Source organism: Dendrobates tinctorius, unplaced genomic scaffold, assembly GCF_039654945.1.
Source record: "Dendrobates tinctorius isolate UK_male_01 unplaced genomic scaffold, ASM3965494v1 ptg000269l, whole genome shotgun sequence".
Taxonomy (NCBI): domain Eukaryota; kingdom Metazoa; phylum Chordata; class Amphibia; order Anura; family Dendrobatidae; genus Dendrobates; species Dendrobates tinctorius.
In genome coordinates, this window is record NW_027361936.1 from 4,368,463 (window position 1) to 4,512,641 (window position 144,179).

The 144,179-nt window shown below is 46.5% G+C and overlaps 1 protein-coding gene and 1 long non-coding RNA gene across 2 annotated transcripts; both read left to right on the forward strand.

Annotated features, from left to right (window-relative positions):
- The first annotated feature begins 9,635 nt into the window (after window positions 1–9,635).
- PAPOLG (poly(A) polymerase gamma) lies at window positions 9,636–107,378 on the forward strand. Its single transcript, XM_073559305.1, has 22 exons — window positions 9,636–9,904; window positions 13,752–13,910; window positions 15,473–15,539; window positions 16,252–16,333; window positions 16,423–16,532; window positions 19,008–19,061; window positions 19,774–19,885; window positions 33,985–34,074; window positions 36,192–36,330; window positions 36,520–36,592; window positions 38,649–38,769; window positions 59,524–59,608; window positions 60,384–60,437; window positions 60,857–60,976; window positions 61,398–61,507; window positions 71,887–72,008; window positions 72,099–72,274; window positions 81,521–81,633; window positions 101,371–101,594; window positions 103,617–103,688; window positions 103,929–103,988; window positions 104,219–107,378. Exons 1-22 carry the CDS (start codon window positions 9,888–9,890, stop codon window positions 104,315–104,317), a joined length of 2,259 nt encoding a protein of 752 aa, XP_073415406.1. The 5' UTR covers window positions 9,636–9,887; the 3' UTR covers window positions 104,318–107,378.
- A 2,759-nt stretch (window positions 107,379–110,137) lies between these two features.
- LOC141069603 (uncharacterized) lies at window positions 110,138–112,769 on the forward strand. Its single transcript, XR_012226605.1, has 2 exons — window positions 110,138–111,676; window positions 111,760–112,769. It is a non-coding gene; the product is annotated as an uncharacterized lncRNA (long non-coding RNA).
- Window positions 112,770–144,179: the final 31,410 nt, after the last annotated feature.

Here is a 144,179-nt window from a genome sequence, read left to right on the forward strand (position 1 = left end):
CGTCAGTGCGGTTCTGTTGGTAGAATGCTTTTATACTTTACCACTATCAGAGCGGACTGACGGCGGAGGCCGTAGGGTTTAGGATGCTACATGTTATATTTTCTGTGCTGGGGCCAGTTCTTAATATATTGGTTTCAATTTGTTCTTTTTAACAACATCCATGGTATAAATGAACATTCATTCAACTCCGGTAACCAATATTCCTCTTATCTTTGCAGAATTGGGCGTTTTCAAAAAATAGCTGACAAGAAATGTTACTGCCACCAGTGCGGAGGACGATTACGTCAACTGTCCATCAGCTAAACATGTAAGTATTCTTCAGAATCTTTAGTCTCTAATTTTGTTTCTTTATAATTTAAAGTTCAGACACTTTTATATATTTTCCCCTGAGTAGTGAGACATTGAATATCTGTGTTCATCACCAGCAATTAGCAGCAAAGATCCAGAATCCGTCCTCATAGGGTACCAGATAAACCCCGGTTACATTTTCCATAACTTGCTGGATATGGAATGATTGATAATTCCCAGCATCTATCTACAATACTTTGGAAAAGCTTCTATGAGTCTAAGCTGTGTTGGATGTAATTATTTTTCTTTATATTTTCAGGCTTATTATTTGAATAATGAGACTTATCTAAATATCGTCATCTCATCTACCTGTGATGGAGGTAAGAACGAATCCTCCACTATCATCAGCAATCTATAATAAGTGATTTTTAAAATATTGAGAATCTTGAGCCAGAGTTTTATCATTTAAACTTTAAATATTTTTATATACTTTGCCTTTTTTTCCCCACGTAGGGAGACAATCAGTTTACATCTCCATCACAAGCAGCTAACAGCAAATATTCTGAATCCACCTATTCTGATTGACACAAAGCTTCCACCATGTATTTTCCAGGTAAATATTTCTGTGGTTTTCCTCCATTTTTATATGTTCTTCATGTCAATACTAAATCATTGTAAGTAACAATCATTCTTGTTTTCAATAAGTGCAACAGAGAGGACATGATAGTGTAAGCAAGGTGTAATAATAGAAGAAATGCAATATAGTTTTTATTACTGTATTTCTTATAATTATTTTTTCTTGCTTTACAATTTTTTTTAATTTTGTTGAGAAAAGCAGGAAATGATGAAAGTTATCAGCCTACTGCTGCGGAAGAATCGCCAACACACAATCTGACTGGCGAGAGAAGTCCCTCAGACATTACATGCCGTACAGATCTATTGGGAGTGCTCTCACCAGTCATATGGCTCATATTGCATTTTTCTATCATTACACTAATATTGGCAACTTCCTTATTTCAATTTCCAGATTGGCCCTTTTTGCAGACAATATATAATGCAATATTTCATGTCTATTTCAACTTCAGCTGATGACTAGAAATATAATGTTGAAGTTGCCTTTGCTGAGGTGGTTTCATGTGATACCAGTGCATATTGTCTAGTTTTTTAAAAAATGTGTCTTTTAATTGTTTTCAGGTTAATGGCAAATGTGACTTATCGCTTCTCTACAGGCATGACACATCTTGGAAGAAAAAGGTGAATATCTGCACCGACCTGCGCTGAGAACATGAGCAGATGCAGTTTCCAAGACCTGGAGAATCTCTACAAGTGTTTTTTTTTCAGAGATGCCCAGCAATGGATATGGCGCTGGACATTTGAACTTTAATAGTCATAAATTGTTGATAAACATATTACAATCAATGTTGTCTACTTGTGTTATTCAACCATCATCTGACTCGAACAGCCAAGAGGAGCGGAGCTCTGTCCGCGGCTGTTAAACTGTTAAATGCCGCTGTCAATCTGTGAGAGTAGCATTTAATGTGCAGGGGGACTAACCGTTCTGTGTGTCCATTGGTGTCGCAGTGAAGTGATTGTGGTTCGCTGATGGGTTGCCATAATGGCCAGAAGTCTGCTGTTGACCTGCGTGCCTGTCATGATGGTACCTGTGAAAATCAGTTTGTGGCTGGCATTCATAGGGGACCATGATATTTGTTATATACAGCAATCCTGTGGCATTACTGTGCATAGCACGAGTGATCAGAAGATCGTAAATTTTGTAGTACCCACAAAATATGGTCTGGTCCTGTTTTGGAACAATTACAGCTGGGGAGGCCCACATACTTTTGGACTTTCGTCTTACCCTAGCTTCAATATTTCCTCTGTTTCCCACTGAATATCTGCCTTTACCTGTAAAGAAACCCGGTATACTGACTATCTGACGGTTGGGGTTGCCTTTGTTTACATGATGAATGGCCAGTGAAGTCCTTGCTGATGAATACATCTAGATAGGGAGCCATTATATCACACAATTAGGACCTCTGTTCTGATGATAATTGGGGATTAATTTGAGCATCTTCAAGCGGTCGTGCCTCCTGGGTAGAGATGAGTAAACTTTTCAAGGTTCGGATCAACGAACACCCTGATGTCCACCGAACATGTTCGCTGGACGGTTCAACGAATATATATCCGAACCCCAATGAATACAATAGAAGGCAAAACCAAACACATAGACAACACCTTCACTGGGGCCAAAAATATTTCAAAACAGCTCGAACTAGAGGTAGACACCAGGAAATGTGGCATCAATTGACCCAGAGTACAAATAGTATAATTGTGCAGCATGAATGCATGGGACAGGGTTTGGGCCAGCATTTCTAGCTTTAACATTGATCAGTAACAGGTGAATGAATGACAGACGTAGCCCTGGTGCTCTGAGAGCTTCAGATAGCTTTTTAGAAAATGTTGAACAATGAGGTTCAGGACATGGGCCAGGCATGGTGCGTGTGTCAGTTCGCCTCACCTCAGAGCCGCCACCAGGTTCCTGCCATTGTCACACACAACCATGCCTGGCTGGAGATTCAGCGGTGTCAGCCACACATCTGCCTGCTCTTTCAGAGCTGTCAACAACTCTTCAGCATTGTGCAGTCTGTCACCTAAGAAAATTAGCTTCAGCACAGCCTGTTGCCGCTTTGCTTGGTCTTGGCCATGGTGGAGAGGTTGCATTGCTGCTTGTAAGATTACATGTCAGTCAACAATTAATTGAATCATGAAAACTTCAAATAGAGAGGATTAATTGCTGTAAAGAAGGATTCAGGGCACCCAAGAAAGTTCAGCAAGTTCCAGCACCATCTCCTAAATGTACCATTCAGCTAAGAGACCGGTTCAACACCAGAGAGTTTGCTCAGGAATGTCAGCAGGCATGTTTAACAATTTGCATTCTCTTTTTTTAGCCTTCCTAGTTCAACAGAATTGTACTGTAGAATGAAATTGACGTTCTCTTATAAGAACCAATATGACAACAATAGGGGGGCTTCAGCACACCCCTGGCTGTTATGACAACTCATCAGTACATCAAATACCTGTTCTATCCATTTCTTTCAATGATACGAGTGCCTATTATAGTCTATAAGGCTGTGTTCACTTATCCACCATGTGTCCGTGCAAAACTCATGGAGACATGTCCATTTTTTATCCAGCAGCACGGATGAAAAGAGCCAATTGAAGTCTATAGATCCAGTAAAAGATGTACAGCACATGGATGGCATCCATGTACTGTCAGTATTTAACACTGCAAAGTATAGTGTATAGTATATAGTATAGTATACTGCCAGGACCTTGCTAGTAGACCAATCCGGACTCGCTTGAGGACCTGAGCAGCTAACTGCCGACCACCAATGAGTGGTCGTCTCATGGGCCTGTCAAAAAAGGCAAATCCTGGACCTAGTCCCAGGAACGTCTGCTCGTGGCTGTCTAATGCTGGTTGCTATAGCTGAACTTGGAGAGGCAGCAGCAACCAAATGCACAGCTCGAGTCTGAGCAAGACGCTGAGAACGACTTCTCTGCTGAGCAGGCTCCACTACGGTCGAAACTGGATGGGAGACTGCAGGAGAAGACAGGGCTTGGGATTCCTCCTGTGCAGAGGGAGAATCCTGGTGCCTAACATGAGCCCCCTCCCTTGCGAGGCTTGCCATACTCAAAGGCCGCAATAAGCTGGGGGGCACGAATGTGCTCAACCAGCTCCCAGGTGCTATCCTCTGGCCCAATTTTTTACCGAGTACCACATTGGAACCAACAATCGCGTTCACCTCAAAATTGGCCGAAGACGTACCCGATGTCTTGGCAGAAAAAACGAGACATATAAACAGGTTTCAGGAGGGAGACGTGAAAAGTGGCCGTGATTCCAATGCACGGTGGAAGAGACAGGTGGTAGACCACAGGATTCACCTGCTCAAGGACCTTGAAGGGACCCAAGTAGCGCGGAGCAAATTTAGTGAACTCAACACACAGCCTAATATTACGGGCCGAGAGCCACACTAAATCGCCAGGGGCGAAGACCGAAGCGGGGCGACGATGTGCATCGGCGGAGACCCTCATTCTCTCCTTAGACACCTAAATTGCCTCCTGAGTGCAGTCCCATATGTCACGTGTCTCCACTGCCTAGTCCACCACTCTGGAGTCGGTAGACGAAACGGGCATGGGCAGAAGAACGCGCGGATGCTGACCACAATTAAGGAGAAAAGGAGTCTGTCCCGTAGAATCAGCAACGGCATTATTGAGGGCGAATTCTGTCCAAGGTAATAAGGATGCCCAGTCATCCTGCCTGGCCGAGACAAAATGCCATTAAGTATGTGAGCAGAGTCTGATTAGCCCTCTCCACCAATCCGTTTGTCTCGGGATGGTATTCTGAAGAGAGATTGAGCTCAATGCTGAGCAGCCGACAAAGCTCTCTCCAGAACCGAGAAGCGAACTGAGGACCCTGGTCACTGACTATCTTATTTGGCATGCTGTGCAAACGAAAGACATGCGTAATAAAGAGCACAGCCAAGGCCCGTGCCGCTGGTACACGCAGGAGGGGAACTGAGTGTACCATTTTGGAGAAATGGTCGGTGACAACCCAAATGACCATATTATTGCGGGACTTAGGCAAACCCACAATGAAATCCATCCCGACCATCTCCCAGGGCCTATTTGCCACCAGCAGCGAGTACAACAAACCCGCAGGCCTCTGCCGAGAAGGCCGATTTCGAGCACAGGAGACACATGCCTGAACATAGTCCCTTATGTCGTGCGCCATTCCTGGCCACCAATACAACCTCGCCAGGAGCTCAGATGTCCTTTTGACCCTGAAATGTCCACCCAACCTAGACGAGTGGACCCAGGAGAGAACCTCCGGCCGCAAATTAGGTGGCACCAGAGTCTTGCCCGAGGGCACAGAGTCAAGAGAAACCGGAGCGACAGTTCTGAGACTCTCCGATGGGACAATAAGCCGAGGTTTGTCTCCCTCCTCAGATGAGGCAACAGAACGGAAGAGAGCGTCAGCGCGAAGATTCTTCTCCCCGAAGAGGAAATGAAGGGTGAAATGGAATTGGGAGAAGAATAAGGACCATCTGGCCTGGCGAGAGTTCAGGCGCTGCGCTGTTTGTAAATACAGCAGGTTTTTGTGGTCAGTGTACACTTGGAAAGGGTGCCGAGCCCCTTCCAAAAGATGTCTCCACTCGGAAAATGCCAACTTCATGGCCAGTAACTCAATGTTCCCGATGGAGTAGTTCCTCTCTGCCGGTGTGAAGGTCTTAGAGTAAAAGAAACACGAATGTTTCTGACATTGAGCATCCTTTTGGTAGAGGACTGCTCCTGCACTGATGGACGAGGCATCCACCTCCAGAATGAACTGTTTATCCACATTGGGGCGATGTAACACAGGAGCTCTGGTGAAGTGTGACTTCACAGAGGTGAAAGCCTTAGAGACCTCTTCTGCCCACAACTTGGGGTTGGCTCCTTTTTTGGTGAGAGCAACCAAAGGAGCCACCAAAAAAGAGAAGAGAGGGATGAACTGGCGATAATAGTTGATTAACCCCATGAAGCGCTGCACCGCTTTAAGGGAATGAGGTTCTTGCCAGTTCATCACAGACTCCAGTTTGGCTGGATCCATAGCCAAGCCTTTGGCCGAGATAATGTAGCCAAGGAAAGGCAAGGACTCCTGCTCAACCACGCACTTCTCTTACTTCACGTAAAGGGAGTTGTCACGCAAGAGGTCAAAAACCTTGCAGACATCTTTTCAGTGGGTGTCTATATCTGGCGAATAGATGTGGATATCATCCAGATAAACGACGACGGAGGTGGACAATATCTCCCGAAAGATGTCATTAACAAAGTCTTGGAAGATGGCCAGGGCATTACAAAGACCGAACAGCATCACCAGATATTCATAGTGACAGTCCCTTGTATTAAATGTGGTCTTCCATTCGTTGCCTTTGCGAATGCATATCAGATTATACATGCCCCGCAGATGAAGTTTAGTAAATATCCTCGCTCCACGAAGCCTATCAAAGAGCTCCAAGATGAGGAGTAGGGGATATTTATTTTTCACAGTAATGGCGTTGAGACCCCGGTAGTCTATACACGGATGTAATTCCCCACTCTACTTCTGAACAAAGAAGAACCCAGCCCATGCAGGAGACACTGACTTCCTGAATAATCCCCTCGCCAGATTCTCTTTAATATACTGGGACATAGCCTCCGTCTCTGGGAGAGAAAGGGGGTAGACCCTTCCCGGGGGAAACTCCGTACCAGGCAGGAGGTCTATAGGACAGTCATAGGGGCAATGGGGAGGGCAGGGACTCGGCTGCCTTCTTGGAGGACACATCCGCATATTGTCAATACTGTTTCGGTAGCGAGGTTAGATCTGCTGGGATTTCAGATGACCCAACCTGAACGTGGATCTTGTGGCACTGTCCCAGGCATGCTCTACTCCACCCCTGTATACTCCCAGTAGCCCAGTCAATATGGGGTGAATGGTGAAGCAACCAGGGCATACCTAACATCACCTCATCAATACACTTGGGAATCACTAACAGTGATATTAAATCCTGATGACTTGGAGGAAACTCGAGGGAAAGAGGAATGGTTTGATGGGTGATTTGATAGGGTAGCACCAAACCATTCACCACTCGAATGGTAACTGGTTTCGAGAGCATAACTAGGGGTATAGGGTTCCGTAGAGCGAATGAAGATGACATAAAATTACCCTCAGCCCCGAAATCGACGCAAGCCTCAGTGACGTGAGAGGTGGCCCCATAGGACAGTGTCACTTTGAAAGTAATTTTGGATGACATGCCACACGAATCAGGTGCTCCCACTCTAATTGCCACTAGAGACAGTCGCTTTCTCTGACATCTGGCACGCCTGTTGACTACAGTCTGCCCACTGTAAGGAGTGGATGTTGCGGCATGAGCGTAATGGGCTTTAACTTTCATATGCCGGTTCCCCAGAGATTTGGATGGTTCATTGGACCGTCTAGGAGATCCCAAAGAATTCGTGAAACTGGGTGCCAACCAAATTCTTTGTCTACACTGGGCTCGTTCCAACCTTCGTTTGGCAAACCGAAGGTCGATTCGAGTGGATATGTTGATCAACTCCTCCATTGTAGTGGGAATCTCCCTCGTGGCCAGAGCATCCTTAACATGGTCAGCCAGTCCTCCCCAAAAAAACAGAATTAGAACCTTGTCTGACCATTCCAGTTTGGAGGCTATGGTCCGAAACCTAATGGCGAACTGGCTGGTCGATAAGAAGCCCTGCATAAGAGCCAGAAGTTGGAGTGCGGCGTCATGGGTGACCTGTGGTCCCAAAAAGACCTGTTTCAGAGCCCACAAAAAGTGTGCGGCGCTCCCAACCACAAAGTCCTTTCGTTCCCACAATGCCGTAGCCCACTCCAATGCCCTGTCCATTAAAAAGTGAAATCACAAATCCCAATTTGGCCTGCTCGGAACCGTGAACCCAGTAACTCTAACTGAATTGAGCACTGGCTCACAAATCCTCTGCAAGCCCTACTATCCCCAGAGAACTTATCGGGGAGTGAGAGATGAGATAAAAACGGAACAGGGGGCGCCGTCAGAACCCCGGCAACGGCTTCACTGGCCATCTGCGTCACTACCATGGACGAATCCACAGCTGAAGCTGCTCGCTCTAACGCGGACAGCCTGCTCTCCAGCTAATGGATACTTCGCGGAAGCTGCGGTTCGGCCGCCATCACTAGCCAGACCCTGACGCTAGTATAATGTTAGGGTTGGCGGAACCCACCAAATAAAATATAATAATGAGGGGCGTTCGCAACCCGGGTTCACCGTGCAGAGAAGGCACCTGCTGCTAAGTGATGGCGGAACAAGATGGCGGGTGAACACCGAAAAACAGCCGGGTTAAGTGTCACCCGGTGTGAACAGCGGCGAACTCTGTTGCACCACAGAGCCGCAGCAACAACGTAAAAGAACGCTGTTCCCTGTTAACTGTCACAGGGTACAGCAGATATGGCGCGAGTAAGGTCTCTAGGCTCAGCCCCTAAAACATTGAGGCAAGAGCCTGACCGGACCCACAATGCGCACAGCGTCACAAGCGATGTCACTACTTGGCACTGACGCAAAGCACGACTCTGCCTCCTACCTGCACTATCAGCCTAGGCACTAGGGCTGAGCAACTCATACATTCCAAGGGTAGGGGTTTCATAATGAGTCAGTCACCAGAGACAATCATAGGTGCATACAACACACACACCACATGGTCTATACTAGCACACGGCCGTGCGGCTGTGAGATTCCTTTATAGATCCCAGTGTGCCTGGACCTTGCTAGTAGACCAATCTGGACTTGCTTGAGGACCTGAGCAGCTGACTGCCGACCACCAATGAGTGGTTGTCTCACGGGCATGATCAGAAGGGGAAATCATTGACTTAGTCCCAGGAACGTCTGCTCGTCGCTGTCTAATGCTAGTTGCTATAGCTGAACCTGGAGAAGCAGCAACAAGCAAACACACAGCTCGAGGCTGAGACTGATGTCTCTGTTGAGCAGGCTCCACTATGGTTGAGACTAGATGGGAGACTGCAGGAGATGACAGGGCTTGGGATTCCTCCTGTGCAGAGGGAGAATCCTGGTGCCTAACACGTGATTCCATATTCTGGATGAGAATCACCCATTCAAGTCTATGGGTCATACAGAGCAACTATAACGCAAGTGATGTTTACTGATACACAATGGTGTGTATCAGTGAAAAGTGTAACTGCAGCCATTCTGATGACATGGAAAATCGCCCGGTTTACAAATACGATGATTTTCTATTTGCTGGTGTGCACACTGCCCTATGGGCAGCTGCTGGCTCCACAGCACATGGAAGGTCCCAGGTATGAGACTGCTCAGCTCCTGAGCCCGCACCGTGTTGACCCTTTATGTGCCAGGGGGACACGCTTCCTTCATTTTTGTGAGACACATTGATACATTTGCGTCGAACAACTGCAATGCGGCCTCCTGCCAGAAGTGATAAACGTCCTTCATAGCTGCGGAGAGCCAGGTAAGGCCCCTGTGCAAGAACACTATCTATATGGGCCACTTAACCCAATCTTTCTGTCAGGGAGAAGCTGCTTGATTCTTTGTAGGTCCTCCACCACCTTAGCTCATAGGCCCCTTGGCTCTTGGGCCCCTGTGGGGAGGGCTGCACTAATGACACCTCCGCCCCTGTCTGCACTATGTCTCTCGGCCCCGGCAGACATTTCCCTGTGTCCAAGCAGCAGCTCCCCCAGCCCCACTATTAGGTGGAGTAGCTTCCTGGTGCCGCCAGAGGTCGCCATAAGCGGAGAGCGCTGCTTGCTCAGTGCTCACGTCTCTATCACTGCGCGCTGTGCATGCCGGGAGGTTCTGGGAGCAGCCGGGCAGAGTGCGGGCGCTGGCCGCCATGTTGAGCGCTTTGTGCAGTTATAAATAAAGATCGGCGGGCGTGCTGCCGGCGTATTGGATGGTAGCCTGGACATTTAGAATTTTTTTTTCCTCGGGGGGGTTGGAGAACGACTCGGCTGCCTCTTCTTATTGATTTCCGCCAGGACTCGGCCTGAATTGGGAGCCATGAGAGAGATGTACACGTAAGTTTATGAGAAGCCGGTTCCTGTCTATGGCTGTACGGTGTGACGTTGTGTGACGTCATGGATGCTGGTCGCTCTTTATTAATGATCTGAGCGGGGTGGAGGAGTCCCCACCACGTGCGTGGGAATATCCATCGACCCGCAATCGGGTGGCATCACAACTCCCAGCATGCCTTAACATTTGGAGGCTCCTAAGAGCAAGCTGGGAGTTGTAGTCTCACAACAGAGACAGGCAGGGCTGTGGAGTCGGTAAGCCAAACCTGCGACTCCGACTCCTCAATTTCCCTTACTCCGACTCCACGACTCCGACTCCCACACATATTGCTTATATTTAAGTGAAAAATTTATTGTAGTACAATGTGAACCTCAGACATTTAATCATTTTTATGATCCAATAATCAAGATATTTAGATAGAACAGAATATATATTGGTGTACTACCCGGTTTTCATTCTTTTTGGTACAGATACGATATGGATAGACAGATATGGATAAATGGATAGATAGAGCAGATTTCTAATCTGCTTTTGCTATTGAAAACATTATCTATGAGCTCAAAAACCTTTCAGGTGATGCAGTTTTTTAAAAAGATGATCAGCTTTTGCAGCTGAAAAACGTATCCTCAAAAAACACAGGAAAAACGCTGTGTGTGAATGTAGCCTTAGATCAGGAATAGAACAGCCATTTATAGGACATTTCATAACTTTCCCAAACTCCTATGAAAAAATATTCAGCACATCCTGCATTGAATTACTGTACCCAATTTATTATATATTTTAGGAGTCGGTCCATTTTATACCGACTCCGACTCCGACTCCACCAAAATGAGCTCCGACTCCACGACTCCGACTCCACAGCCCTGGAGACAGGGCTGCAGATTGCTGATCTGTATAAAGCCTCCAGCACCTGCAAGAAATGGAGGGGGGGAGACATGGAGTGACGTCACTGCCGTGGAGATGCCCATATTCACCGGTTTCTTGTATGGAGAAACCGTCATTTCTGGCCCTTCTATATACCGCTTGGTAAAGTGAGGGGGGGGGTCCAGAGTTAATTTTTATTACTCCTTGTTTTGCCCATGGTAAAAATAATATAAGCTTCACTCCCTCCATTAGGTGGACAGACTGCAGCGGTGACTGACTACCGTCCATGTGACCACTGCGGTCAATCGCTGGGCTCAGTAATTAGCTCTGCAGTCGGTACACTAAACTTAGAGCAGCGCTGGATCTGCGGAGGGTGAGTGAAGTTTGTAGTGTTTTTGCATTCTTAGGAAACTCCTTTTTAAAGGGGTTGCCCACTTCCCCGACAACCCTGTCTTCCTCATCAGCTTGTTTGCCCCCAGTATAATCTAACATCCTCCAGCTCTGGTGTCGGCACTGTCTTCCCTAGGGATTACGTGACATTGTGATGTTGAGCAATCCCTGTGGCCAATTAGCGCCGTCCCCTCCTTCCCTCTCCAGTCCTTCAGACAAATCTGACATCAAGAGGAAGTGAGTGGCCATTCACAACTTTCTGGGGGCATACGTTCTGATTGAAACGGATGTCTGAGTAGTGGACAACCCCTTTAAGAAGACAAAAATGATATGCCATACGCTAGAATTTTTCTTTTACATTGTGTGAGATTTGGTCAATTCAAAAACTGAATATGTAGCAGATTCTCCAACCAGACGGTGGCGCAGACTGTGACTTTGGAAGAATGCAGCAGCCTCCAGCACTGCTCATCCCTATCATAGCCACTGTCAGCAAACTGGGACCAGACCTTATCCCCTGTATAAGGCCTCAGGCCCCACTGGTGGGATCTGTCTCACTTGATTTCCTAATACTGTAATGACACCAGTAGTGTGGATGAGTCTAATCCATGGCTGTTATAGGGCAGCGTGGTCCGTGTGTGCAGCCGGTCTATGCAGCCAAGCTGCAGTGCATTGACCCCAGGAGCTATATATACACTGTGCTTACGTGGCAGAAGGATCTATTTTAAAGCTTCTATTACTGCGGCAGTACTTGTGTGCCCCCCGTACTTAGGCCTTGCTTCCGAAAAAAAAAAAAAAAGCCCTCCTGAGCTGTACATGTAGGCCTCATGCTCCAGTTGACGTGAATGAGCTTTGAAGCTGCTACTTTTCCCGTTGTTACAGGAAGCTTCATACTGCAGAACCGCAGTGTGCAGTCGTGCCTCCATCGAAGAATGTCGCAGGTTTCTTCTCCCAGAATCCGTGTTGTGTTGTATTTCTCAGTTCATAAAGTGATGGTTTATCAGTAGTTTGTGATCACCAGGGGTGGACGTATCACTGGTGCAAACTGCAGCTGCTCTGGGGGCCAAATCTAGCTGCATCAGCTTCTGTCATAGGTAAAACTGTTGGACTGCAGGTGGCCTATATACTGTTTTTGCACAGAGATCCTTTTCTTTCTGTCCGCCACTGGAGATCACCCGATGATCGATGGAGGTCCATCCTCCTTGATAACGGCTGATCTGTGCACCGGGAGGCCTACGGGAGCATTGGTGCTAAATCTGCTGTTGAAAGTTGAATATTCTTATGTGGGGTCCGTTTATGTCTGCACCTCCTCGGCACACCAATGTGTCTGGTCATATGTTCTTAACCATAGTCGTGTCACACTTTTCTTTCCGTCTGTAGCAGAGTAGGAAGATGGCCCAGATTTGTGGTCTGTGGCCATGAGGGACTCGTAAAAGTTGTAGGCACAAAATGGCAGCAGATTTTTAATTGCGACTTCTGTTTTACTTTCAATCACATTTTAGATTGGGACACTGAAATGGCGTCATCAAAAAGTTGCATATTTTCCTTTTTTTTTTAATCTTCACCCGTTTTCCAATGTCCTAATCACCGTACTTTACCGTAGGTGTAAAGTCAATTGATTTTTATAGTAAACTAGATGGAAGCTATCGCATCAGGAGGGCGGTAATGTCACGATGGGGGCAGGCTTTGCAGCGTTGAGAATCTCTCCCCCCCCCCCCCCCCCCCGTGCTCCCCCACCTATCCACTCTCTTTTTCCCCATGTGCTGACTTCTCCCGTCTGTGCTCTCTTCTTTGACCTGTATATCCCATGTGCTATCCCGCTTGTCTGCTGTCTCTCTCCTTCCTGTGCTGTGTTCTCCCCTGATGTGCTGTCCCGTTTCAGCTGTCGCCCCCTGTGCTCTGTCTCTCTCACCCCTGTGTCTGACCGTGTACAGAACATACCACAGCTCCTGGGCAGGGGAGGAAGCAAAATACAATACAGACATTACAGCAGGAGATCACAGAGGATACATTTTGTGAGGTAAAATATTGTTTAAAAACAATCTGTGAAATATTTTACCTCACAAAATGAATCCTCTGCTGTAATGTCAGTATTGTCTTTTGCTTCCTCCCCTGCCCAGGAGATGTGGTATGCTCCGTACACTGTCAGACACTGACAATTTTTAAAATCAACTTTTGTTTGTGGGAAAACCCCTTTAATGTGACCGGCGTCCTCTGCCTGTAGACAAGTTAAGCTTCTGCCGCCAGGATCAGCCGAATGATTCACTGCGCCTGTTCAGATTTCACGCAGTGCGACAGTGTTCCGCTGGTGGTACCGTGCAATAGGTTGGTACCAGCAGCAGTTTCCATATTGAGACACCCATCACTTGGGTGTCCCAATATGGCGGTCTGTGAACTTCCTCCGCTTGGAATTCTGGGTTACGGTGACATCTGGACAGAACAGGAAATGAAAACATTGCAAGGCAATTATATAAATAAATTATAGCTAACCTTTCCGCCTGCTCATACTGCCATATCTTTTGGTTTGTGGTGTGTGAATGATTCTAGACATTGCACCTTACAGTTCTACACTCTTTATATTTCTACTCTTGCTTTTGTCAGAAATGGCCACGTGGAGGTCCTGCCTCAAAAACACTTTGGCATTACCTCCCCAATTAGTTGGACTGGTCCCAAAGACATCGATTACCTCTACACCCAAAAGCTGATTGAAGCCATGAGACCTTTTGGAGTTTTTGAAGATGACAGCGAGCTCCGCCACAGGTTGGTTATCTTGTATATGGCATCACTTTATGGTTAAAATTGGAGTCTGAGTTCTGGGATCCCACCAGTCCTGAGAATGGTGAGACTAATACTGAATTGGCTTTTTAGCTGCGAAGCTTTCTGAAGTAATGAGGGTTCATACTTATACTAGCCAATGACCCTGAGCTGCTTCAGTTCTGGTGTCTGAAGGTGGCTAGCGTGGCCTCCAAGACTTTAGATTACATTCTCTGGCAAGAGTTAGAAATGCTGCAAGATGATTTATACCATGAATTTTGTTACTTTTCATATGACACTGCACAGATTATGTCTTTACAAAGTCTGTGCTATTGGGGCGTATGTAAATGTCTGCATACAAAATTTAGAGGAACAGTCCACCGAAAGTGTGTTTTATTTGTATCTGCTACGGAGAATCCAGCAATACATTCATTGTGATCAGGAGACTAGTGAGTGAGTAGACATCTGTGCTGCAGGTCTCCACCATGGAGGTGGTACGTCTGATCATCAGGTCACGGTGGTGGTTCCAGAACCCCTGACTCCTCACATACATACCTCCCTGTTATATCTATTACTGGAGACTGCAGTACAAGGGCTAATGACACTTGTGACAGCTCTTCACACTTTGAAATCGTTTTTATGTCTGCTGCATATTGGTATGCAAGAAACCATCTTCATTTTGGGTTGGAGGATGGCAGCTCAGTACCAATATGATGAACACATATTAAAAAGTTCACTGAACCACTTCATGAAGCTGTTAGCGAGCCTCTTGGCAGCTCCTTATCACTAATAGGGTAGGTGCACTCAACCATTTTCTCTCCATCTGAGAAAAACAGTCCGATTTATTCTGATCAGAGTGGTGTCAGTTTTTCAAGGATGCGGAGAGAAAAAAAAAAAGGTTTCTCCATTCTGTCAATCCGTGAAAGTTGGCCTGCACTCAGATGTCATCAGAATGCGGTTCAATGTTTTTCAGGGACCCATAGACTTGCATTGACAATTTTGGTCCAACACTCGGATTAAAATTGGATATGTCTCAGATTTATCTATTTTTTTTTTTTTTTTTTGTCCCCTGAGCACTCAGTCCAAGGAAAAAATCACTTGTGCACAGCCCTATAGATTATCATGGGTACGCGTGCCATCCCTGTAAACTCCAGATGGCACTCATCTGATAAAATCCGTCGTGTGCACGAGCCCTTAGACATCATAAGTGTCAGACTACGTTCCTTGGTGACGTTATTATATGCTGCCTGATGGTGCTGTGTATGAAATGTATGTAAAAATGTATATTCGGGCTCCTTAGAATTCTGTGATGCAATAGTATGGCTTTGTATAATGCAGAGGTTGCTGTCATACAGCCATGCGCATCAGCTTATATAGTAAGGGCCACTGATGTGTTTGCTTTTCTGTCTGAGCCCCACAGCATCGGCACAGCCCCGTAGTCCAGTGATTAGATTTACTAGCCATCATATGATGCCATTCAAAGCCGCTACCTGTTACAAACTATTTTGGGGAATTACCCTTCTAAGTTGCCATTTTTGCTTCTATAATTTGATCTCCTTTATTTCTAGGATGTTTGTTTTGGGGAAACTAAACAATTTAGTCAAAGAATGGATTGCTGACATTGGGGAATTTAAGGTAAGCATGACACAGGCAGGCAAATCTCAGGAGACTGATTCTCGATTGAAAACAAACCTGATAGTGGGGTCTGACCATTGGGACTCCATTGATCATGAGATCAGGACTCTCATGTCAATGCAACGGTAGTGTCCCCATGTGTGAACTCTGCTACATTCACTTCTATGGGAGTTGTCATGTGCATGAGTTACAGCCACACCCGTGTTCAGTAAATAAAGTTGTGGCGAGTATGTGAACTATGCTCCATTCATGGAGCTCCCTGGTGATGCCAGCTGACCACCACTGATCATATTGTGATCATGTGTATGCATTGGACGGTAATAAGTACTGGTGGCAATAACCATACCATGATTAGTGCATCTGATATATGGAGTGTCCATACTTTTCCCTCCAGCATGTGTCGGGGACTGGGGTGGAGATGGGCATGTTCATGTGCCTGATCCTTTGCTTCTGAGGATATACACTGCTGCTAGAAGTAGCCGCTAGTAGCTCCCCTGCCTCTTCACATTCAGAATATGCCAAGGAACCCTGGATGACAGCACTAGGTGTATAGCAGTAGATCTAGAGGTTTCAGCTTTTCATAGAGAAGATTTGTGTTAAGAGCACTAATATTAAATGGCAAGAAAATGCCAGTGTGCTAAGTCGCTTTTATGTACCTTCTCATCCTCTGCACCATTTGTGATGAGAATCTGCATCACTGTTTCTGTTGCAGTCTCTTCCACCTACTACAATATGTGTAACGGGGGGGAAAGTCTTCACCTTTGGTTCCTATCGACTCGGCGTCCACACTAAAGGTTTGTCACCGTTTCTTGTCACTCTCTGGTTATTCTGTGGTTGGAGTGGTCATAGAAAACTGATGTTTTTCTTCTTCCTCCTGTTTCAGGTGCTGATATCGATGCCCTTTGCGTTGCCCCCAGACATGTTGAGCGTTCAGATTTCTTTCAGTCATTTGTTGACAAGTTGAAACTTCAGGATGTAATAAGAAACGTTCGAGTAAGTTGTTCCAGACAGTTGTTTTCGACATTTTCAGTATATATACATGTCATGGCCGGGAAGGGCTTCCCAGCCAATGCAGTGTGTGTGTGTGTGTGTGTGTGTGTGTGTGTGTGTGTGTGTGTGTGTATATACCTGATGTCAGCTGACACCCGAAATTCTGTGCCAACACCACTACTGGCACTTTAACCCGATATCGATCACCGCATTTAGCGAGCAGGCAGAGGGAGGAAGCCTAATAGTTGCCATGGCGACTTGATGGTGTCATGACGACATACGGGTCACCAGAGCTGGCAAAGTTGCTAATCATAATCTGTGCATGATCTAACACATTTGTCTGTCAGTGCAGCGCTGATAGTCGCTGCAGGCTGGGATGAGGGGATGTGAGGCGCGCTGCTGCAGGGGTCTGCCGACATTTTGTGAAAGGCCAGAGCCCCTGCAGTTGCATGGTTTCCTATCAATGCTGAGATCTCATCTCCTGGGATCTTGGTGCCGAGATCACCATCTGCGCACTGTGGATGCTGTCTGGCCTATGATCTGGCGATGTCCGTCTTTTTAGGCGTGCATAAAAGTGCCGTCGGCCACAGTTCTGTGCACCTCTGAAAAAAGGACACCACTAAACAGAGGCCAGGCAAAGTCCAGAGTAACTGCCTCATTATAGTGAATGGATCCCTCGGGGGTTTCATCTGAATCACGTGACTTGGAGATTTAGATGAAAACCCCTATACAAGTGCTTAGTGTAGAGCACAGGATAAATGAATCAGTCCACAAAAAAAGCCAGTCCCCACTCAGATCTGTCATCTGTTAATGGAAATATAGGGGGCTTCCACACTACGGGATCTGGAAAAGCGCTATGGACCCCCCCCCCCACACAAAAAAAAAGCCTCAGCACTCTCAGATCCAAATGCCCACCACTCTTCTGAGCCCCAGTGTGCCTAAACCGTAGTTAGCGTCCACATGTTTGGCATTCCTGTAGCGATGAGAGCCCGCCTAATCTACAGGTGCCATGAGCTGTGTCACTACCATGTACTGGTCACTATAATAGCAGTTAGCAATTTTCACTCAAAAACATCCACTACTGCTTGTTTCTGGGAAAACACCCATGGAGTCAAAATCGTCACTACACCTGTAGATGAATTCCCAGAGGGGTGTAATTTCCAAAATGCGGTCATTTGAGAGTGGATTCTGTTTTTCTAGCACTTGGGGGCTCTGTATTTGGAGTCCACATACTATTATTGGAAAATCTATGCTCCAGGAGGAAAATAATGCTCCGTCCCTCCCGAATCTCACCGTGTGACTAAGCAGTACTGTATTGCCACATATGGGGTATTTCTACATTCAGCAGAAATTGTGTGACAAATTTTAGTGCTATTTGTACCCATTTCCCTGTGTGAAAATGTAAAATCTGTGGCTAAAACTAAATTTTGGTGGCAAAAATGAAATTGTTTTCTTCACTGCCCAATGGTATAAAATTTGTGAAAAGGATCACTGCACCCCTAAATGAATTCATTGAGAGGTGAAGTTTGTAAAATGGGGTCACTTATGGGGGGGTGTTCTGGTGTTATGGCACCTCAGGTACTCTGCCAAAGTGTCATGGCATCCTCAAACCGATCCAGCAATATCTGAACTCCTTTCTGAGCTTTGCACTGTGCCTCAAAAGTAGTTTTTGACGACACATGGGGTATTCAATTTTTCCTGCTGTTTCCAAAATGGGGTCACTTGTGTGGGTTTTCCACTGTTTAGGCACGGGGCTGTCCAACGTGACATGACTTCCACAGACCATTCCATCAAAGTGAGCGTTCCAAAACGTCACGCCTTCCTTTCTGGGCCCTGCCGTGCGTCCAAACAATACTTCCCCCCCACACACACACACACACACACACACACACACACACACACACACACACACACACACACACACACACTTTGTGGTCCATTTTTTCCTGTTACCATTGTGAAAATTAAAGTATAACGGTCTAAAGTAAAATTTTTGTAAAAAAAAAAAAATTCCTGTGACCCTCCTGAAGGGTTAATAGACTTCTTGAATGTTTTTGAGCACCTTGAAGGGTGCAGTTTTTAGAATGGTGTCACTTTTGTCTATTTTCTGTCATGTAGTCCCTCAGTCATAAAAAAAAAAAAATATGGTTTTGTAAATTTTGTTTGAAAAATGAGAAATCGCTGGTCAACTTATAACCCTTCTAACCTCCTAACAAAAAAAAAAATTGTTTAAAAAATTGTGCTGATGTACAGTAGACATGTGGGAAATGTTATTTATTAACTATTTTGTGACATATTTCTGATTTAAGGGGAATAAAAGTTTGAAAATTGCAACTTTGTGGCCAAATTTCATTCCCCCCTAACGCAAGTTATAATGAAGAAACTTTGCCACTATCATGAAGTGCAATATGTTGGGGGCGAAGGGGGTTAATATACTGTACAGAAGAAGTTTTGCTTTATTCTTGTTTGTCTTGTTAGGCTGTCGAGGATGCTTTTGTTCCTGTCATAAAGTTGGAGTTCCTTAATATTGAGGTAAGTCTGTGTAAATGCCCACACTGGTATGGGTTTGGCATTGTATCAACATGAAATACTTAAAGAAGTTTCCTGGTCTTAAGCTACAAGTCTGCAGCCACTCCATGGGACTGCAGACCTGTGAATCCTCACATTGCGCGCACTGCCCACTGTATAGATTCTCTGGTGCCAGCATCGTGAATGACCGTTATGTGACCACAAGTATGTGATATATGCATACTCCTGGGCACATCCCGACTAGACTGTTTCTGGCCTCGCTAAATACATTTTCATTGAGCGAGGCACTGCCCATCTAGTCAGAATGTGACCTGTAGTATGCATATGGCATACTTGTGGTCTCATGCGCGCGATGTGAGGATTCCCAAGCAGTCAGTGACTGCGGACATGTAATTTAAGACCGGACAACCCCTTTAATTAGACAGGGCTACAGTTACTTGGTGAGTCATTATTTCTACCATGTATGTATGCTCTCATCATGACTCGATCCATAGTTTTCCGCTGTTACAGATGGTAGACAAGAATGAAATTATTTGCAGCCCTCAGCTCTCTGTATGTAGTGAATGTTAAAGCAATAGTTGTGTATTTTCAGGTACGGAATGTCATGGGAGGTTTCGGATCTCTGTGTCATGTGTTAAACTAAGCAGCCATCATTGAGTAAATTGCTTTTAAACCAATAAAAAGTTACTTTATTTTTTTTTTCCCATTTAAACAGATTGACTTGGTTTTTGCAAGACTGCCCTTACAATGTATTCCTGATAATTTGGACTTGCGTGATGATTCATGGTTGAGGAGCTTAGACATAAGGTGCATAAGAAGCTTAAATGGTGAGTGTGCTCTTGCTCCAGAAGTGTCTTGCACATCATCCCATGTGCGGTTAAACCATTCCTTTATCGCCTCTGTGTTTCCGCAGAGGGCAGCATGGATGTCAGTCTTTTTCATTAATATATTATAATCTACGTTCAAGCAAAGCATTTCATAATTTTGGCTAATATGTATGAAGAATAACCGGCTTAAAAGGAACCTGTCAGCAGTATTTTGATTAGTAAACTACAGGCATTGTCACGTTGGCAGTGTTTAACTGATTAAAATGGTATCTGTGGTTTAGAAATCTGTCTTGTAACACTGATTACACAAGAACCACAAGTTTTCAGTTAATGATCTGCAGGTGCTCCAGGATGGGACTGTAGGCAGAGTATTTTCTTCCTGCTCTAAGCCAGAGAAACCAAGAAGAGAGACCTGCCCACAGGCCGCCCCGAAGCACAAACATGTTCCTCATCATAGAGACAGACTGTTTGTGCTTCTGGGCGGCCTTTGGGCAGGTCTCTCTCCTTGGTTTCTCTTGCTTAGAGCAGGAAGAAAATACTCTGACTACAGTCCTGTCCTGGAGCACCTGCATATCCTTAACTGAAAACTGGTGATTCTTGTGTAATCGGTGTTACAAGATGGATTTATTCACCCCCAGGTATCATTTTAATCAGTTTAACACTGCCAACCTGACAACGCCTGTAGTTTACTTTGCAAAATCCTGCTAACAGGTTCACTTTAACTTTTATTCCATAAATCGATATTACACGTGAAAATAAAAGAACTTTGTAATATATCTTATTAAAGAAATCTGCTTATTTCCCCTCCTGGACTGAGCTTTCATTCTCCATTCATGGGTAAGAATTGTCTTAAGTGAAATCAAATTTTCTTATTACTGAGATAGGAGATGACAGTTGGTGCTCAAAGTTCCATGGAGAACTGTAACTCTTTTTAGGAGAACTTTCTCAGAATATCTGTCTCATCTATAGAGTTTTAAAAGCATCAACTGTCATCTCCTTTATAGGGAAAAGCTGTCTTCAATGATCACTCATTGCTTCATGGGGGGACACAGGAATCCAGCTCACATTAGCTAAAAGACGTTGGCTCCTCTTCAGCAGGTTACACCTGCATACTGGGTCCCAGCTGATCTGTTTTAACTGTTCTTACATTTTCTGGTTGTATTTTTCTTCTCACCCTTGGGACTGCTTTTAGACATTCCATGGATTCCTGTGTTCACCAGTGAAGCGATGGAGAAAAGAAGATTTTGGGCACTCACTATAAAATCTTTCTCAGAGCCTTCATTAGAGGACCCATCACCCTCCCTCCTTTGTGCTGGTTGGGCCAGTGTTGTGATTATTCTGTTACTTCTCGTACTGCTGTCTTTCTATGGCTACTTTCACATTAGCATTTTTTCTCCATCGATTCATTGGGGGACACAGGAACCATGGCTGTATGCTGCTGCCACTAGGAGGCTGACACTATGCACATAAGAAAATTAGCTCCTCCCCCGCAGTATACACCCCACCGACTGGTGCTGAATTTGTCAGTCAGTTTAGCTTGGTGTCAGTAGGAGGTGGACACGGGTCTTTCATTAGACCCCTACCTACCTCAGTGTGCGTCGTTCCCTTGCAGGTTCCGTAGGGATACAGAGTGAACAGTCACATCTGTACTCCCACAAAGAGACTGAGTACGGCGTGTACTGCCACCCTGTATCCTCATAGGTCTAGCCGGCAGGATCAAGAACTAAAAAGATCCTAGCCTCTGCCTCACAACCACTCGCCCACCAGAGCCTGTCGGTAGATGGAGGCACGGACTTCCGCTGAAGGGTACGGACGTCTTATTTCCTCACTGGATGTAAGGTACAGCGCAGCTCCATGGGTCCTAATGCAGAAAATGCTGGCTCAGACATCGGACGTTGCAGCGTCCACAACCCTGGGCTCTCAGAATGCCGCGACAGAGTGACCTGGATTTGTGGTATCTTTCCTTCCAGGGGTCCTAAGTCAGCAAGTGCTGGCTTAGGCATCGGATGTTGCGGCGTCTCCAGCCCCGTGCCCTCATAGCGCCGCGACAGTGCGGTTGGCGGGTTACCTCCGTGCCGCACTGCGCCCCTCCGGCGGCATCCGCTTCAAATTTAGACCCCGGCTTCTATTCGGGCCTTGTGCTGGGCGAGGCCATGCCCCCTTGCTCGGGCGGGCTTTCTCCTGCCCGTCTCGTACCTCCCACCACCACACTGAGGGGACTAGGGGCGGCGAATGGTTCCGCCCTCTCCCCCCAGCCGTCCTATGGGCTCTGAGAGGGTCTTTCACAGGGGGAGCGTCGAAACGCGGTTGTTCCGCGCACCTTCTCCTCAGGCCACATTTGCCACCCACTACTTCTGCAGGGGGGGGCGTCCAAGCGCGGTTGTTCCGCCCATCTTCTCTGCAGAGCGCGTCTTCTCCCAGGCAGCCGCCATTTTCTTCAGCCTGAGAGCCAGTCGCCTTCCCTGTCTACAGGAGCCGTTCCCAAGCGAGCCGAGCAATAGCTGAAAGTCGCTTCACAGGTGCCATGAGTAGCTCTGCACTGAAGACTGACACCCTCCTCAGCTCTTGGTCCCCTAACCGTCTGGCGCCGCTTAGTGGGTTAGCTCACCATGTCTAATTCTAAGCCACTTCGCTCTCACCCCCCAACTTCCTCTTCTTCCTCAGCTGTGGTCAGTCACTTTGCATGTTTTGCTTGCAAATGCAAATTTCCATCAGGCTAGTCCTCTCCCCTCTGACAGGACTGCAGCAACCCCATTGATCCCACCGCTCAGGAGCCCCCCGGCTCGCCCAAGTGAGTGAGCCCCTATTCCAGAGTGGGCTTCCTCTCTTTCTCAATCTGTGGCAGATCTCACCAAGGTGTCTCAGACCCTGGTTTCTGTACTTGATAAGTTGCCGCTGCAGACTTCTGCAGGGCCCAGCAGGCCACAGGAAGCTCCGGCTGAGCCTACCAACATTAGCCGCAAAAGATCCAGACGGGCACCACTCTGATTCGTCTTCTCGCTCCGTCTCTCGCCCCATAGCCCGTCACAGCAGCCCGGGTCGGCCAGATCCTCTTCTCCTGAACCAGGCGAAACTTTCTCGGACGCGCCCTCCGAGGATGTTTTGGAGCTGGACTTGGACCAAATCGCAGACATGAGGGATATGGTCCAGAGCCTCATTGGTGCGATCAACCAAACCTTTAAGATCAAGGACTCGCCCACGGAACTCGCAGATCAGGGTGTTTCGTTCAGGCGGTCTAAACCACCTACCAAGGTCTTCTCTCCTCATTCTGAGTTTCAGAAGATTCTGACTAGGGAAAGAGAGAATCCGACCAGGCGCTTTCAAAGAGGGAAACGCCTTGGCGTCTTATACCCTTTCTCGCCGCAGCGCACCGTAGAATGGTCAACTTCTCCTGTCGTAGACCCGCCGGTTTCCAGACTATCTAACAACACTGTCCTTCCGATCTCTGGGGGAGCGTCGCTAGGAGATCCTAATGACAGAATCATAGAATCTTTTGCGAAATCAGCCTTCGAAGCGGTGGCATCGGCCGCAAGTCCGTCCTTCGCTTCTACCTGGGTTTCTAAGGCCATAACCAACTGGGCTAAGGATCTCCAACAAGGCATTCTGGCCGGGGCTCGTCCAGAGCAACTGGTGGACCTCGCCGACCCGATTTCCTATGCGGGCGAATATTTGGTATCTGCCTCCCTAGATGCTGCGTCTTGCGCAGCCCAGGCATCTAGCAATGTTGTGGCTATTCGACACAGTTTGGCTTAAGGCCTGGCGGGCGGACTTATCGTCAAAACAGTCCCTCACCAGACTACCCTTTCAGGGTTTGCGCCTCTTCGGTGACAGACTAGACCAGACCAGTGGTAATGTAAACTCCCCATTAAGTATTACCTGCCTAACCCAGGAAGAAGTGCAGAACCGCCTTAGTAAGATTAAAATTGACAAATCACCAGGCCCTGATGGCATTCACCCTCGGGTATTAAGGGAGTTAAGTAATGTGATAGACAGGCCTCTATTCCTTATATTTAAAGACTATAGAAACAGGGTCTGTTCCATTTGATTGGCGGCAAGCAAATGTGGTACCAATATTCAAAAAGGGGTGGAAAAGGGAACCTGGAAACTATAGGCCGGTAAGCTTAACATCTGTTGTGGGTAAAATTTTTGAAGGGTTTCTAAGGGATACCATTATGGAATATCTCAATGTTAATAAATGTTTAACTCCATATCAACATGGATTTATGAAGGATCGCTCCTGTCAAACTAACCTGATCAGCTTCTATGAGGATGTAAGCTCTCAAATGGACCAAGGAGAATCATTGGATGGCATTTATCTCGACTTCTCTAAAGCATTTGACACTGTCCTACATAAAAGATTGGTAAGTAAGATAAGAAAGCTTGGGCTAGGGGAAAATGTGTGTAGATGGGTAGGTAGCTGGCTTAGTGATAGAAAACAAAGACTGGTTATTAATGGCGCATACTCAGATTGGGCCAGGGTTACTAGTGGGGTACCACAGGGTTCTGTATTGGGCCACCTACTATTTAATATATTAATGATCTAGTGGATGGATTACACAGTAAAATATTAGTATTTGCAGATGATACAAACTATGTAAGGTAGTTAACACAAAGGAGGACAGTTTGCAACTACAGACAGATGAGTAAATTGGAGAATTGGGCTGAAAAATGGCAAATGAGGTTTAACACAGATAAGTGTAAGGTTATGCACATGGGAAGGAGAAACATGCTACAATTACTTACTAAATGGGAAACTGCTGGGGCAATCAGACATGGAAAAAGACTTAAGGTACTGTCACACTAAGCGATATCGCTAGCAATATCGCTATAGCTTGTGACGTTATAGCGATATTGCTAGCGATATCGCTATGTCTGATGCCTACTACCCGCTGGTTATCGCTGATCGCGCGAGAACGTCCAGGACTGTTTCTCGTCGTCAGCTTCCTGCTGGGCTTCCTGTGGAGAGACGAGCGTGGATGCGGGCGGGAGGACGCAGGATCGCCTAGTGTGACAGGTAAGTAGAGACCCCTGACCCCTGCGATGTCACTGGTGAGATCTGCCTGTGTGGCAGCTCACTAGCGACCACTTAGCGATGTACCAGCGATCCTGACCGCGTCATATCGCTGGTCGGGATCGCAGGTACATCGCTAAGTGTGACAGTACCTTTAGGCTTCTTCGTCAATAAGAAGCTAAATTGGAGTGCCCAGTGTCAGGCAGCTGCCACCAAAGCAAATAGGGTCATGGGATGCATTAGAAGAGGTCTGGGGACACGAGATGAAAACATAATTCTCCCTCTATACAAATCACTCGTCAGACCACACTTGGAGTATTGTGTGCAATTTTGGACGCCGGTGCTCAAGAAAGACATTACTGAACTTGAAAGGGTTCAAAGGCGGGCTACTAAAATGATAAATGGAGTTGGTTCACTACAATACCCAGAAAGGTTTTCAAAATTAGGTCTATTTACTCTAGAAAAGAGAAGACTTAGGGGAGACCTAATATATATGTAGAAGTATATCAGAGGGCTATACAGAGATCTCTCCAATGAACTGTTTGTACCAAGGACTGTGACAAGAACAAGGGGGCATTCTCTTCGTTTTATAGGAAAGACAATTTCTGCACCAGCATAGAAGAGGGTTCTTCACGGTAAGAGCCGTGAGGCTCTGGAATTCTCTTCCTGAGGAAGTGGTGATGGCCAACTCACTGAATTTAAGAAAGGAATGGATGCTTTTCTTGTGAGTAACGGTATAGAAGGTTACGAATAACATAATATTATAGGTAGATGGTTGACCCAGCTTAGGGGAAGGAATTTTTTTCCCTATGGAGAAAATTGGCTTCTACTCTGTGGGATTTTTGCCTTCCCCAGGATCAACAATGCAGAACAGCTGCACTAAAAATAGGCTGAACTAGATGGACATAAGGTCTTCCTTCAGCCTTCAAAACTATGTTACTAGATCATTAAGGACGCCACTGGGGGCACAAGCTCCCTTCTGCCCCAGTCCAAGCTTCGTCGGCCTCCGAAACGTTAGTTTCTGCCATTTCGATCCTTTCGTCGTTTCGCGACCGCTGAGTCGCCTTCTAACCAATGGAGGCCACAAGCGTGCCAAGATAGGAAAGGCGTTTCCTTTAGGCTCACTCCTTCCTGGCGCTCCCATTCCTCCCAAGTTAGATCCACCAGGTCTAACTCAGCATGACTGGCATCAAAACCCCGGCACATCCCACTGCTTGGGCGGCCGTCTTCTTGCTTACAGGGACGTCTGGCTCGCCTCGGTGGAAGACGCTTGGGTCAGGGAAATTGTATCTTCAGGATACAAAATAGAATTTGTCTCTCGTCCTCGGGATCGATTCTTCAAATCCCGACCCCCAAAAGATCCCTTTCTGATCCTGGACTTCCATACCGCCATCGCCTCTCTCCTCGATTCGGGGGTGATTATCCCTGTTCCAGAAGCAGAGCGCTTCACGGGTTTCTTTTCGAACCTGTTTGTAGTACCAAAGAAAGGCGGTACGGTTCGGCCCATTCTGGATCTAAAGTTACTAAACAAAAGGGTCAGCCTGCGACACTTCAGAATGGAGTCCCTTTGTTCAGTAATCGCTTCCATGGAGGCACAGGAGTTTCTGTGCTCCATAGACATTCAGGACACTTATGTACATGTTCCCATCATCCAAGGACAACAGAAATTCTTGCGCTTCGTGATACATCAGGAGCATTTCCAATTTGTCGCTCTACCGTTCGGTCTCGCCACCGCTCCCAGGGTTCTTGCGAAAATCACGGCAGCGCTGATGGCCATTTTAAGGATCAGAGGTCTCGTGCTCTTCCCATACCTGGACGACATCCTCATCAAAGCTCCATCCCTGCCCCAGGCTCACAAAAGTCTCGCCATCGTTTGCGACACCCTTTCCCGATTCGGGTGGATTATCAACAGGAAAAAGTCCTGTCTGAGCCCAACGCAACGTCTTGTGTTTCTAGGCCTACTTTTCGACACCCGTCAGGCGAAGGTTTTCCTTCCCGAAGAGAAGAGAGTAACTCTCCGGCGGGATGTTCGCTTGCTTCAGAGTCCCCGGCCCACTTCTCTCCATTCAGCCATGAGAGTCTTAGGGAGGATGGTAGCAACGGCGAAAGCGATTCCCTTTGCCCAGTTCCACTCGAGACCACTTCAGCAGGCCATTCTGGCGCAGTGGAACAGATCAGTGTCCTCCCTGTATCGTCCAATCCGACTCTCGTTTCAAGTCAGACTGTCCCTCAATTGGTGGCTAACATCACCTGATCTCCCAGGGCTGGTCTTTTCTTCCGGTGCATTGGCAGGTGGTGACAACGGACGCCAGCCTCCTCGGCTGGGGTGCGGTGTTTCGCCATCTGACCGTCCAAGGGCGTTGGTCGTCGCAAGAGGCAGCCCTCCCGATCAACGTCCTGGAGATACGGCCAATTCTTCTGGCCCTTCATTGGCACAGGCAACTCAGGGGTCTGCCAATTCAGATCCAGACGGACAATGCCACGGCGGCGGCATATGTCAACCACCAGGGAGGGACTCTGAGTGCCTTGGCCGAGGTATCCAAGATCCTTCGTTGGGCAGAGGCCTCAGTTCCAGCGATATCCGCAATACACATCCTCGGCGTGGAAAATGAGGCCGCCGACTTTCTCAGCTGCAATGGCCTTGCAGCAGGGGAATGGTCCCTGCATCAAGACGTCTTTCATCAAATTTGTCGGCGATGGGGAAGCCCGGACGTGGACCTTATGGCGTCCCGTCTGAACAGGAAGGTGACTCGGTTCGTGTCCAGAGCACGCGATCCTCTCGCGGTAGGTGTCGATGCTCTGACCATTCCTTGGTCACAGTTCGCACTCCCCTATCTATTTCCTCCCCTTCATCTTCTCCCCAAACTATTGAAGAAGATCAAGGCAGAAGGGGTGTGCCAGTCATTTTCATCGCGCCGGATTGGCCCAGGCGGGCTTGGTTCGCGGACATCGTCAACCTTCTCGCGGATGCGCCTTGGAGACTTCCAGACAGACCAGATCTACTGTCTCAAGGTCCGATCTGCCACCCCAATTCTCGGTCTCTCAATTTGACGGCGTGGCAGTTGAGACCGCGGTTCTGAAAAAATTGGGCCTGTCAGACCAAGTAATTCACACCATGATCCATGCTAGGAAACCGTCTCCTTCCAGAATATAATATAGAACATGGAAGGCCTATTTTGGGTGGTGCGAATCCAATTGCATTTCGCCTATGTCTTTTTCGCTCCCTTCTATTCTGGCTTTCCTCCAGGTGGGCCTGGACGCTGGACTTGCCCTTAGTTCCCTAAAGGGCCAAGTTTCTGCTCTTTCCATGCTTTTCCAGAGGTCATTATCTTCTAGTCAGCAGGTCAAGACCTTTCTGCAGGGGGCAGCTGACACAGCACCGCCGTATCGCGCGCCCGTAGATCCTTGGGATCTAACTCTAGTCCTAGAGGCCCTACAAGGTCCCCCCTTTGAACTTCTCAGGGAGGTCTCTATCCTTTCTCTCTTGGAAGGTGGCCTTTCCGGTGGCCGTTACTTCCATCCGGCGTGTCTCGGAATTGGCGGCCCTTTCTTGTCGCCCCCCCCTTTCTTAGTGATTCACCAGGATAAGGTGGTACTGCGGCCTCAGCCTTCCTTCCTTCCTAAGGTGGTATCTGCTTTCCACCTGAATGAAGACCTCGTTTTACCTTCTTTTTGCCCGGCTCCATCTCATCCCCGGGAACGCTCCTGGAACAGACTGGACCTGGTCAGGGCCACGAGGGTCTATTTGGCTAGGACCGAGGCGTTCCAGAAGACAGACTCCCTTTTCGTCATACCGGATGGTGCACGAAAGGGCCTGCCTGCCTCCAAGGCCACTATTGCTCGCTGGATTAGATCGGCAATCTTGGAAGCTTACCAGGCCAAGAGCAGAGTGCCTCCAGGGGTTAGGGCTCACTCCACTCGGGCAGTGGGTGCCTCCTGGGCGGTGCACCAGAGCTTCGGCACTGCAGCTTTGCAAAGCTGCAACCTGGTCATCTGTTCACATGTTTGGGAAATTCTACAGGGTCCACACCTACGCTTCGGCGGATGCCAGCCTAGGGAGAAGAATCTTGCAGGCAGCGGTGGTGAGTCTGCTGGCCTGATGGAAGTTTGCTTTCCCTCCCCAGGGACTGCTTTGGGACGTCCCATGGTTCCTGTGTCCCCCAATGAAGCAATGGAGAAAACAGGATTTTTGGTTGCTTACCGTAAAATCTGTTTCTCTGAGCCTTCATTGGGGGACACAGCACCCTCCCATTTTTCACAACTTCGGTCATTGGTTTTGTGTATTATAGTTTACAGTTGAGTTGTTTGTTCTCTATTCTACTACTTCTCCTACTGCTTTCTCACTAACTGACTAATTCAGCGCCAGTCGATGGGGTGTATACTGCGGAGGAGGAGCTAATTTTCTTATGTGCATAGTGGCAGCAGCATACACCCATGGTTCCTGTGTCCCCCAATGAAGGCTCCGAGAAACACAGATTTTACGGTAAGCAACCAAAAATCATGTTTTAGTGCAGCGCTTTGTGCGCAATAGAAACGCATGCAAAAAACGCATCATGCGTTTTGCATGCGTTTGCGTTTTTAGGCGCAAGCGTTTTAACCAGCTTCAAGCCATGTTAACTCTTAAAACGCATGCGTTTTGTAACGCAGGTGTGCCCATGTTCATGCGCACCCCTGCGTTCGCATAAACTGTAATGCGTTATTTTGTCGCATTCTGTGCGCAAGTGTGCGCATGCTTTTTTTTTTTTTTTTTTTTTTACGCCGTTGGACGGACCCAAAAATGCAACAGGTAGCGTTTGGCGCGCCTAGGCGCACACCTTAACCCCTTTCCTACAATGGACGTACTATTCCGTCCATGTGACCTGGGACCTAAGTCCCAAGGACGGAATAATACATCTAGTGCGATCAGCGGCGCCCACATGGTGAGCGCAGCTGATTGCGGCCGGGTGTCAGCTGATTGTCACAGCTGACAACCCGGCACAATGTGTCAGGGGCGGTCACGGACCGCCCCCGACACGTTAACCCCTTGCACACCGCGATCAAACACTATCGCGGTGTACCGGGGGTTAAGGGGAAGCATTGGCAGGGAGGGGGCTCCCTCCATGCTTCCCTGAGCCCCCCACGGCAGCGCAATGTGCAGCGCTGCTGCGGGGGGCTCCTTTCCTGCAGGTCCCCGAATCCAATATGGCGGCGGGGACCTCCGGGGGCCTGCAGGAAGCTGGCTTCCTCACTGCCCGCACAGCGCAGGCATGAGGAAGCCTGCAGCAGTGCCTGTGACAGATCGCTAATCTGTCACATGACAGTTATGTCCCCCCTGGGACATTGTAATAAAGTTAAAAAAAAAGTGTAGAAATTTTTAAAAAATCGCTACATAAATTAAAAAAAAAAAAATATTCCCCAATAAATTCATTTTTTGGAAATAAAAGTACACATTTGGTATCGCCGCGTCCGTAACAACCCACCCTATAAAACTGCCCCATTAGTTAACCCCTTAAGCGAACCCCTTAAAAAATATAAAAAACAAAGCAAAAAATGATTTATCATACCGCCAAACAAAAAGTGCAATAACGCGCGATCAAAAAGACGCATATAAATATCCATGGTACTGCTGAAAACGTCATCTTGTCCCGCAAAAAACGAGCTGCCATACAGCATCATACAGCGAAAAAATAAAAATTATAGCTTGCAGAATAAAGCGATGCAAAATAATTATTTTTTATATAAAATTGTTTTCATTGCATAAAAGCGCCAAAACATAAAAAGACATAAATGAGGTATCGCTGTAACCGTACTGACCCGAAGAAGAAAAAAACGCTTTATCAATTTTATCGCACGCGGAACGGCGTAAACGCACCACCCAAAAGAAATTCATGAAATGCTGGTTTTTGTAAATTCTGCGTCCCAAAAAACGAAATAAAAAACGATCAAAAAAAGTCACATGCCCAAACATGGTACCAATAAAAACGTCAACTTGTCCCGCAAAAAATAAGACCTCACATGACTCGGTGGGTCAAAATATGGTAAAATTACAGCTCTCAATATCTGGTGATGCAAAAACTATTTTTACAATAAAAAGCGTCTTTTAGCGTGTGACAGCTGCCAAATATAAATACCGCCATAAATAGTAAACCCCCTGTTATCACCCCCTTAGTTAGGGAAAAAATAATAAAATTAAAAAAATGTATTTCCATTTTCCCATTAGGGTTAGGGCTAGGGTTGGTGTTAGAATTGGGGGTTTCCACTATTTGCGCACATCAGGTGCTCTCCAAACACAACATGGCGTCTCTTCTCAATTGCAGCCAATTCTGCGTTGAAAAAGTCAAATGGTGCTCCTTCCCTTCCAAGCTCTGCCATGCATCCAAACAGTGTTTTACCCCCTCATATGGGGTATTGGCCTACTCAGGACAATTTGCAAAACAACTTTTGGGGTCCTATTTCTCCTGTTGCCCTTAGGAAAATAAAAAATTGGGGGCAAAAATATCATTTTTGTGGAGAAAAAATGATTTTTTTATTTTCACGCCTGGGCGTTATAAACTTCTGTGACGCACTTGGGGGGTTCAAAGTTCTCACCACACATCTAGATAAGTTCCTTGGGGGGGGTCTAGTTTGCAAAATGGGGTCGTTTGTTGGAGGATTCCACTGTTTTGGTACATCAGGGGCTTTGCAAACGCAACATGGTGTCCGATCTCAATTCCAGCCAAAAAGTCAAATGGCGCTGCTTCCCTTCCGAGCTCTGCCATGCGCCCAAATAGTGGTTTCCCCTACATGTGGGGAATCAGCGTACTCGGGACAAATTGCACAATAACTTTTAAGGTCCTGTTACCCTTGGGAAAATAAAAATTGGGGGTGAAAAGATCATTTTGTGGAAAAATAATTTTTTTTAATTGTACCGCTGTATGTTATAAACTTCTGTGAAGCCCTTGTGGGTTCAAAGTTCTCACCACATATCTAGATAAGTTCCTTGGGGGGTCTAGTTTGCAAAATGGGGTCACTTGTGGGGGGTTTCCACTGTTTAGGTACATCAGGGGCTCTCCAAACGTGACATGGCGTCCGATCTGAATTCCAGCCAATTTTGCATTGTAAAAGTCAAACGGCGCTCCTTCCCTTCTGAACTGTGCCATGCACCGAAATAGTGGTTCCCCCCCACATATCAGGTATCGGCGTACTCAGGACAAATTGCACAATAATTTTTGCAGTCCAATTTCTCCTGTTACCCTTGGTAAAATAAAAAAAATTGAACATGAAGTATTTTTTTTGTGAAAAAAATTTAAATGGTCATTTTTTTTAAATATTCAAAAAATTCCTGTGAAGCACCTGAAGGGTTAATAAACTCCTTGAATGTGGTTTTGAGCACCTTAAGGGGTGCAATTTTTAGAATGGTGTCACTTTTGGGTATTTTCTATCATATAGTCCCTTCAAAGTGACTTCAAATGTGATGTGGTCCGTAAAAATAAAATGGTGTTGCAAAAATGAGAAATCGCTGGTCAACTTTTAACCCTTATAACTGCCTAACAAAAAAAAAATTTTGGTTCCAAAATTGTGCTGATGTAAAGTAAACATGTGGGAAATGTTAGGTATCAAGTTTTTTGTGTGCCGTATCTCTGTGATTTAGGGGCATAAAAATTCAAAGTTGGAAAATTGCTACATTTTCGCAAAATTTCTGTTTTTTTTCACAAACGCAAGTTATATGAATGAAATTTTACCACTAACATGAAGTACAATATGTCACGAGAAAACGTTGTCAGAATCACCGGGATCCATGGAAGCGTTTCAGAGTTATTACCTCATAAAGGGAACGTGGTCAGAATTGTAAAAATTGGCCCGGGAGTTAACGTGCAAACCACCCTTGGTAGTGAAGGGGTTAAAACTGCATGCACACGAAAACTCATACGAACGCGTGCAAACACAAGACCATGCGCACGCCATGTTAAACATAGGTGCGCATGGACGCGCACGATGCGCTGCGCAAAAAACGCTAATGTGAAACCAGCCTAAATGATTAGCTTGGTTCAAGCATGCGGGTGTACCCTGCTGAAGAGGAGATTGTTCTTTATTACCTCATTGGAGGACCATGTGAGTGTACCCTGCTGAAGAGGAGCTTGTTCTTTATTACCTCATTGGAGGACCATGTGAGTGTACCCTGCTGAAGAGGAGCTTGTTCTTTATTACCTCATTGGAGGACCATGTGAGTGTACCCTGCTGAAGAGGAGCTTGTTCTTTATTACCTCATTGGAGGACCATGTGAGTGTACCCTGCTGAAGAGGAGCTTGTTCTTTATTACCTCATTGGAGGACCATGTGAGTGTACCCTGCTGAAGAGGAGCTTGTTCTTTATTACCTCATTGGAGGACCATGTGAGTGTACCCTGCTGAAGAGGAGCTTGTTCTTTATTACCTCATTGGAGGACCATGTGAGTGTACCCTGCTGAAGAGGAGCTTTTTCTTTATTACCTCATGGGGCGGGGGGGACCATGTGAGTGTACACTGCTGCTGAGGAGGATCTTTTTTCTGCCTAGTGTCAGCCTCCTGATGACAGCAGCCCTACATCCATGGTTTCCTGTGTTATTGGGGGTCAATGAAGGCTCTGAGATTTTACGGTGTGTGCCAAAAAACTTTACCCATGAATTAATGGTGAAAGACAAGTGTTGTAGATGAAAGTAGCAATTTAATTGGCTTTAATATATTGAAGTTTCTTATTCATCGGTACTATTGACTTATGAAATAATTAAAATAACGGTCAATCCTTAGTGCTGTTGTCTGCCGTGAAGATGTGAACAGTAGCACTGACTGCACATGACCCACATTTCCTAGTTTAATAAATTAGGTTCCCAATACCAGCCGATAGTGCCAGTATACACAGATGGGTCATCGTTGCTCACTTTCCAATGCCAAGTTAAAATGCCCTAAAATTCCCCCCACCCAAAGTTTTTTTTTATTTTTTTTTTTTTAAATGAGGGTCTGCTTGAAACCCAAAAACCAAGGAATAAATGGTGATTTTCTGCGTCACATATGGTGTGTTTAGCGTCATAGATTTGGTGTAGTGGGTGAACTCTGCTTCTGGTGTGATACTATCCTGTTGTGGTCTCTTTACAGGTTGCAGAGTAACAGATGAAATTTTGCATTTGGTGCCAAATAAAGAAAATTTCAGGTTAACTTTGAGAGCCATTAAGCTGTGGGCAAAGAGTAAGTATCAAAGCTATTAGTAACCAAGCCACGTAGGGTATTTTTTAGAGAAACTTTCTATTCGTAATGCGATGGGGTGCTGATAACTTTATTAGGGTTGTGTGTTTATTGTGCTAGTCACTATAGAATACTTAAAGGGGTTGGCCACTACTTTATTATTTAAAGGCCTTCCGTTCAATCTCAAGCCATGGTGACTTGATGAATGATCTGTAGGACGATCGATCTTGTGCAAACCTAGATGGGTCCACCAGGGTTTTCTCCATCCTTTCCTGTGAACTAAGGGTACCGTCACACTTGGTGACGCACCAGCGATCCCGACAATGATATGACCTAGTAGGGATCGCTGTTGCATCGCTACATGGTCACTAGTGAGATGTCAGTCAGATCTCACCAGCGACGCAACAACGATACGGAACGACATGACGGTTGTTGGGACCCTGCCTCTCAGACCTGTAGTATTGAGGTCGTTCGTCGTTGTCCCTGTCAAACACAGCGATGCATGCTGGCCAGCGGGACACCAGCGATCAAAAAATGGCCCAGGACATTCGAGCACGATCAGCGACATCGCCGCTATGTGTCACATGTAGTGAGATCGCAGATGAGATCGCGGTTGTGTCCCAAAATCAGTAATGCAACAGCGATCTCGCTATATGAGACTGGGGCTTAACTGCCATAGATAAACCCTTTACTGAATACCTTGCCTTTTAAATCCTGCTATAACCTGAGCTGCTCTCCTGGTCACCTGACCTCTGGCTGAGAACCTTCTGCTTCCTGTGATGTCATGTTACATTCTCCATCCGTTCTGGGCTCTGGAAACTATGGTGTTATGAATGGGTCACCGAGGAGGATAGCAGGCCCAGGCTAAGCCACAGAAAACCAGAGAGCTTGGTAACTAAGCGGATTGCAGACCCCTGATCCTATCCACACAACTATCAGTAGCTATGGAGCGTACCTACGATGATCCTAGACGCAGCGGCACAGCCGGAGAGTTAACTAAGCCTAAAGCAAGAAAGGGGAAATCTAAACTGCCCCAGAGCAGACCCCAAAGTAATAGATAGCCCCCAAACATATATTGTTGGTGAGACAAGATGAAAACACAAACGCAGGCAGGAAAATAGACTGAGCAAATGATGGGGCCCACACTGACTGGACAGGAAAGGAAAGACACTGTCTGCAATCACGCAAAAAGTCCAGCATGTCTGATGTACAAAAAACACTGAAGTCGCACGACTTCGCCCCCACTATATCAGCACTCTGGTATATTCTGAAAGCAAAGCAAAAAGAGACCAATATAACAGCGGACAAAACAAACTGGCACAAGCAGTAACATATGGGCGGTGATTCAGCACAGCCCCAGCAGGAGCAAGCTGACCCGCACAAAGCAGAGATAGACAAAACCAGATCAAATGCAAACCGAATAGCAAATGAACCACTTAGCTGAACCATGCATGGACACAGAGCAAGAGACATCAGACCTCAGAAGGCACAGGAAGAAAATCACCAGCAGGGATGGAGGGAGTCAGCTGTCTTAAATTCCAATCTGAAACCCCAGATCTCCAATCGTCATCCTCATCAGGTGGCCAGCCTCTGTCAATTAGATTAGCTCCAGTAGCCACCAGAGGGAGGCAAGAAAGAGAATTCACAATAGTATGGTGTAATGGTGCTTTGTCCATTTACTTCTATTTCTTGCAGCATCCTGTGGAAATCATGCCGGGGCTGTTTGTGACGCTGGTGGAGGAGTGGGCAGGGTTTGGGAGTAGTTACATGGGATGTGTTCACTGCTGGTTTGCAGCCCAGCACAAGGAATGATGGGAATTCTAGTCAGAGAGCAGATGATTCTGAAGAGAGAGTGACTGAGGGCAGAGCTGATGCCGGAGCACAGGAAGTGAAGCCTTAAGGCTTAAACCTGGAGGTGATGGCGATATATCGAGATCTTTGGGGACATGACCCTTGAAGACATATTGCAAATCCATTGATTGAGACTGTAAGTTTGGTGATTTGGTCTTGCCTGTTAGTAATTTCAGTGTTGCTTCTGCCAGGATTAGATACAGCGCCTTGTCGTGCTCGAGTTTTGTAACACAACCTGATTTTGTAATTTTATTTTTTTTTCTTTTAAGGGCGTGGCATTTATTCCAATATGTTGGGATTTCTGGGTGGCGTATCGTGGGCCATGTTGGTAGCAAGGACTTGCCAGCTTTACCCAAATGCAGTTGCGTCTACTCTTGTTCATAAGTTTTTTCTTGTCTTTTCTAAGTGGTGAGTGTTTGTTTCTGTGTTTGAGTAATAGGCGTTCTGTTCACACGTTGTAGCCACAGTACGTAATTTTTTTTTTTCCCATAGTCTGCAGAGAAACTCACTATGGCCACTATATGTGAACGCAGCCGTATAATCCATGTGTTTGATGTGTTACGGATGCCTCATTGTTGTCTTCACCTTTATCCACAGGGAATGGCCTAACCCAGTATTACTTAAACAACCGGAAGAGAGTAACCTAAATCTGCCAGTTTGGGACCCAAGGGTGGGTGATGTATAACACTGTATGGCAGCATAATTTCCACTTGGATATAACCTTTTTTTATTTCAGGAGTTTAGAATACATGTGGGTTATGACCAGCCTAAATGTAATCTTTAATGGGTATCTCCTATTATAGATGCTTTTGGGGCTTTCTTTATAAAAAAAAAAACAAGTATCCTTTTGATACCCTCTGTAGAATCCAGTTTTTGTGATGACATTTCTCCTTAACTCAAGCAACTTTTTGCCCTTTTTATTCTAACATGTAAATTGGGCCCAAAAACTGATGTCTGAGAGAACCACGAAAGGCTTCTTTTTTCAGACCAAAATGTTTGTTTGTTTTTTTTTTGTTTTTTTTTTAACTATTAAATGCATGTGTTTTGAGTTAAAAATCATTACTGCAGTTGACTTCATTCATGCTGTGTACTCCTGGCTGCAGAATGAGTTATTTGAGAATCCATCAGTAAGCTCATTCTTTAACTTTTATCTGTCCTTTTTTGAGCCCCTCTCAGTTGAGATCAACTTTGGTGTGGTCATAAAAATTTCCATGTCTGAATGTTATTGTAAAAATAAGTGTCCGGTGCTGGTGAGTAAATGCTGTTATCAGTCAATTGATTCATAAAGGAATTCTCTGAGAATGTTGCCTTTCATAGAATTCAGAGAGTAGCCCCTCCTAGTCATGTTAGGTCTGGCTCCAGGCTGAAGACATACAGCTCCCGAGACTTGTGTCTCAACTGACAGCTCTTACTGTTTCTCTTATTCATTCTCGTCTCGACTATTGTAACTCTCTTCTAATCGGTCTCCCGCTTACCAAACTCTCCCCCCTCCAATCGGTCTTGAATGCTGCAGCCAGGATCATATTCCTCACCAATCGTTACACCGACGCCTCTACCTTGTGCCAGTCATTACACTGGCTACCCATCCAGTACAAACTAATTACTCACCCACAAAGTTCTTCATGGCTCAGCACCACCCTACATCTCCTCCTTTGTTTCAGTATACCAACCTACGCGCACCCTCCGTTCTGCTGATGACCTGAGGTTAGCATAGCATCCTCAATCAGAACCTCCTACTCCCGTCTCCAAGACTATATATATAATATATATATATGTGTGTGTATGTGTCGGCGCTATAGAAATAGCATATAATAATATAATATTATTATTAGATCACACACCACTGTCAGCTGGGATATGGGACTCTATCTTCTCCTCGCTTTACGCTGAGAGTTACAGCACCACTCCAGGGTTTGTTTGACCCTAGTATTCTACTTACTAGCTGCCATCATCCACTCTTTCCAGCGCAGCTGTGGTCCCACACCACCATCTTGTCACCATAACCTCTGTCTGACCAGATGTCTGAGGTAACGGTCACAAGTTCAGTGTAATCCTATGAGGGCCTCGTTTGGGCTCTAATAGACTTGCATTGAGAAATTACCTCTGGATCACCCAGCAAATGGTCAAGAGATCCAGCCGGTCACTAACTGCTGGTGACCGACTGGAGCAGCACTGGTAAATGAGGCTAGGGGCAGGTAACTTGGATTAGTAGCGCCACTCCAGCAGTAAAAAAAAAAAAAAATTTAAAGCTATATTCACATATTGCAGTCCTGCTCCAGGGCCAACTGGGTTACGCGTGATCCGGCTCTTACAGCAGGTGCTGTGCGTCTTCAGGCTGCCGACCGTCCTTACACGATTGTTAGGGTGGGCTGGTGCCGGTGATACAATATTCTCAGACTATCCCTTTTACGGACCTGGGTTGTGGCACTAAGCTACCGAGCATGTTCAAAAGCAGACATAGTTAAAATGGCCCTAGGGGGCACCATGACAAGACTGTAACATCTACAAACAGGAACTTTTTTTTATGTGGTTTAATGGAGTCAATTTCATCCTGGGACGACTTCATTGAGTGAGTCATTTAAATGGCATCGTACGTTTGTACATGTGTATGTTTGTGTGTTTCACCTTCGTACTGAGGCATAGTTGCTTTTCTTTGAGTTTATAATTTCTATATTGCGAAGTATAAAGATGTTAAATTTCTTTAATTCACCTCTGCGCTCTTACAGGTAAACCCAGCCGACCGCTATCACCTCATGCCTATAATTACTCCTGCATATCCTCAGCAGAACTCTACATACAACGCATCAACCTCAACCCGCACCATCATGGTGGAAGAATTTCGACAAGGTACGGGCCAGGTGTTGTACTTAAAGTGGAAAGTTTGTAGCTGACGTCACTGTATGTATAGTAGTGATGACCACCCGGAGACCCTTTTCTGACTTTTTACTGCAATATTATAGTATAGCAGTTGTAGGGATTCAACTCGCCCAGGAGCAACGGGAGTCAATCAGGAGACACGTTCCTTTAAAAGTTCATAGGGTTTATTGCTTCATAACCTATAAAGCAGCACATAACACAAGCAATAGCCTTTAGCTCAGGCGAAAGCAAGCATAAATGTCCATTTTCTCGTTCGCCTTATTGGGGGACACAGAGACCATGGGTGTATGCTGCTGCCACTAGGAGGCTGACACTATGCACAAAAAAAGGTTAGCCCCTCCTCCGCCGTATACACCCCACCGACCGGCAGGAAGTTCCCCAGTTTAGCTTAGTGTCAGTAGGAGGTGGACACGGGTCTTTGATTATACCCATATCTACCTCGATGTGCGTCGTTTCTTTTCAGGTTTTTCCGGAGGGATACAGTGTGAATAGTCACATCTGTAGTCCCACAAAGAGACTATGAGTACGGCGTGTACTGCCACCCCGTATCCTCATAAGTCTACAGCAGGACCAAGACCCCTAACATGGATGTGGCGTTCCAGATGGTCCTCGCTCCCCGTCTCCCACCCACTCGCCTACCAGAGCCGGTCGGTCGGTTGAGGCGCAGGATACTCTCCTTGAAACAGTACGCTGGATGAAACGGATCAGGAGGGTAAGTATGAGACCTGAGTCCCATTCTCCCCTGCGGATTCCACGCCAGGCCATTCCATGGATTCTTCGGCAGCGGTCGCTGTGACAGTGCTGCGACGCCTCCGCGTCGTCTCCAGGCGGCCGCTGCAGCTATTTGGGCCCTGGCTGGTTATCGGACAGCTCTCCCCCCCCCCTCTGCCGGGCCCTAGCTGTCCTCAGTAGCGGCCACCGCGGCGGTTCTGCGACGCCTCCGCGCCGCCCTGTGCTGACAGGCGGCCGCCTCTTCTAATCCAGGCCCCGGCTTCATCTGGGGCCTTGTCCGGCGTCGCGGCCACGCCCCCCGCCTCCATCCTCGGGCGGGCTTCCCTCCCGCCCGCTCTAAGCCCGCCCACGGCCTTCTCCCCTCAGGTTGAGCGTCCCGGAGGCGGCGCCGTCCCTCCCACCTACCATCTTAGCGGGCGGCACCATTTTTATCATCGGCGCCTAGCCCCGCCTACCTCCCTCCTCTGCATCTGCAGGAAAGCGCGCGCTTCCTGCTTGGCTCCTCTCTGGCTGCCGCCATTTTCACAGCCTGTCAGCCGGACGCTGTTCCCTCAGCCGTGCCCCTGCAAGCCGGACGAACCGTGCATCTCCATTTATTGGAAGCTGTGATAGGACACCGGACCGTGAGTAGCTCTGCATACTGCAGACTGACACCCTCCTCTGCCTCCTGTCCCCCAACCTTCCGGCAAGGCTTCAGTGACTGTCCGTCAGTATGTCTAATTCTAAGTCTGACCGCGCTCGTCCCCCTGCCCCCTCTGGCACCTTAGTCAAGTACTTTGCGTGCTCTTCTTGCAATCGCAAACTTCCCTCAGGTCAGTCCACTCCCCTCTGCCTGGACTGTAGCAATCCAATCCAGCCCGACGCCGCTCAGGAGCCATCCATAGCCCCAGTGGTGAGTGAGCCCCCCCATGCCGGGCTGGGCCTCCTCTCTATCACAGTCGGTGGCAGACCTCACCAAGGTGTCTCAGTCCCTAGTAGCCGTTCTGGACAAGTTGCCCTTGGGAGCTTCGGCGGGACCTAGCACGTCTCAGGACGTCCCATCTGAGCCAGCCAGCGGCAGTCGCAAGAGGCCCAGGCAGGACCTCCAGGCGGAGTCCTCCCCTCGTCCTACCTCACCCCATAGTCACCAGCAGTCTCCCTCTCGGGCCTCCTCTCCCGAGTCAGGCGAAGCGCTTTCGGAATCGGAAGGGGTCTTAGAGCTGGATTCGGACCAGGATGCGAACATGAAGGTTACGGTGCAAAACCTCATTGCTGCGATTCACCATACCTTTGACATCGCTGACGCCCCTGCGAAATCCTCAGATCAGGAGGTTTCGTTCAGACGGGCGGAAACACCATCCAGGGTGTTTCCCTTCCATTCTGAGTTTGGAAAGATTTTTACAAGGGAGAGAGTAGATCCGACCAGACGCTTTCAAAGAGGAAAGCGTCTCGGCGTACTGTACCCGTTTGCTAAAGAGCTCACGGACAACTGGGCCGCTTCTCCCTCGGTGGACCCTCCCGTGTCCAGACTTTCTAATAATACGGTCCTTCCGCTGTCAGGTGTGGCGTCTCTAAAAGATTCTAATGATAGGATCATAGAATCTCTAGCAAAATCTGCCTTCGAAGCGGCATCGTCAGCGGTATGTCCAGTCTTTGCTTCTTCTTGGGCAGCAAAGGCCATATCCACTTGGGCAGACGACCTTCGGCAGGGCATTCTGGATAAGGCACGACCAGAGCATTTGGCCGATCTCGCCAATCAGATTTCCCATGCGGGGGATTATCTGCTTTCTGCCTCCCTGGATGCCGCATCTTGCGCAGTTCAGGCGTCAAGTAACATCGTGGCAATCCGACGTACAATTTGGCTCAAGGCCTGGCAGGCGGACTTGTCCTCTAAAAAGTCTCTGACCAATCTGCCTTTTCAGGGAGTGCGTCTCTTCGGGTCACAATTGGATCAGATTATTAAGGACGCTACCGGAGGTACGAGTTCTCTTCTCCCCTCCAAGCCTCGCAGACCTCCTCCAAGGCGTCAGTTCCGTTCCTTTCGGACTTTCCGCCGTTTCAATACGGCGGAAAACCCTTCCAACCAACAAAGGCCACAGGCACGTCAGGAAAGAAAGGTTTCCTTCAGGCCCACTCCGTCCTGGCGGTCCCACTCTTCCCAGGGAAGACCGTCTAGATCTGGACGGTCTACATCCGCATGACTACCATCGGTCTCCCGGGGGTCCCTTCCAATTGGGAGGTCGACTTCTTTTCTTCAGCGACGTCTGGCTCGCCTCAGTAGAGGACGCTTGGGTCAGAGAGGTTGTATCAACAGGATACAAAATAGAGTTCATTTCTCTTCCACGGGATCGCTTCTTCCAATCCCGTCCGCCGAGGGATCCGGCCTTGGTCCCGGGGTTCTGTTCGGCCATCGCCTCTCTTCTCAGTTCCGGGGTGATTGTGCCCGTTCCCGAATCGGAACGCTTCACAGGGTTTTATTCAAACCTGTTTGTGGTGCCGAAAAAGGACGGGGCAGTTCGGCCCATTTTGGATCTCAAGTTACTCAACAAGAGAGTTCGCCTTCGCCACTTCCGGATGGAGTCTGTACGCTCGGTAATTGCTTCCATGGAGGAGCAGGAATTCATGGGTTCCATAGACATCCAAGATGCCTATCTGCATGTGCCCATATTTCCCGGACATCAGAAGTTCCTGCGGTTTGCGATTCACCACGAACATTACCAGTTCGTCGCGCTTCCTTTCGGGCTCGCCACCGCTCCCAGAGTCTTCACGAAGATTATGGCGGCGTTGATGGCCTTGTTGAGGATCAGAGGTCTCGTTCTTTTTCCGTACCTCGACGATATCCTGATCAAGGCTCCCTCCTTTCAACAGGCCCGCCTAAGTGTGGCGATCGTTCTAGACACCCTGTCCAGTTTTGGGTGGCTCGTCAACCGGAAAAAGTCCTGTCTGGTCCCTACTCAACGCCTTGTGTTTCTGGGCCTTCTGTTCGACACTCGTCGGTCAAGGGTATTTCTCCCACAAGACAAGATCCTTTCCCTGCAGCAGGGCGTGCGATCATTACAGATCACACGATTTCCATCCCTCAGGACAGCCATGTGAGGGTCCTGGGGAAGATGGTGGCGGCGATAGAGGCAGTTCCCTTTGCCCAATTTCACGCCAGGCCACTCCAGCAGGCCATTTTGTCCAGGTGGAACAGGTCGGCTCTATCTCTGGATCGTCCGGTTCGTCTTTCATGCCGGATCAAGCGGTCTCTCAACTGGTGGTTGACGTCTCCCCTCATTCTCTTGGGGCGGTCTTTTCTTCCCGTTCACTGATTGTCACTACGGACGCCAGCCTCATCGGCTGGGGTGCAGTGTTCCGCAATCACACTGTTCAGGGTCGATGGTCGACTCAGGAATCAGCTTTGCAGATCAATGTCCTAGAGATACGAGCGATCCATCTAGCTCTCGTCCACTGGGAAAGGCGCCTCAAGGGCCTGCCTGTCAGGATTCAGACAGACAATGCCACAGCGGTGGCGTATATCAACCGCCAAGGGGGGACACTGAGTGTCTCAGCTCTGGCGGAAGTGTCCAGAATTCTTCAATGGGCAGAGACCTTTGTTCCAACGATTTCCGCGGTTCACATTCCCGGCGTGGACAACTGGGCCGCCGATTTCCTCAGCCGCGAGGGTCTCGCGGCAGGGGAATGGTCCCTACATCCGGAGGTGTTTCATCTGCTCTGCCGTCGGTGGGGAACTCCGGATGTAGACCTCATGGCATCTCGCCTCAACAGGAAAGTCCCACAATTCGTGTCCAGGTCTCGGGACCCTCTGGCAGTGGGCGCCGACGCTCTGGCCGTCCCTTGGTCACAGTTCGAGCTCCCCTACCTGTTCCCTCCTCTGCCTCTTCTTCCCAAGTTGTTGAAGAAAATCAAAGCAGAGGGGATTCCAGTCATCCTCATTGCCCCGAATTGGCCCAGAAGGTCTTGGTTCGCGGACATTGTCAACCTTCTCGCGGACGCTCCCTGGAAGCTTCCCGACAGGGCAGATCTGTTGTCTCAAGGCCCGATTTGCCACCCCAATTCTCGGTCGCTCAATTTAACGGCGTGGCTGTTGAGACCGAGGTTTTGAGACGGGCAGGATTCTCTGATCGGGTGATTCATACCATGATCCGCGCCAGAAAGCCGCCTTCTTCGAAGATCTATTACCGTACTTGGAAAGCCTATTTCTCCTGGTGTGAGACCAATGACATCGCGCCCTTGGTTTTTTCGCTCCCTTCTATTCTGGCGTTTCTGCAGGCAGGGCTGGATGCGGGGCTTGCTCTCAGTTCCTTGAAGGGTCAAGTTTCGGCACTGTCCATTTTATTTCAGAAAACGCTGGCCTCCCGGCCCCAGGTCAAAACCTTCCTCCAGGGTGTGGCTCACACGGTTCCTCCGTACCGAGCGCCCGTGGATCCTTGGGATCTTAATTTGGTTCTTCAGGTTCTGCAGGGTCCTCCTTTTGAACCTCTCAGGGACGTTTCCCTTTCCCTCCTTTCTTGGAAAGTGGCCTTTCTGGTGGCCATTACCTCCATCCGGCGCGTGTCGGAATTGGCAGCACTTTCTTGCCGCTCTCCTTTTTTGGTCCTTCATCAGGACAAGGTAGTTCTGCGGCCTCCGCCCTCTTTTCTTCCGAAGGTGGTATCTTCGTTTCACCTCAATGAGGACATAGTTCTGCCATCCTTCTGCCCGAGCCCAGCTCACCCTCGGGAGCGGTCCTTGAACAAGCTGGACCTAGTCAGGGCATTGAGAGTCTATCTAGCCCGGACGACTTCCTTGCAGAAGTCAGACTCTCTGTTCATCATTCCTGACGGGGCGGGGAAAGGTCACCCAGCCTCAAAGGCCACTATTGCGCGCTGGATCAGATCGGCAATTTTGGAGGCATACCGGGTCAAGCATCGAGTGGCCCCTCCAGGGGTCAGAGCGCACTCTACCCGGGCGGTGGGTGCCTCCTGGGCGGTGCGCCACAGAGCTTCCGCGCTGCAGCTTTGCAAGGCTGCAACGTGGTCATCGGTTCACACCTTTGTGAAATTCTACAGGGTCCACACCTACGCTTCGGCGGACGCCAGCCTAGGTAGAAGGATTCTGCAGGCGGCGAGTCCACTGGCCTGATGGAAGTTTGTTTCCCACCCCAGGGACTGCTTTGGGACGTCCCATGGTCTCTGTGTCCCCCAATAAGGCGAACGAGAAAGCAGGATTTTTTGGGTTGCTTACCGTAAAATCTGTTTCTCGGAGCCTTCATTGGGGGACACAGCACCCTCCCATGTTCTACAACTCCTGTTCTTATGGTTGTCGGTTTGTTACAGTTGAGTTGTTTGTTCTGTTCTCAATCTATTCTGGTACTTCTCCTACTGCTTTCTGACTAACTGAGGAACTTCCTGCCGGTCGGTGGGGTGTATACGGCGGAGGAGGGGCTAACCTTTTTTTGTGCATAGTGTCAGCCTCCTAGTGGAAGCAGCATACACCCATGGTCTCTGTGTCCCCCAATGAAGGCTCCGAGAAACAGATTTTACGGTAAGCAACCCAAAAAATCCTGTTATTTCAGGCTCAGTCCTGGAGCCTCAACAAACACAGGAGGCTTATCCCTCCTCGCATACAGCCAATATACACAGGCCTTACCGGGTCAGCAGCCTCAGCAGGTGGTCTTCAGGAAGGTAGCACACCTTCCTCCACATAGGCCTGCTGGGACCTTCCACATGGCTCAATCAGATCCATGCGCTCTCTCTCATGTGACCTACTCTGGTTACCTTATATGGTCTGTAGCCACGCCCAGCGGGTCACATGGCTATGACCTCATCACAGGTCCTTCAAGCATTCATACACATATACTTTATTATGACACTCTTAAACACACCCCTGGGTGGATTTGTAGATGGCTCTCGCTGACAGTGTAACAACAGCTCAGCAGTGCCTCTGCTGATCAGCACATAAGCAAGCCTTCATCTCAAGGCCACCTACCTTGAGATACCCATTACCACAATGTATATGACTGTAGGCCCGTCCTGGGACACCCTCACAGCGCCCCCTAGCGGACATAATGGTCACTGCACCACACAGTATATAAAGAAAATAGTTTCCATTCAGCCTTCACCATCGACAAGCCACCAGTCACCTGCAATTGTGTCGCATTGTGGCCAGTGGAAACCGCTTGCTGACATCTGTGTCATTAAAATACCGCCATCTGTGATTTGACGGGCATTTAAATGGTTAAACAGCAGCCATCAGAGCTAGAGGTCCGGCCACTGCTGTTGCAGTAGCATAGTACCTGCTGTGGGATGGGGTCTGGTCCTGAGTATGCTCTGTATGTGGGAGACTGAATTAGTAATAACTATTACATTCTACGTCACAAGGGGGTTACCGTATTTTCGGAATATAAGACGCACACCTAGGTTTAGTCAGAAGAAAATGGCAAAAACATTTTGCTTATTAATTAAAACTTTTCTGGCTGCCTAAAGTCGGGGGGTCCTTTATCACCAAGTTTAACTCTTTCACATCTCTCACTTTGATACGGGCTCACACACTGAGCCCGCAAATCGTGACTGATTTAATCATAGGTCGTGTGCCTTCGCAGCCACAGGTGGAGCAGTGCTCTGCCCATGACTGTTAACCAGTTAAAAACTGCAGGATTTAACACTGTCTAGCCAAAAGGGTGTCCTTCATCCTGCCCATCAGTGCCCCTGTCATGTGATCGCAGGGCGTTGATGGGTTGTCATGACAGCTGGGGGTCTGCTGATGACCCTTATGCCTGTCATTATGATACTTCTGTTGGGAGATCTCCATTGAAGATCGTGATTTTTGGTATGTGTAGCACACGCGATTGGACGATCACAACTTCAAGTCTCCTAAGTAGACTATTAAAGAAAAGAAAAAGTTCAAATCACCCCTTTATGGCCCCATCTAAAATAAAACAAAAGAATACACATTTGGTATTGCTGTGTTCAGAAATGTCAGATCTATCAAAATATAAAATGAATTAATCCGATCAGTAAACTGTGTATCGAGAGAGTCGAAAAGCCAGAATTACACTTATTTATTTTTTGGCCGTTGCAATAGGAGGGGAACAAAACATTGTATCTATCCCAAAATGGTATCCGTAAAAATGTCAACACAGGGCTCAAAAAATGCGCTCTTGCACAGCTTCAGATCGCGAAATCTCATTGCCTGTTTCTTAGGCAATCCCTGCTTGTGATGTGGCTGTCCAACTGCCGCAACACATGCAGCCGCAGGGACTCGCACACCGAAGACACTGTTAGCACCTGAGCATGCTCAAATAACGTCTTATCCCTGCACGTTTTCTCATCACTAGAGGACAGCTTTCTCTGATCAGGATGCACGCGGTGTCAGGGTTCTCAATCACAAAAAGCTTCTTCCAGACTATAAGACATGCATTGTCTAATTTACTGTGAGGGTAAGTTCACACAGGACTTCTTTGCTGCGTTTTTTTTCATGGTTTTTTGTTATGCTAATTTTTAGCTGCTTTTTCCATTACCAGCAAAGCCTATGAGATTTCAGAAATCTCATGCACACATGTTGGTTTTTTGTGTGATCAGGATTTTGTGCTTTGCTGCGTTTTTTGGACATAGAGCATGTCACTTCTTTCATCGTTTTTGCTGCATTTTTTGAGTTTTTTTCACCCACTGACTTGAATGGGTGTTGCAAAAAACGCACCAAAAGCACAGGTGTCATTATTTGCAGCGTTTTTACTGCAGAAAAGTCATGGACATTAGCATGGACAAAGAGACAAACGCATGTTTAGGTGCGTATTAATCTCGATCGCTTCATTGGGGGCACAGGAAACCATGGGTGTATGCTGCTGCCACTAGGAGGTTGACACTATGCAAAAAAAGCCGTATATACCCACCAACTGGCAGGAAGCTCATCAGTTTTAGCTTAGTCAGTAGGAGGTGGACGGCCTGCTCTCAGCCCCGTATCTACCTTTTAGGTTTTGTTGATTTTTTACTAATCCTCTATTTTTCAGATTCAGCTTGTGATTTGGGCGGCGGACTGTAACTGCTCACTCCGCTTTCCCCCTTTGAGACCGGGAGCACAGTGTGGGAATGCGTCACTACTGTACCCTCTCGTGTCTGCCAGGCAGGACCCATGCCTTCTAAGGCTATGTGCACACAATGCAGATTCACCTGCGGGTTTTTTTCCCGTGGAACCGCAGGTAAAGTGACCTGCGGTTTCACACCTCTACTATGTTAAAGGTGTGAAACTGCAGCAGAATCCGCAGAAATAATTGACATGCTGCGGAAAAGAAACCGCGGAAAAAACCGCAGCGTGAGCACTGCGGTTTTGAAAACCCATAGGCTAACATGGTAAAGTACCATGTCTGCGGAACTGCTGCGGTTCCGCAGGGCCAAAACCGCAGCGGAACCGCAGCAAAAACCGCAGCGTGTGCACATAGCCTAACACTTCAAGCATGTTTGAGGCATCCGCAATACCGAAGATGCGGACTGGTCCTTGCCACTACCCCCCAGTGCCGTCTGCCCTCCATAGCCGGTCTTTCAGGGGTAGGAAGACCAAGGAGGTGGACCTTTCCTAGTCACTACACCCTAGCCCGCTCGCCCTCCAGAGCCAGACGTGCAGGGTGGGAAGACTGTATCGGTACCAGGTACCCTCCAGCCGCCCGTCCGTCCGGGATGTCTGATGACCTCCTTCATTATCGTGCTGCGAAGATGGATTCTGGGGCCTTCAGGATAGGTATCTCTATGTGACTTGATCCCCAGAAGCATGGGAACTCAACGCGCCCTTTTTTTCCCTTAACCCCTTCCTTACCGATGACGGAATAGTACGTCATCTGTGGTGATCCCCTGCTTTGAGGTGTGCCCACCTTAATGCCGTGACATGTCAGCTGTTATAAACAGCTGACGTGCCTGCAATAGGCGCAAGCGGAATCGCCATCCACCCGCGCCTATTAATTAGTTAAATCCCGCTGTCAAAGCTGACAGCAGGCATTTAAATAGCACTTCTGACAACCAGAGGTCTCAGAGACCTCTATAGTTGTTGCAGGCAGATCGCTTTGAGCGCCGCCCGGTGGCCGGCACTCAAGGCACTGCAGTAAATCTGCTACATATGAGTGATCTGCTCATCGCCCATATGTAGCAGAGCTGATCGAGTTGTGCATGCTTCAAGCCTCCTATGGAGGCTACTGAAGCATGCCAAAAGTTAAAGAAAAAAAAAAAATTCAAAATAAAAAAAAAAAAAAAAAATGTTCAAATCACCCCCCCCCCCTTTCGCCCCAATCAAAATAAAACTATAAAAAAAAAAATTACACATATTGGGTATCGCCGCGTTCAGAATCGCCCGATCTATCAATAAAAAAAAAAAGCATTAACCCGATCGGTAAACGACATAGCGAGAAAGAAAACCCAAAACTCCAGAATTGTTTTTTTCGGTCACCGTGACATTGCATTAAAATGCAATAACGGGCGATCAAAAAGAACGTATTTGCACAAAAGTGGTATCATTGAAAACGTCAGCATGGCACGCAAAAAATAAGCTGTCACCCGACTGCATATCACGAAAAGTGGAGACGCTATGGGTCTCAGAAAATTGCGCAAATTTTTTTTTTTTAGCAAGCTTTGGAATTTTTTTTTTCACCACTTAGATAAAAGAAAACATAGACATGTTTGGTGTCTATGAACTCGTAATGACCTGGAGAATAATAATGGCAGGTTAGATTTAGCATTTAGTGAACCTAGCAAAAAAGGCTTTTATTTGCAATTTCACCGCACTTGGAATGTTTTTCCCGTTTTTGATTACACAACATGGTAAAACCAATGGTGTTGTTTAAAAGTACTACTCGTCCCACAAAAAATAAGCCCTCACATGGCCATATTGACGGAAACAAGTTATGGCTCTGGAAAGAAGGGGAGAGAAAAATAAAAAAAAAAAGCTCTGGGAATTAAGGGTTTAATGCTGAATGCTCAGCACCATATTTTTTTCCCCTGAGTATCATGAGCAGACCTCCACCTGCTGTACTGCAGTGTTTGGTCCAGACACTTGTCTAGACGCTCTGCCTATATGTTTCAGTTTCATTTCCTCCAGGAGAGTTCCCCCTCCCAATGGTCCAGTGCTTGTGTCTCAGCAGCTTATAGCACCTGTGTCTCTATGGCTACTTTTACATTAGCGTTTTTGAGTGCAACACTTTGTGCACAATAGAAACGCCTGCAAAAACGCATCAAGCGTTTTGCATGTGTTTGCGTTTTTTAGGCGCGAGCGTTTTAACCAGTTTCAAGCCACGTTAACTCTTAAAACGCATGCGTTTTTAACGCAGGCGTGCGCATGTCCATGCGCACGCCTGCGTTCCCATAGACTAATGCATTTTGTCGCATTCCGTGCGCATGTGTTTTTTTTTTTTGCGCCGTTGGACGGACCCAAAAATGCAGCAGGTTGCGTCTGGCACGCCTGGACGCACACCTTACAAAACCGCATATGAACGCGTGCAAACGCTAGACCATGCGCGCCCCCCCCCATGTTAAACATAGGTGCACATGACGCATGCGCATGGACGCGCACGATGCGCGGCGCAAAAAAACGCTAATGTGAAACCAGCCTAATGTTATATAGAAAAATAAAAGTTCATGACTCCAGGACACACTTTTATTTTAGACAGGCAGGGTTGTCCTTTGTTTATGTATACAATATCTTATAGTCCTTCCTAATGTAGCTCCTACAGACTGTCTATATTTCGGTTAGGTATCTAGACCTCGACTGCAGCAATGGAGTGTTTATCTTTCCCCCATGACGGCACTACGGAGAGAGGGGATCCGCCCCACGGGGACAGGAAACCTACAGATAAAAAGGCAGTAGCTCTCTCCCGCATCAGTTGGTTTCCTGTCCCCATAGGGAACCTACAGACTTACAATCGTCGCGGGATGCCGGAGCCGACCAGTCTGGAGGACGACAGCGGGAGACCCCTGTCCCAGCTGGGGCGGTTACCCGAGGCGCCACCGCTGGGGTCAGCGGGCCTCCAGGGTGTGCGGGGGGCAGAGGCAGCAGAAGACGCTCCAGAAGACCGCCTCTCCCTAAGATGGCGTCCCCCTCAGAAGTGGCCCCGGAACCGACCTAGGTGGTCCTAGGCAGGTACCGGAGGCCAGCAGACGCCTGGCGCGCGGGACAACACGGGCAGATCGCGCCAGTCTCGGCGCAAGGCTTTTCTGGGGGCCGGCGGCAGTGCGCATGCGCGAGGGTCACGTGGGGCCGGCGCAAGGCATCACTGGGAGGCCCGGGAGTGCGCATGCGCGGGGTGGGGGCAGCGCTAGGCATCTCTGGGTGCCGGCCCTCAGAGCACAAAAAAAAAAAAAAAAGCCAGCCACTTGGTTGAAAGGTGCACGAAGCACCACGCTGATCTGTTCCTTGGATCATGAGTTCGGCACCGGAAAAGCAGCAGCTGCGGGACATGTCCTCCGACGCAGGATCCCAGCAGCAACAGTGGCAATCGCCGAAAAGGCACCGAAAGAAGGAGCCCACTGGCTCACAGCGACGCAGTAGCAGCAGCCGCTCGGAGTCCTGATGCAGCAAGGAGTCTGGTGGGACAGGGGTCCCAAAAGACAAGCCTCTTCCAGATCCGGGAGCCCCTTCAGACTCTGTATCCTCCTTCGGTCCGGTGGGTTAATGAGCTACGTAAATGTACCTATTGTAACTAGGGCCTGTCCTCTTACAGGGGAAGAAGTGCACACAAAAGGCCAACCACAAAATTTGCCCACTCAGAGGAGCTTCCCGCAGGGTGGGGGAAAAGGCTCTGCCAATCCTGCATAGAGCACACTATATGCAAGGAATCCTCAGGCTTCGCCTCTGACCTTAGAAAGCTAATTAAACATCAGGTAGAGAACGCCCTCAAATCCCTCCAGGGAGAAAGTAAAAAACATAAGAAGCCTAAAAGCAGGGACCCCGAGTCAGATCACAGCAATAGGGAGAGCGATTCTTCTGCATCAGGCACAGACAGCCCGTCATCCGACTCTTCGTCCTCTGCCGAGGAAGGTCGCAGCTGTTTCCCCTATAGAGGAAACCGATAAATTAATAAAAGCAATCAGAACCACTATGGGACTACACTGTGTTCCAAATTATTATGCAAAAAATATTTCCTCATATTTTCTCTAAATTACCTATATGAATTGCAGTCATTGTTATTTTCCAGTCATCTAATATTCTAGTATAATTGCAATGTTTTTGAACAAACTGCCTATGAAAACAGTATATTTTTAAAAATAAACACTCAAAATGCATGTTCCAAATTATTATGCACAGCAGAGTTTTCAACCGTTTTATTTTTATTTTGAACAAAAAATGGTCAATTGTGAAATTATAAGCATTATCAGCTTATTACAAAATGAAATCAAACAGTTTTCAAGTCAAAACTTTATTCTAGGTGATGTTACATTTGCACATAGGACCCCTTGTTCGAAAGAAGCTTCTGAACTCTCTCGTCTATTGAATTTGTCAGTTTTTGGATGGTTTGTGCTTCAATTGTTTTGCATGTGGACAGAATACCCTCCCAGAGCTGTTGCTTAAATGTGCACTGTCTCCCGCCATCATAGACACTCCTTTTGATGATGCTCCAGAGGTTCTCAATGGGGTTGAGGTCAGGGAAAGATGGTGGCCGCACCATAAGTTTGTCCTCTTTTATGCCCATAGCAACCAGAGATGCAGATGTGTTATTTGCAGCTTGAGACGGTGCATTATCATGCATGAAAATGATCTTGCTGCGGAAAGCACGGTTCTTCCTCTTGAACCATGGCAGGAAGTGCTGTTTTAGAAACTCCACATAGATTATGGAGTTCATCTTTACCCCTTCAGGGATCCTAAAGAGGCCGACAATCTCTCTCCCCATGATTCCAGCCCAAAACATTACTCCACCTCCTCCTTGTTGGCGCCTTAGCCGTGTTTTCATGGGGTGTCCATCAACCAGCCATCCTCCACTCCATCCATCTGGACCATCGAGCGTTGCACGGCACTCATCGGTGAACAAAACAGTTTGGAAGTCAGTCTTCATGTATCGTTTGGCCCACTGGAGCCGTTTCTGCTTGTGTGCAGTGGATAGGTGGTCAACAGGATGGCTTACGCACAGCTGCAAACCTCTGAAGGACCCTACATCTTGTTGTTCGGGGGACGTTGGAGGCACCAGCAGCTTCAAAAACTTGTCTGCTGCTATGACAAGGCATTTTTGCAGCTGCTCTTTTAACCTGACGCAATTGCCTGTTGGAAAGAGTCCTCAATTTTTCCCTATCAGCAAGCACACGTGTGTGCTGGGAATCAGCTACATACTTCTTGATTGTGCGATGATCACGATGAAGTGTCTTGGCAATGTTGATTGTAGTCATGCTTTGACCTAAATTCTCCACAATTTGTTGCTTCTCAGCAGCCGACACATCCTTTTTCTTTCCCATTTTGGCAAAAAATGTAGGCTGCTTAATAATGTGGAACAGCCTTCTTAAGTAGTCTTGCCTTTATTTGGACACACCAAACAAACTAATTTGCACAGGTATCTGCAATTGCTTTCAGTGATATAAAGAGCCCTGACACACATCACCATCAATGTGTTTAAATGACAAACAAAAAAATTCTAACCTTATCACTCCTAAACTCTTTTTGCATAATAATTTGGAACACAGTGTAGTAGACACCAGGCCCAAAAGGACTATCCAGGATGCTATGTTCAGTGGGTTAGAGCAGAAAAGGATATCATTCCCTATGAACGATAAAATTCAGGCGCTAATACAGAGGGAGTGGAAAAGACCGGAGAAAAAAGGCCTCCTAGCCCCCAAAAGAAAATACCCCTTTGAAGATCCAAGCTGTTCCTTTTGTGACAAAGCACCGAAGGTGGACGTAGCCATCGCAAAAGCCTCAAAAAAAATTCTCTCTGCCGTTTGAGGACATGGGAACACTGAAAGATCCCATGGACAAAAAAGCGGATACGTTCCTGAGGGGTTCCTGGGAGGCAGCCGGAGGAGGGCTGAAACCCGCCATAGCCGTCACTTGAACAGCTAGAGCCCTTATGGTGTGGTTGGATCAGTTGGAGGACCAGCTAAAAAACAAATCCCAGAGAAGTGCAATCCTAGACTCCGTCCCATTGATGAGAGGAGCGGTGGCCTTTTTAGCGGACGCAGCCGCAGATTCAATCAGGCTAACAGCCAGGGCAGCCTCATTCTCGAACGCAGCTAGAAGGCCCTATGGCTCAAGTGCTGGACGGGAAACCTGCAAACAAAATCAAAACTTTGCTCCATTCCCTGTGAAGGTGAATTCCTTTTCGGACCTACGCTTGACGATATACTTGACAAGGCAGGGGATAAAATGTCTTTCCCTAACCCATCCAATTTCCCCTTCAAGCGTTTTCGGAGCAGGAAATTTATCCAGCGCCTTAAAATTCCCAGGACAAGTGGGAAGATAGAAGAGGCAAAGGAAAGGGGTTCATTTTTTCAAAGGAAAGGGGTTCATGTTTGGAAAACCGGCAGACAAGAAGCCACCCCAATGAAGGTGTCTCCCAGGTAGGAGGAAGATTGGCCCTCTTCTTCCCAACTTGGGAAAACATATCAAACAGTCAATGGATCTTAGACATCATAAAAAAAGCCTCAAATTAAAATTTCACACCACCCAAACCCTCTTTCGTAGTGACTCCACAGAGGCGTTCGGCGGAAGAACAAGCCACAATTCAACAGGAGATTCAGACCCTGGTGGAGAAATCAGTACTGCAAGAGGTCCCTCACCAAGAAAGAGAAGGATTCCCCTATCTTCCTGAGGAAGAAGCCAGATGGGACATTCAGGACAATAATAAACCTGAAAAAAATTAAACAAGTGCCTGGTAATCCACCCATTCAAAATGGAAGCAATAAAATCTGCAGTGAAAATGCTGTTTCCGTCCTGTTACATGACTGTACTCGAGCTAAAGGACGCGTACTACCACGTCCCCATACACAAAGACTACTGCCAATTTCTCAGGATAGCAGTAACCATGGGGGGAGAGATAAAGCACTATCAGTTCAAAGCTCTCCCATTCGGGCTGGCCATCGCCCTGAGGGTATTCACAAAAATCATAGAAGAGGTCATGGCACATCTAAGGGAGCAGGACATCCTAATAGTTCCATACTTGGACGATTTCCTAGTAATAGGCAACTCCCCATCACACTGCAGGGACGAGTTGAGCAGGACTATGAATTCTCTGACCGATCTAGGTTGGCTGCTAAACCTACCAAAATCCCGGACGGTCCCGAGCCAAGTACAAGAGTATTTGGGCATAACCATAGATTCCCTCAGGCAGGAGTGTCGACTCCCGGAAGGGAAATTGCTACATGTAAAGCAAATGGCAACAGGGGCAATAACTCGCACAGTAACAACACTGAGGAAGGCTATGTCCCTGCTCGGGTCAATGACTGCCTGCATGCCAGCCGTGCAGTGGGCTCAAGCCCATACAAGGGATCTACAGTGGGAAACACTAGCGGCAGAAATTTCCCTTCACGGAGATTTAGAAGGGTGGTTAGACATACCACCCGAAACAGCTCATTCACTACAGTGGTGGACGGAATCATCCAACCTATCCAGGGGGGTCCCTTGGGTAATACCAGTATCTCGAGTCCTCACTACAGATGCAAGCCCTAGGGGGTGGGGGGCTCACTTGGACAAGCAGGTAACTCAAGGGGTCTGGACAGAAGACGAAAAGGCAGCCTCCTTGAACATGAAGGTGCTGCTAGCGGTAAAGCTCGCCCTCCTGTATTTTGTGCAATCCCTCAGAAGCCACCACGTAAGGGTGTTTTCAGACAACCGCACGGTAGTGGCTTACTTAAACCATCAGGGGGGCACAAGATCCCGCGCCCTAATGACAGTGACAAAGTCAATCCTCCAGTTTGCAGAGGGAAACCTAGGCTCACTGACGGCACTCCACATAAAAGGGACAGACAACGTCACGGCGAACTTTCTAAGTTGCCCACAACTGAGACAAGGCGAGTGGGAGCTGAACCAGGAAAATTTCAACGAGATCATGATACTATGGGGGAAACCTGGTATAGACCTATTCGCCAACAGGACAAATCGGAAGGTGGAAACCTTCTGCTCCATAGACCCCTCTGGGAATCCGTTAGCCCTGGATGCCCTCATGATCCCCCTGGCACTTTCCTCTTGCTTATGCGTTTCCACCAATAGCCCTAATTCCATCAGTTCTAAGGAAGATTCGGGAGGACAAAGCCAGGGTAATATTAAAAGCCCCTTTCTGGCCGAGAAGAACGTGGTTCTCTTGGTTGAGGAGAATGTCCATCTCCGACCCTTGGGTCCTCCTGGAGATCCCGAACCTACTCTCTCAGGGCCCGGTACTGCACCCTCAAGTGGGGAACCTACATATGACGGCCTGGAATTTGAAAGGGCTCTATTAATCAACAAAGGCTTCTCCCAAAATTTGGTATCCACTCCGCTATGAAGCAGAAAACCGATAACCACTAAACAGTACGGGAGGGTCTGGAGGAAGTTTCTTTCAGTATCAAGGGCCAGTCCAAAGGGGAAGGTACCCATACCAAAGATCTTAGAGTTCCTGCAAAAGGGCTTAGAGCAAGGTCTAGCTACCAGCACATTAAAGGATCAAGTGGTGGCCCTGGGGGCCCTATACAACTGTGACTTGGTAGAGAATCGTTGGGTGTCCAGATTCATTAAGGCAGCTGGTAGATCCAAGCCCGTGTCTTCCCTGAACACCCCTCCCTGGGATCTAAACTTGGTACACTCAGCCCTGACCAAGCTTCCCTTTGAGCCTTTGCATGAAGCACCGCTAAAATTAATGTCTCTCAAGACCTCCCTCTTGATAGCCCTCACATCGGCCGTAGAATTGGTGACATCCAGGCCCCTTCAGCCTTCCCTCCAATTACACAGATCCTGGATGACAGGGTGGTACTTAGGCTGGGTCTGTCCTATCTGCTGAAGGTAGCGTCCCGATTCCACAGAACTCAAGAAATCTCCCTCCCCTCCTTTTGCCCCAATTCCAAAAACAAGGGACAAGAGACCCTACACACATTAGATGTCAGGAGATGCCTAATTGGATACCTGGCGGCCACCAGGGAGTGTGGAAAGGATAGGTCTCTTTTTGTCTACTTCCAGGGGCCAAAGAAAGGGCGAAAGGCATCAAAGAGCACGCTGGCGAGGTGGATAAGCGACGCCATCACCTTGTCATACTCGTCACATGGTGCGGACATTCCAGGCAGACTAACTGCCCATTCCACAAGAGCGGTGTCAACTTCTTGGTCAGAGAGAGCAGGCGTCTCCATTGAACCAGATATGTAGAGCCGCCACTTGGTCCTCTCCTTCGACTTTCTTTAACCACTATCGGCTGGACCTAGCCACCTCCTCAGATCTAACCTTTGGTAGAATGGTGCTGGAGGCAGTGGTCCCCCCCCCCCAATAAATAGTCTCTGCAAATTCTCTCCGTGGTGCCGTCATGGGGGAAAGAGAAAATCGTAGTTACTTACCGTTAACGGTATTTCTCTGAGCCCATGACGGCACCCGTATATATTCTCTCACTACACGTGTGGGGTGCGCACTTATTGTAAATACAGTTTAGTCAAAAAGTCACGTGGTGTCTCTACGCAGTTTATTGATTATAGAAATTTCTTTTTCTTAAAGTTGTTGTGTTAGTATTAGGCTGAAGTTCCGTTAATGCTCTGTAAAACAACTGATGTGGGAGAGAGGTACTGCCTTTTTATCTGTAGGTTTCCTGTCCCCGTGGGGCGGATCCCCTCTCTCCGTGGTGCCGTAACGGTAAGTAACTACGATTTTTTTCCCCCCCTACGCTCACCAGTTTTTCCATGCAAGGAGAAATAGACTTTAGGTGCTATAGCAATAACAGCACTAGTGTTTGGTCCCCTACCCAGTAAGTCCGATGTACCTTTTACCACGTACCTCATGGTCGATCACAGCTGCAGTCCACATTTTCTGACCACTATCTAGTGTATCAGATGCAGCCTTCCTTTTCTCTCATTTCCCATCATTCATGGAAAATCTTTCTGCTGGTGTGTAATCAGACCTCCCCAAGGGTCTTTCATCTGTTTTCATTTTGTCCTTCTTATATTTGAGTATGAGATCTGGCCTCTTTCAGTTTTCTCAAGATCGAAAGATTAACGTCTCGCCTGCAGATCAAGAACTTTCTGCAGGGAGTTGGGCACTGTTTCCCCCTACAGACCTCTGGTAACACCTTGGGATCTCAATTTAGTACTCGGTGTTCTTCAAGAATCAACATTCAAACTTCTACGAGACACCTTTCACTCCTTTCCTGGAAGGTTGCCTTCTCGTTCTCCATTTCTTCTACCAGATGAGTTTCCAAACTTGCAGGTCTCTTGTTCCTCCTTATCTAGGGTGTCACCAGGACAAGGTAGTGTTACATCCGATACCATCCTTTCTCCCTAAGGTTTTTTGCATTTCTCCCCAATGAGGATACTGTTTTTGTCCTTTTTTGCTCCCTTTCTTTATCAAGAATGGTCTCGTAAACACCTGGACCTGGTAGAATTTTCTGTAGTTACCTTCCCAGGATAGTACCAGTCAGATGTGCAGATTCACTGTTCTTAATCCCAGAATGTACTCGTAAAGGTCTTGGCTGTTTCCAAGTCTATCGAGGCCTGCTGGGTTCGCTCTGCTGTTCTGAAGCCTACCGACTAATGGACAGATCACATCCATTTAAGGTCCCCACGCGCTCCTCTCGCTCAGTGGGAGGCCTCCTCTGTCACCCACCGCCAGGCATTGGTCTTGTAGATTTGTTAGACTGCTACATAGTCTTCCTGTCATGCCTTTGCCAAGTCCTGCAAGGTTCACATATTTGTTTAGTCATATTCAAATCTATGTAAGATGGTCCTGCAAGCAGCAGTGACCCCTGAGCTCTGATTTACAGGTACCACCTTTACCCACCCTTGGGACTGCTTTAGGACATCCCATGGTTTCCTGTGTCCCCCAATGAAGCGATAAGAGAAATGAAGATTTGGGTACCCACCGTAAAATCTTTCTCATAGCCTTCATTGGAGGCATTGTTTGTTGTGGTTATGTTATGATAGTTGTATACCTGTTGCCTCTACTGCTTTCTCACTAACTGATGAGCTTCCTTCCAGTTGGTGGGTTTATACTGCTGGGGAGGAGCTAACTTTTTTTGCATAGTGTCAACCTCCTAATGGCAGCAGCATGCACCCATGGTTTCCTGTGTCCCCCAATGAAGGCTCCGAGAGATTTTACGGTGAGTACCCAAAATCTTCATTTTTGCCACAGCTTCTTTCCTGCCAAGATCAGGTTTTGCTGCAGGAAAAAAAGCAGCAAAATAGTCCTGTGTGAACGGCAGGGCTGTGGAGTTGGAGTCGTGGAGTCGGTGCTCATTTTGGTGGAGTCGGAGTTGGAGTCGGTATAAAATGGACCGACTCCGACTCCTAAAATATATAATAAATTGGGTACAGTAATTCAATGCAGGATCTGCTGAATATTTTTTTCATAGGAGTTTGGGAAAGTTATGAAATGTCCTATAAATGGCTGTTATATTCCTGATCTAAGGCTACATTCACACACAGCGTTTTTCCTGTGTTTTTTGAGGATACGTTTTTCAGCTGCAAAAGCTGATCATCTTTTTAAAAAACTGCATCACCTGAAAGGTTTTTGAGCTCATAGATAATGTTTTCAATAGCAAAAGCAGATTAGAAATCTGCTCTATCTATCCATTTATCCATATCTGTACCAAAAAGAATGAAAACCGGGTAGTACACCAATATATATTCTGTTCTATCTAAATATCTTGATTATTGGATCATAAAAATGATTAAATGTCTGAGGTTCACATTGTACTACAATAAATTTTTCACTTAAATATAAGCAATATGTGTGGGAGTCGGAGTTGGAGTCGGTGTAAGGGAAATTGAGGAGTCGGAGTCGCAGGTTTGGCTTACCGACTCCACAGCCCTGGTGAACGGTACCCTAAGAGCAGTGTTGTTGACTTGCATGTAGGTGTCTGAAAATTGATTTTGTTTAGTTATGAACTTGTGTCCCCCCTTCCTCAAGGTCTTGCTATCACGGATGAAATCCTCCAAGGCAAAGTGGACTGGTCTAAATTATTTGAACCACCAAACTTTTTCCAGAAGTACAAGTAAGTTTGTCCCAAGGCTCGTTGAATAAAGAACTGATTATTGCTGTATTTCAGCTTGCAAAAAAAGTGTAACATAGGCAGAGCATTATTTTTATCTAGTAAAACAACTTTAAAAGCAATATATCATTAAAAATAAACTTTTAGGTCATTGTTCTTATTGTGTGACTTTAAATCGTTACTCCCATGTCTTAAAATGATGGCAATTAGCTCGGATATGCCATCACTTTATGATCAGAGGATGTCTTAGTCCTGGGACCCCTACAAAGCCTTAACGGGGTTGTCCAGTCCAAATTGATAAATGCAGTCACTCTGTGCCCCGACTAGTGACACCGCTGTCTAGTGGCCGTGGTTGACTAGAGGGCAGCGGCCTTGCTCCATACAAGTGTATAGAGAGCGATGCAGCGCCCACTCACTAGGAGTATGTATAACTCGTACATCTCCGGTCCCGGCTCAAACCGAGGACTCACCGCAGTGAGTGACCGCAGACGTAACGATTTGAACCGGACAACCCCTTTTAAAATAACCTGATTAAGCATTGCAGCCCCTCCTGTATTACCATGTACAGCTGTGTCCTGGCTTCACTGAGTGGGCCGACTGCCAATCCCTATACAGTGGGCAGCTGAAGAGGTCGCAGTGAGCATACCCTTTTCAATCATGAATTGCAGCAATGTGCCATCATGTGATGGGCTGACGTTGGGAGTGCCTCTGTGACTTATATCAACCACTTTATTTATTTTAGAGTCATTTTTTTTAATTCTTACTTTCTCAATTTTAGGCACTATATTGTGTTGACTGCCAGCGCATTCACAGAGGAACATCATCTGGAATGGTAAATGCACACGAATATGTTAACTAGTTGCAGAATCTGCATTATGTATATTCTAGGCTAGGAAAAGATTTTACTGCATGATCACAAAATCCTCCCATAAGCAGTCCACTTGTATAGGAATTATATGATATTACTGATAGTGGCTCTTGAAAAATAAAATCTTTAAAAAAATCCATGTATAAACTATTTCTTCAGTCCTTGTAGGCTGAACCCTTTACTGCCCTTAATTCCACAATCACCATTTATTGGGATTTGGGTACTTGTGGCCTTCTCTTCTTTTTATAATTCTCCTTTTGGGGACTCTCTGCACAGATTTACTGATGGATACGCATCTTCCTCCTAGTAGAGCTGCGTTTAATGCAAGTCTGAATGTTGTAAGATGAGCATACAGCTCCTACATGAAGCACTTTGTCTTGTAGGGTTGGCTTAGTTGAATCAAAAATCCGTGTTCTGGTTGGAAACTTGGAGAGGAATGAGTTCATTACACTTGCACATGTGAATCCTCAGTCTTTTCCTGGCGGTCCAGACCACTGTAAAGAGTAAGTATTTCTATGTAGTAGTTTTATTACTTCTAGGTATCATTATGTTGTGGAACTTCATAAGAGAATGATCCCTACCGAAAATGGAACATAAGGTTCTTTATTGACTTTCAATGAGTGACAGTCTGATTTCCAACGTATGGTAAGCAGGAAAGAGTAAAAAGAATAATCAAATGTAGGTAGCAAACGGATATAATAAAACTTAACCCAATAGGTCTTTTGGGTCATTATGCCTCCCTTCGTTTTCCCTTCTTTTTTTTTTGGTATTAGGGTTCCTTTTGCCAATGAGGTTCCTTTTTGATGTGTTAAATATGTTCAGATTTTTTTATACCATACCTATTAAAGGTTAAGTTTTATTATATCCATTTGCTACCTACATTGGTGTCCAACGTCTCTTGTACTTTTTCCTTCTCTCTTTCAGTAATGAGTACGTGTCGATGTGGTTCCTTGGAATCATTTTTAAGAAGGTGGAGAATGCTGAAAGTGTTAACATTGATTTAACACATGATATCCAGTCTTTCACAGACACAGGTGGGTGTCCTACTCTCCATGCAAGGAATAGGTAGATATTAAGAAGTTTGGGTATTGCAGACTGCTCAATATTTTTGCGCAGGCATTAAGTTTTTACCCCTTGAAGGTAACAGCCCCTTAATACCCTCTTTAACCCCTTAATGTCCAATGATGGACACAGTCCGTCATCAGACATCTCCCCTGCTTTGATGAGGGCTCCGCCTCTGCGTTTGTACGGGCCTCCTATTACTGTCGCCTCATTGTGGGACACAGAACCATGGGTGTTATGCTGCTGTCCACTAGGAGGTGACACTATGCATAATCTGAAAAGATTACCTATGGCTCCTCCTCTGCAGTATACACCCCCTGGATGGCGTTGGCCTTCTCCAGTTTTTGCTTAGTGTTACATAGGACGCACACCTAAAAAAAATTTTTATTCTTTTTTTTTTCACTCCGTTTTTTTCCGACGGGATACAGATGAAGAAAAGTGGGTCTCTTGTGAGACTCCCGGCATGGCTCCTTCCTCGGTCCCCTATTATGGGGTGCCCAGTTGAAGTCGAGATGGCTATTCCCCATGTCGCTCTTTCCCCTGTCCTTTGGGTGCTGGTTCGAAGTTGAGACCCCCCCCCCCCCCCTCCTTCCCCAATTCCTTTTGGTTTCCGGGTTGAGGTTGAGGCGAGGATAAAGCCCCCTGATGGTGACAGCGGCACCCTCACTAATCCCCCTCTGGGGGCATTAGGTTGAGACGCCTCAGGTACGGTCTGTACAGGCAGCACTCTGCAGCTCCCAGCATCCAGGGACCCCAGCCCAGCTGCGGGCTCCTGTCGGGGCCGGGGGGAGTGCAGGCAGGCATGGCACAATAGAGACACAGGGCTCCCTGCGCCCCTGTCTCTGCGGCAGCACCAGCCCTATCGTGCCTCAGAGGGCCCCCTCACAGGGCCCCCCCTTCCGCTTGTAGCCCCACCGCTATCCTGCCTTTAGATCCGGCGGAGTCGGTTCAGATCCGACCCCCTCCCGGACTTCCGTGCCGGCCTGGAGCCTTTCTGGGCATCAGGCATCTAATTTAGACCGCGGCTTTGGCCTAGCTGAAACCGCCGCCTCCTCTCCGCCCCCCCGGCCCACCCCCCGGATGACAAATATGACACTCTACAGTGTCATAGAGGGGGCGGATCGAGACAGGGCGTGTTTTTTCACAGTTCTGCCGTGCTTTTTCAGCTCTCCACCCCCTTCTTGCCCTTCCTCTTCTTCTCGGCGGCCATTTCTGCTGCAGGACATCAGCAGGACCAGGCCAGCCAGTCTCTGGGGGGCACAGGACTGTGGATCTTCGGCGCTGGACCTAGGGGCACACTGGTGGGGTAAGATCACAGCTGGGTTTTTTTACTTGGCTGTGAATCCATATTCCCTATAAGGCTCCCCCTATAGGTTCCTTTGCATAGCCACCCCTGTAGGTCCTCTGCATAGCCAGCCCTTCTGCACTCTGTGCACTATGCTGGGCTCAAGGCCCAAGAGAACCAGGCAGGACTGCTTTTTTGCATTCTGCACAGCCTGCAAAACCACTCTCCCCAGTGGCAGCACGTACCCGCACTGCCGGGACTGTATCACTGGGTCAGAACCCCAAGAAGCCCCTACCAATGCTTCGGTGTCTGCTACCACGCCGGAATGGGCTACTCAGATGTCACAATCTATGATGCAGTCTATAGATAACCTAACCTCCACATTGCTTCAGGCTCTGCAGGGTCATACCTCAGCTATGAACATTACCCAGCAAAGGGAGAGCTCGACTCGGGGACATGACGTCCCGGTCACATCCAGACGTAAGCGGACCCACAGGTCGCGTTCATCTACGTCATCCCATAGCACACGGTCATTCCCCTCTAGGGAGAGACACCGTAGTTCCAGGTCACCTAGACCGTCCCCTACCAGAGACAGACAATGCAGATCTCCACAGCGATCCCCGACCACAGAAAACCTCCGCCCCAGTTCACCCACCAGGGGACGCCTCAGCGATACACAAGATTCGGAAGGCATCTGTGACTCCGCCTCAGACAACGAAACGGAGGGGTCCCTGATCCCAATTCCCCCTAGCAATACAGCGCTAGTTTAAGACGTAATCTCTTCCATCCATCGGGTGCTGGATGTTTCTGATCCGCCCCCGGAGGCTCCAGAGCAGAAGATTTCGTTTGAAGGTGTTCTAAAACCGCCTAAGGTTTTCTCTAATCACCCAGAATTTAAGGCGATCCTTAACAAGCAGTTCTCACAGCCTGAGAAGAAATTCTCCAATCACAAATATTTGGAGGCAAGGTACCCCTTCCGGCAGAAGGACACCAAGGAATGGACAGATACACCCGAAGTGGACCCCCCAGTCTCTAGACTAGCAGCACAGACCCTCCTCTCACTGCCAGATAGCTCAATCCTCAGGGACGCAGCAGACCGGCAGGTAGAACGCATGGCTTGTTCAATTTTTGAGGCTGCAGGGGCCTCCCTGGTTCCCGCGTTTGCTTCAGTTTGGGCTGCCAAAGCCATTCTGGCTTGGGCCAGAGAAATACAAGATGGCCTCCAAGCACCAACTCCTGAGCTGTCGGACCAAGCGGTTCAAATAGCAGTTGTAGCAGATTACATGCTTCATGCAGCTCTGGATTCAGCAAGGGGTGTAGCGGGGATAGCATCAGACGCCATTACGATTCGGCGTATCCTCTCGCGGGATTGGAAAGCGGACGCGGCTTCAAAGAAGTCCCTCACGCACCTCCCGTACCTCAGTGGGCGGCTTTTCGGTGAAAAGTTGGACATAATGATATCCAACACCACCGGGGGTAAGAGTACCTCTCTCCCTCAACTAAAACCTAAACGCACTTACAAAAGGCGTAACCAAACACGATTCCAATCCTTTCGGAATTCTTTGGGCTGGTCCGTCTCGCGCCCAGCACAAAATCGTAACCGTTCCCCACGCAGGGACCACTCACGGTCAACGCAAAGGCCAGACAAGACCTGGCAGCCAAAAGCAGGCCAGTCAAAGCCCAAAGGAGTAAAGCCTCAGACTTTCTCCTCCTCATGACTCACGAACTCCGGAAGACACCCCACCCGTAGGCGGACGACTTTTGCTCTTTCAGCAAGTCTGGCTGCCTATTACAGAAGACAGGTGGGTCAGGGAAATAGTGTCTTCTGGATACAAGATAGAGTTCACTTCCAGTCCACCGAACCGGTTCTTCCCCTCTGTTCCCCCAAAACCGCCAGCCAAGGCTTGTGCCTTCCACCAAGCGGTTTCCTCTCTTCTTCAAGCAGGAGTCATACTACCGGTTCCCGCAGCCGAGCGCTTCCGAGGGTTCTACTCCAATGTATTCGTAGTCCCCAAGAAAGGAGGCAGCGTACGGCCCATACTGGACCTAAAACAACTCAACAAATATGTACGGGTTCGTCATTTTCGCATGGAGTCCCTTAGGTCCATCATTGCGTCCATGGAGCAGGGAGAATATCTCCCCTCTATAGACATACAAGACTCATACCTGCATATACCGATTGCTCCCGCCCATCAGAGATTTCTCAGGTTCGCGATCAACCAGGACCACTACCAGTTAGTGGCTCTCCCGTTCGGACTCGCCACGGCTCCCAGAACGTTTACCAAGATCATGGCAGCCATCATGGGCGTTCTACACTCCAGAGGCATAGTAGTAGTTCCATACCTGGACGATCTCATCAAGGCTTCCACCTTCAAGGACTGCGAGCTCTGCGTCTCAATCACAATCGACACTCTGAGTCGCCTGGGCTGGTTAGTCAACCTACAAAAGTCATCGTCTACTCCGAGTCAGTCTCTGTCCTTCCTGGGGATGCTATTCGACACCTCCAGGGGTCTGGTGCTCCTTCCCAAGGACATGGCACTGGCTCTCCATCTAGGAGTCCGCATCCTCCTTCGCAGCCCCACCAACCTCTCCGGTTTGCCTTGAGTCCTCGGCAGGATGGTGGCAGCAATGGAAGCGGTCCCATTTGCCCAGTGTCACCTCAGGCCTCTTCAACTAGCCATTCACAAGTCCTGGGACAGGAATCCTTTTTCCCTCGACAGGTAGTTCCAGCTAATGTCATCAACCGGGAGGTCCTTGCTCTGGTGGCTCAAGCCAACCTCACTCGCGAAGGGGAAATCCTTTCTCACAGGTCAATGGAAGGTCCTGACCACCGATGCGAGTCTGATGGGTTGGGATGTGCGGTGCACTTACATCACAGGGCAAGTGGTCACCAGTGGAGGCGAACATGCCCATCAACATCCTGGAAATTCGTGCCATCCTCCTAGCGTTGAGAGCCTTTCGTCACTTACTGGCAGCCTCTCATATCAGAGTACAATCGCACAATGCCACGGCTGTAGCATATGTGAACCACCAAGGTGGGACACGCAGTACCCAGGCAATGAGAGAAGTGACACACACCCTCCACTGGGCGGAAGACACGGGGTCGGTACTCTCTGCGGTCCACATTCCGGGTGTGGACAACTGGGAAGCCGACTTCCTCAGCAGACAAGGAGTGGACTCGGGAGAGTGGTCTCTCCATCCCGAAATTTTTCGCCAGATCTGCAATTGCTGGGGGACCCCGGACGTGGACCTAATGGCATCCCATTTCAATGCCAAGGTCTCCAACTTCATGGCCAGAACACACGATCCGCGGTCGCTCTGAGTGGATGCCCTGGTTCAGGACTGGACCCAGTTCCAGCTTCTATACATTTTTCTACTTCTTCCCCTGATATCCAGAGTGGTGAGGAAGATCAAACAAGGAGTTCCAACCATCCTAACTGCGCCAGACTGGCCCAGATGTACATGGTACGCCGACATCGTACAACTTACAGCAGACGCCCCCTTGCGTCTCCCCGACCGTCCCGATCTTCTGTCACAAGGCCCATTCTTCCACCAGAATTCAGGGGCTCTCAATTTGACGGCGTGGCTCTTGAGACCTGGGTTCTAACCCAGGCAGGGCTCTTACCGGACATCATTGGAACCATGATCAGGGCAAGGAAGCCGGCCAAGATGTATTACCGTACCTGGAGAGCATTCTTTACCTGGTGCGAATCTCGCGACCAGATCCCACTCCCTTATTCTCTCCCCAAAGTGCTTGGTTTTCTCCAATCGGGTCTGGAGGCCAGACTGTCGCTGGGCTCGCTTAAGAGCCAGGTGTCAACGCTCTGTTCTTTTTCAAATTTGCATTACTAACAAGTCGCAAGTAAGGACTTTTTTTCAGGGGGTTTCCCGATTTGGTTCCCCCCTACAAAAGGCCACTAGAAACGTGGGACCTCAACCTGGTCCTGACAGCATTGCAGGGACCTCCCTTCGAACCCCTTAGGGAAGTCCCACTTCGCCTTCTATCCCAGAAGGTGGTCTTTCTGGTGGCAATCACCTCGCTACGCAGGGTGTCTGAACTGTCGGCGCTCTCCTGCAGACGGCCCTTCCTGGCTTTTCACCAGGACAAGTTAGTTCTCCATACGGTCCCATCCTTCCTTCCGAAGGTTGTGTCCAACTTCCACCTCAATGAGGAAATTTCACTGCCATCCCTTTGCCCGGCTCCGTTTCATAGAGTGAAGGCTCTGCATACGCTTGACCTAGTCAGAGCATTGCGTATATACGTGTCTGCGCCCTTCCGGAAGTCTGATTCCCTTTTCCTTCCGGAAGGCGTCTGCCGGCTTCCAAGGCTACCCTCGCCAGGTGGATCAAATCCACCATACAAGAGGCTTACCGTCTTAAAAATTCTCCCCTTCCGGCCGGTATTACAGCACATTCTACACGGGCGGTAGGGGCCTCCTGGGCCATTCGGCACCAGGCTACGGCTTAACAAGTGTGTAAGGCGGCCACTTGGACTAGCCTACACACGTTTACCAAACACTACAGAGTTCATACCCAGTCCTCAGCGGACGCGAGCCTGGGTAGACGGGTTCTGCAGGCGGCGGTGCCCCAAGTTTAGGGTCCTGTCTGCACAATATTCGTCCATTGCTTCCCACCCAGGGACTGCTTTGGGACGTCCCATGGTTCTGTGTCCCCCAATGAGGTGACAGAGTAAAGGAGATTTTTGTGTACTCACCGTAAAATCTTTCTCTTGGCCTCTAATTGGGGGACACAGCTCCCACCCTGTTGCCCTTACGGGCAGTTGTTACGGTTGAGTTCTCATATTGTTCTTTGAGCTCATACATAGTGGCCTTCTTACAGGCATGGTTATGTTTTTCTGTTATATTCCTCCTAATGCTTTTGCACAAAACTGGAGAAGGCTAACGCCGTCCAGGGGTGTATACTGCAGAGGAGGAGCCATAGTTAATCTTTTTCAGACTATGCATAGTGTCTCCTCCTAGTGGACAGCAGCATAACACCCATGGTTCTGTGTCCCCCAATTAGAGGCTAAGTTTTTACGGTGAGTACACAAAAATCTCCTTTTTAAAGTTTGCGCTAGTGTCTTGTGAAGATCTGAGGTTGTGGGTTGTGCTTAAACACCTAGGCGGGTTAACAATGCAGCCATTATTTATTCCTTAGAGTCACACATAACGACTCACCAGCGATCCCGACAACGATATCAACGTGTCAGGATCACCGGTAAGTCGCTATGTGATCGCTGGTGAGCTGTCCAACAGGCAGCTTCACCAGCGATCAGCACAGCGACGCCTAGCACGCGGCGTCACTGTGTTCGTTAGTTACCAGCACGCTGATGCAGGGAGCTGGTAACTAACGTACACATCGGATATCTAAGGCACGCACATCCCTTGGATACCCGATGTGTACGTTAGTTACCAGCTGATTGCTGGTCTCTCGCCTGCCACACGCAGCGATGTGTGCTGGCCAGCGGGAGACCAGCGACCAAAGATAAGTCCTGGGCTTTCCTACAGCGATCAGCGATACCGGCAGGGGGGCTGGTCGCCGATCGCTGTCACACACAGCGATCTTGCTGGTGAGATCGCTGTAGTGTCACAAAACTTGTGACTCGGCAGCGATCTCGCTAGCGAGATCGCTATGTGTGACGGGGCCCTTATATCCATGGTCTTGCAGCAATTCTGGGTAGATGGTCACAATGCAATATCCCCAGTCCACAAGATCCCATCCTGGGGCTAATAGTTCACTGCCCCCTGTACCAGGCAATACCCACTGTCTCCCAACTTTTTGTTGGCCCACAGCTTTTGTATATCCCGCCAGTATAGTCTGTAGTCACAGTCCATGCTCCATACATGACTTTAACACGTCTCCCGCTCCAGCTGGCTACAATCCTTAGGATAATTGCATCCAGTCACAGTCCATGCTCCATACATGACTTTAACACGTTTCCCGCTCCAGCTGGCTACAATCCTTAGGATAATTGCATCCAGATGACAGATATCAACGAACGTAGCACATGTATCACGCTCCAGTCGGCAACCGATCTCCACTCTCCATAGACCATCCATACAGGGGCACCAGGATCTCGCTGACAGATCCTCACTTCTCGGCATCACTGCACCAACTCCTTGCTAAACATGTAGCTTAGGCTGGTTTCACATTTGCGCTTTTGTGCGCAGCGCACCCGTGCGCATGTCGTTTGCGCCAGGCGCGCCAGACGCAACATGTTGCATTTTTTGGTGCGCCCTGTCTCGGCAAAAAAACGCATGCGCACGCTTGCGCACGGAATGCGCAAAAACAACACATTGAAGTCTATGGGAACGCATGCGTGCGCATGGTCTTGCGCACGGTTGCGTTTTTTTGCGCATGCGTTTTTGAGTGAAACAAGTCTAGAATGTTCTCTAGACCAGTGGTCCCCAACCTTTTTTGCACCAGGGACCGGTTTCAAGCAAGACCATTCTTCCATGGCCCGGCAGGGCGGGGATGGAGGTGTGGCAGGGGTGGGGCTTTGGTCATAAGGGGGCGGGGCTATGGACACGGTTGTAGTGTAGCAGTGCATACTTAGAATTAAATAACATTTATAATGTGACTCAACTCACCATAGGTTTTGAATGAGTGCTCCATCACCCCCTTCTCCCCATCATTGCCTTCACCCCATCACTCCCCTCTCCCCATCATTGCCTTCACCCCATCACTCCCCTCTCCCCATCATTGCCTTCACCCCATCACTACCTTCTCCCCATCATTGCCTTCACCCCATCACTCCCTTCTCCCCATCACTCCCTTCTCCCCATCATTGCCTTCACCCCATCACTCCCCTCTCCCCATCATTGCCTTCACCCCATCACTGCTGTCTCTCCATCACTTCCCTCATGGCCTTCTCATGTCCCCATCTCCTCCAGGGCCAGGCTACACAAACACAGACCAACACACACACACACACACACACACACACACACACACACACACACACACACACACACACACACAGACACAGACATACATATTATACGTACACACACACACAGACACCACCTCTCACCTGCCCGTCGCCCGCGCTTCCTCGCTCTGACACAGCAGCGGCCGCGCTCCTCTCTGTGTCAGAGACAGGAAGTGCGGGCGGCGGGCAGGAAGCTGGACGGGTCCTTGCAGCTCCGCTCCTGATATTCCCTCTTGCAGGCAGCGGAGCTGCTTGGATCGCTCCCTGCCGCCGCTACACACGCCGCCCCAGCCCCCGCTACGCCACTGACCGCCCCTGGCTCCCCTTGTGTCCGCGGACCGGCAAGGGCACTGCAGCGGCCCGGTGCTGGGCCGCGGACCGGCGGTTGGGGACCCCTGCTCTAGACAATGGAAAAAATGTCACACCTAAAAACGAATGTGCATAAAAAAACGCAAACGCATGCAAAAACGCATGTAAAACGTAAGCAACGCTGCGTTTTTTTGACGCATCAGCGTGCGCATGACGTTAAAAAAACGCGCGTTTGTTTTGCGTTTTTCTTTGCGTTTTTTATGCGCACGATGCGCTGCGCAAAAAAACGCTAATGTGAAACTAGCCTTATCGTTCAATCTCCCTGGGATCAGCCCTCTAAGTCGGTGGTTCCCAAACTCCAGTCCTTGCGGACCCCAACAGGTCATGCTTTCAGGATTTCCTTAGTATTTCACAGGTGATGGAAGTTCTTCAATGCATCAGGAATTCTCTCACATGTGTAACACTATGGAAATCCTGAAAACATGACCTGTTGGGGTCCACGAGGACTGGAGTTTGGGAACCACTGCTCTAAATGGTCAGAAGTGTTCACTCCTCCGCCACCACCTGGGACTGTATGTGACGGCTTCACTGGGTCTACTATCCCCATCCACACAATTCCTTGAGGCCCCTGAGACACTAATGAGAATAATTGAATGTTTGCGTTACCTGATTGCCAATCTTGGGTCTGGCCTTATGTATGCATAAGATCCAGCCTGCACATCTTCCTCTGATTACTGTCACTGAATGAAAACATTGATTTTTGAGGCTGAACTGACGAGCAAGCAAATCTCTATTAAAACACCAATAGGATTGATATAACCAGTGCTCTGTGCTGGCAGAAGTCTGCATCCCTTAGAGCCGCGTATCCTGCTCTACTTCCATTGGTCCGATAGCCTTTAGAACAAGGCAGCTTCTCACGCCGCTACATAGAGCAGAGAAAAGAGTAGAAATTACTGGGTAGAAAGGCAAAATGAGCAATTGTAAGTACACAATGCTATATAACATGATTACTGCAATATTTATTTGTATTTATTTTACTCCATCATATAGCGCCATTAATTTCACAGCACTTTACAGACATTAGCATCACTGTCTCCATTGGGGCTCACAATATAAATTCCCTGCCAGTATGTCTTTGGAGTGTGGGACGAAACCAAAGTACCTGAATGAAACCCACGCAAACACGGAGAGACATACAAATGCCTTATATATTAAAAAGATAGAAATTTTGATTGAAGTGCTTCTTTAAGTGTTTTGTTTCTGCTGTTGAAGCAACATATTTGCAGTGTTCGTGTAGGTCGGGCAATTGTAGACTTCCTATTTGTTCTACTGTTCCAAGAGAGCGGAGATGCACAGTACTGTACAACCGAATCTGTTCTTAAAGGTACACTTGCACATAAGTTTTTGCATAGTCTTGACAAGGAGATGGTTTTCTAACTATGGATCTTCTGTCGATGTAGTCTTGTGCAAACACTTCTTTGCGTAAGACCAGCAGCTCTTATTTGTTCCGGATGTATGTGATTTCTTTGAAGGAGAGGAAAGTGAAGACCACTGATTGGCCACAGTGATCCTGTGACATAACAATGTTATGCAATCCCAGGGAGAGCCAGTGTCGATACCAGATTGTAAGTGTTTTACAAGGGGAAATGTGATGATTGAGAAAGGGTTGTCCGAGTAGTAAACAACCCCTTCAACGCTTCTGTTTTTGTAAGCATTCTTACTTTTATAGAATTTTTTTTTTTTCTTCTTGCGTGTCTAAAACTTTTACACCATTCTGACTGTAATAATTTTTAAATCCTGGAACATCATACTTTTTTTTTTTTCAGTCTACAGACAGGCTAACAATATTAACATGCTGAAAAAAGGAATGAGGATTGAAGCTACTCACGTGAGGAGGAAACAGCTCCATCAGTATCTTCCTTCAGAAACCTTACAGAAGAGGAAGAAGGTAATGAAGATTTATACCTTGTCCTACTTCTTGGTACCTATATTATTTTTTTTTTTTTTTTCTCTTTAATCAATTTCATTACCTTCGCAGCATAGTGTTCCAGAAATTGGCAAGGCATCTTCAGGTATTTTATCCAAGAGATCGTCCTTGGATGGTAGCTGTCTGGACAGCTCTAGAGATACAGACACAGGCACCCCGTGTGGGTCCCCAACATCTTGCCACAAAATGTCTCGATCAAACAGTCCAACTGTGCCAGAGGTTCACAGGTGAGATGACGCCCTCCTCCTGCCCATATAGAACATATTGCATTGTCACATTATTTAATATTGGGCCATTTTAGAACCTTAAATAAACTTTTGTTGATGACTTTATGAAGCTGTAGGGTTTCATCTCTTTAGTAGCCGCTTGGGTACTCCCCTGTATAGGAGGTTTATATCAAAACAGCTTAAAGTTTGCCTATCATAAACTTTACAGCTCCAAAACGAAAACCGCTTTTTTCTAGTACAAATGAACAATACAAAACACTCACTTCCTCAGACGCAATGAAACAGAGTAAATGTAGCGGCCGCCTCAATCTCCGTATGCCTGGCAGTGTCAGGTCAAGCAGTTTAACCCATTCATGACCGGAAGTATTTTTTGCTACCCTTGTTCCCAGAGCCATAAAACTTTATTTTTCTGTCAATATGGTTATGTGAGGGCTTGTTTTTTGCAGGACGAGATGTACTTTTGAATGACATCATTGGTTTTAACATATGGTGCTCTGGAAAATGGGCAAAAAATTCTAAGTGCAGTGGAATCCCACAGTTTTTTTTTTTTTTTTTTGTTTTTGCTTTATTACTAGAGTCCCTAAATGCTAAAACTGACCTACCATTATGATTCTCCAGGTCATTATGAGTTCATAGAAGCCAAACATGTCTAGGTTGTTTATCTAAGTAATGAAGAAAAATTCCAAACGTTCTTTTTTTTTTTAAAAAAAAAAAAAAAAAAAATGGGTGCATTTTCTGTTACATGTAGCGTCTCCATTTTTCGTGATCTCGGGTTGGGTGAGGGCTTATTTTTTGTGTTACGAGCTGACATTTGTAATGATACCTTACTGGTGCAGGCACAAAGTTTTGATCGTCCATTATTGCATTTTAATGCAATGTCGCGGCGACCAAAAAAATGATTCTCGCGTTTGACTTTTTTCTCGGTACGCCATATAGCGATCAGGTTAATCCTTTTTTTTTTTCCTTGGGAGATTTTCAACGCTGCGATACCAAATATGTGTATGTTTAATTTTTTTTTTTTTTTTTAATTTTTAGTTTGAATGGGGCGAAAGGGGGGTGATTTGAACTTTTATAACTTTTATATTTTTAAAACCCTTTATTTTATTTTATTTTTTTCACTTTTGAAATGCTTCAATAGTCGCTATAGGAGCCTAGAAATTGCCATAACCTGATAGGCTCTGCTACATACAGGCGATGATCAGATCGCCTGCATGTAGCAGAATTGCTGGCTTGCTATGAGCGCCGACCACTGGGTGGGCCGATTTCCGGCGCGATGGCCGGATTTGCATCTTAAATGCCGTTGTCAGCGCTTGACAGTGGCATTTAACTGGTTAACCGAGGGAGGATCACGATTCCTCCCGCGGCTGTTAGCGGCACGTCAGCTGTTCAAAACAGCTGACGTGCCGGGGAAGGTGTGGGCTCATCGCCGGAGCCCACACCAAATGGGGAGGCGTCCAATGGCGGATAGATCCGTCATTGGTCGTTAAGGGGTTAAAGTGAAACGGTGAGCAGGATTGTGCACATTGGCCTTCAGACAGTGTCAGGTTGGCGCCATCATACTGATTAATTTGGCTCCATCAAAATAGCGCCAGCGATCCAAAAAAGCTACTGCGCCGGTGGTGACATGTTGATGGAGCAAATTTTTTTTCTTTTTTCTTCTCTCTCGCAAAATGGCAGTGGTGGCGGCACCTGCGCAGTAGCATCTATCGCCTTCTGGATGATGCTACTGTGCAGGCGTGGCTTCTGATGCCATTTTGATTTAAGATCATTATTTTTTTTTATTTATTTTTTTTTTTTTTCAAACAATATTCTATGCAGTATGTAAAATAGGGGGCAGGTCAGTGAGGGATCAGTGACCTGTCATAAGCCATACAGGTGAATATGTAAGCAGAGCACCACATAAAGACCCCACACCCCCCCCCACACACACGTTGCCCCAAAATTTGAGAATCTCTTTAACTGAAAACTGCAATTACAAGGTTAAACAACCACAAGACTGAGTTCATCAACCAAGGTATCATTTTATTCAGTATAACAGCGCCAACCTGACACTGTGTTGTTTACGGAGCACAATCCCGCTGACTGGTGAACACGTTTAAAGTGAACCTAACACCTTTCATCTGCTCCAGCCCAACCTCCACATTGCTGATGCTGCTGTTATTAGGCCTGTAAACACAGTGCTGTTTATGGGAACGGCCTTTCGCACCCAGACTCTTGGTTGCTTCTAATTCCTGTACCCAAAATCCAGTCAAATTTAAAACTCTCTCAGTAACCTATTTTCTCGTTCGCCTTATTGGGGGACACAGAGACCATGGGTGTATGCTGCTGCCACTAGGAGGCTGACACTATGCACAAAAAAAGGTTAGCCCCTCCTCCGCCGTATACACCCCACCGACCGGCAGGAAGTTCCTCAGTTTAGCTTAGTGTCAGTAGGAGGTGGACACGGGTCTTTGATTAGACCGATATCTACCTCGATGTGCGTAGTTTCTTTTCAGGTTTTTCCGGAGGGATACAGTGTGAATAGTCACATCTGTAGTCCCACAAAGAGACTATGAGTATGGCGTGTACTGCCACCCCGTATCCTCATAAGTCTACAGCAGGACCAAGACCCCTAACATGGATGTGGCGTTCCAGATGGTCCTCGCTCCCCGTCTCCCACCCACTCGCCTACCAGAGCCGGTCGGTGGGTTGAGGCGCAGGATACTCTCCTTGAAACAGTACGCTGGATGAAACGGATCAGGAGGGTAAGTATGAGACCTGAGTCCCATTCTCCCCTGCGGGTTCCACGCCAGGCCACTCCATGGATTCTTCGGCAGCGGTCGCTGTGACAGTGCTGCGACGCCTCCGCGTCGTCTCCAGGCGGCCGCTGCAGCTATTTGGGCCCTGGCTGGTTATCGGACAGCTCTTCCCCCCCCCCCCCTCTGCCGGGGCCTAGCTGTCCTCAGTAGCGGCCACCGCGGCGGTTCTGCGACGCCTCCGCGCCGCCCTGTGCTGACAGGCGGCCGCCTCTTCTAATCCAGGCCCCGGCTTCATCTGGGGCCTTGTCCGGCGTCGCGGCCACGCCCCCCTTCTCCATTCTCGGGCGGGCTTCCCTCCCGCCCGCTCTAAGCCCGCCCACGGCCTTCTCCCCTCAGGTTGAGCGTCCCGGAGGTGGCGCCGTCCCTCCCACCCTACCATCTTAGCGGGCGGCACCATTTTTATCATCGGCGCCTAGCCCCGCCTACCTCCCTCCTCTGCATCTGCAGGAAAGCGCGCGCTTCCTGCTCGGCTCCTCTCTGGCTGCCGCCATTTTCACAGCCTGTCAGCCGGACGCTGTTCCCTCAGCCGTGCCCCTGCAAGCCGGACGAACCGTGCATCTCCATTTATTGGAAGCTGCAATAGGACACCGGACCGTGAGTAGCTCTGCATACTGCAGACTGACACCCTCCTCTGCCTCCTGTCCCCCAACCTTCCGGCAAGGCTTCAGTGACTGTCCGTCAGTATGTCTAATTCTAAGTCTGACCGCGCTCGTCCCCCTGCCTCCTTAGTCAAGTACTTTGCGTGCTCTTCTTGCAATCGCAAACTTCCCTCAGGTCAGTCCACTCCCCTCTGCCTGGACTGTAGCAATCCAATCCAGCCCGACGCCGCTCAGGAGCCATCCATAGCCCCAGTGGTGAGTGAGCCCCCCATGCCGGGCTGGGCCTCCTCTCTATCACAGTCAGTGGCAGACCTCACCAAGGTGTCTCAGTCCCTAGTAGCCGTTCTGGACAAGTTGCCCTCGGGAGCTTCGGCGTGACCCAGCACGTCTCAGGACGTCCCATCTGAGCCAGCCAGCGGCAGTCGCAAGAGGCCCAGGCAGGACCTCCAGGCGGAGTCCTCCCCTCGTCCTACCTCACCCCATAGTCCCCAGCAGTCTCCCTCTCGGGCCTACTCTCCCGAGTCAGGCGAAGCGCTTTCGGAATCGGAAGGGGTCTTAGAGCTGGATTCGGACCAGGATGCGAACATGAAGGTTACGGTGCAAAACCTCATTGCCGCGATTCACCATACCTTCGACATCACTGACGCCCCTGCGAAATCCTCAGATCAGGAGGTTTCGTTCAGACGGGCGGAAACATCCAGGGTGTTTCCCTTCCATTCTGAGTTTGGAAAGATTTTTACAAAGGAGAGAGAAGATCCGACCAGACGCTTTCAAAGAGGAAAGCGTCTCGGTGTGCTGTACCCGTTTGCTAAAGAGCTCACGGACAACTGGGCCGCTTCTCCCTCGGTGGACCCTCCCGTGTCCAGACTTTCTAATAATACGGTCCTTCCGCTGTCAGGTGTGGCGTCTCTAAAAGATTCTAATGATAGGATCATAGAATCTCTAGCAAAATCTGCCTTCGAAGCGGCATCGTCAGCGGTATGTCCAGTCTTTGCTTCTTCTTGGGCAGCAAAGGCCATATCCACTTGGGCAGACGACCTTCGGCAGGGCATTCTGGATAAGGCACGACCAGAGCATTTGGCCGATCTCGCCAATCAGATTTCCCATGCGGGGGATTATCTGCTTTCTGCCTCCTTGGATGCCGCATCTTGCGCAGTTCAGGCGTCAAGTAACATCGTGGCAATCCGACGTACAATTTGGCTCAAGGCCTGGCAGGCGGACTTGTCCTCTAAAAAGTCTCTGACCAATCTGCCTTTTCAGGGAGTGCGTCTCTTCGGGTCACAATTGGATCAGATTATTAAGGACGCTACCGGAGGTACGAGTTCTCTTCTCCCCTCCAAGCCTCGCAGACCTCCTCCAAGGCGTCAGTTTCGTCCCTTTCGGACTTTCCGCCGTTTCAATACGGCGGAAAACCCTTCCAACCAGCAAAGGCCACAGGCACGTCAGGAAAGAAAGAAGGTTTCCTTCAGGCCCACTCCGTCCTGGCGGTCCCACTCTTCCCAGGGAAGACCGTCCAGATCTAGATCTGGACGGTCTACATCCGCATGACTACCATCGGTCTCCCGTGGGTCCCTTCCAATTGGGAGGTCGACTTCTTTTCTTCAGCGACGTCTGGCTCGCCTCAGTAGAGGACGCTTGGGTCAGAGAGGTTGTATCAACAGGATACAAAATAGAGTTCATTTCTCTTCCACGGGATCGCTTCTTCCAATCCCGTCCGCCGAGGGATCCGGCCTTGGTCCCGGGGTTCGGTTCGGCCATCGCCTCTCTTCTCCGTTCCGGGGTGATTGTGCCCGTTCCCGAATCGGAACGCTTCACAGGGTTTTATTCAAACCTGTTTGTGGTGCCGAAAAAGGACGGGGCAGTTCGGCCCATTTTGGATCTCAAGTTACTCAACAAGAGAGTTCGCCTTCGCCACTTCCGGATGGAGTCTGTACGCTCGGTAATTGCTTCCATGGAGGAGCAGGAATTCATGGGTTCCATAGACATCCAAGATGCCTATCTACATGTGCCCATATTTCCCGGACATCAGAAGTTCCTGCGGTTTGCAATTCACCACGAACATTACCAGTTCGTCGCGCTTCCTTTCGGGCTCGCCACCGCTCCCAGAGTCTTCACGAAGATTATGGCGGCGTTGATGGCCTTGTTGAGGATCAGAGGTCTCGTTCTTTTTCCGTACCTCGACGATATCCTGATCAAGGCTCCCTCCTTTCAACAGGCCCGCCTAAGTGTGGCGATCGTTCTAGACACCCTGTCCAGTTTTGGGTGGATCGTCAACCGGAAAAAGTCCTGTCTGGTCCCTACTCAACGCCTTGTGTTTCTGGGCCTTCTGTTCGACACTCGTCGGTCAAGGGTATTTCTCCCACAAGACAAGATCCTTTCCCTGCAGCAGGGCGTGCGATCATTACAGATCACACGATTTCCATCCCTCAGGACAGCCATGAGGGTCCTGGGGAAGATGGTGGCGGCGATAGAGGCAGTTCCCTTTGCCCAATTTCACGCCAGGCCACTCCAGCAGGCCATTTTGTCCAGGTGGAACGGGTCGGCTCTGTCTCTAGATCGTCCGGTTCGCCTTTCATGCCGGATCAAGCGGTCTCTCAACTGGTGGTTGACGTCTCCCCTCATTCTCTTGGGGCGGTCTTTTCTTCCCGTTCACTGGCAGATTGTCACTACGGACGCCAGCCTCATCGGCTGGGGTGCAGTGTTCCGCAATCACACTGTTCAGGGTGGATGGTCGACTCAGGAATCAGCTCTGCAGATCAATGTCCTAGAGATACGAGCGATCCATCTAGCTCTCGTCCACTGGGAAAGGCGCCTCAAGGGCCTGCCTGTCAGGATTCAGACAGACAATGCCACAGCGGTGGCGTATATCAACCGCCAAGGGGGGACACTGAGTGTCTCAGCTCTGGCAGAAGTGTCCAGAATTCAATGGGCAGAGACCTTTGTTCCAACGATTTCCGCGGTTCACATTCCCGGCGTGGACAACTGGGCCGCCGATTTCCTCAGCCGCGAGGGTCTCGCGGCAGGGGAATGGTCCCTACATCCGGAGGTGTTTCATCTGCTCTGCCGTCGGTGGGGAACTCCGGATGTAGACCTCATGGCATCTCGCCTCAACAGGAAAGTCACACAATTCGTGTCCAGGTCTCGGGACCCTCTGGCAGAGGGCGCCGACGCTCTGGCCGTCCCTTGGTCACAGTTCGAGCTCCCCTACCTGTTCCCTCCTCTGCCTCTTCTTCCCAAATTGTTGAAGAAAATCAAAGCAGAGGGGATTCCAGTCATCCTCATCGCCCCGAATTGGCCCAGAAGGTCTTGGTTCGCGGACATTGTCAACCTTCTCGCGGACGCCCCCTGGAAGCTTCCCGACAGGGCAGATCTGCTGTCTCAAGGCCCGATTTGCCACCCCAATTCTCAGTCGCTCAATTTAACGGCGTGGCTGTTGAGACCGAGGTTTTGAGACGGGCAGGATTCTCTGATCGGGTGATTCATACCATGATCCGCGCCAGAAAGCCTTCTAAGAAGATCTATTACCGTACTTGGAAAGCCTATTTCTCCTGGTGTGAGACCAATGACATCGCGCCCTTGGTTTTTTCGCTCCCTTCTATTCTGGCGTTTCTGCAGGCAGGGCTGGATGCGGGGCTTGCTCTCAGTTCCTTGAAGGGTCAAGTTTCGGCACTGTCCATTTTATTTCAGAAAACGCTGGCCTCCCGGCCCCAGGTCAAAACCTTCCTCCAGGGTGTGGCTCACACGGTTCCTCCGTACCGAGCGCCCGTGGATCCTTGGGATCTTAATTTGGTTCTTCAGGTTCTGCAGGGTCCTCCTTTTGAACCTCTCAGGGACGTTTCCCTTTCCCTCCTTTCTTGGAAAGTGGCCTTTCTGGTGGCCATTACCTCCATCCGGCACGTGTCGGAATTAGCAGCACTTTCTTGCCGCTCTCCTTTTTTGGTCCTTCATCAGGACAAGGTAGTTCTGCGGCCTCCGCCCTCTTTTCTTCCGAAGGTGGTATCTTTTGTTTCACCTCAATGAGGACATTGTTCTGCCATCCTTCTGCCCGAGCCCAGCTCACCCTCGGGAGCGGTCCTTGAACAAGCTGGACCTAGTCAGGGCATTGAGAGTCTATCTAGCCCGGACGACTTCCTTGCGGAAGTCAGACTCTCTGTTCATCATTCCCGACGGGGCGAGGAAAGGTCACCCAGCCTCAAAGGCCACTATTGCACGCTGGATCAGATCGGCAATTTTGGAGGCATACCGGGTCAAGCATCGAGTGGCCCCTCCAGGGGTCAGAGCGCACTCTACCCGGGCGGTGGGTGCCTCCTGGGCGGTGCGCCACAGAGCTTCTGCGCTGCAGCTTTGCAAGGCTGCAACGTGGTCATCGGTTCACACCTTTGTGAAATTCTACAGGGTCCACACCTACGCTTCGGCGGACGCCAGCCTAGGTAGAAGGATTCTGCAGGCTGCGGTGGCGAGTCCACTGGCCTGATGGAAGTTTGTTTCCCACCCCAGGGACTGCTTTGGGACGTCCCATGGTCTGTGTCCCCCAATAAGGCGAACGAGAAAACAGGATTTTTTGGGTTGCTTACCGGAAAATCTGTTTCTCGGAGCCTTCATTGGGGGACACAGCACCCTCCCATGTTCTACAACTCCTGTTCTTATGTTTGTCGGTTTGTTACAGTTGAGTTGTTTGTTCTGTTCTCAATCTATTCTGTTACTTCTACTGCTTTCTCACTAACTGAGGAACTTCCTGCCGGTCGGTGGGGTGTATACGGCGGAGGAGGGGCTAACCTTTTTTTGTGCATAGTGTCAGCCTCCTAGTGGCAGCAGCATACACCCATGGTCTCTGTGTCCCCCAATGAAGGCTCCGAGAAACAGATTTTACGGTAAGCAACCCAAAAAATCCTGTTTGTTACTGGTATAGACTTTACATTACTGAAGCCAACCATCTTGGTGGCACATCTGACATCCAGGACATCATTTCCTGCTTTCTTAGGCTAATTTCACACTTGCTTTTTTTTGCAGCGCGTTTTTCCCGCAAAAAAACGCATACAAATGCTGCGTTTTTTTTCAAGCATTTTTATGAGCATGCATGAAAAAAACACAGCGTTTTTATGCGTTTGTATGCGTTTTTAGTGCGTTTTTACCGCGTTTGCGGTTTTTTCCAACATTAGGTGGCCCCTCACACTAACCCAAACCATGACTTTACTAACCCTGACCCTAACCCTTAACCAAACCATACTAACCCTGACCCTAACCCTTAACCAAACCATACTAACCCTAACCCTAAACCCTAGCTAACCCTAAACCCTAGCTAACCCTAGCCCTAAACCCCCTTAACTAACCCTAACTCTAACCCAAACCCCTAAATTCCATTGTCCAACTAATGGTAAAAAAAAAAACGAATGCGCAAAAAAACGCATACATAAGCATGCCAATGCGCACCCATAGACTTATTATGGGTGTCTTGCTGTAAAAAAAAACGCTTTGCGTGCGCATGCGTTTTTTTGAGGCAAGTCGGACGCCCAAAAAATGCAACAGGATGCATTTTGTGCGCCCGAGCGCATACCGCAAAAAAAGCATGCGCGGAAAAACGCATACAAACGCATGTGTGTGCGCACATAAGCGCATCCCATGCAAAGTATAGGAAAAAAAAACGCATGCGCTTTTTAGCGCTAAAATACAGCGGAAAAAAACGCAAGTGTGAAACCAGCCTAACAAGTCTTATATGATTATTCAGCAGATTTACATAAATCCTATAATTCTAATGTTTGTGTCTTTGTCCATCACGTTCTTGATTTTTGTGGGAGATTTTTGTCTTTACGTCACATTGTTATATTAATGTAAAATATTATGCATTTTAGGAAGCCTGTATTCGACATTCCAACAAATCTGTTCACTTCCATCCAGAAACAAGTGCCTACAGTTGTGCCTTTACAAACGGCATGGGGACAGGCCATTCCTGTTATTAGATCAAGTAAGGATCGCCCCCCAGACATTTTTGTGTATGGATTATATGTGTGTGTGGTGTTATAAATTTTTTTTTTCTTTTTTTTTTTCGGATTATGGGGGGAAAATTGGGGGTGCATCTTAAAAGGCGGATATACAGTGGGGAAAAAAGTATTTAGTCAGTCAGCAATAGTGCAAGTTCCACCACTTAAAAAGATGAGAGGCGTCTGTAATTTACATCATAGGTAGACCTCAACTATGGGAGACAAACTGAGAAAAAAAAATCCAGAAAATCATTGTCTGGTTTTTTTTTCATTTTATTTGCATATTATGGTGTAAAATAAGTATTTGGTCAGAAACAAGCAATCAAGATTTGTGGCTCTCACAGACCTGTAACTTCTTTAAGAGTCTCCTCTTTCCTCCACTCATTACCTGTAGTAATGGCACCTGTTTAAACTTGTTATCAGTATAAAAAGACACCTGTGCACACCCTCAAACAGTCTGACTCCAAACTCCACTATGGTGAAGACCAAAGAGCTGTCAAAGGACACCAGAAACAAAATTGTAGCCCTGCACCAGGCTGGGAAGACTGAATCTGCAATAGCCAACCAGCTTGGAGTGAAGAAATCAACTGTGGGAGCAATAATTAGAAAATGGAAGACATATAAGACCACTGATAATCTCCCTCGATCTGGTGCTCCACGCAAAATCCCACCCCGTGGGGTCAGACTGATCACAAGAACGGTGAGCAAAAATCCCAGAACCACGCGGGGGGACCTAGTGAATGAACTGCAGAGAGCTGGGACCAATGTAACAAGGCCTACCATAAGTAACACACTACGCCACCATGGACTCAGATCCTGCAGTGCCAGACGTGTCCCACTGCTTAAGCCTGTACATGTCCGGGCCCGTCTGACGTTTGCTAGAGAGCATTTGGATGATCCAGAGGAGTTTTGGGATAATGTCCTATGGTCTGATGAAACCAAACTGGAACGGTTTGGTAGAAACACAACTTGTCGTGTTTGGAGGAAAAAGAATACTGAGTTGCATCCATCAAACACCATACCTACTGTAAAGCATGGTGGTGGAAACATCATGCTTTGGGGCTGTTTCTCTGCAAAGGGGCCAGGACGACTGATCCGGGTACATGAAAGAATGAATGGGGCCATGTATCGTGAGATTTTGAGTGCAAACCTCCTTCCATCAGCAAGGGCATTGAAGATGAAACGTGGCTGGGTCTTTCAACATGACAATGATCCAAAGCACACCGCCAGGGCAACGAAGGAGTGGCTTCGTAAGAAGCATTTCAAGGTCCTGGAGTGGCCTAGCCAGTCTCCAGATCTCAACCCTATAGAAAACCTTTGGAGGGAGTTGAAAGTCCGTGTTGCCAAGCGAAAAGCCAAAAACATCACTGCTCTAGAGGAGATCTGCATGGAGGAATGGGCCAACATACCAACAACAGTGTGTGGCAACCTTGTGAAGACTTACAGAAAACGTTTGACCTCTGTCATTGCCAACAAAGGATATATCACAAAGTATTGAGATGAAATTTTTTTTCTGACCAAATACTTATTTTCCACCATAAGGTAACAAAAGAAAATTTTTTCAGCTCACCCCAAAGAAGACAGCTATAAGTCCGATCGGTGCACGGAATGTGTAAACAGGATCCCTCTGCAGCAAAGCGTAATATGGAAAAAAAATTCCAGCATCCAGATCAGTAATTAGATTAAAACATTTTTTATTCCTTTATTCCAAAATTTAAAAAAATCATAAGATTCTCCATCATGATAAGAGACGCATCAGGACGTGTAGTTGGACGCGTTTCGGACAAAAAAACCAGTCCTTATTCTAAGACAACACATAATACATCTGAACACATGCTTATAAAGGGAAACAAAGGAAGTCAAGGAACAATCAAGACTAAACATAGCCAGCTGATTAATAGGAGGTAGTAAGTCAAAATCACACTTACAAAACACTCAAAATCTCACTCCTAATATTCATACCCGTTGGAACTCTGCTTTGTAACAATAACATCCATTTTGCCTCTCGGCGTAATAATAAATCATTTAAATTTCCACCTACCCTTTTTGTCTGCACCTTCTCTATGGCATTAACCCTAAAGTTGCTGAGATCTCCTTTATGTATATGCAAAAAATGTCGAGAAGCAGCAGACAAACTGCGTGTGGTAGTGTGACCTACGTCATAAACGTGCTCGGAAATACGACGTCTCAAGGTGCGTGAAGTATTTCCCGCATACTGAATATTACAATCCACGCATGTTATGACATAGATCACACCAGTGGAACCACAGTTCAAAAAAGATTTTATTTTAAATTCCTTTCCATTAACAGAAGATACTATTTTTTCTGTGTTCCACATAAACCTACATAGCCCACAGTTTTTCTGAGCACATTTAAAAGATCCACAAGTGGGTAACCAATTAGTTATACTTGCTGAACTGTCTGAAAAAAATTTATTAGCATGTCTATTGACACTGGTATGATCACTTGGAGATACCTTATTAGCAATAGTTTTATTCCTCCTTGAAACAAATCTAATCCCATCCTTCAGTATATTCTTTAATGTATCATCAACATACAAAATAGGGAGGAATTTTTTAATAATATGAACAATCCTGTAGTAGTCAGTACTAAAATTAGTTGAAAAAACAATAGGTGACCAACCCTCCACAGAATTTGGTGTTTTTCTGCTTTCCTTCTGCAAATAATCCTCTCTACTTTTTCTCGTTCGCCTTATTGGGGGACACAGAGACCTTGGGTGTATGCTGCTGCCACTAGGAGGCTGACACTATGCACAAAAAAAGGTTAGCTCCTCCTCCGCAGTGTACACCCCACCGACCGGCAGAGAATTCCTCAGTTTAGCTTAGTGTCAGTAGGAGACACGGGTCTTTTATTAGACCCATATCTACCTCGTCGTGCGTCGTTCCTTTTCAGGTTCTACGGATGGATACAGAGTGAAAAGTCACATCTGTACTCCCACATGGAGTCTGCAAGTACGGCGTGTACTGCCACCCCGTATCCTTGCAGTTCTCCGCGGCAGGACCAGCCAGACGGACGCCGACACCAAGACGTGCCAGCGACTCCAGGGGTCCTTGTCGCCAGTCTCCCTCCCACTCGCCTACCAGAGCCTGTCGGTTGGATGAGACGCAAGACTTCTTCAGACAGGTAACGGATCGTGGATGGGTGAGTATGTTGTTTTTTTTTTTTTAATTTATTTACCTGGCTGCCCATTCCCGACGGTCGCCTCTTCAATGGTCACAGGGGAACCCCGGTTGTAGGCGCTGCGGTCGCTCGCAGTCGCCACAAGGCTATAGGCTGCTCAATCTTGCTGGGCATCCCCCCCTTCTGGGGACAGGGAGCACAGGGTTTTTTCCCATTGGGAGCGGCTTGCGACTGCGGCGTCCCACTTTTTCGGACCTCCGCGCCGACCCCCCTGCTGACAGGCGGCCGCCGCAACTAATTTAGGCCCCGGCTTCAGTTTGGGCCTACCGCTGCGTCGCGGCCACGCCCCCCGCCCCTTTCTTCTAAGCGGGCTTCTCTCCCGCTCTTCCCAGGCCCTCCCACCGCCTGTCCTTCACCTGCCCAGCCTGTTATTGGCTAGAGGGCGGTGAATTGTTAACCCTGCGTGGTGCTCCGCCCTCCCTCCTCTCCTGAACGCGCGCTTTTTCTCAGGAAGGTGCCATTTTCCCAGCCTGTTAGCCGGGCACCAGCTCCTAGCATCTTCTCCAGCTGGTTTTTTTCAGGAGGTCTGTCGGCCGGATTTCGCTCTGACCTGCATCCACTGACAGGTCGCAGAGCGTCGCTTCTGGGGACACCGGACCGTGAGTAGCTCTGCACTGCAGACTGACCCTTCTCCGCCCTCGGTCCCCCAACCTTCCGGCATTACCTCAGCTTTTCACTATGTCTAACTCTAAGTCTGATCGTACCCGCTCTACCGCCCCCCCCTGCACTTTAGTCAAGTACTTTGCATGTTCTTCGTGCAATCGCAAACTTCCCTCAGGCCAGTCCACTCCCCTCTGCCTGGATTGTAGCAATCCAATCCAGCCTGACGCCGCTCAGGAGCCATCCATAGCCCCAGTGGTGAGTGAGCCCCCCATGCCGGGCTGGGCCTCCTCTCAATCAGTGGCAGACCTCACCAAGGTGTCTCAGTCCCTGGTGGCCGTTCTTGATACGTTGCCCCTGGACACTTCGGCAGGGCCAAGCAGGTCCCAAATTGTTCCATCTGAATCAGCCAGCGGTAGTCGCAAAAGACCCAGGCAAGATTCCCAGCCGGAATCCTCTCCTAGTCCCATCTCACCGCATAGCCCTTCTCACCAGCCTCCCTCTCGGGCCTCCTCTCCCGAGTCAGGGGAAGCGCTTTCGGACAGGTCATCTGGGGGGATTTTAGAGCTGGATTCAGACCAGGATGCAAGCATGAAGGTCACAGTGCAGGACCTCATTGCTGCGATCCATCATACCTTCGATATTGCTGACTCCCCTGCGAAATCCTCAGATCAGGAGGTTTCGTTCAGACGGGCAGAAACTCCTTCCAGGGTTTTTCCTTTCCATTCCGAGTTTGGGAAAATTTTTACCAAGGAAAGAGAGGATCCGACCAGACGCTTTCAAAGAGGAAAACGTCTCGGCATACTCTACCCATTTGCTAAGGAGCTCACGGACAACTGGTCGGCCTCTCCCTCGGTCGATCCGCCCGTGTCCAGGCTATCCAATAACACGGTTCTCCCGCTTTCAGGCGTGGCATCCCTAAAGGATTCTAATGACAGGATTATAGAATCCCTGGCGAAGTCTGCCTTTGAAGCGGCTTCAGCGGCGGTGTGTCCAATCTTTGCTTCATCCTGGGCAGCAAAGGCCATAGCCACGTGGGCAGACGACCTTCGTCAGGGCATCTTAGATAAGGCGCAACCGGAGCATTTGGCCGATCTCGCCAATCAGATCTCCCATGCTGGGGACTATCTTCTCTCCGCTTCCTTGGATGCTGCATCCTGTGCAGTTCAGGCGTCAAGCAACGTTGTTGCAATTCGACGTACAATTTGGCTAAAGGCATGGCAAGCGGACTTGTCTTCTAAAAAGTCCCTCACTAACCTGCCTTTTCAGGGGGTGCGCCTCTTTGGGTCCCAATTGGACCAGATTATTAAGGACGCCACCGGAGGCACGAGTTCACTCCTCCCTCAGTCCAAGCCTCGCAGACCCCCTCTAAGGCGTCAGTTTCGACCCTTTCGGACTTTCCGCCGTTTCAATACGGCGGACAACTCCTTCAGCCAACAGAGACCGCAGGCTCGCCAGGAGAGAAAGAAAGTTTCCTTCAGACCCACTCCTTCCTGGCGACCCCACTCCTCCCAGGGCAGACCGTCCAGATCTAGATCTGGACGGTCTACTTCAGCATGACTATCATCGGGCACGCGAGGGGCCTTTCCAATTGGGAGGTCGACTTCTTTCCTTCAGGGACGTTTGGCTGGCCGCCGTGGAGGACGCCTGGGTCAGGGAGGTCGTATCCTCAGGATACAAGATAGAGTTCGTCTCTCTCCCACGGGATCGTTTCTTCGAATCCCGGCCTCCAAAGGATCCAGCCTTGATCCCGGGGTTCTCTACAGCTATTGCCGCTCTCCTCAGTTCCGGGGTGATTGTGCCCGTTCCCGAATCGGAGCGCTTCACGGGGTTCTACTCAAACCTGTTTGTAGTGCCGAAAAAAGACGGCGCAGTTCGACCCATCTTGGATCTCAAGCTGCTCAACAAGAAAGTCCGCCTTTGCCACTTCCGCATGGAGTCGCTTCGCTCGGTCATCACCTCCATGGAGGAGCAGGAATTCATGTGCTCATTAGACATCCAAGATGCCTATTTACATGTTCCAATTTTCTCCGGACATCAGAAGTTCCTGCGCTTTGCGATTCGACAGCACCACTACCAGTTTGTCGCACTGCCCTTCGGTCTTGCCACCGCTCCCAGAGTCTTCACGAAGATCATGGCTGCGTTGATGGCTTTGTTGAGAGTCAGAGGCCTCGTTCTTTTCCCGTACCTAGACGATATTCTGATCAAGGCTCCCTCATTCCAACAGGCTCACCAAAGTTTGTCAATTGTCCTGGACACTCTTTCCAATTTCGGGTGGATCGTCAACAGGAAAAAGTCCTGTCTGGTTCCTACCCAACGCCTGGTCTTTCTAGGTCTTCTGTTCGACACTCGTCGGTCAAGGGTCTTTCTCCCACAAGAAAAGATTCTCTCTCTGCAGCAGGAAGTACGATCGCTGCAGACCTCGCGATTCCCATCCCTCCGTACAGCCATGAGGGTCCTGGGAAAGATGGTGGCGGCGATAGAGGCAGTTCCCTTTGCCCAATTTCACGCCAGGCCTCTCCAGCAGGCCATTCTATCGAAGTGGAACAGGTCGCCTCGGTCCCTGGATCGCCCTGTCCATCTTTCTTACCGGATCAAGCGGTCTCTCAACTGGTGGTTCTCGTCACCTCTCATTCTATCGGGTCGATCCTTCCTTCCCATTCACTGGCAGATAGTAACCACAGATGCCAGTCTCCTCGGTTGGGGTGCTGTGTTCCGCAACCACACTGTTCAGGGTCGATGGTCTGATCGGGAATCAGCGCTGCCGATCAACGTTTTGGAGATTCGAGCGATCCATCTTGCTCTGGTGCACTGGGAAAGGCTCCTCAAGGGACTGCCGGTACGGATTCAGACAGACAACGCCACAGCGGTGGCATATGTCAACCGCCAAGGGGGAACACTGAGTGTCTCAGCCCTGGCGGAGGTGTCCAAGATTCTTCGTTGGGCGGAGATTTCCGTTCCGACAATTTCCGCGGTTCACATTCCCGGCGTAGACAACTGGGCCGCCGATTTTCTCAGCCACGAGGGTCTTGCGGCGGGAGAATGGTCCCTACATCCTGAAGTGTTTCATCTGCTCTGCCTTCGGTGGGGAACCCCGGATGTAGACCTCATGGCGTCTCGCCTCAACAGGAAAGTCCCACAATTCGTGTCCAGGTCTCGGGACCCTCTGGCAGTGGGCGCCGACGCCCTGGCCGTTCCTTGGTCCCAGTTCGAACTTCCCTACCTGTTCCCTCCTCTGCCTCTACTTCCCAAGCTGGTGAAGAAGATCAAGGCAGAAGGACTTCCGGTCATTCTCATCGCCCCGAATTGGCCCAGAAGGTCTTGGTTCGCGGACATTGTCAACCTTCTCGCGGACGCCCCCTGGAAGCTTCCAGACAGAACAGATCTGCTGTCTCAGGGTCCGATTTGCCACCCCAATTCTCGGCCGCTCAATTTAACGGCGTGGCTGTTGAGACCGAGGTTCTGAAACGAGCAGGATTTTCCGACCACGTAATTCAGACCATGATCCGAGCCAGAAAGCCATCATCTTCCCAAGATTTACTACCGTACTTGGAAGGCCTATTTCACTTGGTGTGAGACCAATGACGTCGCGCCCATGTCCTTTTCGCTCCCTTCAGTCCTAGCGTTTCTTCAGGCAGGATTGGATGCGGGGCTTGCCCTCAGTTCCCTGAAGGGTCAAGTTTCGGCGCTGTCCATTCTGTTTCAGAAAACGTTGGCTTCCCGTCCTCAGGTTAAGACCTTTCTTCAGGGCGTGGCTCACACGGTCCCGCCGTACCGGGCGCCCGTGGATCCATGGGATCTTAATCTGGTTCTTGAGGTTCTGCAAGGTCCGCCCTTTGAACCCCTCAGGGATATTTCCCTTTCTCTCCTTTCTTGGAAGGTAGCCTTTCTGGTGGCCATCACCTCCGTCCGGCGCGTTTCGGAATTGGCAGCTCTTTCGTGCCGCTCTCCCTTTCTGGTTCTCCACCAGGATAAGGTAGTTCTGCGGCCTCCGCCCTCGTTCCTTCCGAAGGTGGTGTCCTCGTTTCACCTCAACGAGGATATCGTGCTACCGTCCTTTTGTCCGAATCCAACTCATCCCCGAGAGCGGTCCTTGAACAAGCTGGACCTGGTTAGGGCGGTAAGAGTCTATCTATCTGTCTAGGACGACTTCCTTGCGAAAGACAGTCTCTTTTCATTATCCCTGATGGAGCGCGGAAAGGTCACCCGGCGTCAAAGGCCACCATTGCTCGCTGGATCAGATCGGCTATCCTGGAAGCCTACCGTGTTAAGCGTCGCGGAGCCCCTCCGGGTATCAGGGCCCACTCTACTCGGGCAGTGGGTGCCTCCTGGGCGGTGCGCCACAGAGCTTCCGCACTGCAGCTTTGCAAAGCTGCAACATGGTCATCGGTTCACACGTTTGTGAAATTCTACAGAGTCCACACCTACGCTTCGGCGGACGCCAGCCTAGATAGACGGATTCTGCAGGCCGCGGTGGTGAGTCCGCTGGCCTGATGGAAGTTTGTTTCCCACCCCAGGGACTGCTTTGGGACGTCCCAAGGTCTCTGTGTCCCCCAATAAGGTGAACGAGAAAACAGGATTTTTGGGTTGCTTACCGTAAAATCTGTTTCTCGGAGCCTTCATTGGGGGACACAGCACCCTCCCATGTTTTACAGCTCCTGTTCTTACTTTGGTTGAATGGTTACAGTTGAGTTGTTTATGTTGTCAACCTATTCTGTTACTTCTCCTACTGCTTTCTCACTAACTGAGGAATTCTCTGCCGGTCGGTGGGGTGTACACTGCGGAGGAGGAGCTAACCTTTTTTTGTGCATAGTGTCAGCCTCCTAGTGGCAGCAGCATACACCCAAGGTCTCTGTGTCCCCCAATGAAGGCTCCGAGAAACAGATTTTACGGTAAGCAACCCAAAAATCCTGTTTTTCATCCGTTCTATGCTTAGCTTTCTGAATGTCTACCTTAGTATAACCCCTCTTTATAAAACGTTTACCAATGATCTCACATTGTTTATCGTATAAATTAGGCGTGGTACATGTTCTTTTTGCTCTTACAAACTCCCCTGTAGGTATATTAGCTATAACATGACGTGGATGGCAGCTAGATGCGTGTAACAGTGAATTACCTGCCGTAGGTTTTCTAAAAATATCACAATCAATCTTTCTTTCTTCCAAATTTGCCGACAAAAGAATATCCAAAAACGAAATTGTCTTGGCATCAAATTGATATGTGAAACGTATATTGCATGGATTATTATTAATATAGAACATGAAATTCTCAATATTAAATACATCACCATCCCACACAATTATAACATCATCAATAAATCTCAAAAAAAGAAAAATATCAGAAGAAAAAGGATTTTTTTCAGAAAAAATATACTCCTCCTCCCACCAGGCCATAAAAATATTAGCAAGAGACGGTGAAAACTTGGAACCCATGGAACAGCCTTGCACCTGTAAATAAAGATCATCCAAAAAAGAAAAAAAATTGTTTTTTAACAAAAAATAGGTCACTTCAATCAAATACATCTGTAAATCTTCTGAAAAATTACTGTATTTCTGTAAATAAGTAAGAGCCAAAATAGCCAAATCGTGTGGGATGGAAGTGTACAAACTTTGTACATCACAAGTGAGCCAACAAAAGGAACTTCGCCATTCCACCTGAGAAAAAATACTAAGAACATGCTTGGAATCCTGCACATAGCTAGGTGAAATAGTGGCTAGAGGTTTTAATCTTGCATCCAACCATTCTGACAAATTTTCATTAAGAGATCCTATGCCCGATATGATATGAAACAAAGGTGGAAAAACCTCCTTATGAACTTTTGGAAGTGCATGTAACAAAGGAACTCTGGGATATAAAGGACAGAAAAATTCACATTGTTTTTGATTAATAATTCCCAAACTAAAACCCCTATGTAACAATTCCTGTAATTCCATTCTGATGTTATCTGTAGGGTTATAATTAATTCCCTTGTATACCTCACTATTAAAAAGCATAGCCCTCACCTCTTTCATACAGCCCAGTATCTAATATGGTCACAGATCCCCCCTTGTCAGAATTTCTTACCACGATATTGACATTAGCAGATAACAAATCAAGTGCCTGTTTCTCAGTACGAGAAATGTTAGAACGACCATTCTGATTAGCATTATAGATTTTCATAAGTTCATCCTCAACAAGAAATTGAAAATCATCCATAACGTGCAATTTTGACTGCTCAGGATAATATCTAGGATTAGGGACTCTAGAGGAAAAATTAACATCAGTTAAATACATTAACTTAGAACCAGATTCAGACAAGTCCCTCAAATTCTTTAGGGTAACTTGCTCCTGGAAAGTAGTAGGCATAAATTCCTCAGGAACTTTATCAACATATTCATCATTGATATTGGAAGTTTTATCACGTTCCACATCTTCTGCAAAAAAATGTCTCCTAAGAGTCAATCTTCTCGTACTGAGAAACAGGCACTTGATTTGTTATCTGCTAATGTCAATATCGTGGTAAGAAATTCTGACAAGGGGGGATCTGTGACCATATTAGATACTGGGCTGTATGAAAGAGAGGTGAGGGCTATGCTTTTTAATAGTGAGGTATACAAGGGAATTAATTATAACCCTACAGATAACATCAGAATGGAATTACAGGAATTGTTACATAGGGGTTTTAGTTTGGGAATTATTAATCAAAAACAATGTGAATTTTTCTGTCCTTTATATCCCAGAGTTCCTTTGTTACATGCACTTCCAAAAGTTCATAAGGAGGTTTTTCCACCTTTGTTTCGTCCTATCATATCGGGCATAGGATCCCTTAATGAAAATTTGTCAGAATGGTTGGATGCAAGATTAAAACCTCTAGCCACTATTTCACCTAGCTATGTGCAGGATTCCAAGCATGTTCTTAGTAATTTTTCTCAGGTGGAATGGCGAAGTTCCTTTTGTTGGCTCACTTGTGATGTACAAAGTTTGTACACTTCCATCCCACACGATTTGGCTATTTTGGCTCTTACTACTTATTTACAGAAATACAGTAATTTTTCAGAAGATTTACAGATGTATTTGATTGAAGTGACCTATTTTTTGTTAAAAAACAATTTTTTTTCTTTTTTGGATGATCTTTATTTACAGGTGCAAGGCTGTTCCATGGGTTCCAAGTTTTCACCGTCTCTTGCTAATATTTTTATGGCCTGGTGGGAGGAGGAGTATATTTTTTCTGAAAAAAATCCTTTTTCTTCTGATATTTTTCTTTTTTTGAGATTTATTGATGATGTTATAATTGTGTGGGATGGTGATGTATTTAATATTGAGAATTTCATGTTCTATATTAATAATAATCCATGCAATATACGTTTCACATATCAATTTGATGCCAAGACAATTTCGTTTTTGGATATTCTTTTGTCGGCAAATTTGGAAGAAAGAAAGATTGATTGTGATATTTTTAGAAAACCTACGGCAGGTAATTCACTGTTACACGCATCTAGCTGCGATCCACGTCATGTTATAGCTAATATACCTACAGGGGAGTTTGTAAGAGCAAAAAGAACATGTACCACGCCTAATTTATACGATAAACAATGTGAGATCATTGGTAAACGTTTTATAAAGAGGGGTTATACTAAGGTAGACATTCAGAAAGCTAAGCATAGAACGGATGAAAAAAGTAGAGAGGATTATTTGCAGAAGGAAAGCAGAAAAACACCAAATTCTGTGGAGGGTCGGTCACCTATTGTTTTTTCAACTAATTTTAGTACTGACTACTACAGGATTGTTCATATTATTAAAAAATTCCTCCCTATTTTGTATGTTGATGATACATTAAAGAATATACTGAAGGATGGGATTAGATTTGTTTCAAGGAGGAATAAAACTATTGCTAATAAGGTATCTCCAAGTGATCATACTAGTGTCAATAGACATGCTAATAAATTTTTTTCAGACAGTTCAGCAAGTATAACTAATTGGTTACCCACTTGTGGATCTTTTAAATGTGCTCAGAAAAACTGTGGGCTATGTAGGTTTATGTGGAACACAGAAAAAATAGTATCTTCTGTTAATGGAAAGGAATTTAAAATAAAATCTTTTTTGAACTGTGGTTCCACTGGTGTGATCTATGTCATAACATGCGTGGATTGTAATATTCAGTATGCGGGAAATACTTCACGCACCTTGAGACGTCGTATTTCCGAGCACGTTTATGACGTAGGTCACATTACCACACGCAGTTTGTCTGCTGCTTCTCGACATTTTTTGCATATACATAAAGGAGATCTCAGCAACTTTAGGGTTAATGCCATAGAGAAGGTGCAGACAAAAAGGGTAGGTGGAAATTTAAATGATTTATTATTACGCCGAGAGGCAAAATGGATGTTATTGTTACAAAGCAGAGTTCCAACGGGTATGAATATTAGGAGTGAGATTTTGAGTGTTTTGTAAGTGTGATTTTGACTTACTACCTCCTATTAATCAGCTGGCTATGTTTAGTCTTGATTGTTCCTTGACTTCCTTTGTTTCCCTTTATAAGCATGTGTTTAGATGTATTATGTGTTGTCTTAGAATAAGGACTGGTTTTTTGTCCGAAACGCGTCCAACTACACGTCCTGATGCGTCTCTTATCATGATGGAGAATCTTATGATTTTTTTTAAATTTTGGAATAAAGGAAAAAAAAATTTTTTAATCTAATTACTGATCTGGATGCTGGAATTTTTTTTCCATATTTTCCACCATAATATAAATATGCAAAGAAAATAAAAAAAACACAATGTGATTTTCTGGATTTTTTTTTCTCAGTTTGTCTCCCATAGTTGAGGTCTACCTATGATGTAAATTACAGACGCCTCTCATCTTTTTAAGTGGTGGAACTTGCACTATTGCTGACTGACTAAATACTTTTTTTCCCCACTGTACCTTACCGGCTGCGGTGGAGCAGTGTCCCTGGGTTGCTGCTGGAAAGGGCAAGAGTGGAACGTTGCTGCAGGTTGGGATGAGGGGGTGTTCCAATGTGCGCCGCTGAGGGTGGTCGGTGTTGCATGGGCTCTGCCGACATTTTGTGACAGCCCAGAGCCCCCGCTCTTACATGGTTTACTGTGCGGTGGACTCCAGGAAAAAGGCTGCCAGGGGAGGCGTATGCGCAGATGGAGATCTCGGCACCAAAATCTTGGGAAATGAGATCTCAGCACTGAAATCTCATCTGCCCAGATCTCCATCTGTGCATCACAGCCTGCAGCAATGCTCCACTCCTGCTTCCTCCAGCAGCAACCCTGGGACCCCACTTCACCACAGCCACCGTCCCTGGTAAGCAATAAGACGCATGGATTATAAGAAGCACCACCTTTTTCTCTATCGCTTCATTGGGGGACACAGGAACCATGGGTGTATGCTGCTGACACTATGCAAATAAGAAAGTTAGCTCCTCCTCCGCAGTATACACCCCTCCGACTGGCGCTCAGTTACTCAGTTTAGCTTAGTGTCAGTAGGAGGTGGACACCCTTATCTACCTCAGTGTACGTCGTTTCTTTTCAGGTTCCGGAGGGATACCGAGTGAATAGTCACATCTGTATTCCCCCAAAGAGACTGAGTACGGCGTGTACTGCCACCCCGTATCCTCATATGTCTACCGGCCAGGAACACGTATGCGTGTTCGCCTTCTGTCTCTCACCCACTCGCCTACCAGAGCCTGTCGGTGGATGGAGACACGGTCTGCAACTGGAAATGGGTTAAGTCAGGACTGCAGGAGATAAGTATCAGCAGGCTGAACCCCTCTCTCCTTCCCATGATAGTATTCCCCTGGGCGGTGTGGAACGGGTAAGCTTCCTTAGGCGGCATTACCTGTGTATAGCGTTCTCAGCGCCAGCGCCGCGGAACTGCGGTTCTCTTTAGGCCTCCGCACCCTCTGGCGACCGCCGTTTCTAATTTAGTCCCCGGCTTCAGTTCGGGCCTACTTCTGAGGCGAGGCCACACCCCCATTTTCAGGTGGGCTTTTTTCTTCTGTGAAACAGTCCCGCCTGCCTGGTACCACCCACTGCTTCACTGAGGGCTAGAGGCGTCTCAGGAGCCCGCCCACTCCTCCCAGTCGTCCTATAGGAGTGAGTGGAGTTTTCTTATGCTCCTGACAGAGCGGTTAGCTCCGCCCCCCTCGTGAGCGGATTCCCGCCCACAGCTTTCAGGAGTGCACTTTTTACCTCACAGCTTTTACTCAGCCTTTCAGCTGCTCGTCTTCGCTACAGCGCGCTGTGTACACAGGTTCCGTGAGTAGCTCTGCGCTGCAGACTGACACCCTCCTCAGCTCTCCGTCGCCTAACCGTCTGGCACTGTTAGTGGGTTAGCTCATAATGTCGAATTCTAAACCAATTCGCTCTGCTTCTTCCTCTGTGGTAGTCAGTCATTTTTGCATGTTCTTCTTGCAAACGCAAGTTTCCATCAGGTCAGTCCTCTCCCCTCTGTCAGGACTGTAGCAAGCCCACGGAACCCACAGCCCAGGAGCCCCTGGTTGTCCCGAGTGTCGTTGAGGCCCCCTATCCCAGGGTGGGTTTCCTCTGTCTCAATCTGTGGCGGAGCTCACCAAGGTGTCCGTACTGGATAAGTTGCCACTACAGGCTTCTGCAGGACCCAGCAGGTCACAGGATGCTCCAGTCGAGCCTATTAATATTAGCCGCAAAAGAGCCAGACGGGAGCACCAGTCCGGTTCCGCATCACCCCATAGTCCGTCCAAACAGCCTCCCTTATCAAGATCTTCCTCCCCTGAGCCAGGCGAGACTTTCTCGGATGGACCCTCCGAGGATGTTTTGGAGCTGGACTCGGACCAAATCGCTGATATGAGGGATATGGTTCAGAACCTCATTGCAGCGATTAACCAGTCTTTCAATATCAAAGATTCTCCTGCGGAACCTGCGGACCAGGAGGTTTCTTTCAGACGGTCGAAACCACCTTCCAAGGTCTTCGCTCATCATTCGGAGTTCCAGAAAATTCTTTCCAAAGAGAGAGAAAATCCGACCAGGCGTTTTCAAAGAGGAAAACGCCTTGGGGTGTTATATCCTTTTTCGCCGGAACTCATTGCAGACTGGTCAGCTTCACTGGCCGAGGACCCTCCGGTTTCAAGACTATCTAACAGCACGGTCCTTCTGATCTCTGGGGGAGCATCTTTAGGAGACACTAATGACAGAGTCATAGAATCTTTTGCTAAGTCAGCCTTCGAAGCGGCGTCCTCTGTTCTAAGCCTGGCCTTTGCTTCTATTTGGGCTTCTAAGGCCATAGCGAAATGGGCTAAGGACCTCCGCCAAGGTATTTTGGCCGGAGACCAGCCAGAGCAGCTGGCAGATCTCGCCGACCAAATTTCGCATGCAGGCGAATATTTGGTCTCTGCCTCCCTGGATGCCGCATCCTGCGCAGCTCAGGCATCAAGCAACTTGGTGACTATTAGACGCACAGTTTGGCTTAAGGCTTGGCAATTGGACTTATCGTCAAAAAAGTCCCTCACCGGTTTACCGTTTCAGGGATCGCGTCTTTTTGGCGATAGGCTGGACCAGATCATTAAGCATGCCACTGGGGGCACAAGCTCCCTTCTTCCCCAGTCAAAATCTCGTCGGCCTCCTCTGAAACGTCAGTATCGACCCTTTCGGCCTTTTCGTCGCTTCACAACAGCAGATACGTCATCCCATCAGCAGAGGCCTCAACCGAGCCAAGATAGTCTCCTTTTAGGCCCACTCCTTCCTGGCGATCTCATTCTTCCCAGGGTAGATCTACCAGAGCTAGACCTGGAAGATCTTCCTCTGCATGACTGGAATCAGAACACCGGGGCATACTCCCAGGTGGGCGGCTGTCTTCTTGCCTTCATGGATGTCTGGCTTGCCTCGGTGGAAGACGCTTGGGTCAGGGAAGTTGTATCTTTAGGATACAAAATAGAATTTTTCTCGTCCTCGGGATCGATTCTTCGAATCCCGACCCCCGAAAGACCCCGCCTTGGTGCCGGGTTTCTTTACAGCCATCGCCTCTCTTCTCAATTTGGGAGTGATTGTTCCAGTACCATAAAAAGAGCGATTCACAGGTTTCTATTCAAACCTGTTTGTAGTCCCGAATAAAGGAGGCACGGTTCGGCCCATTCTGGACTTAAAACTACTGAACAAAAGGGTCCGTCTGCAACATTTCAGGATGGAGTCCCTTCATTCAGTAATCGCTTCCATGGAGGCACAAGAATTCCTGTGCTCCATAGACATTCAAGACGCCTATCTACATGTCCCAATCTTCCTGGGTCATCAAAAGTTCCTGGGTTTCGCGATACATCAGGATCAATTTCAGTTTGCCACCCCGCCGTTCGGGCTCGCCACCGCTCCCAGGGTTTTTACAAAGATCATGGCAGCGTTGATGGCCATTTTGAGGATCAGAGGTCTTGTGCGCTTCCCGTACCTCGACGACATCCTCATCAAAGCTCCATCCTTGTCCCAGGCTCTCGAAAGTCTGACCATTGTCTGCGACACTCTTGCTCGATTCGGGTGGATCATCAACACAAAGTCTTGCCTAGTTCCAACACAACGCCTTGTGTTTCTAGGCATACTTTTCGACACTCGTCAGGCAAAGGTCTTCCTTCCCAACGACGAGAGTAACTCTTCGGGATGTTCGTTTGCTTCAGGGCCCCCGAATCATTTCCCTCCGATCAGCCATGAGAGTTCTTGGGAGGATGGTTGCAACATCGGAGGCTATTCCCTTCGCCCAATTCCACTCAAGACCGCTTAAGCGGGCCATTCTGTCGCAGTGGAACAAGTCTGTCTCCTCACTGGATCATCCAATCCGACTCCCATTTCGGGTCAAGCTGTCCCTCAATTGGTGGCTAACATCTCCTCTTATCGCCCAGGGCCGATCGTTCCTTCCGGTACATTGGCAAGTGGTGACGACAGACGCCAGTCTCCTGGGCTGGGGCGCAGTGTTTCGCCATCTCACAGTACAGGGCCGTTGGATGAGGCAGGAAGCGTCTCTTCCGATCAACGTCCTAGAGATATGGGCTATTTTCCTGTCCCTTATTCATTGAGACAAGCTGCTCAGAGGTCTGCCAATCCGGATTCACACTGACAATGCCACAGCGGTGGCATATATCAACCACCAGGGAGGGACTCGGAGTTCCTCAGCGCTGGCCGAGGTATCCAAGATACTTCTTTGGGCAGAAATGTCAGTTCCAGCCATATCCGCCGTACACATTCCGGGTGTGGAAAACGAGGCCGCTGATTTTCTCAGCCGCAAAGGCCTTGCGGCAGGGGATTGGTCCTTGCATCAGGAAGTCTTCCATCAGATTTGCCTTCTTGGGGTACTCCGGACATGGATCTGATGGCGTCCCGCCTGAACTAGAAAGTTACACGGTTCGTATCCAGGGCCCGCAATTCCCTCACGGTGGGCGCGATACTCTGACCATTCCTTGGTCGCAGTTTGCGCTCCCCTAACTGTTCCCTCCTCTTCCTCTTCTTCCCAAGCTGTTGAAGAAAATCAAGGCAGAAGGGGTACCAGTCATCCTCATCGCGTCGGATTTGCCCAGAAGGTCTTGGTTCGCGGACATCGTCAACCTTCTCGCGGACGCTCCTTGGACACTTCCAGACAGACCAGATAATCTGTCTCAGGGTCCGATTTACCACCCCAATTCTCGGTCGCTCAATTTGACGTTGTGGCTATTGAGACCGCGGTACTGAAAAAGTCAGGATTTTCAGATCTGGTAATTCACACAATGATCTGGGCTAGGAAGCCTTCGTCTTCCAAAATATACTATAGAACATGGAAGGCATATTTTCGTTGGTGTGAGTCCAATCGTGTTTCGCCAATGTCTTTCTCGCTCCCTTCTATTCTAGCATTCCTCCAGGTAGGCCTGGACGGGGGTCTGACCCTTAGTTCTCTAAAGGGGCAAGTTTCGGCGCTTTCAGTTCTTTTCCAGAAAACGCTATCCACAGGTAAAGACCTTTTTTACAAGGGGCGGCCCATGCAGTTCCTCTGTATCGGGCTCCAGTGGATCCCTGGGATCTCAATTTAGTCCTAGAGGCTCTACAAGTTTCCCCCTTTGAGCCTCTCAAGGAGGTTTCTCTATCTCTTTTCTCTCTTGGAAAGTGGCCTTTCTAGTGGCCATTACTTCCATCCGACGTGTCTCGGAGTTGGCAGCTCTTTCTTGTCAACCTCCTTTTTTAGTGATTCACCAAGATAAAGTTGTTCTACGGCCTCCACCGTCCTTTCTTCCCAAGGTGGTATCTGCTTTCCACTTGAATTAAGACATCGTTCTACCTTATCCCTGGGAACGCTCCTTGAACAGACTAGACCTGGTCAGGGCGACGAAGGTCTACTTGGCTAGAATCGATGCGATCCGGAAGACAGACTCGTTTTTCGTTATCCCTGATGGGGCTCGAAAAGGCTTGTCGACCTCCAAGACGACTATTGCGCGCTGGATCAGATCGGCTATCTTAGAGGCTTACCGGTTAAAGAACAGAGTGCCCCCTGCATCCTGGGCGGTGCACCACAGGGCTTCTGCGATGCAGCTCTGTAAAGCTGCAACCTGGTCCTCTGTTCACACTTTTGTAAAATTTTACAAGGTCTACACCTACGCTTCAGCGGATACCAGCATAGGAAGAAGGATCTTGCACGCGGCGGTGGTGAGTCCGCTGACCTGATGGAAGTTTTGTTTCCCACCCCAGGGACTGCTTTGGGACGTCCTATGGTTCCTGTGTCCCCCAATGAAGCAATAGAGAAAACAGGATTTTTGGTTGCTTACCGTAAAATCTGTTTCTCGGAGCCTTCATTGGGGGACACAGCACCCTCCCATGGTTTCAACTTCTGCACTTTCTTCTATGTAATATAGTTCTAGTTGAATTGTTGGTTTACTCTATATTGTATTTCTTCTCCTACTGCTTTCTCACTGAGTAATTGAGCGCCAGTCGGTGGGGTGTATACTGCGGAGGAGGAGCTATCTATCTTATTTGCATAGTGTCAGCCTCCTAGTGGCAGTAGCATACACCCATGGTTCCTGTGTCCCCCCAATTAAGGCTCTGAGAAACAGATTTTACGGTAAGCAACCAAAAATCCTGTTTTTTGTTTTTTTTTTTTGTTTTGTTTTTTCCTCTCTATTCTTTAGGGTGTGTCTTATAATCCGCAAAATACTGTGTGTGTTTGTGTGTGTGTGTATATAGGTATTTTATACTCTAATTTTCAATTGTAAGTTGTTCGCTAAAAATTGAAAAAAAAAAAAAAATATTTGGAAGTGCATCAAATTAGTATAAAAATCGTATTTATAAAATTTCTTATGTCATATGTTAAATATGACACAGTAATCTAAAATTTTATAAACATTTTTATACTAAATTTGAATCTTCAAAATGTATTTTCTTTTTTTAGGAATATAACTTTTCAATTGAAAATTGGAGTATTACATGTGTGTATTATACATACCTGCATGCTGTCACTATATGGGTACCTTCACGTGTTGGATTTATTGTGCCGAACTCCAGCAGGGCTAAATGCTGCTATTGATAGAATTCCAAAAATGGCGCAGGAAAGTCCATGTCGCCTTTTGCATTGCAAAAGATGAAATGGACTATGCTGCGAATGTCAGTGCTTAACATGTTGCAGATTTCAAATCCGCAGCGCTGGGCATTTTATGCTGTGGATCTTTCCTAATTAGAGAGTGGTAACCTTTTTAAAGGCTTACATGAACCTATATGGTACCTCTTCACCCAATAGTATTGCATTTCAGCAGTGGCATTGCAATCAAAAACTATCGCTAGCAATACCCTCTCTCAGAAGCACTGTGTATTTTTTGTTTGTGGGGTGTTTTTTTTTTTTTTCTTATCGCTTTTTTGGGGGACACAGGAAACCATGGTTTAGCAGTGTCTCCCAACGAAGGCTCCAAAAAAGAGAGATTTTAGGGTAGTAAACCAAAATGGTCTTCTTTTTTTTCCTCCCTCAGAATCTGATCATGCCATAGCAGTGAAGACACCAAGCCACGCTGGTTGCACGATCCCAACAGTAATAGGACTCAATGTTGTCCCACCAAATAAGTCTCCACCTAACCATCCCCAGAGTCTTCATCCTGATGAATCGGTAAATATAAGCCCCAAAAGTGCTGCAGCTAAACGGACTCATCCTCCAAGCCAGGAGACGTCTCCGAAGAGAATGAAGGATGCAGAAAAGGTTTGAATGTACATTTATTTCTATGATTGACACTGTTCAAAGGGCCAGCAAAGATTAACGTGGATGGTAACAGAATGGAGTTAAGTTGTGCATACTCCACCTCCATGTGCCGCTCATTATCTATGGGACTCCAGAAAATGGGCAAGCTCAGTCTGGGTGGGTGGATAGGGGAAGAGATATTTGGGGAATAATGTAAATTTAATCTGATATATTTTTTATTGTAAATATATACAGCCCATTTTAATTTAGTTTTAGGTGTTTTTTTTTTTTGGGTTTGGGTTTTTTTGTTTCTTTCAGCACTTTCAAATTTTGGTTTAGTGTTTTTTAGGCTGGGGTGACATCATGATATGCTCTCTTATGTGAGAGAATCTGGCCAATTATGCTAATGACACTTGTGTCAAACTCTGATTTAGGCTGTGTGCCCATGTTGCATTTTTTAAGCGTTTCCGCAGCGTTTTTGCAGCCGCTTAAACACTAGTTAAAACGCATCCCATGCAATCCTATGGGATTCTGCAGTTGCTGTGCCCATGCTGCGGATTTTTCCGCTGCTGAATTGCATTGCGGAAAAATACACAGCATGTGCATTAATTTGGCGGAATCGTGGCGATTCCGCCACCATAGGATAACTTTGAAACGCTCACTTTACGCATGTGGCCATGCGTAAAGTGAACGTTTCATGTGCGGATGGTACCCAGGGTCTGGAGGAGAGGAAACTCTCTCCTCCATGCCCTGGGTACCATATTCCTGTTAAAAATAGAATTAAAATAAAAAAATAGGGATATACTTACCCTCTTTCTGCCCCGGAGTCCTCCCGGTCCTCAGCGGTGCATACGGCGGCTTTGTTCCCAGATGTGCTTCGCGCCAAAATGACCTTTGTGACTTCGCATGACCGCTACGTCATCAGAGGTCATTCTCACAATGAGTCACTGGGAACGGAACTTGACAGCAGCGCCGCTGAGGACCGGGAGCACCGCTGAGGAGATCGGGGACCGACAGAAGGTGAGTATATCCATATTTTTTATTTTAACATTCTATCTTTTACTATTGATGCTGCATAGGCAGCATCAATAGTAAAAAGTTGTTCACACTTCTCAAGCACTATGCTTTACAAGTGTGACCAACCTGTCAATCACTTTTCCAAGCGATGCTTCAAATCGCTTGGAAAAGCGCTTGAATTCCGCAAGCTAAAACGCTTGCATAACGCTTGTGTTTTCTGGGGAAACCGTATGAGAATTCCACATGTTTTACCCGCGGCCGGGAGTTGCGGAAATGCAGACAATTCCGCAGCATTTCTGCAATATGGGCACATAGCCTTACTCATTTATATATAGCGCCATTCCACAGCGCTTTACAAACATTATCGGCACTGTCCCCGATGGGGCTCACAATCTAAATTCCCTATCACTGTCTTTGGAATGTGGGAGGAAACCCACGCAAACACTGGGAGAACATGCAAACTTTTTGCAGATGTTGTCCTTGGCGGGTTCAAAAATCTGCATGTCTCTCAGCTGTTTGACAGCCGCAACACATGCAGGGATCACCTAGCATCTGCGAGACATGCAGGTGCAGGGAACACACTTTCAAGCACGTTAGTCACTCGGTTTCCACCTGAGAATGCTTGTGTAACACATTATCTGAGCACGTTCCCTCATCACTAGTCTTTACGTTTAAAAGGGGCTTGGCCAAAGCTTTTGACTTCCCCCCCCCCCCCCCTACAACTTGCAATGGTCTAAAATGACAATAGGAGTGCTTACCTTATTGGTCCCGTGTTGACACCTCCCTGGTTCATCCAACTCTAGTGATGGTGAGCGACACTGCTGCAGGTAATTGGCTGCAGTGACCACATCTCATATCCGCAGTTTATCACTGGCGCTGGGTAAATGTGATAAAGATGAGAAGGCAGAAAAACATCTTTTTTGTTATTTTGGACCATTGTATACTTTGGGGTTTTTTTTGTTTTTTTTTATATATATATAATCTGGATATTCACTCGGTATTCTTTTAATAACCTGTCCCATATAGCTGCTTGGCGTGATTGACTCTGCATTTGTGCGTCCTTCTATTCCTGAAAAGGAGGAAACAAGAAGAATTGTGGTAAGCATGGCGTCCTATGCATATAATTGGGCTTTCTGATTTTGGATAATGGGAAAATACAAATACAAGCATATATAAAATAGTTATGGTACCCTATCCACACGTGTGTGTGTGTGTGTGCGCTCATATACAGGCGTTCTAGGTAAAACATGCCAGGAGCGCCTGAGTTTTGGCATAATGTACGAATGACAGGTTCTCTGTTGCCCCTTCCCCTTTTTCTTTCAACCTCTTGTTTTACAGGCAAGAATAATTGCTGAAGACGCAATGCCCATTCCTACTATTGACCGCACTAGATCAAAGGTACTATCCATAAAATCTATATATTCCCACTGGTGAATGTTCCTGTGACTTCACAAGGGGTGAATACAAGGTGCTTCTCTTTCCACGACTGCTGTGTACAGAAAGATCTCCTTTAGTGGCTCATTTTTCTCTCTTCTATGCATATTTTGTGGGCTAAGCTATAAACTTGCACCGTTATATTGTTTTCTTAAGAGTTTTACCATCAACCTGATGTTTTAATCTGTTTGTAGAGGCTACCCAGTAAAGAGCTACCAGATGCATCTTCTCCTGTGCCAACCAGTACTATTCGGGTCATTAAAAACTCTATCAGACTAACTCTAAACCGGTAACTGCACTACGTATCATGTAAAGCAATAACTGCATGGTTATGAGGTCAGTCCATGTCTGTGACTATAGATGGCTGTGCTGAATGCGTTACGACTTCTGTATAATACAAACCTCATGGACACTGGCTATCTTTGTGGGGATTGATAACATTAAGGATGCTCATGAGTAGCGCCAAAGACTTGCGTGAAAAAAAACCTTGTGTTTTTCTGTCTCTTTGGCAGTGATGCTGCAGCTATAAAGATCAGTAACTTATGTTGTCTTCTGTCCCAGTGTAAAAAAAAAAAAAAATAAAAAAAAAAAAATGAAAATGCAATCTACTGAGGACATCTTCCCCCAAATGTATAGAATAATACGGGTCTCCTCCCCCTATGCCACATACTGCCATGATGATCTACATACAGTTTTATATCTCTTTTAGTGTTTACTTTTTCAGTTTTGTTTTTTTTTTTTTTGTTTTGTATAAGAAAAAAATCAAAATTATATATAAGAAAAAAAACTCTTTGGACGTTTTTGCAGATGCAGGACCCTGTAAATGTTTGCCTTTCGTCTGTTTTTTCCAAACTATAGTATTTAAAAAAAAAAAAAAAATGGGAAAAAAATCGTTTTGTATTGTGATTGTAACGAAACTTCACGTTCTGTTTTGTATCACCCCTTTTTGTCTTTGAATTCGTAATTGTATATTCAGAAGGAAAGAAAAAAACTTGCATTGCTTTACATTACCTCATTTACAGTCCAGAGACGCCAATTGTCCTGGACTTGACAAAGCCTCCGATTTTTCAGGCTTTCTGAAATTCACAGCCCTGCAAGCGATGCAGATTTGCTATTTTTGTTGTTCTTGAAAACTAGATGCTGAAATGTCTCCTGTGGAGACTCGTAACGTAAATTACCATTTACTTCAAGGTTCTATTTAAAAATGATCCCGACATCCCCGTAGGTTATCAAATTGGTTTTGAATGGAAACTTTCTTTTTCTTGCACAGTTCACAAAATCTGAAATGGTTTGCTGCGTTGTCATGGGTTTATGCGTTGGTTTTAAAGAGGACTTGTCACTTGCTCAAAAAATTGAGATCAATACCTTGTAAAAATCCCTGAGCTCCTCTTTACCTGCCTCTTTTAAGTTTTGTGCTGCGTTGCTCTGTTGCAAAAATATTCATATTTTATGCTTTTGGAGTACATTATGTGAAATCTCTGCTTGCTGTTCAACTGAGTTTCTTCAGATGCATGTGCGTGCTTTCACACCTCCGCAGCTTGTGAGACTGACACACTGGTAAATCAGCTGATGAGGAGTGATTGAAAGCATATTGAGGCATGTACTTTCACCCCTCCTCCCAGAGAACACTGTGAAGAAATGCTAAACCGAGATTTCACATATTTCCCTCCAGAAGTAACATATGAAATATCTCTGCAGTGGAGTGTACACAGCGAAAAATGAAAATCGACAGCACATTTATGGTAGCTTTGGGATTTTAATTTGGTTCTTTAGAGCAAAGGACGGTTACTTTTAACTAGGATTTTCATTATTGAATCAAAGATCAGAGTAGTTGAAGCTTGTGATTTTGTTTGTGTGTTTTTTGTTTTCCCCCTCATTAGCGGCCATTTTTTGGATGAGTCTGTGCAGCCGGCTTACAATCGCTGACCAGAAAGCCAGTTGAAAGATAGACAGTATGGCCATTCTTCCTACTGTTGCTTTTATAAAAATGACAGCTGTGGCAATTGGTCAGAGAAAAGCCAACATTTCTAAGGTGCAGAACACATTTACTGTTTATATTCCCTTTATCGGAGTGTGTCGGCGCAAGTAACTTTAAACGCAGTATGGGCGTTCTGTGCACCTTGGCGCAGTGGTGCTCTTCAGTGCACCTTCCCACCTACTTGTTTTCCAACTATCTCCACACGCCTCTCATTTGATGGGCAGCTCTGTCATTGCAGGAATCAAAACGGTCAGCAATAGATGGAGAACAAGTAGGTGAGAAGGTGCACAGGACTGCTTAGCTACGCCAAGGGTGGACCTAGCACCTGTGCTTGGTTTGAACAGTCTGAAAGCCGCTTTTTTTTTTTTTTTTTTTTTTGTTTGTTTTCTGGTATGTTTCCATGTGTGATTAAAGAGGTTTTCTGGTCCAAATTGATAAGTCTGCAGTTACTCTAAGTGGCTGCAGACGTATGAATCACCCCCCCAGTGCACGCACTGTGGGGATTTACACACCTTCCGGTCCCCACTCGGAAACCGTTATCAGTTATACATGCTCCCGGCCAGGGCCTGTCTAGTGGACGTGGCCTTGCTCCATACACTAGTATGACGCAAGGCTGCGCCCCGTCTAGTGACTAGAGGGCTTGCCCACTGGACGGGCTTTGGTCAGAAGTCTGTACAACTCATACATACCCTCCGGTCCCGGCTCAGAAACCGGTGAAAACAGTGCACGCACTGGAGGGATTCTGAGGTCTGCAGTCACGCAGTTCACAGGATTTGTGTTAATCGTTAATACCTAGTACAGAAGGGCATAATGCACTTTCCAAATAAGAACAAAGCTTGGGCTGCTGTTAATTTTGGATTATTTTGTTCAGTTTCTTTAAACTCTCTGATTTTGTATGGAATCCATCCTGACATCACTTCTTACAGAAGACCCCTCACTAGTCATGGAGAGGAACCTTAGGACCCCAGTACTAGTAATCTATGGTGCCCCCATGTAATCTAACGTTTATACACTTTCTTGTTGATGTGTGGATTGTAGGAAAGCCCATTTATAACACGAAAAACGATTTCAGGATTGTCTAATCCCATGGTCGCTCCTCACATGAAACGCAGTGCTCGACTAAACCGACAGCGGTAGAAACCTCACATCCATCTCCGCTACCTTCCTCAGGAACTCTGTATTTATTTTTCTCAGTTGTCTCATCCATGTCATTGTGTTCCAGACAATCCATAGACCAGTACCGGCGTATTCTCCTCACAATTGTCGTACAGTTACTTGCACTGTTTTGTAGTATAACCCATTGTGTACAGTTTATTTTTGTATGTAAAGCAGCATCACCTTTTCAAAGATAAATAAAAAAAGCAATACAATCCCAACCGTGTTCTCTGTGGTGTTTAATGGTAACCAGAATAAGAAATAAATGTTGTGAAATGCAATCAATCGTTCATTTAAAGGGAGTCTGTCAGCCAGTTTGCTATTTAATCTGCAAGCATCATAATGTAGGGACAGAGAGCCTGATTTCAGGGGTGTTGGGCATGGGCTGTAGTTTTAATTACAACCAGTGTTTCTCCTTTGCCTCATTGGGGGACACAGGATCAGGATTTTGTGCTTTGCTGCGTTTTTTGTACATAGAGCATGTCACTACTTTCAGCGTTTTTCACCCACTGACTTGAATGGGGTTGCAAAAGCGCACCAAAAACGCAGATGTTATCTGCAGCGTTTTTGCTGCAGAAAAGTCATGGACATTAGCATGGACAAAGAGACAAACGCAGGTTTAGGTGTGTATTTTTGTCTATCACTTCATTGGGGGGACACAGGAAACCATGAGTGTATGCTGCTGACACTATGCATAAAAAGGTTAGCTCCTCCCCAGTGTACACCCCACTGACTGGCATGAAGACACATGCTGCAACATTCCACTGAGATTATTTTGCCTTTCTAACCATTTGGTTTCTCTCACATAACCTTTTTAGATTCAAACAACATTATATAATATCGTATTTTTCCGGTTATGAGACCCATCAGATTATAAAATGCGCCCCAAATTGAGGAGAAAAATAGGAAAAAAAAACTTTATTTAAAAAAAAAAAAAAAAAATGTTGCTTCTTATAATCCATGCGTCTTATTGCTTACCGGGGTGGTGGCTGCAGTGAAGCGGTGTCGCTGCTGGAGGAGGCAAGAGAGGAGCGTTGCCGCCGGCTGGGATGAGGGGGTGTTCGGATGTGCAGTGCACCGCTCAGGGTGTTCTGTGCTGCTTCTGCTTCCGGTGTCTGGTGCTGCTGCTGCGGGGGCTCTGTCGACATTTTGTGAAAGGCCAGAGCCCCCCGCAGTTCCGCACATCGGAACACCCCCTCATCCCAGCCTGCAGCCATGCTCAACTCTTTCAACATTATAAGACTCACCCACATTTTCCCCCAAAATTTTTGGGGAAAAAGTGAATCTTATAATCCGAAAAATACGGTACACGAACACTGTTTTAGAACCATGTGTGATTGGCATATTTTGGTGATATCGTCACCTACTATACCTTGAGGTGTACATATTATGTTGGTTTTCTGGTACACCCACCTTTGTTCATCTGTGGTGTTTTACTGTTTACCATATATTTTTTTTTTTTTTTTTTTTTTTTTTTACTAAAGCTTGTCTTACCATTCTTTACTTTCCATTGACATAGCTTAGCCTTTTTTTCCCCCCTTCTTTTGGCGTAAAGTAGTAATTTTGTTTCACACCATCTTTGAACCAAATAATTGCCGGTACTGAGAAATGGGGGAAGTGCAAGGGTTCCAAAACAGCTGAAATGGTGAAAAGGCTCAAATCTGTCATCGTTTTGTGTTTTACAGTGTTATGTAGTAAAAATAACTTTATCACATCATTGCTTGTGTCACTATTACAGCAACACAAATCATGCTCCGCAGACATGGCTTCACAAGAGTACCAGCATGGCAGTGAGGGGCCTTTCAGCAAGCCCCTGGCTGCAATGATAACATATTTCCTAACTGTATGGGTGCCTGCCACGGATATATGGGAATGATTGCTGTCAACAGTAGTGATCGCTACTCTCCATCCACTGCTTTTCGAGGCAGATGCTGGCTGTTAAACACAGCCAGCTAATGAGTCTGCTTCATATACCTTCCTCCACCTTAATATGTTAAGGCAGAGTTTCCAAAACCCCGTCCCCATGGCCCCTCAAAGTCATGTTTTCAGGATTTCTAATACTAAGGAAATTCTGAAATCTTGACCTGTTTGGGTCAGTGGGGACTGGAGTCTGGGAGACACTGTTTTAAGGGTCTGGAAAGGGTTAAACAACTAAATTTTTCCATTCTTATTGGAAAAATAGTCTGATTCTAAACGTGGTGAAAAAGGTTTGGATCTCTTTAACTTGAAGAGGATCCGTGGATTCTGCCACCTATGAGAGATTCCATATCAAAGTTTAAAATGTTAATTCAAATCTTCAGAAATTCAAACTTTTTTTTGTAGCTGTTTGGAACCGAAGTGTTTAATCTTTAGTGTAAAGTTTAATTTTTATTTAAAAAAAAAAAAAAGTCAACATGGAAAGTTTAGTTACAACTTTAAGCATTTGTCAGATAGTGGCGTTTACACACAGGGAACCTGTCATGTTCAGAATTAGTTTTATTATTCAGATATAGGGGTAATCTGCCTGTAAGTAGCATTCAGTTCCTGAAATCCTGATTAGGCTTACCGGAGCAACGCCTACAGGGAGAAAATGAAGTTTTGTTTTATCTGCGGCCGTTTATTTCCAGTCATTGGGGCGTTGCACAGAGCGGTGCAATCACTGCTTAGAATGGTGCATTATCGCTCCCCTACAGTTTGACAGCCTGCTCCACACACCTACTGCACAGTTGGCGCACAAAAACTAATTTCTCAAGGTAATCAGATAACCAGGTATAAGTAATAAAGGGTGGATTTAATGGTAATGTAAAAAAAAAAAAAAAAAAATTCTAACATACATTATGTACTCCAAACAAGCACAATTGAAGAATATAACTTGGATCATAGAAATGGGCTATTTTTGCCAAACATTTAAAAGGTATGGTTGGAACTAAAAAAAATATAAATATATATATATATATATATATATATATATATTTTTTTTTTTTTGTCCTTGACACCTGCAAATGTATTGATTTGCCATCACTGCTTCGAGTAATGTGATGTTTTATATCCAATACCCAACTGTTTCACACCGGAAAGTGCTAGAAATAATTACATCATGGCCATCGGGTCCATAAGCAGGAAGAGTGATTTTCTGGGGTCATACTCCACTTTCATACTCTCGGAAAGTTCTAGTTAGAGGGGGGAAAATAACTCTTGACTCTTTTAAAATTACCTTGAAAAAATAGTGTCTATTTTACTACAGTAAAATCAGTTGGAAGGTATTGTTAGGATGAACAATAATGTTCAATAGTTGCCTGCCCCTGGCCCACTGGGTATTGATCAGTGGCCACTAAAAGAATCACACCACACATAGTCGGATGTAATCTCTGATCAATCTATGGCATAGTTCCAAGAGAGCCAGAGTGAGAGCGTTTATTGATTCAAACATAGATTTATACATCCCCTGTAGAATGGGAGTGTTCGGATGTATTCCATTGGTTAGTGGGTTGGGCAGTGAGCTAGTCCGGGCGGATCCATGTGGTCATCTGTCCGGGTTGGTCCATGAGGTCACAGTGGGTGGATCCTTGGAGCACATGGTGGTTTGGCTGAACTGGAAATTCCAGTTCCAATAGCACATGGCATGAGGTAAGCAGGAGATGGCAGCCATCTTTAGTGTCACACTTTGATCTGAAAAAGCTCATGTAAGGTGAAATGATACCCTTGAGGTTAATTAAGTATTTGAACTTAAGGCTCTCCTCAACAGTATTATAATCCATTTTCATCTCGTGATGAATCAGACTTTTCTTGCATAGTTTTAGAAATCGCTGAAGAAAAATATTGGCTTCAAATGTTTTTAAAGAGAATCTGTCAGTAGGTGTTTGCAATTTAATCGGAGGGCACAATCCGGTAGAGACTGAGAAACTGATTTCAGGGATGTGATTAGTCTGTGTGCTGACATTTCAATACAATGAAGATTTTATCAGCAGGAGATAATCACTGCCTAGGCTAGCTCCCTCCTGTGCTTTTTTGGCCACGCCCCTCCTCTGATAAGCAGCTCACTGTCAATATACAATGTACATGGAGAGCCTGATGTGGGCGGGGGTAGCTTTCTGAGCTCTGCTACAGCTAAAAATTGTCCCAACTGCTGCACCCAGTAATCGAAATGCTATACATCATTGGCTTCAGCTTCTCTTTTACTACATCATGCTGCTCTCAGTTGAGGTAGCAAAACCTTGCTGACAGATTCCTGTTAAGAAAACGTATATTACTGCAAAACCTGCGCCAATCAGGCTTCAATGTGAATTTAAAAGTATTAGAACTGGCTAATAAAACCAATTAATCTGATAATTGCAGCTTTTAAGTGCATTGTCACGTGAAGGGGAAATGTTTATGTACTACAATATGAACCTCTAAATAAAACATATTTTTGAAGGAATATGGATGTTCTGTTTCTCTTCTATTTTTGCAAGTTGAAGGTCCAACAAGAGCGGCCCCTGTAACCAGTTACTACTTCCAGCCAGTGTTGTACTAAGGATTATTGTTGAAAATTCCAGACCTGGTAACCCCATTTATTCTTCTACATTTATATTTATATATATATATATATTATTTTATTTTTTTTTTTTTTAAATATTTCTTTAGGTAAATGGCTGTTCTGAACATGACCGGTTCCCTATAAATACAGATGCTAAGAAGTTGCTTCAAAAATGTATCTAAAATGTGGACAACCTTCTATGAATAGCGTGCTGCTGTTGATCTTCCTGATTTTAATTTCTGATACATAAAAAAAAAAAATCCCTCTAGGTTGTCACTCAGAATATATTGTCTGGAGCTTCTATGCAGATTTTTGTCAACGACCTTCATTGTACAGAAGTGAATTAGATGTTTTAACAGGGAAATAGGCCATCAGCTTGTAGGGGAAGCTGCGAATTGGTGTAATGTAAAATATCTGACTACACTCCAAAATGTGACGGCGCACGCGTCTCTTACAAGTAAGGCGGTATCATGAGCTAAATGATTGTCCACCAGGTGGCAGCATGTTACCAAAGTGATTGCGTGAGGTTATCAATGTTAACTGGGGAGAGAATTAGTGTTCTGTGATAATTAAGAAAACTCATATGTGGCATCTGAGGATTGTTTTTGAAGTTTAAATGTTTGTGTTTTTATGTATGATTCATACAATTTTCACTTACTGTATTTTGTTTTATTTCCCTTCATTAAATATTACATTTGTGTTTTGTTTTTTTTTCCTCCCTTTCTAAGAGCCACAATGTTTTTATTTTTCCATTGTCTGAGCTACATGAAGGCTTGTTTTTTTTTTGTTTTTTGTTTTTTTTTGCCGGATGAGCAGTAGTTTTATGACACCATTCATTTTAACATTTAATGTAGTAAAAATCAAGCTGACAAGCGTACTTGCAGTTTTCCCCTATCTGCTCCTCTTGACTCGTCTGTGCTGGCGTCGCCCTTATCTTGATTGACCAAGAACAGCTTTTCGTTTGAATGTGCCGTCATCTCCAGGGAGTGTCTGCCATACTGCTCCTAACGGGCCATTACCAAGGTCCAGGTGAGCTAAAACGTTGGGCTATCTTGTAATGTATGGTACCCCAGAACGTGACCTGCTGACTGATCAATAAATGTAATTTTCACTGCAATTGTGTGCAGTTATCTTTCCTTTATTATGAGACTTGCATGGAGAAAGACTTCAGTGCCACACCGGAAAAGCTGTGTGATCCGGCTAGTCTGAATAATAGTCAATCTGTCAGTGTAGGAACACGTGCCCTGTACACCATACATATTGCACAGATAAGTTATGACTGATGTGCTCTGTGATCTTCATTAGACACCAGTTTGCCGCAAGCTCTTTAGCTCCCTCTAGTGGTGTCTGCAGGTAACAAGAATATAGAGCAATTTGTTTTCTGGGCTAGTTTAGGCCATCAACAAGTGCACACTCTCGTGAGAACGCTACAGTCTGTTAGTCTGTGAAGACAGCATGTGATATTCACCTAGTAATGAGTGGTTAGTGTGCGATCATTATGTATATATGTTTATATTTTTATATTTTCCACCTGTTTCTGTGTGTTTAGATATATAAAGTGCTGTTTGGGCAAGTGACTTTAAAAGAGTACCATTGTTGGCAAAACTTGAGTGACAACGGTCACATGAAGCCTCGTTCGTATTGCACCACAATGTGGTTTATTGAACAAGGTGCACTTAAAAATAAACAATCTTAGATGCCAACATGATGGCAGTCAGTGAGCGTGAGCCAAGGTTTTGCATTCAGCTGCAAGAGTGCAGTGAGACCGCTCCAGGTTGCTGCAGGTAAGTCAAAGACTTGCAGAACCGGCAGTAGAAGATGAAAGGAGTGGGGTCCTGTGGAGGCTAAATGGTGTCAGGTTTCCACTACCAAGAGTAGAAGTACATGGGTCCATAACAGGTCAGAAAAGATGTACTTGGGTAGGACCATTAGAGGCATTGGAATAGGTAGCAAGGCATATTTGTGAGCCACACGGAGCCAGTGCACAGGGACCGTTGCCTTACCGAACAGACTGTGTTGTCGCACGATGGTTATGGGAAAGTTACTGCAAACCTAAGATTTTACAATTCTGACCACTGTCAGTTTATAAGGTAATAACTCTGGAACACTACAGCGTATCCCAGTGATTCTTCGATTGAACATATTGTATTTCATAATAGTGGTAATTTTTATTTATGAAAATATTAGAAATAATTAACATCTTTCACATGTCTGCATTACATCGGCATCTTTTTTTTTTTTTTTTTAAACATAAGTTGTTTCTTTTTGTTAGGAAGTTAGAAGGGTTGAAAGTTGATCAGCAATTTCTCATTTTTCCCAAAAAATTGACAAACTTTTTTTTTAAAGGGGGTGCTTCACAGGAATTAATGTGTAAGGAAAAAATGAAAATTTTACTACTTTCACAAATTTTTACTTCAGCTCCAATTTTTTTTTCATGTTCACAAGGCTAAGGCTAGTTTCACACTAGCATTTTCGGGAGCAGGGCCGCTGCTAAGCCCCGGCCGCACCCCCTCCAGTCAGTTCCTCCTCTGATCGCATGACGCTGCATGCGATCAGTGTACTCTATATTTAGAGTTGGGTACGCTGACTGTGCGCTGGTATGATTTTGCTGGCGCTGCGCCCAGCACACAAAAATGCAACAGCGCATGGTCAGTGTACCCAACGCTAAATATAGGGTACACTGATCGCATGCAGCATCATACGATCAGAGGAGGAACTGGCCGGGGCTTAGCGGCGGCTCTGCACTGCGTCCAAAAGTGCTAGTGTGAAACTAGCCTGACAGGAGAAAATAGACCCATATAGATTGCACAACAATTTCTACTGAGGATGCATTTACCCCAAATGTGGGGGGAACTACTGTTTGGGCTCATGGCAGGGATCGAAAGGGAAGGAGCTCTTTTTGAATGTAAAAATGGGCGGAATCAAGAGCGGGCCGCCATGTCTCATTTGGGGAGCCCTGGATCTGCCTAAACAGTAGAAACCCCATTTTGTAAACTAGACCTCTCAAGGAATTTATCTAGATTTGTGGTGAGCACGTCTAACCCCCAGGTGCTTCACAGAAGTTCATTATGTGGAGCTGTGAAAATAAAAATCTAATTTCTCACGCATGACAGCACCACGGAGAGAGGGGATCCGCCCTTCAGGGACAGGAACCTACAGATAAAAAGGGCGGCATCTCTCCGCCCCAGTTGGGTTCCTGTCCCTGACAGGTGACCTACAGAAGCAGCAGCATATCTGAGGCCAGGGCCGTCCCGTCCGGGCGTTAACAGCTGTGAAGGCCCCTGTCACGGCGAGGTCGGTTCCTGAAGCCGCCGTTGCAGCCGAGAGGGTGGGAGAGGACCTGACCGCCACTCTGGAAAGGAGGTTTGGGCTGGTGGGGATCCGGGACAAGTGGGGGAAGCGGCATGGTACAGAGGGTGTACCAAAATGGCCACTGCCCTGGAAATGGCAACAACTTCCGGGTCGGCGTGGTGCGCGCTCCCTGGACACCGGTGCAGGATGAGATGACGTCACACGCCTGGAAATTTAAAAAACAAAATTGCTCCTGGCTGGAAGCGTCCTGTACATAATGGAGGGCAGCAACCAGCAGCAGGCCAGGCAGCAGCAACACCGGCAGAAGGAACGGGACAGGGATGGCCGTTCCACCAGTCACTCCACGTGGCATAGCAGATCAGCCACAAGGAGCAAGTCATCTGGGGATCATCCTACTCAGGACTTGATGCCACCTCCCGAATCGGTACCTGCAACCGCATATGTGGGTGAGTGATCTTCGAAAATGTTCACCATTTTAAGAGACTTTTCCCTTATTAGGGAAAAAGAGGGTATGCTCCACTTGTAGCAGAGCCTTACCACTAACATGGGATAAGAAGCTCTGCGAATCATGACTCCAGGAAGTGCTCTGAGGAAACCCCAGATTTCGCCTCTGACCTGAGAGCCGTAATCAGATCGGAGGTTCAGTATGCCCTTACAGCCCTGAAACTGGGATAAACCAAAAAAGGATACTACTGTAGTGAGTTCCCAGTCGGAGTCCTCAACATCAGGAGAAATCCTTTCACATACATCTGACTGGCTCCTCAGACGAGGAAACAGGAGGGTGACATGGTTTCCCCCTAGAGGAGGTAGATGCATTAGTAAAAGCAGTAAGGTCTACCATGGGGGTGTTGGACCCTCGCACCGATAGATTGGTCTAGGACATAATGTTCGGGGGACTGGGTCAAAAGAAATGCGGGGTATACCCATTAAATGAGAATGTCCAAGGACTAATTAAAGAATGGGAGAAGCTGGACAGGAAAAACTCCACAGTCCCCTTAAGAGAAAATACCCTTTCGACGAAGAGGCGTCCACATCTGGAACAAAGCACCAAAACTCGATGTAGCAGTCAACAAGGCCTCAAAAAGGTTCACCCTCCCCTTTGAGGACTTGGGTACTCTTAAAGACCCCCTAGATTAAAAAAAAAAAAAAAAAAGCCAATACTTTTCTCAAGGGAGCTTGGGAATCTCAGGCCTACCATAGCGGCCACATGTGCCTCCAGAGCCTTAATGATCTGGGTAGACCAACTCGAAAAACAACTGTCGGGGTCGTAAACGACAATGAATCCTCATTCACCAGTCATTCCAAATCATTGTGCGAGCGCAAAACATCTGGTACCGATTAAGAATGACTCAGACACGCAGCTGATTCAGTCTTAGCTAATGTCCTGCATCCACACCTGTCAGGAGCAGTACAACAACTGGCTTTTATTTACAAATACACAATACTATATTGAGTGTTAGGGGAAGGCGTGCATTAGGCGGGGTTTATGCAGTATACATCTAGTGTCCAGTCTCTCTCTGATTCGTCAAAACGTCTCCCGATGGTTACTTCTTCACATTCCTGAGTTATCTTTTTTTAGGAGAAATGAAACTTAACTCTTTAGACACTGAATTTAAGTGAAAGTGAACACTGGCAGCCATCTTTAATACAGTTACATTTGCATTAGCAAGCAATTAGGAAAAACTTATTGTTTCACAGTATAAAAATATAAAAGTTATATAAGAAAATATATTTTCACCTTGACAATCCCCCCTAAACACTAAGTTTTTCCCTTAATGAAAGATCCTTCGAGACTGTCCATGTGATGGGAAAAGGGGAGGTGGATTTCTTCATCCAGACACCTCAGAAGCTCTCCCCTAGCGAGAGGCCTCCAGGCAGCTTAACCCTTCACTAACCTCACATGGAGTTCTCCCGCTGTCCCTAAACTAAGTCTCTTAACATCATCTGAGAATGGGGGGTTTTGTCTACTCTCTTGAGGGGAATATACTTAGGGATCTCCCCTAGATCAGTACCATCGTACTCTGGTGGGTCTACTTCTTGATTGAGGAAGGTGCCAGTCGGAGTTGCTTTGGCAATAACCTTTTTATACAAGGGAATAACACAACAAAGAGTTATTGATCCAATTACAAGGAGGGCAATCAGTACTATACAAGCTTGTTGAAGGAATCCCTTGAGTCCACCCAACCAGCCGGAAAAGAAAGATGTGTCTACTCCAGCATTAGTTTTCAATTCTGCTGCTAACCCAGTTATCTTTTTAAGGGCTATCATGGTTTTTCCATTCACTCCAGAGTTCTGAGGGATATAGGTACAACACTCCTCTCCCACCATCCCACAAACTCCTCCTTTCTCAGCTAATATCATATCAAGGGCTAGTCGATTTTGGAGTGTCATTCTAGTGTTAGGGCCCAATTCTTCAACTATACCTTGGAAGGCATCTTGGCTGAAATTGACAAACCTTTGTTCACTGTAATATATGTAATTGATCCATTCAACATTTTTATTAATCTGCACCTGTGGGATTATAGAAGCAAAGCCAGCATAGATCTGGTTCTGGGCTTTAAATTGGTCAGGCACCCCCCTTGGCACTCCAATAGCATCAATATATACTAGTGGATCTTCTTCATAACTCATATGGAGCTGATCGAGGCTTCTCCTTTTCCTGGTAGGTTCATCAGGTATCTTTGGATCCCAGGGTAGAATCTTGAACTGCATAGCTAGTTTAACAAGGGTGCATTGGCCTGTCCAGGCATTTGGCAACCTAGGACGGAGCTTACCATCTCCACATAACCAATAAATGTCATACATATATTGTGTATGTTTGATTAACAAGTCAATATCTAGAGAACTATTCTCTTTGCAGAAACCTGTCTCGAAGATCCCTACTGGTGTACCTGTGGTGTCGTGGGAATTATAGCAGGTGTAATTGTCAGCTAATACAGTTACTTCTCCTGGGACCTTTAGTTTGGGTTCCTTATGAATTAGTGGGACGTAATCTGGGCAATCAGTGGGCTTCAAACCTTTCAACAAATTCATGACACAGGCAGTGGTGTTGTCATCAGGGAAAAGCAATGCATGTGTGTATAGGTGTGTATTCGCAGCAGCACAAGCAATACATCCTACAGAGATATTCTGGACTTTTACATTGTACCTCACCCATTCTAACCACAAATTTTTCCTTGGGGCTGTTTGTGTTTCTATGGAGAAAACCTCTTGCCAACTGAGACCTGGAATGGGGATCACTTCATTAACTACATTTTGCAAACGCTCACCTGGGCCTATTTTAGGTGTACTGGTAACGGGGGCCTTGGTTGGTCTGAAGCTAATATCCTGAAGCCGTATATGGCCTAAATACGCATAAGGTCCAGCACTAAATACATAATTATAATGCCTTCCTAGTACGAACGTCTGCAGATCAGCAGATTGAGGGCTTTCAAGATTTAGGAGAAGGGGGTGACAGCTTCTACCCCATTTACAGCCCCTAAATGGTTGCAGAAGGGCTGTTAGATGCATTCTCTCACGAAGACTCCTACCCGTCCCATCCTTGGGGAACATGGCTTCGCTAGGTTTATATCCCCAATCATTCCCCGTACTCCAGGCAGCATCTGTCCAATAATGACAATTATTGTTGTCTTGTCTGGTAACACACATATAGAACTGGATGATCCCCTCTACCACCCGTTCAGTCTCAAGGCACTTGACTACATCACAGAAATCAAATCGCCAGATATTCACCGGGGCTGTCAGGTTTACCCAGAGAATAAAGGGACCAGAATTCTTATTTACAATAGGGGCCGAAGAGGTAGGGGCGAGGATGGCCCCCAGTCCCAAGGTCAAAAACAACAGCAACATTTCCCTTCAGTCACTACTGTGACTAAACACTGGTTCGGTCTCTTTTACAGTGTGAAGCGTGAATCCAGGTGCTCTTTCCTTCAAGTTTTACTGCAGTGGGGGTGACCAGGATCACCGTGTAGGGTCCTTCAAATCTCGGCTGGAGACAATCTCTGCGCACAAACTTTTTCACATACACCAGGTCTCCTGGCACAAAGTCATGGACCACGTCACCTGTGGATTCTGGAAGAGAAGCAGAAACTGTAGAGTGGGTGTTAGACAGTTCCTTAGACAATGCAATCACAAATTGTACAACTTTATCATTTGTCTCAGACAACTCTTGTGGCCTAATGTCTCCTATTTTAGGTGGAGCACCAAAAAGAATCTCAAAGGGAGTCAGGCCGTGTTTTCCCTGTGGGGTGTGTCTGATATGGTATAGGACCACGGGGAGCAAATCTGGCCATGGGAGTGGGTAGTCCTGGCTCATTTTAAGCAACTTGGTCTTAATTGTGGAGTTCATTCTCTCAACTTTGGCTGAACTGGAGGGGTGATAGGGGGTGTGCAGACCCAAATCTGTCCCTAACATGTGCCACAATTCCTCGTAGACATTGGCAGTGAAGGCTGGGCCTTGATCTGATTCAACAACTTCAGGAATTCCAAATCTGCACGAAATTTCAGTGATGAGCTTCTTAGCTGTAGTTTTGGCAGTCATGTTGGTCACTGAGTAGGCTTCGGGCCATCCTGAGAACATATCCACAGCCACTAGGACGTACTCATACTTTCCTGACTTGGGCATCTGAATATGATCAACCTGGATTCTCTGCCAAGGGTAGTCTGGTTTGGCAAGATGCTGAAGTGGAACCTTGGCGGTGGCTGTTGGGTTACAGATGGCACAGACTGGGCAGGCTCTTGAGTAGGCTGTGACAGTGGTAGAGATTCCTGGGGCCCAGTAGAGCTTCTTGATACAGGCCAGAGCTTGGTTCTTTCCTCGATGAGTTGATCCATGAGCCCATGCTGCAACGGCTGGATACATTCTTTTGGGTAGACAGGGTTTCCCATCCACCTTATAGAGTCTAGGAAATTGGTATTGTCCGGCAGAACTACGATTCCCATGAATGGCTCCTGCAGCTTCCCACTGCTTCTTTTCTTCTTTAGAGGTCAACTTTTGTTCTTCCCACAATCTCTCTTCAGGTGGTCGGGCTGGCTTCCAGACAGATCCGGTGGCAGGGTATTCCATTTCCATGTCTTCTATCAACTCCCTCTTCTTTCTTCGGGCTTCGGACTTCTCAAAGTCTCGTTCTTCTTCGGCTTGGGTAGCTTCTTTGGTTGCCTGTTCTCTTGTTTGTGCTCTGGTAAGCACAGGCATCACAGGTGTATCAGTGCCTTCCCAACAGGGTTTTTCTGGTGCTGTTTCTTCTTCTTCCCACTTTGCTGAGACATTCTTTATGGCAGCAGCTTTGGCAGCTTGATCTGCTAAATGGTTTCCTCTAGTCTCCTTCGAATTGACTTTCCCGTGAGCTTTGACCTTGATCACCGCAATTTGTACAGGTAGCTCCAATGCCTTCATCAGGGCTTTAATCCTTAGTGCATGTTTAACAGGGGTTCCTGTAGCCGTAATGAACCCTCGGGACTTCCACAGGAATCCAAAATCGTGACAGATTCCATAGCCGTATCTTGAGTCAGTGTAGACATTGGCCGTCTTCCCTTCTGCTAGATAACATGCTTGTTGTAGGGCCACAAGTTCGGCTTCTTGAGCCGAAAGGTGAGGTGGCAAGGCTTCAGCCAGAAGGACTTCTGTTTCAGTGGTGACCGCATATCCAGTGTGGAACTTGCCATAAGAGTCTGCAAATCGAGATCCATCAGTCCATAGTTGCAAATCAGGGTTGAGAAGTTCTTGAGTTACCACATTTTGTGGTGCAGAGGCTTCTTGTTCCAGTGCTTTTATACAGTCATGCGGGTCATCAGGTGACCTCCCGTCTGGTAAGTCCTTATACCCGTCAGGGAACTCCCCCCTAGAATGTGGAAGCAAAGTGGCTGGGTTGATGGTAGTACATTTTTGGAAGGTGATGTTGGAGGGCAGAAGTAGAGAGCACTGAAGTCTGAGATGTCTTTGGCTCGTTAGATGCTTAGGAGATGTTTGTTGGAGGACAGCAGAGAGATCATGTCCAGCTTGAATGACCAAGTCATGACCAAGTGCTATGTCAGCAGACTTATCCAGAAGAACATGGGCTGCATGCACAGCCTTGAGACAGGAAGGAGCAGTTCTGGCAACAGGGTCTAGCCTGGCTGAGTAGTAGGCCAGAGGACGGAAACGATCAGCATATTTCTGTGCCAGCACACCAGAGGCATGTCCTTCAGATTCTGAAACAAAGAGATGAAACGGCTGAGTGTAGTCAGGGAGACCCAGAGCAGGGGCGCTGACAACAGCTTCCTTGAGAGCCAGGAAACAGTCCTTTTGCTGAGCATAGATATACGGATTTTCAGCATGATCCCAGTCCGGTCCTCCAGTCTTGAGGCAATCATACAAAGGTTGCATGAGTCTTGAAGCATCCGGAATCCACTGTCTGCAGTAGGTAATGAGTCCTAAGAAAGACTGCATAGCAGAGTATGTCTTTGGATAAGGGATATCCTCGATTGCATGTTTTCTATCCTCAGTGAGGTGTCTCGAGCCTTGAGAGATGCAGTGTCTGAGGAAGACGACTTTCTCTTTGCACCACTGGACCTTGGCCTTTGAGACTTTGCAGTTGGCAGAATGAAGAAAAAGGAGCAAGGACTCAGAAGCAGCAAACAGATTCTCTTCAGTTCCACAGAGGAGTAGGTCATCAACATACTGGAGAAGCGTGACATGAAGATTCTGTAACACCCACGGATCCAGGGTCATCTTCATAGCATGAGTGAACTGGTTAGGGGAGTTCTGGGCACCCTGTGGTGTCCTGGTCCAGGTCAGCTGAGATCCTTGAAACGTGAATGCAAATAAAAACTGTGAGTCTTCATGAAGCGGGACACTGAAGAAAGCATTAGCCAGGTCAATAACGGTGAAGAGTGTTGCTGAAGTAGGCACTTGAGAAAGCAAGGTGTTTGGGTTGGGTACCACAGGAGTTTCCAAGATGGTGGCTGAATTGACTGCTCTGAGGTCCTGTACAAGTCTGTACTTCGGAGGGTCTCCAGGAGCTGTCATCTTCTTCATTGGAAACAGGGGTGTGTTACAGGGTGAAACACATCTGATTAGCACTCCAGAATGTAAGAGGGAGGTAATCTGAACTCCAAGGCTCCGCTCTTGGGCAGCCTTAAGCGGATACTGAGGTAGTCTGGGGTATGGGTGCCCAGGTTTGAGGTGGACTTTTACTGGAGGCACTTTGAGCAGACCCACATCCTCAGGTCCAGTTGACCACAGAGTGGTAGGTAGATTGGGCAAATCCGGGGAAGGTGTCGTTTGCAGAGTCATCATCATCAGAGGGAAAGCCTTAAGGACACAACGATCTTCAGTGCCTTGTTGTGAGGCAGGATCTTGTAATTGCAATTCCATCCCTTGATCACCGAAGATGATGGTAGCGTGAAGCCTTTGAAGGAGGTCAGCTCCTAGAAGGTTGACGGGGCAGGTTTCAGACACCAGAAATTTGGCAAAGACACCAGAGAATGGGCCAGCTGGGACGGGAACAGTGAGTGGTGATGAGGTTTGTTGACCTTCAACTCCAATACATGTGAGGAAATCTGAAGACAGGGAGATTGTAGGAGGCAGCTGAGATGAAGAGATAACAGAGGTGGCCGCCCCAGTGTCCACTAAGAACTCGAGAGGTTGATTGTCCACTTCCAGGGTCACTGTACCACAAGACGAGGAAGTACAGGTGGCGGGAAAAGTGGGCACCGGTTGGCCTGAACTTCATGAGTGTGGAGGAGGAAGAGGTCTCTGAGGGTGCCCCCTGCGAGGACAACTTCTTCTCATATGACCAGGGCTGGCACACTCCCAACACAGAGGTCTCCCTTGGTCATCACGAACTGGTCTGTCCCTGTAGTTTTGGCCCTGGGACCCTCTCGGCCTCAAGCGTGGTGATCCATACCGATCCTGAGCCTGATACACCATAACAGGTACTTCTGAGGCTTCTGCCATATACATGGCTGGTTTCTTCTTGCCTTTGTCCTTCTGTGCTTCCTTCTCTGCTTCCTTTTCTGCTTCTTTTTCTTCCCTTTGAAGCATTTTCTGATAACTCTTCACAACAGTGAGGGCCTGTTTTAGGGGACCATCAGGTAATTCGGGACGAAGCTTCATGACCTTATCCTTCAGTGGATCTTCCAGACCATCAATAAAAGCACGGACCAACAAGGCTGCCTGCGTCTTCACATGAGTTGAATAACCCAAGTCTTCAAACTGCATAGTTAGTCTGGCAGCGTATTTCTCCACAGCTTCACCAGATTCTTGTTGTATATCCTGTATTGATCCTGCTTCGTCACAGAGACGATCCTGGGCCCACTTTGTGAGTTGAGCGATAAACTCCTTTCCAGACTTGAACTTGTTGAGAGGTCCTGCTTTAGTGGGGTTCAATTCCTTCATGATGGTGGGGAGAAAATATTCGGAGGCTTTGATTGAGGTGATGCCTGATAGATCAGACCATGTAGCCCCGTAGATGCTCCTAGTCTGTTCCAGTTTCCTTACATACTGCATGGGAAATTTGTCCGGGTCAGGTAACTTGTTAACAATAGCATCAATTTGTACCGGAGTGAAGGGTTTGTATTTCAGCTTCAGCCCTTCTTCTTCTTCGTCATGTGTCACTGCCTCATCCTTCGGGGCAGTTGGGGGTGCTGTGGGTATTACCTCATCCAGGGGCTTTATACCTGTGTGCATCAGTGGTATCATGTATTCAGCTACCAAGGGCATGATGCCCTCTAATCCGGATTCATGGTAACAGACAATCCTAACTTCTTGTAAATCGAGATCTGGGGTTGATTGGAGACAATTCTTGATGACTTCAACGTGTTCCTTCATACAGGGGCCCAGTGGGTATCCAAAGAGTCCTGAAGATATCAATGGTATAGCCAAAGTTCTACGAGGAAGTGTATCTCTCCCTAGCCGTCCTGCAAAGATAAGCACTGTCTGTAAGGCGGTCTGCAATATTGTACGGCAATGCTCGGGTGTCCTGTAATCATATATAGGGCCTGCAGTGTGTAACACTATATCACAGGGCAAATTCCCTCCCTGGGTGGACATAGCGTCTCCTGGATGCAAGGGGCCATAATTGGTAAGGTAGGCCTGACACTCTTGGGTTATGGCTGGGCCTCCCTTTTTAGCTATCTGTTGGGCCAAACCACCTCTATGCGACAGGGTAGAGTTAGCTGGGTTCACTATGGCTCCTACCTGGTGGGTAACTATGTCCCCATACCCCACTGAGAAAAGAACCTGGGAGCCCTGAGGTGTGATGTAATAGCGTGAATGACAGGGGAACCAGATTTCAGGGTCATGGGGCAACCTAGAGGATTTGTTGAGAGGGGTAGGTAGTGGGCTCCTTCCGGGCCGGGGGGATTCGAACGGACCTAATAGCAGTGGCGGGGCAGGGGGAATTGTAGCAACCTGATTGTCAGAATCTTCTGATCCCTCATCATCTCCGATAGCTTGGCGCCTCATACGCATTACGGACCGGAAAGCCGTACTGCCGGTCAGGGCATCAAGAGTGAAGGGACCTTGACCAGGTGTATTTACAAATATCACAGTGGGTTGCACAGGGAGACTAGGCCCAGAGGCCCGAACAGAAACAGGAACATTAGAGGTGGGAACAGCATCGGTCGGTGCCGGAGGTTTCTCAGGAAGTGGTGGTCCCTGGTAGTACTCGCCGGAAAGTGTTACCAGCGGACATAGTGGCTGGGGAGGAATTCCGGGTGCACCAAGATGGCTGCCGGTGGAGGCGTGGCATGCCCCACTTCCGTCCATGGTCTGGGCGGAACCCCAAGGATGGCCCGCCCCACACACACAGCAGGTTTCCACCCAGGTTGGATTCTGCACGCCACAAACAGGACACACCCACGCTTCTGGAGAGCTCGTCTTGTCGCCATTATAGGGCGGTGGTTGGGACTGCATTTTCATCATCAGTGGCACGGCGGCCATTTTACAATCTATAAGATCACAGTTCAAAGGCATTTTATAACCAAACACAGGTTCCGCATTGTCTGATCCTCCTTCCCCATCAATCTCTTTCCATCCTTCATTCTTCAAGCCTCGCGCAACTCGCAGATGAGCTTGTGCTTGTTCTAACAATCCTTTATCTTTCAACATGCCTCGTTTGTTCTCTATGAGATTATGCCACATAGCCGGCTGTAATCTCCCTGACGAGGGCAATCCTACATGCTTATACAATCTCTCAACATTCTTGACTGCCTTCTTGCCTTCCCGTGACGCTACTATTGCCTTGACCTCCACAGCATCCTCATCTAACTTGTGGGGCACAGACTTCTTCTGCTTTAAGATACGCAGCATGACTCTTACAGAATACTATGGTTCTCTGCAGAAAAACCACTGGTAGCGATATCAACACTGATGTTCCACAGTACGGAGCCTCACGTTCGACGTACTAGGAAAAGAGCCTCGCGCTCAATATTTCCTTTCCCTAACCTTGAACAGCAGTGATTAACAGATTATCCTGCCACGATATTCCAACAGTCGGGAGGCTGTCTCCTAGTGAGAGCCCTCCACAGAAATACAGGTGGTCCCTTCTCGGGACGTCTTAATTACCTAGCTGGTACAATATCACAGAGGCTGCGTCTCCTATCCCTTCCTCTAGGTTGCCCCACAATCTGCAACTAGCTCAATTTATCACTCCACTTCACTACTAGACAATAGTCACGGGTAGGGTGGTTGAATGGAGTACAATGACCGGTGGAGGAGGTGTGGTGTACACGAGGACGCGCAGAATGCGACGTCTCTCAGTTGCTGGTTCAGAGCGTGGCACAGGATCGCACTCAGTCTCACCACTCGACCGGTCACCCCTCAGACCCAAGGAGACCACAGACAAACCAATAACGGCTGAGACACTAGCAAGTGTGACACATACAGTGTATATGATCTCACTTACCGTGTTTTGGAGGGTGATCAGTCCTCGAGGTCAGCCACTACAGGTATCATCCACAGACATCCAGGCATGGGTCCAGAGGAGCCTCGGATCACTGTCCACGCCCCCCGTTGGGCTCCAAATTGTCGGGGTCGTAAACGACAATGAATCCTCATTCACCAGTCATTCCAAATCATTGTGCGAGCGCAAAACATCTGGTACCGATTAAGAATGACTCAGACACGCAGCTGATTCAGTCTTAGCTAATGTCCTGCATCCACACCTGTCAGGAGCAGTACAACAACTGGCTTTTATTTACAAATACACAATACTATATTGAGTGTTAGGGGAAGGCGTGCATTAGGCGGGGTTTATGCAGTATACATCTAGTGTCCAGTCTCTCTCTGATTCGTCAAAACGTCTCCCGATGGTTACTTCTTCTTCACATTCCTGAGTTATCTTTTTTTAGGAGAAATGAAACTTAACTCTTTAGACACTGAATTTAAGTGAAAGTGAACACTGGCAGCCATCTTTAATACAGTTACATTTGCATTAGCAAGCAATTAGGAAAAACTTATTGTTTCACAGTATAAAAATATAAAAGTTATATAAGAAAATATATTTTCACCTTGACACAACTAAGAGAAGGCACACCGAGAGAAAAAAATTCTGGAATCTATTCCAGTAATCGGGAGCGGCGGCTTTCTTGGCGGACTCATCAGCCGACTCAGTCCGATTGTCATCTAAAGCATATGCTGTGATAAGCTTAGGAAAAGAGACTATTCTAATTGGTGTTTAGAAAAGCGCTAAAAAGATAGTGCACAAAAAGAAACAGCACGATATGCTAGCACCAAAAACACATTAATGATAACAACACTCATAACAAAATTGTTTGCTCTATTCAATATAGTCCCCAGTTTGTCACTATCAAATCTCTCATTTTAAAACATTTACCAATTTTGTTTGAGAACGACATTATATCTAATATTTTGTCTAATGGGTGTCGAGTGGTAGCAAAAAAGCTAACACCCTGTCTGATAAGCTGTCTCCGAGTTTTTTTGGTTCCAAGGCTGGAGTACAAACTTGGTTACACTATTGTGGTTTTTACCATTGCGGCACAAGCAAATGTAGGACATGTGCACATTCAAATATTACACTTTCTGTGAGAGTGCAAATGTGGAAGAGCATAAAATAAAGCAATATATTAATTGCAACAGCAAAAATGTAATTTATTTAATCACATGTTTGAAGTGCAATTTAAAATATGTGGGTTGTACGTCTCGCATGCTCAAAATTCGTATATCTGAGCATATATCCGATATTTTGGCTCCTTCTAATACAAATCCATCCATTTCTTCTGCATCCAAACACTTTATTTCTCAGCATCAAAGAAGCACTGAATTTTTTCAAGTTACTGGTATTGAAAGATTGACGCGCAATATGAGAGGTGGCGACTTAAAAAAAGCCTTATGACATGTGAAGCGTACTGGATTTTTTACTTGAATACATGTTTTCCCGACGGACTAAATGCCATGTTTATATGTTTATATTTAAGTTTGCATTATCCTAATTTTCTGTTTTATTTGCTCTTTTGTGCATTTTGTTTTTTTTTCCTTTACATTTTGTCTTCCCTTTCACCCTCCCGGTTTTTTTCCCCTTCCTTTTTTTTCCCTTCCTCCCTTTTTTTTTTTCCTCTTTTCCAACACCATGTGATTTGTATTTGATCTTATTGGGGGTAATGGATATAAAGTGTGGTAACACAAATGGTAAGCAGCTCTGAAAAAGAACAAGGTTTTTGTTCGAAACGCGTAACCTATTCGTTACTCATGTAAATTTTACTGTTACTGGACTATATTTTATACAATAAATTGGACTTTTTGTGAAGCTGGACCTTTTCTCCACTTGGTTCTAAGGAAAGTCAGCGAGGACAGTACACGAATGATATTAATAGCCCCTTTCTGGCCCAAAAGAACTTGGTTCTCTTGGCTAAAAATGCTCTCGGTCACCGACCCTTAGATCCTACCAGGTCTCCCAGACCTACTATCTCAGGGGCCAGTGTTACACCATCAAGCAGCGAACCTCCATTTAACAGCATGGAATTTGAAAGGGCACTGCTGAGGTAAAGGGGGTTCTCTGAGAACCTAATTAATACATTACAAAAGAGTAGAAAACCGGTCACAACAAAAGCTTATGGGAAACCTGGAAAAAATTTCTATCCACCTCCGGGGTAAAGATCCAGGATGGAGTACAGATCGATAAAATCATCGAGTTTTTACGGAGAGGCCTAGAGCAGGGGTTGGCGGTTAATACACAAAGTACAGGTGGCAGCTTTAGGTGCCCTTTATAACCATGATGTGGCAGGCGACCCTTGGATAGTATGGTTTATTAAGGCGGCAACCATGTCTAGGCCAATAATTAGCCGCAAATTACCATCATGGGACCTGAACCTTGTACTATCCGCTTTAACAAGTTCCCCGTTTGAGTCTTTCAAAGCACCCCTAAGAACCTTGTCACTAAAAACTGTGCTTCTGGTGGCACTAACATCAGCTCGCAGAGTGAGCGACAGTCAAGCTCTATCAGCAATGCCACCATTTGCAAAAATTCTAGACGATAGTCATCTTAAAACCTGACCCAGCATATTTACCTAAAGTGTCATCTCACTTTCATAGGTCCAAAGAGGTAGTCCTTCCTTCTGCCCAAATCCTAGAAATAGGGGGAGGAAAGATTTCACACCCTAGATGTGAAGAGATGCCTAGTTCAGTACTTGAAGGCCACCAAAGGTTATAGGAAGGAAGGCTCTTTGTGTGTTTCCAGGGACCTCGGAAGGGACTCAAAGCATCTAAGAGTTCCCTGGCAAGGTGGATAAGAGATGCGATTGCCCTGGCCTATTCATCCAACAGGAATACCATCCCGGAAGGTTTAAGAGCCCATTCCACAAGAGAAATGGCGACCTCATGGGCTGAGAGATCTGAGGTATCGATAGAACAGATCTGTAAGGCCGTCACCTGGTCAACACCGTCTACCTTTTTCAGACACTATCGTTTAGATCTAGCCTCTACGTCTGACTTGACCTTTGGGGAAGGGTCCTGCAGGCTGTGGTCCCTCCCTAAGCTACCAGTCTCTGTAATCCTCTCCGTGGTGCTGTCATGGGTGAGAGAGAATAACATAGTTACTTACCGATAACGGTATTTCTCGGAACCCATGACAGCACCCGTTTATTTCCCCCCCCCCCCCGTTCACGTGTGCGGTGAGCACGATTTGATGTTAGTAGAGTGTTTTCGTTTAGGCACGGTGCCTCTTAATAAGACATATAATGTTATGTATATATTTCTGTTAACTAACTTTGAGACCCTCTGATGCTCTGTAATCAACTGGGGGCAGAGGAGAGGTGCCGCCTTTATCTGTAGGTTCCTGTCCCTAAAGCCGGATCCCCTCTCTCCGTGGTGCTGTCATGGGTTCCGAGAAATACCGTTATCGGTAAGTAACTTATTTTCCCACAAAAATGGTTTTAGCCCCAATTTTTTTTTAGTGGGATAAAAAGAAAATGGACAATAAAATTTGTTCTGCAATTTTCCTTGAGTATCCGGATACCCTACATGTTGAGAAAGACTACTGTTTGGGTTTGTGGCAGGGTTCAGAAAGAAAAGTGACATTTTGGAGCGCAGACTTTGAAATGGTCTGCAGGCTTTCTGTCACGCTTTGAGAGGACCTGATCACTCTAAACAGTGGAAATCACCCACAAGTGACCCCATATTGGAATTGATCTTGTATTTTCCTGGTGTGTGAATTTTATAATGTGGTGGCATATGTGAGTTGTGTAGAGTGCATCAGGTTGGCATACGTAAGTTGTGCAAGTCAAAATGAATTTAGTAGTCCATGTGGTACAGTTTGAAGCGTTCTTTTATACACAGGCGAGGTTTGTAGAAGCAGGTGTCGTATTGACCAGTTGACAGGTGTCTTTTCTTACCGCCCCTTCTCGGCACCTTTCTTTGCGGTTTGAGGGACCTCACCTCGGAGATGTTACCATGGTATGATAGTCACTTTCAGTTCCAGAAGTACTGGGGCCCATTCCTTCCTGACTTCCAAATATTAGGGCTTTCATCACTGCCACCTGGAACTGAAGGAATGTACCGGTCTGGCCAGTATGTCGTGATGGCACAAAAGCGTTATATATTGCCATCTATACGATGTACACTGCCAGCTTCTTGTAACACACCTTAGCTTTCCAAATAGCACTATATGGCTGAAGGACTTGATTAGAGAGATCAACTCCCCCCATATTTTTTATTGTACCTCAGGACACCTACTGATTTGGTGACCTGTGCAGAGGAAACCCGTAGAGCAGTGGAGGTGCTGCCATCATCCTGTATGGTGGTGAAGTAAAGGACATCCCGCTTGTACTTGTCCACCACCATGTTACCGCTACATTGGGCTCTGCTCTCGCCCTTTCTGAGCAGTGGCCCAGCTAGTGTATTAGGGAGACCTCTCTGATTTCTGTGGATAGTACCGCAGGCTGCAGTAGCTCTGGCAGAGAGGGATGCTGGTGTAAAAGTTATCCATGTAGAGGTGATTAACCTGGATTAACCTAGGTTCACCAAATCCCACACCATTTTCTCACTCACTCCTGGGGGGGGCATTCAGGGGGTTAAATCCAGGTGTTCTTCCTTTCATAAACCCTAAATCTGTGTGTGTGCTCCCTGATGTACTCTTGCTCTGCTTGTAGAGTTGAATTGCGTACCTGGCCCTTTTACTAGACAGGTATTGCCGGAATTTGAGACTCCCCTTTGAAATGTTTTTGGCAATTATCCACACAGATGTCCCTTTGGGGAATGTACATATCAAACTTGTTGCTGAAGTGCTCAGTGACCGGCCGAACTTTGAAAAGTTGGCCAAAGTTGCCATCATCTCGGGGAGGGCATTCTGCATTATCGTAAATTTGTGTATGGACTCGGTGTTAACGGGTCACAGCCATGCAGAACAGTGGAGTGTTGAATAAAACCTCAACAATCCAATATGGCTGGAAGTACTGGCTGCTTCACTATCTCCATGTGAAGGACAAGACCCCAAAACATAATTTTTACTGAGTCTAGAAAATGAAGTTGGGTTTTGGGCCAAAAATTGTTGGGCATACAAATTTTTGTCTCTGCCACCATGATGTTTTCAAAATAAAGAAAAATACTTTGAAAAAGGTCAGTAGTGTTGAATTGGGTTCATGATTGCACCACAAAATCAGGAGTCTGTTGCTCATAATCTTTCGGGGGAGTCGGGTCCGTAGGGAGTCACTAACGGTGGGCACTGGTTCATTTTCTGTATTGGCATTTGCATAGAAGTTTGGTATCACTTAAGCAGGAAAAATAAAAGCGGCATCCTCTCCCTCATCAGAGTCTGAGGCAAGGAAGGCATATGCCTCCTCTGCTGAAATACCATGATGGGATGAGCAGGACATTTTTACGTGTGTGTGTGTACCAAAGTTTAATCAGGTGTGAGTGTTTGATCTATCCTTTTTTTATTTAGAAAAAAAAAATATAGAAAGAAAAAGATAAATATAAAAATTTGGTAAAATAAAAAACAAACTTATTAAACGGACATCAGTAAAAAAAAAAAAAAATACTGAGTGCCCGCAAGTAATCCTGATTATATTCAGTAAAAAATTCTGTAGCTCTAGTCGATGCTGTTTACTGCAGTATATTTTTACTGTCCCTAATCTAGCCCTATTAACTAATCTAAACTATTTTTTATTTACTTATTTTTTCACACAAAAAAAACTGGATGCCAGTCAGTGATGTGCGTCACTGATCAACACTTGATAGCTGTAGGATGCAGGCACGGATGTAGTGCAAAAGGGGGAGTGGGGAAGAGACCAAAAAAAAGGCCTGGCCAAAGAGCACAGGTGCTGATCAGTGGTGTGTGTCACTGATCAAAGCACTCGGCGGCTGAGGGAAAAAAAATTGCGCTGTTGCATGCGGTATCGGGGCTCCCAGCAAAGATGGTTTACACCATTCCCTTAACCAAAAAAAAGAAAAAACTTCCTCACAAAATATCAAATGATCACTTCAACAGGCTACACAACAAATCAATAGAGGAAAATGAAGGAGTATGATCCACATAACAAAGAATTAATGTTATTAAAGTAGTTTAAAACAGCATATCACATTACAATATATTCAAATGGAGTACCAAATAGGGACAAAAGACACAATGAAGCTAGTAGCAGGTAAAACCCCACCAAAAGATTGAAAGCCCATATAGGTAAAAAAAAAATACCTATAATCCGTAATACTGTGGTGTTGCTATCAGTGTGTCAAGAGTGGGAGAAGAGGGTTGCATTGATAATCCAACACAATGTGCAGCACTTTGAACACATTCTACAGTTGTGGCCAAAAGTATTGACACCCCTGCAATTTTCTCAGATAATACTCAGTTTCTTCCTGAAAATGATTGCAAACACAAATTCTTTGGTATTATTATCTTCATTTAATTTGTCTTAAATGAAAAAACAAAAGAGAATGAAGCAAAAAGCAAAACATTGATCATTTCACACAAAACTCCAAAAATGGGCCAGACAAAAGTATTGGCACCCTCAGCCTAATACTTGGTTGCACACCCTTTAGCCAAAATAACTGCGACCAACCGCTTCCGGTAACCATCAGTGAGTTTCTTACAATGCTCTGCTGGAATTTTAGACTATTCTTCTTTGGCAAACTGCTCCAGGTCCCTGATATTTGAAGGGTGCCTTCTCCAAACTGCCATTTTTAGATCTCTCCACAGGTGTTCTATGGGATTCAGGTCTGGACTCATTGCTGGCCACCTTAGACGTCTCCAGTGCTTTCTCTCAAACCATTTTCTAGTGCTTTTTGAAGTGTGTTTTGGGTCATTGTCCTGCTGGAAGACCCATGACCTCTGAAGGAGACCCAGCTTTCTCACACTGGGCCCTACATTATGCTGCAAAATTTGTTGGTAGTTTTCAGACTTCATAATGCCATGCACACGGTCAAGCAGTCCAGTGCCAGAGGCAGCAAAGCAACCCCAAAACATCAGGGAACCTCCGCCATGTTTGACTGTAGGGACCATGGTTTTTTCTTTGAATGCCTCTTTTTTTTCTCCTGTAAACTCTATGTTGATGCCTTTGCCCAAAAAGCTCTACTTTTGTCTCATCTGTCCAGAGAACATTCTTCCAAAACGTTTTAGGCTTTTTCAGGTAAGTTTTGGCAAACTCCAGCCTGGCTTTTTTATGTCTTGGGGTAAGAAGTTGGGTCTTCCTGGGTCTCCTACCATACAGTCTCTTTTCATTCAGACGCCGACGGATAGTACGGGTTGACACTGTTGTACCCTCGGACTGCAGGGCAGCTTGAACTTGTTTGGATGTTAGTCGAGGTTCTTTATCCAACATCCACACAATCTTGCGTTGAAATCTCTTGTCAATTTTTCTTTTCCGTCCACATCTAGGGAGGTTAGCCACAGTGCCATGGGCTTTAAACTTCTTGATGACACTGCGCACGGTAGACACAGGAACATTCAGGTCTTTGGAGATGGACTTGTAGCCTTGAGATTGCTCATGTTTCCTCACAGTTTGGTTTCTCAAGTCCTCAGACAGTTCTTTGGTCTTCTTTCTTTTCTCCATGCTCAATGTGGTACACACAAGGACACAGGACAGAGGTTGAGTCAACTTTAATCCATGTCAACTGGCTGCAAGTGTGATTTAGTTATTGCCAACACCTGTTAGGTGCCACAGGTAAGTTACAGGTGCTGTTAATTACACAAATTAGAGAAGCATCACATGATTTTTAAAACAGTGCCAATACTTTTGTCCTCCCTCTTTTTTATGTTTGGTGTGGAATTATATCCAATTTGGCTTTAGGACAATTCTTTTTGTGTTTTTTCATTTAAGACAAATTAAATGAAGATAATAATACCAAAGAATTTGTGTTTGCAATCATTTTCAGGAAGAAACAGCATTATCTGACCAAATTGCATGGGTGTCAATACTTTTGGCCACAACTGTATAAGTGGTCATAAACTTGTAAATAACTCATGAAAGAATAAAGTTACGTTAAAACCAAGCACACCATTGTTTTTCTTGTGAATTTCTCAATAAGTTTGATGTGTCACATGACTCTCTTCCCATTGGGAAAAATAAAGGTGTATTGAAAATGGCTGACTTCAAAATGGCCACCATGGTCACCACCCATCTTGAAAAGTTTTCCCCCTCCCATATACTAATGTGCCACAAACAGGAAGGATATATCATCAACCATTCCCATTTTATTTAGGTGTATCCATATAAATGGCCCACCCTGTAGAATGCTGTAAGATAAGCCCTAAAAGGAAGTGGCCGCAACTTATAGCAGCCAAAACAGGTGACAGGTTCCCTTTAATGTAACAGGTACGAATACCAGTGTCACAGCAAGCTTAGGGTTTTCTGTTTTTCCCTCCCATTGTTTTTTGCTTTAAATTATTGTTTATCATTTGCTCTTTTCTATTTCATACAAGTGCTCTATACAAAAACAGCTGTTTCATTTGATTCATTTTTTTAGAAGATAATGTACAATGAATATGTACTTACACTTCATAGGTGTCAATGATGAGCAGGACTGTAACACAAGGAAATAAGAGGCTTTGGCAGCAGTGAAGAGGGATAAATTTTAAATCTATTCAGATGATATTCTGTTCTATTTGTCAGAGATGGGGAAATCTCTCCAGTGGACCATACCATGATCAGATCTATTTGGTGACCATTCTGGCTTCAATAGCAATTTACTAAATGGATTTGAAGAGAATTACAGATTTAGTAAAAAAAAAATGGCTTCCAATATTTAGGGATAATTACCACAGGGAAGGTTGTAAGTTTTGTGTCGCTTAACATTGTATTGTTAATTAGGAAGTTAAGACAGGAGATTTCTGTTTGGATGAAGTTACCGTTATCTAATGTGGATAGAAAAGCCCTGATTAAGATGATGGTCTCTCGCCTCTAGTTCTTTATGTCCTCAGTCTCTGCCCAGTATGGGTGAATAAGAGAATTATTAAATTTATAGAAACAAACTGATTTGGTGGTGAGGGAGGGTAAGAATAAAAAATACCGTATTTTTGACTATTAAATGCACTTTTTTCCTCCAAAAATTTGGAGGAAAATGGGAGTGCATCTTATTTTCTGTATATACCTCCTTTGGCTGTGAGTGGGGGAGGTGAAGCGGCAGGCAAGCTGGTCACAGGAGGCAGGAGCTGGCTGCTCCAGCTAACACCTATGGCAGCTGGTAAAGAGAAATTAAAATTTACTGCTCCCCACGCCCATAATCCCTCCCACCTCTGCACTGAAGCTGTTGCCGAGAGGTGTGAGGGAATATGGGCATGGGGTGCAGTGAATATTTAGTGGACAAAGTGTTGGCCGCAGCCACCAGCTACTGCAATGGCTGGGTGTTCATGTGTGTCCGCTATTAAAGAGAATTGTCCATGGGCATGGAGAGTAGTGAATATTATTTCTATTTAGTTGCGGGCACACATCACCTAACAGCTACAGGAAGCCTGCAGCTGCGATTTAACAGTGTGCTTTCTATTAAACAAGATGAATATTCTCTGCTTCACATGTCCACAGTCCTGACCATGGGAAGCAGTGAGTCTACCAGCAGCTGACATCACTGCATACGCTGCTTACAAGCATAAATCAGTTGCTGGCATCAGAACAGTGCACTGCGAGGTAGCGGAGGGAGGGTAAGTAGAATGGTTTGTTTGAGGTTTTTTTGTGTTTTTCTGATGGGTGCCATGTATATAAGGATGGTGGCCATGCATACCAGGATGGGGATGAGGGGACCATGTATACCAGGATTATGGTTGGTAGGAGATCAAATACTTATTTCTCAGTGCATAATGCTAATAAATTTATACAATGTGATTTTCTGGATATTATTTTTGATTTTCTATCTCTCAATGTTAAAATTAACCTACCTTTAAAATTACAGACTGTTCAGTTCTTTGTCAGTGGGCAAACTTACAAATTCAACAAGGGATCAAATAATATTTCCTTAACTGTAGAGTCTGTCTATGGGAAGTGCATTATACTATAGAAACCTATGAAGAGTACATTATACTATATAGAGTCTTCCTATGAGGATGCATTATCCTATATAGAGCCTGCCTATATAGAGACCTATGGGGAGTGTATTGTACCAACTAGTATAATGCACTCCTCATCGGCCTCTATAGTATAATGCACACCTCAAAGGCCTGTATAGTATAATTTCCCTCGGGATCAATAAAGTGTATCTTATCATTTATAGAGTCTGCATATAGGGAGTGCATTATACAATATAGAGTATACCTATGGGGAGTGCATTATACCATATAGAGTATACCTATGGGGAGTGCATTATACCATATAGAGTATACCTATGGGGAGTGCATTATACCATATAGAGTCTGTGTATGGGTAGTGCATTATACTATATAGTCTGCTTATGAGGAGTTCATTATACAATATAGAGTCTGCCTGTTGAGGTCCATTAAACTATGTAGAGTCTGCTTATGAGGTTGCCTTATTCTGTATAGAGTCTGCCTATGGGGGAGCATTGTACAATATAGAGTCTGCCTATGGGGTGTGCATTATGGTATGTAGAGTCTGCGTATGAGTAATGCATTATACTATATAGAGTCTGTCTATGGGGAATGCATTATACTATATAGAGTCTGTGTATGGGTAGTGCATTATACAATACAGGCCTATTGGGAGTGCATTATACTATATAGAGTCTGCCTACTGGGAGTACATTATGCCATACAGAGTCTACCTATTGTGGTCCATTATGCTATGTAGAGTCTGCCTATGAGGTTGCATTATTCTATATACAGCTCTGGCAAAAAGAGGCCACTGCAGTGTTATAAAAATCAGCTTCTCTACATGTCTGACAGCCATTCCATTCCAGTGTCAGTTGAATTCCAACCAGAGTACACCTCATTTTACTTAATGTGCTAAGTCTTATTTAACGAAGGAAAGTATTAAAAAAACCCTGCTGTGGTGTTCACAATCCTCTTGCAATAGGAAAAGCTGGATAGCAAAACAAATGCTAGTAATATCCCAAAAGCAGTAGGAATAAAAAAAAATAACTTTTAACCATGCCAAACTAGTTGAAAAGAAAAGTCTTGAGTGTGTGGGGAGGTTGAGCTGACGGACAGGTCTGTCTAGTGAGACAGAGAGATACAGAGAAAAGGGTGTTATGTGGTAGTTTGACCATTGGAGGGCAGTGGGGAGTGTAGGAGGGTGACTGTGTAACTGCCATGGGTCAAGGTAACTGCCATTGGTCAGAGGTTACTGTCAGGTGATAGTGGGCAGAGCTACTGGGAGTATAAGAGGTCAGGAAAGGTTCTGGAAGTTTGAGTCAGCCTGGAGAGCTCACAAGAGAGGAGGGTCTGCTGTGAGGAGAGGCAGCAGAGAACCCTCAGAGGGAGAGACTGACAGTGGAGACGGTCACGGGGGGTGACCCAAAAGGACAGTGGCTGCGGACAGAGACAGACTGTGAGTCTCAGGTGGACGGCGTACTCTAAAGGGCGCAACGCTGTGTTGAAAGTGCCTAGGGCAGCCACAGCGGGAAAGAGCCAAAGAGGACGCCACGAACGGTAATACAAGAAAGAGAAAGTACCCGGGTCTGTGTTAAAAAGTGAAGCGTGGACTAATCCTGTGATGAAGTACGGTGGTCGTCCAGAAAACGGACAATAAAATCTGAACTGTTGGACACAACCCTTGTCTCTGTCTCGTGTCTGCCGACGCCAAGAGGTGGGTCACCCCCCAGTTCTGTGGGATCAGCATCACAGCACACCTTCCCCCACCTATCAGCATCAACAAACACCTAATCGCGCCTCCCTCAGCCCGAACCCTACAAGTGAGAAAAAGGGCTCAATTCTGGCTTTACTAGCAGAAGGATACAGTAATGTCATGTTGCTTCCATCCTTAAAGGGGTTGTCCATTACTTTAAATTCACCCCCCAATGTATCCCCCCCAGGGCCCCTAATGAATTTTGTAAATACCTCATGTTGCCTATACTGCCTGTGATCAGCGCTATCACTAGCCGCTCACAGGGCAGCACGTGACCCCTGGCTGCAGCCGGCTCTTGCTTCCGCTGACGTCCCATCAAGTGCTGGCAGCAGCTTGGGGTCCCTCTTCCTCCTTCCGCGCTGGCTGCCAGGCTGTGGGTGGGGTTTTCCCCCGCGTCACACCCGGCATCCACCGCACGCCCATTCATTGACAGAGCACGCGGTGGATGCTGTGTGTGATGTGGGGGGGTAACCCCACTCACAACCCAGCAGTCACTGCGGGGACCCAGCGCTGAGTCACGCCTCACTTGTGACGTCAGTGCTGGGTCACATGCTGCCTGTGAGCGGCCACGGATACCACCGCTCACAGGCACTATAGGCAGCATGAGGTATTTACAAAATTCATTAGGGGCCCCGGGGGGTTACATTGGAGGGTTAATTTAAAGTAGTGGACAACCCCTTTAAAATTTCTAAGACGGCAGTTCATTACAACAAGGTCAAGCAGCAAACATTGGGTACCACAAAGCTACAGACCGGCAGAGGGCAAAAACGACTCTCCACTGACCGGGATGAACGTCATCTAATTCAAATGTCACTCAACAACTGCAGGATGACATCAAGTGACCTACAAAAGGATTGGCAAATGGCAGCTGGGGTGAAGTTCACGGCTAGAATAGTTCGTAACAGGCTCTAAGAGGCAGGGCTCAAGACATGTAAAGGTATAGAAAAGCCTTTCCTCAATGAGAAGAAAAGGAGGACCAGACTGAAGTTTGCCAAAGACCATAAGGATTGGACCATGTAGGACTGGAGTAAGGTAATCTTCTCTAATGAGTCTAATTTTCAGCTTTGCAAAACACCTGGTTGTTTAATGGTTAGATGGAGACCTGGAGAGGTGTACAAACCACAGTGTCTTGCACCCACTGTGAAATTTGGTGGAGGATCGGTAATGATCTGGGGATGTTTCATCAAAGCTGGAATTGGGCAGGTTAATCTTTGCATAGGAAGGATGAATCAATCCGCATACAAGGTTAACCTGGAAAAACAGTTGATTCTTTCTGCTTAGGCAGTGTTCCCCAACTCTGAGGACTGTTTTTTCCAGCAGGACAATGTGCCATGCCACACAGCTAGGTCAATCCATGTGTGGATGAAGGACCACCACATCAAATCCCTGTCATGGCCAGCCCAATCTCCAGACCTGAACCCCATTGAAAACCTCTGGAATGTAATCAAGAGGAAGAAGGATAGTCACAAGCCATCAAACAAAGAAGAGCTGCTTAAATTTTTATACCAGGAGTGGCATAAGGTCACCCAAAAGCAGTGTGAAAGATAGGTGGAAAGCATGCCAAGACGCATGAAAACTGTGATTAAAATCATGGTTATTCCACAAAATTTTGACTTCTGAACTCTTCCTGAGTTAATACATTAGTATTGTTGTTTCTAAATGATTATGAACTTGTTTTCTTAGCATCATTTGAGGTCTGCAAGCACTGCATTTTTTTTGTTATTTTGACCATTTCTCATTTTCTGAAAATAAATACATCATTTATTGCTTGGAAATTCGAAGACATGTCAATAGTTTATAGAATAAAAGAGCAATTTACATTTTACTCAAAAATATACTTTTAAAGAGAAAAATCAAGCTGAAAATGTTGCAGTGGTATTTTAATGTATGCCAGAGCTATAGAGTCTGCCTATGGGGGTGCATTATACACTATAGAGTCTGCTTATGGGGAGAGCATTATACCATATATAGACTACTTATGGGGAGTGCATTATACCATATTAATCCTGTATAGAGGATGCATTACATTATATAGAGTCTTCCTATGCGGGTGCATTATACAATATAGATACTGCCTATGGGGAGTGCATTATACCATATACAGTGTGCATTATACCATACAGAGTCTGCCAATGGGGAGTGCATGATACCACAGAGACCTTTGCAGAGTACATCATAATATCGAATCTGCCTATGGGAAGTGAATTATACTATATGGAGGCCTATGGGAGTGCATTATACTATATAGGCCCAAGGGAAGTGTGTTATACTATATGGAGGCCTATGGGAGTGCATTATACTATATAGGCCCAAGGGAAGTGTGTTATACTGTATGGAGGCCTTTATGGGAGTGCATTATTTTATATTGAGGACTATCTGGTACATTTTACTACATGGAGGCTATCTAGTGGACTATCATATTGTGTGGGGATTACAGTGAGAGGACCATCATACAGTGTTGGAGCTATCCAACAGTTTGGGGGCTACTAAGGGATTAGTTTACTGTGAGGGGGCATTATACTCTGTATAAGAGAGTATCATACTGTGTAGAGGGAAGCTGTACAGGGGGGAGACTCCAGGACGTTATTAAATGTAAAGTGGGTACTTATTTTCATAAGGGAACTCAGGTTATTGTGACTGTCAAAAGGGCACACACGGTATTATTACCTTCTAAGGGGACAAAACGTATGCACTGTTTTCTAGGGTGCTTGCACAGGGCATTACTATATTCTAGAGTTTTGTTTTACCATCTAGAGGGCACACATGACCACACAGTATGCAAGGCCGGCATTAGGGGTACGCAGACCAGGCAGCTGCCTAGGGCACCTGCTCCTCCAGGGGCCCCCAGCCATGTGTCTGCACAAACTGTTATAAACCGACTCCATGAGGATGGTCTGAGTGCCCAACATCCACAGATGGGGGTTGTGCTCACAGCCCAACACTGCAGGACGCTTGGCATTTGCCACAGAACACAAGAATTGGCAAATTCACCACTGGCGCCCTGTGCTCTTCACAGATGAAAGCAGGTTCACACTGAGCACATATGACAGACGTGATAGAGTCTGGAGACGCTGTCGAGAGCGATCTGCTTCCTGCAACATCCTTCAGCATGACCGGTTTGGCAGTGGGTCAGTAATGGTGTGGGGTGGCATTTCTTTGGCGGGCTGCACAGCCCTCCATGTGCTCGCCAGGGGTAGCCTGACTGCCATTAGGTACCGAGATGAGATCCTCAGACCCCTTGTGAGATCATATGCTGGTGCGGTTGCCCCTGGGTTCCTCCTAATGCAGGATAATGCCAGACCTCATGTGGCTGGAGTGTGTCAGCAGTCCCTGCAATATGAAGGCATTGAAGCTATGGACTGGCCTGCCTGTTCCCCAGACTTGAATCCGATTGAGAACATCTGGGACATCATGTCTCGCTCTATCCACCAACGTCACATTGCACCACATGCTCTCCAGGAGTTGGCGGATGCTTTAGTCCAGGTCTGTGAGGAAATCCCTCAGGAGAACATCCGCCGCCTCATCAGGAGCATGCCCAGGCATTGTAGGGAGGTCATACAGGCACATGGAGGTCACACACACTACTGAGCATCTTTTCCTTGTCATGAGGCATTTCCACTGAAGTTGAATCAGCCTGTGTTAAATATTAATAATCCGTTAATTTCTTATAAAACTCAGTTCTGTACATTGCTTTAGCTTACACGACATAGGCTATTTTTAAGCTTGGCTCATGGTACAGGACAACTCCATATATACCAGGATCACGTGCTTCAAGAGACGTATATAATTCATGGCTAACTGTAGAGGTCGCTGGATCCTTCCCTCACCATCATGAGACACAGACGCAAGATGTCATAACTGAACAGCTGGTATGTTAATCCAACCCCCCCTCCTGAGAAGCTACGCACTACAAGACACATGTCTTTTCAGAGTTCCAGGAAAGAAGGTTACAAGCTTATATATGAACTAATGCACAATCTCTCTTTCACCTATTTTTATGTTTTTCTGTAATAATCTTTTCTTTGATGGAAGAATCCAAATAAACCACTATATTTTTATCTGGTAACCAGTCCTGAGTATTTTACAGGATAAGCATTATTTTACATTGGAGAGCCAGCCAGATCTGAATTTTTGTACTTTTTTTGCGGATTTCCCTCAACTTGCCCAAAAGGGGGATTGGACTTTGCTAACGTCATATGTGCAAGTTATCAGGAACTCCACTATTCACAAGAATCAGACAGAATCTAGAAGTGGGGACTAAGAATTGCCAGATGGATTGAGAAGTACTACAAGTGCCAAAGTGCCAGACGTGCTGAAGCCAGACGTGTGAAGACCGGAGCCCAGCGTTGTCCATCAAAGGAACAAGCTGAGACATTTCAAGGTAAGAGAAATAAAATGGATGTCATTAATTCTTATGCTAAGCAGATTAAATTGAAATTTAAGTCTGTAGACAAGTCTAATCCAGAAGTATTATGGCTTAGATTATATGCAGAGTGCAAAATGGCGAATCAGAAGTTAGATTCTAAGTTTTTCAACAGAGAAAGAGATAAATTAAAAAATATTCTACAGATGGTAGATATATTTCATAGATCTGTGTCAGAGAAATCCAAAAATGATTGTTGTGATGTTCTCGAGATTGACTGTAATCAAGTGTCTGTAGCAGCCATTGAAGGTGACCTTGCAGACGTGGAACAAGATGGAGAAGTAGGAGGAGATTTCAGAACTGACGTAGAGGACGTACAAGGGAAAGACGTACCACTAAAAATAGACGACTCACAGGCCCAAATCCGAAGGAAAGTAAGAAAAACTTTGCTAAAAATATGCAAAATCATTCCTGCATATGATAACAAAATCCATGTTTGTAGAAACTCTGAGGTTTTTGAAAGTTGTGTTGATAAATTTGATTTATCTAACGAGGAGAAGAATCAGTTGTTCAAAATGTGGATCCCTGTAAATTTTGCTAGGAGATTGTCTTTAAAGTTATCTGGTGAAACACATGAGAATTTAACTGATAAGGATAGATTACAAATTCTCATTTTTTGTGCATCAAATGAAAATCATCCAGATATTGATATTCTTCAAAAATTAAGGATTGGTCGGAAGGAATGTACTTTTACGTTTATGTCCATATATGAACGTCTGTACAAAATGCTGAGTGAGAATGTCAAAACACCGTCCCTCATAAGGAGTTTTGTAAGCAAATTTTGGTTTTTAAATCCTGCATCTCGTGTTATTGCGTCACAAAAAGATTCTTTATTTGAATGTGCGCAATCCCTTGATTTTGCCAGAAAACACGAGAATCGTGAAAGGAAAGTAAATTGTGCTAATTTTGTGAAGACAGGCAGAGTAAAATCTTATCAGAAGCCTGTATCAGCAAAGCCTTCTAAAATGAGTTTTCCCCAAAATCAAATCTATGAAGAACGAAGAAAATCACATGTTTGTTATAAGCCATATGGAATGATGCAAAGGATCACCGAAAAAACTTCACAGTTTAAGCCCTATAAAATTCCAAGTTCTGATCTTCTTTCTGTAACAAAGATGGCCGAATTTGACAGACAGAAGCAGGAGGTGAGTGACATCATGGCCTGTAAACTGAATACTCTGCTCCAAGAATCTATCAGCTTCAAAATGGCAAGAACCTTTCAGGATATTTTTTGCAGAGAAATAAGTATGGGTGTAGGAATTGGCTAGAGAAAGTAATTATATATATTGTGTAAAAGTGTTATGCAATGTATTAATTAGTTATATGTAATTATTATATAGAGTATAATCCTGTAGTTTTATGGTTTGTGGATAGATACATATTCATACAGTATATAGTGTTTGTAGAAGTAATCTACTTCAGTAATAATATTTAGAATTATGAATATGATATTAACCTTATCTTTTATTTTTCCTTAGAATTTTTATTTCAAAGCAGGACTTAATCCGGAAAAATTCTCTTACAAGGATTTATGCCTTTATTTACACAGGAAGTTGCAATAATTGCATGATTTCTTATATTTAACACTTAAAAGAAAATAACTAACTGCATTTTAAAAGTGTTCTGTGTGTGTGCCTTTACTGCATGGCATGAACGACAACCAAAGCATGTGAAATTTGAAATTTGTTCTAATAATAGGTATACCAGTATACTACGTCCCTGTTCTTTAGGAAAAGAATTTTAAGGGGGTCTCAACTTTTGCAAACCAATGGAATTTTTTTTTCTAGGCCGAAATGTCAAGTATAGCTATACAACATATATTTATGTCATGTGTATTTGGGGAATATTCAAAGAAATATTAAGACTAAATTTAAATAGTTTACAATGCATTGATAATTAGGATAATTTGGGTTAAAATACGTGTATTCATCACACCTTCGTATGTGAGGTATTTGGTTTAAACTTAAATATGTGACACAGTCTGAGTGACAGTGACTGAGTGTATGAGCAGCTGCTGAGCGAGTAATGTGATACGTTTGAGGCCTCAGGCATCTGAATGCAAGAGAGAAAGAAAAAAATAAACCCAAAAGCCTTTATCTTTAGAAGAAATATGCAGATCAGTTAAATTAT

Excerpts from the sequence above, each read along its gene's own strand:
- PAPOLG (XM_073559305.1), top strand. Across the intron at positions 59,609-60,383 it reads AACTTTTTCCAGAAGTACAA|GCACTATATTGTGTTGACTG; the intron begins GTAAGTTTGTCC and ends TCTCAATTTTAG. Across the intron at positions 72,009-72,098 it reads CCTTACAGAAGAGGAAGAAG|CATAGTGTTCCAGAAATTGG; the intron begins GTAATGAAGATT and ends TTACCTTCGCAG.